Consider the following 144179-nt stretch of genomic DNA (forward strand, 5'->3'; position numbering starts at 1 on the left):
AAATCACAGTACACAAACAAGTCTGGTGCAAAAGCTCATACAAATGAATCATTTGAAGCCAAATCACAAAGAGCTCACACGGCCCACGCGATCCATCGAACGCATAACGTGAGTGAAAAGAGCCGAGGCCACAGAATTTATGGGAGCAATAAACACGGAGCGATGGCTTCCGTATGCCGTGAGGAAGACGTATTACAGTCAGAGTTTTACAGCGGTGAAAGATGTACACAAGTGAAAATGCAGACAGCGATGTACTGAAGGAGAGCAATCGGTCTGCTAAAGATGCCGATTTGTTTGGCCCTTTTTCAATAACATAATACTGCATCATGATGGCATGTTTCTGTTGCACTTCAGTCTGGACGGGTCGAGACATTTGGATGTCATCCAGCAATGACACGATGATAATCACACACACATACACATAAAAGATACTCACTGACAATACTAATTTCTCAACTTCCACTGACATAAACACACACACAGACCTCTTGTTCTTTAAAAATATTTTCTTTCAAATATTACAATGTTTTCCTCCTTTTTTGTTATTGCAAAATTCTTACTGTGAGTGAGGATATTGAAAGAACAGCTCCTGTAAATGAAAATTCTTCTTGTCCTAAACCCGTATGATCTTCTTTTTAAGCAAAATGTTCATGCTGCTCTTTTCCATACAGTGAAGGCATCCAGTTCCCAGAAGCTGTCAAGTTCTAAAAGGACTAAAATACTATAAAATTATCATAAAGCAGTACATATTCTAATTCTTTAAAAGTCATACGATAGCTTTGTGTAAAGACAGACCAAAAATGTCCAGTCGATTTTTAGTGAATAACTTAAAGTTAGGCATGTTTCTTACATAAAGCTATCTCAAATGCCTGCAGAATAATTGAAATATAGCGCACGACTCATCTAGACTACTTTTATGATCGTTTTATGATCGGCTTTTTTGTCATTTCCATAGCTTGATGTTGTTCATCCCCATTCATTTTCATTGTTTGGAAAAGAACATCTTTGACATTCAGCTAAACATCTCCTCTGGTGTTCCACAGAATAATTCTTCCCCGCAAAGGCAGAATGCAGTAACTACAACATATAGTATCTGGCAAAATGGATTTGCTGTATGACTGAAATCAGCTCTCAACAACTATGATCTGTCCTGTGGCAAATGGGTTTGGCTCACCTATATTCATATTTAGAGAAAACGGAGTGCGACTATTATAAAATCCACATTTTACTGGACAATCAAGACAAATTTAAAGCCATTTTCCTCAGTTTCTGTATTGTGGCTTTGTACAGCAGTATTGTTGAGAATCAAATTTGGGACACTATGGACATAAATGTGTTACCTAACTCTCCTAATTATTTTTCAATCTTGCTTCACACTTGACAATTCTCCTTGCATCTATTGATCTTTCAAACACACATGCACGGTCATACTAATAAACAGAAATCATTGAACATTTCGTGGATATTAGCATCTGCAGCCTCAAATAGGCTGGTTAAAAGTACAGGTAGTAAGTCCAGTAGAGCAGGTTAACAAAGATGAATGAGAGCGGGAAGGTTAACCGTGAGTAGTTGTCTATGTAATGTGGATTTTCCACGTGACAGCAGTTGGCAGATCTCAGAATCTTCCATAAGATGGAAATGTTTTTTGCACAGCGGTTAAATGTCTCCTCTTTGACCTCGTGTGTGTTGTCCTCGCTGGCATTCGGGCTGGAGGGCACGAGACCAGGCTCTCCAGCGGTGGTCGGTGTGGTTGTTGGGGCTGGAGGGTCTTTACGCCTCTTTACCCGTGACGATTGGCTGGCGATGGTGGTGACGATTCCGTTCATTTCCTCCTCACAATTGTGCATGTGCTGACCATACTGACACACAGAAACACACCAAAGGAAAGGCGATTATTAATGATGATTACTGAAATGCATTCGATTAAATTAAATCTAAAAAATAGTTGGTTTATTAAAAGATGATATCAACAATCAATAAATGTGGTGACACTAACAAATTTAGATTTTAATGATGGTGATGATGATGAAGATGATGATGAAGAAAATGTATATGATGAAGATGATGGTGATGATAAAGATGATGATGGTGGTTGTAATGAAGATAATTGTTAATATGAAGATGAATATGATGTTGGTGGTGATGATGAAGAAAATGACTATGATGAAGATGGTACTGATGATGAAGGTTATGATAAAGATGATGGTGATGATGATGATGGAGATGATGGTGATGATGGTGATGAAGTTAATGAAGATAATGGTGATGATGAAGATGATGAAGACGGTGATGACTGATGATGATGATGAGAAGATCATGGAGATGATGGTTAATATAAAGATGATGATGATGACAATGGTGATGAAGATGATGATAATGAAGATGATGGTGATGACGTTGATTACTGAAGATGAAGATAATGGTGATGATGGTTAACATTATTGTGAAGAAGATGACGATGATGATGAAGACAATGGTAATATTAAAGATGATGGTTATGATAAAGATGATAGTGATAAGATAATGGACATGAAGCTAATGAAGATAATGGTGATGATGAAGATGATGATGATGAAGACAATGATGGTGATGATGGTGTTAAGATGACGGTGAGAAAAAGACGATGATGATGATGATGTTGATAAAGATGACTGTGATAAAATGATAGAGATGAAGCTAGATAATGGTGATGAAGATGATGATGAAGACAATGGAGATGATGATGGTGATGATGATAAGATGACGGTGAGAAAAATATGATGATGATGGTGATGATGATGTTGGAGAAGATGGTGGTGATGAAGATGATGGTGATGATAAGATCATGATGATAATGATGAAGATGATGGTGATGATAAAGATGATGGTGATCAGGAAGATGATGGGGATGAAGATGATGTTAATGGCAGTGATTATTGAAAATGATGGCAATGGTGATGGTGATGATGGTTATGATGATTTTGAGGAAGATGATGGTGATGATGGTGATAAGATCATGAAGAAGATGATGATGATAATAATGAAGATAATGGTGATGAAGACCATGGAGATATCTAATCATGATGGTTATGACAAAGATGATGGTGATGATGACGGAGATGATGATGATGATACAGCTGATTATTGAAGATGATGAAGATGATGGTAATGATGAAGATGAAGATGGTGATGACCAAAATGATGATGTCATCATTAAATTTTAGTGTTTGCCCATGCAAAAGTCACCGCCACAATGCTACGGTGTTCTGTGTGTTTTTTTTCTCGCATTGCTTTGTGGTTTCTAGGATGTTATGGGCGATTACAGTCCACCCTCAAGTCTCTTTTGATACTCTGAACTCTAGATATGACTTGGAGGGACTTCTTTTCCATTTCAATGCAGTCTTTTTACATTCTATTTTTGTTTTTTTAAAGTAAAGTATAATTATTCACTTACCATCCGCAATCTATTTTAGTGTCGTCAATCGCACGTTCTACATGTTTAAGAGATGATTCAAACATCTGGATCAAAGTGATGCTGTACAGTCCCGGCAGGGTGTGTCAAATACGGTGGACTACAGCATCCTCTGCTATATTGTGCTCAGAATCGGACCGCAAGATCAGAATTGAACATGCAAATTGCGCTCAGCAGTAATTTTGTGGATGCATAATTTCTTTAGTGAATCGGGTGCTAAACTAGCACAGAGAGCGTGTGCAAAAAAACGCCGCTATTACCACCCGCAATTCATTCTTAGTGAGAATGAGTGCCCCTGAATGTTTAATAATTACTGTTAGAGATTAGCTCAAATAATTTTAGTAATTGCAATAGTAATAGTGGTGCTTGACCTTGCAAACACATCAAACTAACGATGATGACAACAGTTATGATGGCGATGACAATGAGTCCATCGCTCTCTTACCATCAGTGCGTGATTGCAGTCAGGATGGTGTAGAGTGCAGAAGTGGGCCACTGCATACTCGATTAGTGCTCCAAAAATAAAACTAAAGCAGATGCCTAGATACACGTCTATGGCTTTAATGAAGCAGTTGGCATTGGGCAGAGACGTCCTGGCACCCATCATCAGTGTGGTCATAGTCAGGACAGTCGTCACACCTTAAACAATCAACAAATAACACAGAGTCGTGTTGTAAGATACTGAGATCTTAAGTCATACAAGACTGTGCTCTTGCACTTAATAAAAGCAAGACACAGCACAGAATGGAACAAAACGCAGATGTCTCACAACATGTTTTTAACTTGACATGGCATCTTAAAAACGCGGTGCTCCTGTGGCACAGTGGTTAAAGATGTCTGTTTAGAGCATGTTTACAAATAATATAATTTTTTTTACAAATAATAAAAAGTTTACAAGAATAAAAAATACAAAAAAACAGTGCTTGTGGACACAAAAACACATACTTGTTTGTGTTTAAAAGCTGTGAGAAAATCAGTTGTCCAAGGAAATTTCCTTACTGGCATATATAGTTTTCACCATTATATTCGCATTATAAGAAATGTATAATGTATCCGCGCATCTTATCACATGGCTTGTTCAGCGCATTACCGCGGAGACATAGCGTGTGTGGAGGCTTCACGCTGTTCTCCGCGTCATACACGCACAACTCACCATGCGTCCCACCTAGAGCGAGAACCACATTATAGCATTCTGATATTTAGTTGAAACAAGAAAATGATTCATGGGCTTCCCAGCACAATTTGAGTGAGGACACACTGAAGGAGAGAGAGCGCTTAAAACACTTGCACATCTGTTCCTGATGCGTGCGCTCAGCTTGCACATACACGTCTACAAAATAAAATGAAGCACCATAATTTTTATCAAATTAAAATCATATTTGTAACACAAGTAACAACAGAACAGAAGTTATAATTCTATAGATCTATATGTGCTTTGCAGTGCCACTGAATGGACGTCAAAAAGATCAAAATGTGAATAATTGAGTATAATATTTTGTATAAGATGCATCACTGTTCCATTATAAAAGTGTGAGTGAAATACCCTATCCTTTATTTAAATGTAGGGCAAAAACAAGCATACCATAGAGCACAAATTAGGATTAAAACTTGCATAATATTAAGCATACAATATAAAGATTATGCATATTGGCAATCTAGTAGCTTCTAGCCATTTTTTTTTTAATTATTGCAGCGATGTGGCCTGCGGCACCTTATTTTTTTCTGCATTTGGCCCCCGACTGAAAAGTTTGGACACCCCTGCCATAGTGCGTCCTTCTGCCATCTCTTCCCGACGCACACGTCCACATAATCTAAAAGAAAATGTGATTCATCAGACCAGGCCATCTTCTTCCATTGCTCTAAGGTCCAGTTCTGACGCTCACGTGCCCATTGTAGGGGCTTTCAGCGGTGGATGGGGGTCAACATGGGCACTCTGACTGGTCTACACAGCCCCATAAGCTGCGATACTCTGTGTGTTCTGACACCTTTCTATCATGGCCAGCATTACGTTTTTCAGCAATTTGTGCTACAGTAGCTCTTCTGTGGGATCGGACCAGATGAGCTAGCCTTCACTCCCCACGTGCATCAATGAGCCTTGGGCACCTATGACGCTGTTGTCCTTCCTTGGATCACTTTTGGTAGGTACTAACCACTGCATACAGGGAACACCACACAAGACCTGCCGTTTTGGAGATGCTCTGACCCAGTCGTCTAGCCATCACAATTTTCGCTCAGATCCTTACGCTTGCCCATTTTTCCTGCTTCCAACACATAGAATACAAGAACTGACTGTTCACTTGCTGCCTAATATATCCCACCACTTGACAGGTGCTATTGTAACGAGATAATAAATGTTATTCACCTGTCAGTAGTTTTAATGTTGTGGCTGATCAGTGTAATACATAGACAATGACATAATCATTATCGTAACTAATAGCAGATTATCCCGATTCAAACAAGCCCAAACACAACATAATGAGTAGATCTTGAAATGTTCCTCAAAGAGTGTGTGTGTGTGTGTGTGTGTGTGTGTGTGTGCGTGCACATGTCCGAGGACTTTGTGTGTGCAAACACACATCCACATATGTGCTCATCTAAAGGATCGGGATGCTCCTGAACACTTAATATTACCAAATATACACCAAAATTCCACCAACACATCAGTTTCAATACACGAGGGGACTGGGTTTTGGACCATTGCTACTCTCCCTTCTGGGATGGCTACAAATCTCTCCCCTGCCCACCATTTGGCAAATCAGACCACTCTTCCGTTCTCCTTCTGCTCGCTTACAGGCAGAAACTGAAACAGGAAGCACCCACCCTCAGAACGATCCAGTGCTGGTCAGACCAATCAGATTTCACGCTACAAGACTGTTTTGATCACGCGGACTGGGAGATGTTCCGGTCCGCCTCTGATGACGACATCGAGCTTTACGCTGATATCGTAACGTTTCATCAGAAAGTGCATAGAGGATGTTGTTCTGACCAAAACAATACAGATCTACCACAACCAGAAGCCATGGATAAATAGCAATGTTCGCGCTGCACTTGATGTGCGGACCTCCGCTTTTAATTCCGGGAACGTGGAGGAGCATTAACAAGCCAGTTATGCCCTCCGCAAAACTATCAGAGCAGCCAAACGCCAGTACAGGGACAAGATTGAAGGACAGTTTAACACTACCAACTCTAGAAGCATGTGGCAGGGAATTAATATCATCACAGACTTTAAAGGGTATAAAAACTCCGCCGTGAACACCCCTGCCTCTCTCCTGGATGAGCTAAATACTTTTTATGCTCGTTTCGAGGGAAATAACACCACCCTCATGGAGAAAGCTCTCACAGCTGAAGCTACAGAGGTTAGTTCACTCTCCGTCTCTGTAGCAGATGTAACCCGATCCTTCCAATGGGTGAATATCCGTAAATCCGCGGGTCTAGACAGCATTCCGGGCCACGTCATCAGAGCGTGAGCGAACCAACTGGCTGGTGTTTTTACGGATATTTACAACCTTTCCCTCTCTTTGTCTGTGGTCCCCACATGCTTTAAAACGTCCACCATTGTGCCTGCACCAAAGCAATCCAAAATCCTGATCCCCATCATCAGCAAATGCTTTGAGATACTAATCAGAGATTACATCTGCTCTGTGCTGCTCTGTTTGCTTACCAAAACAACCGCTCCACTGATGATGCCATTGCATCTACACTACACACTGCTCTCTCCCACCTGGAAAAAAGGAACACTTATGTAAGAATGTTGTTTGTAGACTATAGCTCAGCATTCAACACCATAGTGCCCTCCAAGCTTGATGTGAAACTTCAGGCTTTGGGCTTAAACAGCTCGCTGTGCAGCTGGGTCCTGGACTTCCTGTCAAGCAGATGCCAGGTGGTTAGAATAGGCAGCAACATCTCCTCATCACTGACCCTCAACACTGGAGCCCCGCAGGGCTGTGTTCTCAGCCCACTCCTGTATTCCCTGTACACACATGACTGTGTGGCAACACATAGCTCCAATGCCATCATTAAGTTTGCTGATGATACGACGGTGGTAGGTCTGATCACTGACAATAATGAAACGGCCTACAGAGAGGAGGTGCACACTCTGACACGCTGGTGTCAGGAGCACAACCTCTCCCTCAACGTCAGTAAGACAAAGGAGCTTGTGGTGGACTTCAGGAGAAAAGACAGAGAACACAGTCCCATCACCATCAATGGAGCACCAGTGGAGAGAGTCAGCAGCTTCAAGTTCCTGGGTGTCCACATCACTGAGGAACTCACAATGTCCGTCCACACTGAAGTTGTTGTGAAGAAGGCTCATCAGTGCCTCTTCTTCCTGAGACAGCTGAGGAAGTTTGGAATGAACCGCCACATCCTCACACGGTTCTACACCTGCACTGTGGAGAGCATCCTGACTGGCTGCATCTCCGCCTGGTACGGCAATAGCACAGCCCACAACCGCAAAGCCCTGCAAAGGGTGGTGCGAACTGCCAGACACATCATCGGAGGTGAGCTTCCCTCCCTCCAGGACATATATACCAGGCGGTGTGTGAAAAAAGCTTGGAGGATCATCAGAGACTTCAGCCACCCGAGCCATGGGCTGTTCTCACTGCTACCATCAGACAGTCGGTATCATAGCATCAGGACCCGCACCAGCCGACTTCATGATAGCTTCTTCCCCCAAGCAATCAGACTTCTGAACTCTTGATCTCTCACGATCAATATACATCAGCACTGCACTTTATTAATCTTATTATCTCGCACTGGACTGTCATAAATTATATTCTCTCTTAACAACACACTGGCAACTGGCTATCAACCTACAGCCTGAATGTCAATACAGCACAATACAACATACTGTACATTTTATATGTACTATATATACTATTTTAATTGTATAATGTGTATTCTATATTGTGTGTATTGTATACTGTACATTGTATTTTATTATTTGTATATTGTGTTGTGTGTAATTATGTGTATATTAGATTTTAAATTGTGTTGTGTAAATCTGATGATTATTGTAAATTGGTATATGTCTCATCACTGTCATGACTGCTATGTTGCTCGGAACTGCACCCAAGACTCTCACCCACTATTGCACTTGTGTATATGGTTGTGTGACAATAAAAGTGATTTGATTTGATTTTGAATATTTCTGTATTTTGTAGTCTAATTCATTCATTTCCAATGGCCGGTCATTTTTGACCGGGAACACAACAAGTGTAACAAAGTTAAATAAAACAACAACAAACAAAAATTTATAAAGAAAATGGTCCAGTGGACAATTTTTTTTATGTGTTTTCAGATACCACATGTGAAAAAATTCAAGGGATTTATTCCAGTTGGATTAAGTAAAACAAAATATTCTTAAAAAAAAAAGTTGTCTGGGTATTCTAATGGCTTTATCTTCAACATACATTTCCGGTGGACTGGATTGAGGATTCTTGTTATATTCAAGGATTAAAATTATAATCTCTTCTACAATCACTCAATCACACAGCCGATGAAACGAACGACCGTACCTATGCAAATGCGTGCAGGAACTGATGATTGGCTGATCCAGAAAGAGACCCAGGACAGAACAACCAGCAGACTGGAGGGCACGTAAGTTTCCAGGATGAAGTACAGGATGCTTCTCTTCAACTCGAAATGGAAAATCAGCTTAGGATAATTTCCTGGCCAGAGGAACAGAGGGTTTAACACATTATCTAGGTGATGAAAAAATTAGGGATGCACTGATACCACGTTTTGTCTTCCAATTCTGAACTCTCAGTGTCGGCCGGTCCTGATTCGATACCAGTGTTGTTGTTTTCTTAATCAGTTTAGAATATCTAAACTGTGTGGAACTCATTGGAGATTCACTTTTATATGTAAAGAAACAAAACCTCAAACTACACATTACTGTATTTCATTATAAAATAGAGAAAACAAATACATTAAAAATCTGTGGCCTATTAAAGGTGCTGTAAGCAATTATTATTTTTTTATTATTATGTGTATGCGGCCTCTCAATCATTTGGCGTGTTCTCACAGTGTTGTAGTTGAAGCGGATCATTCAGGCTTAATGTCGTTTACAGATTCATATTAGATGTCCATTGAGGGTGCTTTTTTGCTACTGTTGTGTTTGACAATCATAGGAACACACACTGAAGCTGCTCTTCTGCTCGGTTGTTGGTTAACGCTATCTTTGATGTGCAGCGTTTTGGAAAAAAGGGGCGTGGCTAATCCAACGGCTCAGTCTCGTAGAAGTTAGAACGGCTAAAATTGCTTACAGCACATTTACGAAAAACTTAGATAAGTAACCTTGTGGATAAAAAAAAAAAAATGAAAAGTAATTCCAGTGAAAATCCACAGTGGAGAATAAGCCAGCTCTATTATTATTATTATTTATTTATTAATTTTTCACAAATTGGACTGAATTCACAGAGTGGATTTGCTTTTTTCTTCACTTTAGTTGTGATAGGGTATCAGTCCATTTAAATATACCAATCTTAAATATTACTGTAACTTTTAATATAATAGTGATAATAATAATATAATTGTTAATAATATTAAAGTGAACTTAAACATTATAATTTGTAATAAAATAATAATAATAATAATAATAATAATTGTTTATAACAATAAAGTGAACAAACAGTATAATAAATAATATAATAATAATAATAATAATAATAATAATAATAATAATAAATGTAATAATAATATTTGTTTATAATATTAAAGTGAACTTATTTTTTTAATTTGTAATATAACAATAAAATATAATAATAATAATAATAATAATAATAATATTATAATTGTTAATAATATTAAAGTGAACTTAAACATTATAATTTTTAATATAATAACAATTAAATAATAAAAAATAATAATTGTTTATAATATTAAACTAAACAAACATAATTTGTAATATAATAATAATAATAATAATAATAATAATAATAATAATAGTAATAATAATAATTAAATGATAAATGTAATAATATTTGTTTATAATGTTAAAGTGAACTTATTTTTTTTAATTTGTAATATAACAATAAAATATAATAATAATAATAATAATAATATTGTTAATAATATTAAAGTGAACTTAAACATTATGATTTTTAATATAATAATAATAATAACAATTAAATAATAATAAAAATAATAATTGTTTATAATATTAAATTAAACAAACATAATTTGTAATATGATAATAATAATAATAATAATAATAATAATAACAATTAAAAAATAATATTAATAATAATAATAATAATAATAATAATTGTTTATAATTTTTTAAGTCAACTTAAATATGATTGTCAGATAATGATAATAATAATAATAAATTGAGTTTTATTATAAAAAGCAATATATTTCAGTCTAAATTTGTAACTTAAAATCCTCAGGCTTTTTTTTTTTTTTTGGCAGAAAACATACAAAATGTTGATACAAATCCAGGAAAAAAATCCTACAATTTTTTTTTTCTTTCAGTAAAATAAAAGGAAAATCCTCTGATTAGAGACAATAAGTTTATTCACTCTGTGCACCTGTCTCATAGACGGCTTCAGAAACAGAAGTGTAGTGGTCTTCTACGGTGTACTGGGCCAGTCGAAGTGTGTCCAACCCACTCACAGACTCATTCCCACGTGCCCAGTAAAACATCACGTCATTGATGTTATAACCCCCTATGAGCAAACAATTACAGAAAGAAACAGATGAGGAGTGGACATCACATACACGATTTCCATGGAGTAAAAACAACTACATTCACAGTGTCACGTCAAGCTCCATAAAGGACAAAAAACAACATAAAAGCAACATACATGTAGTCAATACAACCCACATCTTTATAGTACATTTATGTCAACAATAGCAGTAAATGATAACAGATGTTTCATGTTTGGGCTCTTTAATGATACTTTCATGTTCATAATGACATTTATGACAATTTTCATTTTTGTGTGAAGACAGACAGAAACAGAAGACAAAGACAAATGTCTGAAAACTTGACTGTGTTAAATGTGTAATATCAGTGTGAGTCCCCTTGGTGGAGCTAAAGTCCTTCAAGTCATCAGATACTGTAAACTCTTCTTATATCTGCTCCACGTGACATTCATTAATGTTTGTTTTCTTGTGTTCACACAGATGCCCTGAGGACAGGAAGCACACAAGACAGAAAACTGGTTCATTATGAAAGGAGCTGGAGTGTTTATAAGCCACACTCACATTCGTGTACAAAACTATAAATCACCGCTGTCTATAGGACAACCTGATTATATATGTGTGGAGTATTCGTCTGTTTGAAAAAGTTTTCACAAGACATGCAATTTATTGCATTGCACGCACTGCAGAAAATGTCCTGGCTGGAAACAGCTTTGTGCAGATTGTATGTCTTGATTTGGTGCATGAGATTATTCAGTAATGCCCTGATGGTTCTTTTTATGCAAAGCGTCTTGACTAAAATGCAACACACACACTTGCAGCATGCTAAATATGATATCTAGTTAATATGCGATAATTCAAAGAGACTTCAAAGACTTGACACAAAGCCTCCAACTGCCTTTCTCTGCTGTGTCTCCTCAAGAAACAATCTAACACACAGTGAATCTTTCATTTCACCGGTCTCTCTTTGGAAAATAAATATTTCAGCTCAATTTGACTTCAAATGCTTTTGACCTCCATCTGTGCCGACTTTGAGCTGAATACTGTAAATTTCCAAAAATAAAATTCCTTGGCTTGAAGTTCAACATTTGACATTTGTGGCTGGACTGTAAAGGGAGTCTATGGAGAACTGATTTATTGCATTAGCAAAAATTTACACTATATGGCCAAAAGTTTGTGGACACCATATGTGCTTGATGAACATTTGATTTGAAAACCTTAGGCATCAATTTCCCCCTTTGCTGTAATAACAGCTTCCACTCTTTTGGGAAGGCTTTCAACTATACTGTATGTAGTAACATGGCTGCAGGGATTTGCTCTCATTCAGACACAAGGCTATCAGTGAGGTCAGGAACTGATGTTGGTCGATGGGGCCTGACTTACAGTTGCTGTTCCAGTTCACCCCAAAAGTGATCAGTGGGGTTCAGGTCTGGGCTTTGTGCAGGCCAGTCTATTTCTTCCACACCAGACACAGTAAACCATTTCTTTATGGAGCTCACTTTGTTCACAGGGGCATTGTCATGCTAGAACAGAAAAGGGCTATCCTCAAACAGTTGCCATAAATTTGGAAGCACACAAAGCCCAAGCCATTACATAAAGTAGCATTAAGATTTTTCTTTACTGGATTTAATGGAGTAACCAAATTTGTTAATTAGAAGAGGGTGTCCACAAACTTTTGGCCATATAGTGTATATTATATTATTCTTGACATTTGTGGTTGAAACATATATATCACAGTAAACACAAGTTTTTTTTATTTGTATTTTTTTTTCTCCCTTTTTCTCCCCAATTTGGAATGCCCAATTCCCAATGTGCTCTAGGTCCTCGTGGTGTTGTAGTGACTCGCCTCAATCCGGGTGGTGGAGTACGAATCTCTGTTGCCTCCGCGTCTGAGACCGTCAATCTGGGCATCTTATCATGTGGCTTGTTGAGTGCGTTACCATGGAGACGTAGCTCATGTGGAGGCTTCACACTATTCTCCGCGGCATCCACACACAACTCACCACGCGCCCCACCGAGAGCAAGAAACACATTATAGCAACCACGAGGAGGTTACCCCATGTGACTTTACCCTCCCTAGCAACCGGGCTAATTTGGTTGCTTAGGAGACCTGGCTGGAGTCATTCAGCACGCCCTGGATTCGAACTCGTGACTCCAGGGGCGGTAGTCAGCATCTTTACTTGTTCCTTTTATAATTAGAATGATGTCAAAAGTAATGGTAGACCTGTCTATTGCAATGAAACAACTTTATCAAACAATAACTCATTGTGCGAAATGCTTACAAAACAATGAGATGCGTCGTAATGCTAAAAGACATCAGTCTAGCTAATGATATCTAATCGTCTAATTTTTGAGACATTGACGGATAACTCCAGAAAGGCACGGAATAGAAATAGCACATCAGTTTGTGTGTGCACAAGTATGCGTGCGCATGAGAGTGCGTTAATGCAAAAACAATGCAAAAGTGACTAATGATGGATAATAAATATTATTTGAACTGCAACCTCTGAGGGGAACGCACATTTTCTACCGTGCAGTGGCATTTTTAGAATGGCAGTAGAAACGATACTCAATGGTTCACACATTTCTACCGGAATATAATGTTGTGAATCTGAACTGTCTTTGAGCCCTTGGCTTTAATTATCGTTGTTTCTCAAGTTCTCCGTGAGTCTGAAGATGTTGGTCATGTAAGAAGATACCAGAAAAAAGACGCTCTTCACAACATAAGATAACGCTGGCTGTTGCATATGAACGGATGCATGTTTTCCCTCATGTTTATTTACCCATGTAATATTGTTATCTGAACAGATTAAAGGAGAGAAGTTGTTTTAAAGTGTTTGAACACTGCAGCCTCTCGTTTCAGAACATATTTTTAATTCAAGAGTGTAATATAGGATTACAGGCTCGCTAATGTCACAAGTTGTGTTGTATTTATGTAGGTATTTCAGGTATTCCTATTAATTTCTTCTAATAATCCCAGATAGGCTACAGCATATGTTCATGTTTAATATTTATTGATAATCAGCACAGCTATACATTTTCTGATGGGTTTTGCACTCATCTCTGGGATCTCTACAGACATCGTTTATCCTGTGCGAATCGAAAATAACATTGCAGACGTCCGCAGAAATAATCTACAGTTAGACATCTGTCCAGAAAACTAATCATGTCCAAATAGGGCTTTACTTAATATCACCATCTATTGTTGGATATAGTAAATGCAAGTGTCCCTTGTGAACAGCCCTTTATGGTTAACATTTTTTTTTTTTTTAAATCTTGATGCAAAATATAATTTATTGTCTTTATTTTGATTTTGTGGACATTTTAAGTGAGATTTACCCATGGGATGCTGCTTTCCATCGTGTCATTAGAGAAACAATCTGGATTGTAGGGAGCACAGAGAGAGGGAGAGATTTCAGAACATCCTCTATCCCTCCCACTCTTTACTCCTCTGTGGTCTTATATAAGCAAGAGCTGAAGACATGAAAAAGATTCAAGAAAGAAAAGATCAGAGAAAGACAGACAAGAGGATAGATAAAGTCAGCAAGAACTTAAAGCAGATTTAGAGAGCAAATGACAGAAAATCAAGTTTCCACAGGCAACAAACTTGACCCAAATCTACCGGCTGTCACATAGACACACACACACACACACACACACACACACACACACACACAATGTTGGTGCAGCTATCATTATGAGGACTCTCCATAGACATAATGATTTTTATACTGTACAAACTATAGATTCTATCCCCTAACCCTAACCCTACCCCTAAACCTAACCCTCACAAAAAACTTTCTACATTTTTACATTTTCAATAAAACATCTTTTAGTATGTTTTTTAAACCACATTTATAGCATAATACCCTTGTAATTACCAGTTTATAACCAAAAAAAAGTAAACCACTTAAACACACACGTACTCACTCACTCACACGAACACTCACATACATACACTCTCTCTCTCTCTCTCACACACACACACTCTCACACACACACGCACACGTGCACAAACACACGTGCACAAACACACGTGCGCACACACACACATGCGCACACACACACACATGCGCGCACACACACACATGCGCACACACACACATGCGCACACACACACATGCGCACACACACACAAACACACAAACACACGCGCACGCACACGCGCAAACACACACACACATGCACACAAACACTTACATGCACACACGCACACACAAAAACACACACGCACACACAAAAACACACACACACACACATGCACACACAAACACATGCAAACACAAACACACACACGCAAACACACACAAACACACACACAAACACACTCACACACACTCACACACACTCACACAAACACACACAAACACACACAAACACACACAAACACACACAAACACACACACACACTCTCTTGCACACACACACTCACACACACTCACACACACACACATCATGTCAGCCAGTCATCAGAGCCTTTGATTACGTTGCAGTGGCAGATTTCTGTCTTCACTTCTTTTATATCTCTCTGATACACGTTCATATATTTATAACCTGGTATAACTATATATTAGAGTTTTGCATTGAAACTTAGTGGATTTAGTGTTTCATGTGCGACCACAACATGTTCTCATGAAATATGAATGTGGATATGAAACACTGTGCACTTATACAAACGAATATGAATGCCTAGAACCCAGAAACGAAACAAAAAAGTTAGCTTGTTGCCATGCAACACTTTGGGTAAGTTTAAGATGGAAAAGGGAGCATGCGGGAGTTTCTTACAGCTCTCAAGTTGCAATGTGCACGTCTGTTTGTCCATGGGGTATTTGGTGAGATCCATGTTACAGGCAACGGTAGTTGTGATCCTACAGGAAAAACACAGATGGACAAGGTAAACATGGTTAAGTCCTATAAATCTTCATCATGCCACAGGCAGTGACAATTTGCTTTGGATAAAAGCATCTGCTAATTATTAAATGTAGATCATGTGTGCACATCCGAAGCGCTAAAGTATATGCACGTTCACATAAGTGCCTACTGTATATGTGCTACAGAACATATAAAAACTCACCGGAGTGCATACAGAACCGTTCCGTTGGGAAAGATCCGGATCAGTCGGTTCTCTACTGTTATGTCATGGAGGAAGGACTTCTTAGAGTCCACAATGAAGGTGTCTGGAACCCACAGCAGTTCAACGAGTCGCCCATCCAGGCTCAAACTCTTATTGCCTTCAAACACCAGCCTCTCATCTGTCCAACGCTGCCGCAGAAAGATTGTTGCTGTGTAGTCCTGCGTACAACATCCAGCCCATGCAGAGTTATTGATGAAAAATTAATACAACAGCAGAGATTGCTTGATAATGACTCAAGCGATTAGTGGTTCAACGTGGCCTAAAATTACTATTACATTTGAACATTGCTAAGGTGTTCAGGGTAGTTTTAAGCAATGTCCACACTAGTACATTGTTGGTTGAAAACTCATTTTTGTTTCCTAAGGTCATTTCCAAAGTATGCATCATAATCTACGACCGCGTTTACATGCACTTAAGAAAACGGTTGATTCCAGGGTTTTTGCAGAAAGCAGCATTCTGAAAAGTTATGAAAACGCAAATGCTGTTTTCCTTACACCGCTTAAGGACTTAAGACAAAGCGGTAGACCGTCACAATTATGAAATATGGCTGACGATTAATTGTCAAACAAATAATTGTGATTATGATGATTAATTGTCTCTTTTATGGCTTTCACAATTAATTGTCATAATTATTGTCATATTTCTTAAGGCAAATGTGTGCTTCATACACCTTAAGGAGTCATTTTTACATTTTTAACTTCAAATATATAAATTACAAAATAAAATAGGGATATATGATTTACTTTTAAGGCTATAAAAAAATCAAGAATGACATGAAAAATTATGTTTTAAATATCAAAACATTTCTAAATCCTTAGCTTTGGATAATTTTATATTATATTTTCTATAAATATATTATTTATACATTTATTATATTTGTTTTATGTTTTGTTTTGTTGTGTGTTGTGTGTAATATGTTATGTGTTATATGTTGTGTTGTGTTATATGTCATGCTATATGTTATGTGTCATGTTATGTGTTATATGTTATGTTGTTATGTTATGTGTTATATGTTGTGTTGTGTTATATGTCATGCTATATGTTATGTGTCATGTTATGTGTTATATGTCATGTTATGTGTTATATGTTATGTTATGTGTTGTGTTATGTTATATGTTATGTGTTATATGTTATGTTGTTATGTTATGTGTTGTGTTATGTTATATGTTATGTGTTATATGTTATGTTGTTATGTTATGTGTTGTGTTATGTTATATGTTATGTGTTATATGTTATGTTGTTATGTTATGTGTTGTGTTATGTTATGTTATTTTATGTTATATTTTATGTTATGTGTTGTGTTGTGCTATGTTATATGTCATGTTATCTTATGTTTTATGTTCTATTTTATGTTATATATGTTATATGTTATGTGTTATATGTTATGTGTTATATGTTATGTTGTTATGTTATGTTGTTATGTTATGTTGTTATGTTGTGTTATTTTATGTTCTATTTTATGTTATATATGTTATATGTTATGTGTTGTGTTGTGTTGTGCTGTGTTATATGTCATATGTTATCTTATGTTTTATGTTCTATTTTATGTTATATATGTTATATGTTATATGTTATGTGTTATATGTTATGTGTTATATGTGTTATATGTTGTGTTGTGTTATGTTATGTTATATGTCATGTTATGTGTTATGTTATGTGTTATATGTTATGTTATATGTTGTGTTGTGTTATATGTTGTGTATTATATGTTATATTATGTTATATGTTTTTATATGTGATATGTTATATTATGTTATATATTATATGTTATGTTATATGTTATATGATATGGTATATGTTATGTTATATGTTATATGATAGGGTATATGTTATGTTATATGTTATATGATAGGGTATATGTTATATGTTGTGTTATGTTATATATTATATGTTATATTATATGGTATATGTTATATGTTATATTATATGGTATATGTTATGTTATATGTTGTGTTGTGTTATGTTATATGTTATGTTATATGGTGTGTTATGTGTTATATGTTATGTTATATTATGCTATATGTTTTTATATGTTTTATGTGATATGTTATATTATGTTATATATTATATGTTATGTTATGTTATATTATATGGTATATGTTATGTTATATGTTATATTATATGGTATATGTTATGTTATATGTTGTGTTGTGTTATGTTATGTTGTGTTATATTGTTATGTTATATGTTATGTTATATTATACAATAGTAAAATACTTCTGTCCTAATTTCTCCACTTTAACTCTTTATTGTAATGCTCTTTGTTTAAACCCACAAGCCCTTAAGATTATCATGAAGCAAAACCTTTGAGATTTCATTTAATCATTTTATTACTCCACAGAAATAGAGTAAGCGTGTGTCTCCTCCTCTGTGTCACTGCATGTCATTAACACTGTTTGTATGAGCCCACTATAACCAGAAACATTTGCCATTACACAATCGTTTAAAGTGAATCTGGATCTCTTTGCGTTCACTATCAAAGTTTATATTTGTTTGTTTATATTTTTGCGGGAGTTTGGCACGTCTCTGTTGAAGGCTTCCGGACAGGAGCTGCTCACAGGACAGGAGCTGATGGTTGACATCAGCGGTGAGGCTCAGTGATGTTCGGAGTTCAACTATTTGGCATACAAATGCGCCGTTGATGGCATTTATGTATTTGCTTAAAATTCCCTTATTTGGGCATTAAAATGTGATTGGAATTTGAAGTGAGAATATCACTGAGAATTAATTGTGGCCGGTAAAAGCGCAGTTTTTTTGCATGAGCTCTCTGCGCTGGTTTAGCGCCACATTCACTAATGAAACTATGCAGATCAGGCAACAGTGCAAACGTGAACGCAATTTGCACAAGCAATTCTGATCTTGTTCGATTCTGAGCGCAATATATCAGAGGATGCCACAGACAACAGTATTTGACACACCCTGACAGGACAGTACAGTACTTTGAGCCAGATGCCTGAATCATCTCTTAAACATGCAGAACGTGTGCTTGATGACACTGTGTATCTGGATTTATGCCGAGTTATAACACTCTCCTTCATCATTTTATGATTATTTCATTATTTACTGCTGATATGATTGGTTGAAAATCTTCTCAAACGTCTCTTTTAAATAAAATTAATTTTTACCATTTGGCAGTAACAGCATGATCTAAATTGCGGCAGGCAATTTTTGTGAATGAAGCACAATCTACAATGAGTCTAATTTACATAGAAAGGAGGCGTGTTTAGACCAAAAGACACAGTGCAATTTCAGTGCTGATTGCACCTGCTAAAATAGATTGCGGGTGGTTATTGATTAAGACGCAGGTTTTTGTGCTGCAATACAGTATCAGCGAGTAAAGACGCTGACTATCACTCCTTGAGTCACAAGTTCAAATCCAGGGCGTGCTGAGTGACTCCAGCGAGGTCTTCTAAGCAACCAATTGGCCCGGTTGCTAGGGAGGGTAGAGTCACATGGGGTAACCTCCTCGTGGTCACTATAATGTGGTTCTTGCTCTCGGTGAGGCATGTGGTGAGTTGTGCGTGGATGCCACAGAGAATAGCGTGAAGACTCCACACGCGCTGTGTAAAGCGATCAACAAGCCACATGATAAGATGCACGGATTGACGGTCTCAGATGCGGAGGCAACTGAGATTCGTCCTCCGCCACCCAGATTAAGGCGAGTCACTACGGCACCACAAGGACTTAGAGTGCATTGGGAATTGGGCATTCCAAATTGGGGAGAAAATATAAAAAGTAAATTTTTTTTTTTTTTTTTTTTGCCACAAATGCTGTTGATTGAGCTCGACTTGAATTGAACCTGGAATATTTCTTTAACTGTTCGCTGCCATATTGGTTCTTCTTACATGACATTACAACTGTCAAGTCTGAGCTTGTAGCTTATTATGAGTTCTATGAAGACATAAGCATTTATTTTGTTATTACTGCAATTCCAACATGAGTGAATGCACCAATGCATTTTATTGGTGCATTGCCAGAAAGTTGCTTTATGGCTACTAGGGAGTTCTGAGGAGTTTTAAGTGGTTGCTAGGGTGTCCTGGGTAGATGCTTGGGTTTATAAAGCATTGCTATGTAGTAGCTAATAAGTTCAATGACTTCAGTTCTCGTTCATGTTCGTATAGCACAAACGGTGCTGGACAAGTTACATGCCAAATTTAATACATAGAGTTAGGGTGTTGTCCAAATCACTTACATTTAGTGTGAATAACAGTAACTATGACTTAACTTAAATGCTTACTTCTGAACACTCTAGAAATTTGGAGTTATCGTTCCTGTAAGTGAATACACTGTTAACATGTACAAAACATTTTTTTTTTCATATAATCATAATTGTGATGTATAAGGTTGTATAGTGTTTCTCACCATGTTGATTTCTGATATCGTATCAATGCTGGCTATGTCAAGACTCATGCCTACTGTAACAGGACCATCTATAGGACAACAAAGAGGGAGAAATGGCATGTGAATAGCATGCAATTTTCAACAATGCAATTACACAACATATAAAATAATTTTTGTTAAGGATGGAAACCCTGGGAACAAGACTCCACAATGTACACACACCATTGACTTACTGCTAATGAAAGCGCTTGTACAGCGTTTGTGTTAGATCTTCTAAAATCTTGCAGTATCATATACAGTGCGTGAAAAACAGAGATAAAGGAGTAAAGTCTTCTCCAGCACATCCAAAAGACTTTCAATGGGGTTATGGTCAGGACTCTGTGGTGGCCAATTCATGTGTGAAAATTATTCCTCATGCTCCCTGAACCACTCTTTTACAATTTGAGCCTGATGAAACTTGGCATTGTTGTCCTGGAATATGCCCACTGTCAGGGAAGAAAAAAATCCATTGATGGGATAACCTGGTCATTCAGTACATTCAGGTACTCAGCTGACTTCATTTTATTGCCACATAACGTTGCTGAGTGTTGGGCTTCATGTATTCAGAGAGAAGACAAAGGCAGGCCTAATATAGTCGTAAAAACCTAACTCAAGCCCCCACCTTCCAAGTCGTAAATCTTACTGATAAAAATCGCGCCAAAATCAAACAAAGGGAGTCCAAAACAGACTACAAATCCATGAAGCCTTGCTCACTAAAGGATCGAACTCTCAACTCCTATTGGATGAGGTACACAACAGAACGTCCCTCAAACATGACATCATCAGGAGTTGAAATACCTCTGAAATGCTTCCAGAATTCGCTTCCAGCGACTTTGTTTGCAGTGTGTGGATGCAGCTCTTCGCTGCTCTCCGGTGCAACCTCGTGGCACAAGGAAGTAACGTCCAACTTGAAACTGTGGCCATACAATCTCCATCTCGCTGGACGAGTTGAGATTACTCTGTGTTCAACCGAACACTCTAACGGATCCGAAGGAGACCGCCGAGCAATTCGCATCTTCATCTGTTTGCCTACAGAAGTGAAGAGATTAAAGATTTCTCTTCCATCTTCAATCAAGTCGACATTTCTGAGTTCTCCGCCAGCCCGCCGAGAATCAGCAGCCGTACCGCCCGCCGACAGAGCGAGGAAACGGCCTCCTGTCATCACCCGAGCCTCAAGGAACCGAGTCAGAGTTAAAGGACAGAGGAAAACACATTCTACCTGTGTCCTCATGCGATTCAAGTAAGAGGTTTACGTCTGGGCAGAGATAGAATATTATAGTGTGTTATTCTTGTGTTTCAAGGTTTTTGCTTATACAGTTTACGGACCGCCATGTCCACTCATTATTAATACTCAGGGTATTAATTATCATAAATTTGATCTGCTGTATTGTGGTCCAACCAAATTGGATTGTTGTGCAATTTCGCCATCGCGGGCGAGACAGCAACCGAGTTCATCCATTAAAGAGTCAAATAACGTGGGACTTTTACGAGCCCCGCTCGTAAAACCACGTCTCTGAGTGATAAACTGAGAGCTGCTTTCTATCCCACTATCGCGAAATGGGATTTAGGGCTGTCACTTAATCTCTCTCTCTCTCTCTCTCTCTCTCTCTCTCTCTCTCTCTCTCTCTCTCTCATACTAACCACACTGACACACACACACTGTCACACACACACCTTATGTGTTATAGGATTATTTTATTTCCATATCTATTCATATCACTGTTTAGTTTGTAGTTGTAAGTCGGAAGTTTATTGACTGCATTGTATTAATTATTTCTGATAGTAACACCGATCTAAACAACCAGTAAAGCCCTACATGAGCCTCGACCTGCCCAATTAAAGCAACCCCAGATCATAACACTGCCTTAAATCCAAATGGCGACTTTTTTTTTTATTAATTGATATTACTGCATAAATAAACTTTGTTTATATTACAAAGAGAAGTGTTTTGGTTTGTTTTGCATACGCCTGTGTCATGCTGACGGGATGTCAGTGCTCGGATTCAAACCTTCATTCATTGTTTTTTTTCCCGAAAATCGATATTCTTTGGATGTCGATTTTCCTCAGAAAACAATCTAATATTGAGACTGTTTTACTATTTGGTTATTAGTCCCTGACTCCAGGGTGGTGCCCTGTCAATGTTAATCCTTATTAATATTCTATTGATTTTTGATAATTGATAATTATCTTTGATGATTTTTGAATATGAATGATCAATAAGCTAGTGTTAATTTTAATTAATGTTTCATCGATGTTAACAATTAATGATTATCTTTGATAATTGTTGATTTTAAAGGATTAAAAAAGCTAACATTGATTCTCATCAATGTTCTATTGATTTTAATAATTAATAATTATCTTTGATAATTATTAATTATTGCTAATAACCAATCTTGCTCCTAAACGTAGCACACTACATTTACTCGAGCCCCATATGAGGTTTTAATGAGTTAGATTCAATTAAAGTATTAATTAATAACTAAAGAAATATTTATTAATTATTTCTGATAGTAACACCGATCTAAACAACCAGTAAAGCCCTACATGAGCCTCGACCTGCCCAATTAAAGCAACCCCAGATCATAACACTGCCTTAAATCCAAATGGCGACTTTTTTTTTTGGCCAGGCAGTATATATACACTGGCGGACATTCACCAAAGTGGCATTCAACTGATCACATTGTACAGTCAGGACATTAATAACATGAAAAATCCCTGGAGTCATGAGTTCGAATCCAGGGTGCTGAGTGACTTCAGCCAGGTCTCCTAAGCAACCAAATTGGCCCAGTTGCTAAGGAGGGTAGAGTCACATGGGGTAACCTCCTCATGGTCACTATAATGTAGTTCGCTCTCGGTGGGGTGCATGGTGAGTTGAGCATGGATGCCGCAGAGAACAGCGTGAAGCCTCCACATGTGCTACGTCTCCGTGGTAACGCACTCAACAAGCCATGTGATAAGATGCGTGGATTGACGGTCTCAGACATGGAGGCAACTGAGATTCATCCTCCGCCACCCGGATTGATCCCACAAAAGCTCAATGGGGTTAAGATCCATAACACTCTTTTCCAATTATCTGTTGTCCAATGTCTGTGTTTCTTTGCCCACTCTAACCTTTTCTTTTTGTTTTTTCTGTTTCAAAAGTGTCTATTTCTTTGCAATTCTTCCCATAAGGCCTGCACCCCTGAGTCTTCTCTTTACTGTTGTACATGAAACTGGTGTTGAGCGGGTAGAATTCAATGAAGCTGTCAGCTGAGGACATGTGAGGCGTCTATTTCTCAAACTAGAGACTCTGATGTACTTATCCTCTTGTTTAGTTGTACATCTGGTCTTCCACATCTCTTTCTGTCCTTGTTAGAGTCAGTTGTTCTTTGTCTTTGAAAACTGTAGTGTACACCTTTGTATGAAATCTTCAGTTTTTTGGCAATTTCAAGCATTGAAGCCTTCATTCCTCAAAACAATGATTGACTGATGAGTTTCTAGAGAAAGCTGTTTCTTTTTTGCCATTTTTGACCTAATATTGACCTTAAGACATGCCAGTCTATTGCATACTGTGGCAACTCAAAAACAAACACAATGTTAAGCTTCATTTAATGAACCAAATATCTTTCAGCTGTGTTTGATATAATGGCAAGTGATTTTCTAGTACCAAATGATCAATTTAGCATGATTACTCAAGGATAAGGTGTTGGAGTGATGGCTGCTGTCTAGATTTGATCAAAAATGACTTTTTTCAAATAGTGATGATGCTGTTTTTTACATCAGTAATGTCCTGACTATATTTTGTGATCAGTTGAATGCCACTTTGGTGAATTAAAATACCATGATATTCTTCTCACCACAATTGTACAGAGCGGTTATCTGAGTTACCGTAGACTTTGTCAGTTCAAACCAGTCTGGCCATTCTCTGTTGATCTCTCTCATCAACAAGGTGTTTCCGTCCACAGAACTGCCACTCGCTGGATGTTTGTTGTTTTTGGCACCATTCGGAGTAAATTCTAGAGACTGTTGTGTGTGAAAATCCCAGAAATACTCAAACCAGCCCATCTGGCACCAACAATCATGCCACGGTCCAAATCACTGAGATCACATTTTTTCCCCATTCTGATGGTTGATGTGAACATTAACTATAGCTCCTGACCCGTATATGCATTATTTTATGCACTGTACTGCTGCCACACGATTGGCTGATTAGATAATCACATGGAAGACTCTTGGTGCCAGACGGGCTGGTTTGAGTATGGTGTAACAGTTAAACTTTCTCATGGTTTGGTTTGTATCACAGTTTTAGGGTCACAGTTTTGGTATGGTTCGGTATGTGCTATGTTCAGAAGAAAAAAAAAAAGATATTGCCAAATCCAAAGTAAGAATACTCTAGTCTATTTGGTAAATACTTCAACAGGTTTGCCCTTACCGCAAATTACCATGGTTTATCTACAGTAGTTTCACCACTGGAATTTGTAGTAAAATCATAGTGACCACAAAATCAATATGGCTGCTGTCATGTTTACAATATATAGTAAAATCATGGTTACTCTATGGAAACTACAATTTTACTGTTGTAAAGCAATGGTTGATTCTATCAAAACCATGATTTCTGCCAAGAAAACTATGGTGACAGCAGTCATTGAGCACTTTTCCACCATTGGGCCGAACGGTTTGGAGCACGGTACGGAACAGTTACAGTAGCATTTCCACTTGAGCACGGTTCGGCACGGCACGATTATAAATCGTTCTCAGCTCGGAATTCTCGGCACGGTTAGCTAACCGTACTCGACCATGCTGGTGGAAAGGCTTTAGTATGTGGTGACTCTTTAGTGTATCTTCATGGTTTTATTATGATGGTGCAACTCGTATTGTAGCCTACATTTATTTTTCTACAGGCCTTTTCACCAGGGAATTAGATTACTAGCTCATTAAAACTCAAAATACATCAATACTGTATATTCTTATATACTATTATCACATATCCTTTTAAGCTAGTCTGGGAACTTTTACCTTTCTGCATGTTCATGTTCAGTGGCATACACAAGCCCTCATGATGGAAAACCTCTTGCCTTTTTCTCTTTGCTTTCCTTTTTGCTTCATGGGCCGTGTCTTTTCTGTGTATTAGCAGAGTAAAACCAGGGAAAAAGCAGTCCTAAAAACTGGAACATGCGATCATCCTCCATTGTGCAATTGCACCATTGTTTACCTCTCATGCTGTCGTGAACAGATGGATCTTTTCTGTACGTTCTCCTGATTTCACCGCACCATAGTGGAGCAAGAAACTGTAATCGTGCCAACTATTGTTACTTCAGTCATGGTTACTGCAGTATTAGTAAAACCATGGTTAATTTTCCCTAGGGTAAATAATTTTCCCTTCTCTGATTACTAAATCAACATTAACGTAATACCTGCATTATTACGCTTTATGCATCAACAAAGTGCATTCCAAATTCAACTCAACATTTTCTCGGAAACTGCACTTTACTATCGAAGAAATAACCTTACTATTAAAATGGATACGAGAAGGGATGATGTAATGTGAGTGTTTTAATCCCGAATCTTCATCAACGGTTTAGAGCAACATACCAATGGCAATGAACACTCCAAGCGCTTTAGTTATTGGTTCATGTCTCCATGTTTTCCACTGAGTGCCTGCTTAAAAACGGTAGGGAGTGTGTGCAGTTTCATCTTTCCCAGGGTGATGTCGGCGTAAATGATTAATCATTTTTCGATGTCGAGCGATGTCTGCTAACAGTAACTCTTTTGTAAACGTTTTTTTGACCATCACTGTTGTATCTGACTGCAAAATGAAAATGTTGAATAACATGTGGCTTCTCTATCAGCGGCTTGTTTTCTCCACATGCCATTTTCAACTACACACAACGCGTGCAGAACTGTGATGTCATGAAGTTGACCCACATGAAACACAGGCGGAGCGTATCCATTCAGGCGCATTAGCGGAGGTTGCAACTGTGCTTGTCTATTCGACGCTTTGGTTTCTTTGACAAACCTTGTGTTCAAGATGCATCATTAAACTTGAGGTGCAAATGCTTACGGTTATTTATTTATTTTTTACTGAGAACTACTACACCCCTAGTACGGTTGTGCGCATATTCGTGATTTCTGAGCAGCCTTCACTTCCTTTCTTATGGCAAATACACAGATATATTCACATTTTTAAAAAATCCTTCTAACCACTGACACAATTGCTGGTGTGGAGGAAAATGAAGGAACAGGGTTGCAGTTGATGAAGTCTCAGGGACATTCAAAGTTCCATTCAAACAGGAAGTGACTTATCCATATGTGCCAGTGGGATGTGAATATATGGCGTATAATGGAGCTTCTCCAGTCAATACATTTTCAAATACAAAATGGAGTAAAGCACCATTTACCCTTCTCATGCAGGCTTACTGCACATATAGACACACTGACACACATACACTAATCGTTTGGTGAATATCCGCAGCATATGCACTTGTGCTTGTATTCCGGTTTCGCTTACTGTCAAAGAATGGCCTGAGGTATTTGTTGTATCCCTTCATCAGCTTCTGAATGGTTGGAGGAAGAATCTCTCCTTCTTTCACCTCCGCACTGAGCAGAGAGTTCTCCAGAATCCTGAGGGAGAAGAGAATGAGGAACATGAATCAAGAGAACAAAACCGTTTCGGTCTAATTATTTCAAGGCAGACTGCTGATAACAGAACAGTTTAAAGATCCCACAATATCTTTACATTAGAAGAGAGAGAGAAAGCAGCTCATTTTCGTAATTGGATTACTCTGATCCTGTCAGTGTGGCAGACAAGAAATGTACCATCAACACTGGGGTTTTATAGCCGTTTCGCTTTTGCTCAGAACAGCAATTTTGCAGCCCAAAAAAAAAAAAAATAATAATAATTCCTTCAGCAGATCTGGATCCATTTCTATAGATTTACAGCCAAATAAAAAGTTTGTGTGTGTGTGTGTTTGTGTGGATCTGTACAGTAAATGTAAAAGCACTGAGGTGTACAGGACAAGGACAGTTTTGAAGGGATCTTAACTGAAGCTCCTGACCCGTATCTGAATGATTGTATGCACTGCACTTCTGCCACACAATTAGACAATCACATGCATGATCGTTGGTTCCAGATGGGCTGGTTTGAGTATTTCTGGGATTTTCACACATAACAGTCTCTAGAATTTACTCAGAATGGTGCCAAAAACAAAAAACATCCAGTGAGTGGCAGGTCTGTGGATGGAAACACCTTGTTGATGAGAGAGGTCAACAAAGAATGACCAGAGTGGTTTGAACTGATAAAGTCTACGGTAACTCAGATGACCCCTCTGTACAATTGTGGTGAGAAGAATATCATCTCACCGGTTTACATTTCTGTCACAGAGAATCGAGCTGATTGCATAGGTATAATACTATCAGGTTGGACATCTGTCATAATTTTAGAAAACATTCAACAGAAACTTTGACATGTTACTACTTGTACTACAATGTAACAAATACTTAAATGTCCTTTTCTCTCTCTGGACAAGTAACGTTTTTACTCGGACAAGTAAAAGGCCAATTTATTTCTCCGAAGGACAAGCACATCACAATGCTTTATGTCGAGCCCTGCTAGCCATGTTAGAAAGTGGTTCTATCAAACTGTTCTTGTGTTAACACAAATTATGTTTAAATCGTCCAGCTATAAGTTTGAAACAACTTCGCGTTTATTGTATGGTCACATTTACTTCTATTGTAAGTGCCTTACTACAGGTCAGGAATAACCATGAAAACTGCATGATGAGTAAATGATTTGCTGTTGTAATGAACATAATGGCACAAATGCAGTAGACTGAGAATAACTTTTTTTTTTTTTGCCAATGTGTGACCGGCTTGTAATGCAATTTAGAATATCGAGTCCTTTCCGGACTTCCTATGTTGCCTATTAAAGCCTGTAGATTGATTTTCATGCGAAGGGAGCGGGTCGCTTTTGCCGGGAAAATCCAAAGGATGTGACGTTTATGCGCACTCCCGAAAGCCTTGCCTCAGTGCTTCTCTTCCGCTATTCAACAGCGACAACAAACTGCAACACTATGTAACGTTATCTTAGAGATGGAATCCAGCAAACGTCCGGCTCCCAACACAACACCGACTCCTACACAAACTCAGAGTAAGCCCAAAAAAAAAAAAAAAAAAAAAAAACAACATTTACTGAATCCCATGTGGCTAAGCGGGAACGTGATCGTGGTCGAGTGAAAACTAGAGTGAACATCGGCAGGGCATTTGATTCCTGGAGGGACCTTCGTTTGGTTTTGGGGATCAAAACAGACCCTGAATTGGCGTTCTTCTTATTGTACAGATAAGCTTGCATAACTGCAAAGCATGTGAAATATAGTGCCATAAGGATTGATCTGTGTCATTTTAGCTAACTTGATCTTGCCTGCTAACACTGACGAATTGCAAACTACCTTGCTTCGTAACTTTCAAAAAATTTCAACGATCTTCTCTTTATACTAAAAGTCAGGTATGCTGATTCACAGTAACTGACATAATGTTCATCTGTAATTATTCAGCAAGGTAAACTACAATAACACATGAAATGAATGCTAGACAATGTTCAAGATAATGCAAAAAGCTCCATTCATTAGTGTAACGTAACTTGGTTATACAGAAAATATATACAATCTATTATTATAAAACAATAGTGCATCGAGATATCAAAATTACAGTTGTGATGGAATACTGATCAATACTGAATTGTGTCAACATATTTATAATGTACAGTCTATTTTATAAACAACTACTATCATCCACCAAATTTAGCTAACAGCTATTGATAAAGCTGACTAGCTAGCTAACGCCGACATAAGCTATCGTATAAATGCAGTCAAAGTATCATGCAAAGAAAAGTGATTATTTCAAACTACAGTCTCGCATAGTCAGACCTATATCCACACTTTGTTTTAGCCCTGTTCCAGCTCTAGAGAGACAAATATAATATACAGCCTCAAAGTTTGTAGTAAAACAATCATAACTGTGTAATTTTAATTATGCTACCTCATCTGTGATCATGATGCCGGTGGATCACGTTCAGTCTCGCTTTCCTATGGAGTCATGCTCGCTTGCATCCCTATACAGTGTATGCGCGATCATGAGCAACAGGCTGCAGTTCACTTAACGGCCACAGGTGTCATTAATAACAAGGGTTCCCTATCTGTCACTCACTCGATGTTGTGTCGATGTAGTGACACTAGGGGTCACTCTTGGGAGCCCCAAACGCCTCTGCTTTTTGAAAAAAGGCCAATGGGAGTTGGCGAGTGGAATTTGCATGCCACTCCCCTGGACATACGGGTATAAAAGGAGCTGGTATGCAACCACTCATTCAGATTTTCTCTTCGGAGACGAGCGGTTGCATTCAGTACACTGAATTAAATTTCTCCCTACCGTTCACCTCAAACTGCTGGATTTCAGCGGCTTCTCCCCCTCTGCACCCATGGAGTGCAGAGAACACTCTTGGGCGCTTCAGCAGAACAAAACAAAAGAGTATATTCTAAAAGAATATATTTTTCAATTCTAAAAGAGCGGCACACACAGAATGTCTTTTTAAAGATGCCTTTCCGTTTTTGTGTTATTCCTGGTTGCGGTCATTATCTCTCCGCTTCTGATGGCCACGATCACTGTCTTACGTGTCTGGGCGCTGCTCACGTGGAGACATCATTTGTGGATGGGTCTTGTCCTCATTGCGAGAACATGACCATGGCAACATTGCGGTCGCGGCTTGCCTTCGTAAGAAAGCAAGCCACCCCAGCGGCTCCCCGCCTCGGTCCTTCTACCTACGGGTATGAGGCCACGTCGGTTAGCACTGGGGGCGATTTGGGGACTTCAATGGGAGCACCTCCACCGGGTAACCCCCCACGGACCTCCTATTCCTCAGCACGCTCGCACGAGCCCACTCTACTAGGAGTGTAGCGGCCTCTTGGGCCCTGACCAGTGGTGCATCTTTGGCAGACATCTACAGAGCAGTGGGCTGGGCAACACCCAACACCTTTGCGAGGTCCTACAATCTCCGGGTTGAGCCGGTTTCGTCCCATGTACAGTTAAGTTCCAGGACAGCTGGCCAGGTGTACCGCTTGCGCATAGCGCCTTTCCCCTGCCTTGAGGTGAAGATGTGCGCTTTTGACTCCCAGTCATGTTCACAAGCTGTGATCCCTGGATGACTTTCCTCCTTAGCCCTGTGGCAGACAAGTTTGCGGAGAAACTCGCTGCCGGCCCAGTACATGTGCTAATTAGGCCCTGTACTGAGGTAGGTGCTCCACATGTGCTGGTTCCCCGTAGGTGACCCCATGTGATATCTTCCGCTAAATCGCTTCCCTGTTGGTAACTGCGTCTTCCTTGGGCAGAGGCTCCTCTGCCCCCGGTCACCATGTTTGTAGAAACTCCTCCCCCCTCGGGTAGGACCTACCATGTGACTTCTCCACATGACATACTTCCGACAAGACTCGGTAAGACCATGTGATGTATTTCCACTCAAAATACCCCCCCCCCCCCGGGGTGGGGTGTGGTCTCCCCGGTGTCTTCCCCTTGGGAGTGACACCCCCCCAACGTAGACATTTATGGCCCCCAACGTAGACATTTATGACATTTATAGAAATTCCACTCTTTTTGGGGAGAAAAAAAAGAGGAAAAGAGGCCATGGCTGGGCTAGCCTGTCCCTATTTGTTGGGCAGTCGACTTGTTCCCGAAGGACCGTTCGACGCTCAAAAGAGCGTTGGGGGAGGTTATGTGACGGCCTGGTGCGCTGGCTACGAGGCACACAGCGGTCTGCCCGTCTCGCACCGCCAGTCCACGTAACACAGTTCAGCTAGTTGTGTATTGGGACCCCTAGTGTCACTACATCGACACAACGTTGAGTGAGTGACAGATAGGGAACGTCCTGGTTACTTTCGTAACCTTCGTTCCCTGATGGAGGGAACGAGACATTGTGTCCCTCTTGCCACAACACTGAACTACCTGCCGAAATGGCCAGGACCTCGTCTCAGCTCCTCAGCACAAAACCTGAATGAGTGGTTGCATTCCAGCTCCTTTTATACCCATATGTCCGGAGGAGTGGCATGCAAATTCCACTCGCCAATTCCCATTGGCCTTTTTTCAAAAAGCAGAGGTGTTTGGGGCTCCCAAGAGTGACCCCTAGTGTCACTACATCGACACAACATCTCATTCCCTCCATCAGGGAACGGAGGTTACGAAAGTAACCAGGATGTTTCTGAATCTTACATACTGCACCTTTAAATGTGGCAGAACTGCAGTGCAATTATTATCCAAATCTGACCTGAATGTGTCTCACAAAAGACAGACAAAACAGAGCAACACTTCTCACATCATTAGTCTCTTTCATCCTGTTCTGCCTTCTGGCTGTCTAGTTTTCTCTTTCAGTCTTTCTCTGAATCACTTTCTTCACCAAATAGTCTGGTTTGATCTTTGAGTTGTTGAGCAGGCCATGAGCATCATGTTGACACAATAACAACCCTTTCAAAGCATTGTAAACTCTCTGAGGTACCTGTGACACCCAGACACAAACCTCAAAAATATGGTAATTTATGCACGGTACTGTATATACACAAATGCAAAGTTTATTTTAAGGTATATTGAGTTGACTCAGTCAGCCATTGACTGATACTAAACATACAGTTCTGATTTTTATTTAGCTATAATTTTAATTTATTCTTTATTCAAATGGTCAGCAAATGACTGATACTGTGTTCATTTCTAGAATTGGTTGAAAATGTATATTAATAATGTCAAATATTCTTTGATAAAAATATCTGTTTAAGAAAGCAGCTTTCTAAGTACCTTTACATAGTCTTATCGGTGAAAAATCAGTGCACAATCCACATAGAAAAGGTCTGTTTTCATTCCAGCTCAAAAATTAACTATATCTGCCACCATATCGGTAATCTATGAATTTTCCTACTCTAAAATCAGTCTAAAAAAATCCCATATCGGTCAGGCTCTAGTTGTAATCACCAGTTACACCATTCAGGGTTCAAACACATTTTGAATATTACATTTCCATGACTTTTCCCTGACTTTTCACACATTTCCAAAACTCTTTTGCAGCATTTTCAAATGTTCCTTCTAGGGCTGTTGATTGATTGTGTTAATTTGTTAAACATATTAATGCAATTAATCATGTCCCAGGACCATAATAAGGAATGTTTCTACCATCTGAGCAATTCAAGCTTGCAGTACCACCTGTTTTCAGCAGGGGGCAGTAAATAAAACTCAAGCTGTATGGGCAAAGCGCAACTGTATAAACCACAGGCTTGCTTGACACTTGCGACATCACAAGATGAGAATGTGTTCTTGCCTTCAAACACAAGATTTCTAAGTTTCAAACCACGTTTAGGTTGACACAGTGACCTAAAAACACAGTGTTTTCGGCACAATGCAACCAAAGTGCTCTTAAAGCGTTCGTCTGACACGTTTACATTGATAGGTCCTTAAAAAAGCCCTTATAATAAATATTTATCTGACAGATTGACTAATTCAATTGCAAAATGCATTGCTATGGACTGTAATCCTAATGATAGGATTATGATCAATAATATAGAAATAAATATATTGTCTTCCAAAGCCACTTTGTGTCTTATCAATGCTTTACTTGCCTGCCACAATAATGTAATGCATTTTAATGATCAGAATTATTATTTTTATAGTATATATTATTTTTATGATCATTTAAATATAACTATTTATAATTATTTGATCATTATATATTACTGTTATTACTGAATTATTGTTATCTGAATTGATCACATATTTATATATGTGATCAATTGCAGTTAATTCGATTAATTACTTGCCATATCATGCAATTAATTCAATTAAAATTTTCAATCGATCGACAGCCCTAGTTTCTACCCATTTGTGAAAAATATATAAGTATATAACAGTCAAAACTTACTGTTAACTTATTACAAACTTACTTAGACATGTTACCTCTCCCACAAATCGAAACAACCCACTTACACCAGAGAAACAGGTTTTGACAATGCACGCACTCTCTGGCCACAGGCTAAGTGAAACAGTTCCCGCCTCCTCCTTGCCCATCTTTAAACTGTTACAGTGGTGCTGAATCCCGGGAAGCAGGAGGGATGCGCTGTCGCGGAGTCCTCACCACTGCCGTCCGCCAAAGGAGCATCCGAAGAAGAGGAGGAGTGGTTCCATCCGTCCAGAGGGCTTGCTGCCATCTGCCGTGGGAGGAGCGAGCTGCCGTCTGCCAGAGGGCGGAGGAGCGGTTGAGGACCGGGCGACAGCCCGTCCGGGAGCCAGCGAGCAAGCTTTTCTCTCTCTCCTCTCTCTCTCTCTGTTGCTCCGCCTCGCTCTTTCCCTCTCCCCTTTCCCTGCCCTCCTCTCTCCCAGGGTTCTAGAAAGGCATGGAAGACCTGCCGGTAGGTAATGGCCCCCTACAGGAAGGGAGGGGAGGGGAGTGCGTCATGCAGAGGGTTTCCCCGACCCGAGTCGGGCGATGGAGGAGTGTGACAAGGAGGAGGCATGAAGACACACGGCTGGTCCTGAATCGGGCTAATCAGCCGGGAGGGGGATAAAGGGCAGCCGGAGGTACCAGTCTGAGAGAGAGAGAGATGCACTCGGCCACGTTGCAGGTGTGTCTGTGTTTGTTTATGTTTACTGTTCAGCCAGTTCCCGCCTCCTCCTTGCCCGTCCTTTAACTGTTACCCATGTATTAACAGGAAATGAAACTGTAATACAGGTATCTATAAAGATCTATAAAGAATTGCATTATTTGTTGGCCAAAACATTGTATAGATATTTTTGTACATTATTTTTCCCATTTTTGTTGTTTCCTGAATCATTTTGTGCCTCAATTGTTTTACTTTTAACGTGAGAAGCCTTTAATAGGCTGTTTAATGCAGGTGTAGATATAAAGAGAGGTTTTACTACAAATACATTTCAAATAAATAATAATAAAAAAAATGTTTTCAGGTTTTAAAATCTAAAATTACATTAATGGCGAGTAGAAAAAAAGTATGCCGTCAACTTAACACAAAGTAAATATATTCCATATAATATTTGAATCATTTCTTTTAGCTTTAGTACAAAATTAAAGCCTTTTTTATTTTGAAAATAATATACAATATGTTAACTTTATATCATCACTTATTTTTCTCACATAGTATAAATGGGTCTGTCTAAGTTAACATATATAGCTGACTTTATATTTTAGGAAGGGGGTCTTTATTTGATGACTGACAAGGAAAAGGTTGCGGATGTTGGCAGGGACGCTTACCTCACTGTTATGGCAACGGTTTGCGATCAAAGTCAGATTACATCAGAGTTTGTTGGAAAGTCATACGAGACTGCTCAAACATTTCAAGACCCGACTAATGCAGATTGATCATGTTCAATCTGTGAAAACAGATGCCAACGAACGGCAACAGGGTGATCACACTGATCTGATGAAATCTGACAACCAATGGATGTTGCCATTTGTTGGAGCAGTGTGAATTGGCCTTTACAATGCCATTCTTTCATTTTATTTTACTCACATTCCTTTCCCTGTACTCCCTGTCTCTATCTGCTGTAGAGGGGGTCAATATTCCCCACGGCTCTAAAACATGTTCCTGTGGTTATAGATGGATGGGTTTGAAGAAGTGCTCATCATGCTCTGTTTAGTGTTTCAGCAGTGGGACGAGACCCGAAAAGAACATCTGATCAATGAGGTTCTGAAGATTACTCTTACCTGTTGGTAATACTTCAGACAGCCTCACTGAAACCTAACAGAAACCCAGCGTTCAGCTCACTGAATGTGGGCGATGTGGGTCTGTGCTCTGCTATGACATTACAAGCTCTTCAGACATAAAACATCCATTATTACATCCCATTAGTCTGCTGGATCATTTCACATTCATCTATTCTGAACTTGAGGATGTAATACAACATGCATCTATCTTTCTTTCAACCCATCCATTCATCTAGAAGTGGGATCTATGACCAAAATGTTATATCACAGCACGGTATGAGTATGAATCACAATACAGTTATTTTTGCTGGAAATTCAAGGAAAAAAAATTGTTTATTTATTTGAAATATGCATGTGTCATAATATTGGATAATACAGTAAATTACTGTAAATATTTTACAAATGAAGGGTAATTCACCAGAAACCTGATGAATGCAAACCACAAGATAAGTCGCACATTATATTGGTACCCAAACAAAACACTCAGAACAGTCAAACTAATATTATAAAGCAGCATGATCATGAAGATTCCGTGACTGCTGCGAAATTTTTAGAAAATGACATTGTGCTTCATTATACATCACAGCTGTTCTGAGGTGAAATGTCCACTGTGTGGCGCAAAAAGCAGGGACGTGCATGAGTAATCGACTAAACGAGTACTCATTCTGCACCAGCTACTCGACTATTAAAAAACGCTACTTGAATATCACTAATTGATTTTCCCTACTCTATTGGTATGAGGTTCTTGTTGGAGTCATGCAAACCAAAGGACGAGGATCTGCTTTTATGGTGGAAAAAAATGCGAAGCAGTACGAGAAACTCAGAAGCTAATCAGACCCCAGTGTGTATGTGTTATATCTCTGAACACCAACAGAGCATATTTTATAAAATTATTCACCACTTGTTTTTCTGAATAACAACATGTGAAATGATAAAGCGTAAAAGCATGTAGAGAGTAGACTTAGCGTGTGTTCACACTTGGCAGGTTTTGTTCGATTAAAACAAACCCTGGTGCGATTGCTCTGTTAGGGCGTGTTTACACTTATAGTTCGGTTCTCTTGGTTCTCTTGGTCCAGACCAAAAAAAAAATGATACATTGAGTCCTGGTTCGCTTAGCGTTCATACTGGCATTTTTAACACCGAACCTAAAGCTACAAAATAAAAGGCATCAGGTAAAAAACACAACCTGATTGGACAGATTTTACGATGTATATTTTGCGACGGCACTTGCCGAACATCCAAAACAGTGCTGGCTGTTGTGCTAAATGCACTCTTTATATTTATATATGTATATATGGTGGTATTTTTACCAGCTGAGAACAAACGAAGAGCTAATAAAATGTGTAAAGGAGTCAAAACAGTGCCAGGAATTCCTCTGTTGCACACACAAACGAAGATATGCTGCAAGGACGGCTGACGGCGGTTCTGACGGCGATTCCGACGCCTGTACCGAACTATAATGGGCAACATAGCTCCTATGATGAGAAGCCAGGTATGCTTGAGGTCAGTATTAGGCAAATCACTTCCTGTTTTTGGTCCAGGTTGCATTCATACATCAATCGAACGAGTTTGTTTGGAAGCGGACCGAGACCCACTATTCAGGCGGTCTCGGCCCGCTTGTTTGGTGCGCACCAAGGATCGGATGGCAGCGTTCACAATTGTTCAAATGAACCGCACTAACAGAGCAATCGCACCAGAGTTTGTTTTAATCAAACCAAACCTGCCAAGTGTGAACACACCCTTAGTGCGGTTCATTTGAGCAAGTGTGAACGCTGCCATCTGAACCTTGGTGCGCACCAAACAAGCGGACTGAGACCCCCCGAATAGTGGGTCTCGGCCCGCTTCCGAACGAACTCTGGTGCGAGTCGACTGATATATGAATGTAGCATGGACCAAAGACGTCTAAACGACCAATAACAGGATGTGATGTCACAAGAGGCGACCCTAAAAATCATGTGATTTGATAACATAGAAAGAGCGGTAAGAGCGGTGTACGCAAAACAAAATGAGCAGAGGGCAAACATGGAGCGCTGAGGAGGCAAATTTCCTTATTAACATTTGGTCCGACGAGCATATTTCCAGTATACTGGAAAAAATGAACAAAAATGCTCGTGTTCAAAATGATCAGTGATAGGTTAAGGGAAAGTGGGTCCAACGAGCACATTTAGCCCAAAAGCCAGCATTGTTTTGGATGTTCGGCAAGTTCAGTCTCAAAATATACGTCATAAAATCTGTCCAATCAGGTTGTGTTTTTTTTCCTGATGCCTTTTGTTTTGTATCTTTAGGTTCAGTGTTAAAAATGCCAGTGTGAACGCTAAGCGAACCAGGACTCAATGTATCATTTTCTATTTTGGTCCGGACCAAGAGAACTACAAGTTTAGATATGTGTGTTACCCTAATGCAGTTATTATTGGTTTCTATTTAACCTCTGGGGTTTTTAAAAAAAGAAAAGCGTATTTTATTGAAGTTATCTTATTTTGAAACCATTTTTGGTAACATTTGTGAATAAAACAAAATATAAAGTTCACGTACGCATCATACTAGTTATTTTTAACTTACATTTTAATTTATGAGCAATCGATTTATACAGTTTTGTATTTGTACAGTTGGCCTGTAGAGTAAATAGGGATGCACTGATAAGAAATTTGGCCGATGCAGATTTTAACAAAAAAATAGAAAATAAAATAATATTTTGTCATCAGATCACTGCTTTGCTTAGGAATTATGGTTTGGAAAAAAATGTAAAAAAGAGGTACAACAGCTGTCTTATTGTTTTAACAACCTGATTTACAATAAATAATTTCCAGCGAGCATGGATTAGATATATTGAACACATGACAGGCCAACACTAAAGCCACAATTAAAGAAAAATGCAAAATAAAAAGCTAATAAATGAAAAATATGTGCAAAAGGGTTATTATGCACTTCTAAAACGTTTTTGTTTTCTTGCACTAACATTTAACATATTATGCTGCAACACTATAAATTCTTTATCAAATAACAAAACATAAAACATTACAATGTAACATTAGATAGAACATTACAAAATCATACTATGCATTCAATGTGCTTTACATTTTTCCTGATATCATTTTCTTTCTTTTGTTCTTTTTTACTTAATTATAAATAAACCATTGGTTTTTCATATCAGCTTTTCACTCTTATGACTGGCAGGCCGATGGTTTTAATTTGGTCAATAATTGGCCAATACATATCAGTGGCCGATTGATCAGTGCATCCCTAGTATTTACCTACCATCGTACCGTCCAGCCCTACATTCATCCCTCTGTTCATTTTTCCGTTTTTATTTCCATCAAAACTGATTTACGCCCAAACGTACCAAAACGCTGACCACACAAGTTTGTGATCTGTACAACACCAAAACACCCCCTAAATATTCGGATTAACTCGTGCAAATCTTTGCTGTATAACTAACAATCTAGTATGTTCATGAGTGCCTCTGAACTTCAAAACATCTCTCAGGGGTGACAGATATTTAATTAAATTTGAATTGCCTGAAATGCCATTTCATTGAACAAACATAGAGATTAGACAGCTGGTATGGAGTGGATTATGGCATGTTTGTGGATTTTGATGCTTGCGGGCTGTAGACACGTGTCACTGTTTGGTATATTACCATAAATTACCGCCCTCACTCTTACTTGTTCTGTCGCCACATTCACTGATACGATTCAGCTGTCCCTTGGAGAAGGTTACTGCTACAGCAGATTACAGTTTACATTTTATGACAGTGTCTCTAATAAACTGAGATATATAAACAGTTATAGTCATAGTTAATTATGACAGAATTTTCATTTTAGGTGAACCAGTTTTGGGTCACATCTGATCTCTTGATGCTTTGCATAAAACTTTATATCAGATTAACTGAAGAAAATGAAAACTGATATTTATCCCAGGCATCTCCTCAGCACTAATGGTGGCTTCTGAATGCATTTTGCATAAAGTTGGAATTATGAAAGCTAAACTAAATAGCATAATTTTGAGAGATAAAGTCAGAACTATGAGAAATAGGGGAAGTGACCCAATTAAGCCCATATAAGCCCGTACCATATAAGCCAACGTACTGTTTTATTTTGAAATATAAAAAACACAGAAAGCAAGAGAAAACATTGTTGTTGCAGAAGAAATGCACACATTTGTTGGTTTCATTTTACTGTTTATTTGGAGCCAATCAAATGTTTCATTCTTGAGTTATTTGGGATCATGTGCTGCCACTTTTTGGTGGTAAAACTGCTGATAAACAGTATAAATATTCTTAAATATTTAAGAAGCTTCTTGAGCTCAAACAAGATTTAATGCTCTGTCTGTAATTATTATCCAGAAATATAACTTTCTTTTCATGTGGGCTTATAAGGAACAGTGCCTTTGAAAAGCCTGTTTTGCTCATTGCTTAAAAGCAGAATAATTATTTTATTTAAAGGTGCAGTATGTAAGATTCAGAAACCCTTGTTATTAATGACACCTGTGGCCGTTAAGTGAACTGCAGTCAGCTACCTGTTGCTCGTGCTTGTGCACACACTCCATAGGGACACGAGCGAGTGAGCATCGACCAAAACAATGACGTAACGTATAAAGAGACTGAACGTGATCCACCGGCATCATGCTGACAGATGAGGTAGCATAATTAAAATTACACAGTTATGATTGTTTTACTACAAACTTTGAGACTAATCTAAAACTACTTATCAGCTAACATAGCATACTGATACACACATACAGCTACATACTACTGAACTATACCAGACAGTTTACAGTTGCACTGTTATGTTGCACTATTGTATGTTTTGTATATCATATGCTGCACTACGATCAAGACACCAGCGTATTTGCTTAAATTGATCCTGTATGACTTTTAGTATAAAGAGAAGATCGTTGAAATTATTTGAAAGTTACGAAGCAAGGTAGTTTGCAATTCGTCAGCGTTAGCAGGCAAGATCAAGTTAGCTAAAATGACACAGATCAATCCTTATGGCACTATATTTCACATGCTGTGCAGTTATGTAAGCTTACCTGTCCAATAAGAAGAACGCCAATTCAGGGTCGGGTTTGATCCCCAAAACCGAACGAAGGTCCCTCCAGGAATCAAATGTCCTGCTGATGTTCACTCTAGTTTTCACTCGACCACAATCACGTATCCGCTTAGCCAGACGGGATTCAGTAGATAAATGTTTGTTTTGTTTTTTTGGGCTTACTCTGAGTTTGTGTAGGAGTCGGTGTTGTGCTGGGAGCCGGACGTTTGCTGGATTCCATCTCTAAGATAACATTACCTAGTGTTGCAGTTTGTTGTCGCTGTTGAATAGCGGAAGAGAAGCACTGAGGCTCTCGGAAGCGCGCATAAACGTCACATCCTTTGGATTTTCCCGGCAAAAGCGACCCGCTCCCTTCACATGAAAATCAGTCTACAGGCTTTAATAGGCAACATAAGAAGTCCGGGAAGGGCTAATTTTTTAAGTTGCGTTACAAGCCGTTCACACATTGGCAAAAAAAAAAAAAAAAAAAGTTGAATTGTTTAAAAATAATGTACACCCGAGGTGGTAATGGTGTCTCGACGTGCAGTCAATTATTCTGCTTATACCATGGTTAATACACCTTAAGACATCATTCAGGGTTTTATCTCAAAACATTTTCTGGTTTTCGTCCCTAAAACACTCTTATGAGAGGAACTACTTTCTTTCCCACAGATCCAGCATTCTGCTTTAATAGAGTTTGAGCCTTCGTTGCTAATTCGTCACTTCAGAACTAGCAACGGAGGATTGCGCTGCTTTACTCGAGGACTTACTGGGTAATGAGGTAATGCTTTTGTGCATGTTTGTGTGTGTGTTTGTATTTGAGGGATTGCAAGAGATTGCACATCGCTTCTGGAATTACCTTTTTTTGTTGCAGCTCTCGTCAGAAGTAACATCGCTTCAAAATCACCAAGATGTGTGTCGCCATATTCCCGTTGTAAACCTTAATAACTTTTTTCATCCCCACTGAGATGCAGGTGTGCGCTGACATGACGACTCTGTTGCTCTCTCACGAGTATGTTTGGGCCTTCCGTGTGTGCGTTATGCATATAACGTGTGTCGGGGGGGGTTTGAGGGTGTTTCCCCCAGATATTTCAGATAATATAGAAACTGTTGTATTGATCAAGTGTATCTTGCTCTGATACAGCTCAAGTCTTCGTTTCTAATTCGAAAACATCACGTTAGAGCAAACAACTGAGGATGCGCTGATTATCGGCATTGGAGTAACAAGGTAGTGTGTGTGTGCACGCGCATGCACATGTTTGTGTGACTCTGTGTGTGTGTGTGTGTGTGTGTGTGTGTGTGTGTGTGTGTGTATGCGTGCATGTGTATGTGTGTGTGTGCGCACACATGTAAAACTTATAATTGGGTGGGCTTAATTGTTCACTTCCCTCTAAATCAAACCTTAACGATTTCAAAATCCTATTTTTATCTTATTTTTCTCCTTGTTGTGGTGCAACCAGATGCTGGTGTCCCAGGATTTCATAGGATCATAATCCATTCTTGCTTCGGAAAATCTAGTCACTTATTTGTGACAGTGTTTGCCAGGACTGTGCCATCAAATCTTTGAAAGACATTCAAATTGAGGCACTTGATAGCAAGTAGGTGAGATATCCTTGAGCCCACATGTTTCAGGTTTATGCACCCTTAAACATCACACAAAAAAGACTGTGGTTGTTAAACATGTTGGTAAGACGGTCTAAGCTTTCTAAGATTTCTAATTTCTTAGCCAGAATAAGCTGCAAAGTGGACCAGACTTTATGTTGATAGTCAAAGGTTTGATTCTTACAGTAGCTTCATTTCTCCTGCACAGTTTCATTATAGATGTGACAGTGAATCTCAGCGAATCAGCTCTGAAATGATCACAAATTAATGGCATCTAATAAAAAAAAGTTGTTCATTCGTGACGTTAATTTGTTGGCAAACCCGGAAGGCTAATTTGCCATGGCTCCATCAGGAATTTCCAATGTTTAATTTGTGGTAAAATAAAGTCTGTAGTAAACATTACTTGAAGATACTCGGACGTTTCGTTCTACAAGATAAATTACACAGAGTCATACCATAAACTTGAATTTTTGCAAACATACTTTATGTATTCAAGAGCATCTGGGCATGTGTCTGGGTTTTCTTTTCACAATATTTTACTAATATAAAGCTTCCATTTACAAACTCAGTATATGATTCCTTCTAGATCTACAGCACTCACAAGTGACCTAATGGTGCTCTCCGTTCACTTAGGAAAAAATCAACCAGGTGAGCTGAACGGTTTGCTGCCATTTCACCAAGAGGTCATTTAGGGTTTTCTGGGCTCCCATAGCAAGAATATTGAGCCAGTGAAACAAATGATACATTTCACTCAAATAGATACAGGAGCAACATTGCTTATGTTTTATTTTATATATATATATATATATATATATATATATATATATATATATATATATATATATATATATATATATATATATATATATATATACACAATGTATTTATGTAAAAACATGCCATGATAGAATGAAATATTATAAATATATTATGAAATAAATAATCATGAAATGTTACAATTAAAGAATATAATTTAATGTAAGCAATTAAATAAATAAATAAATATATATATATATATATATATATATATATATATATATATATATATATATATATATATATATATATATATATATATATATATATATAATAATAAAATATCATGAAATGTGAGGATAAATATAAGGCATGAAATGGATTATATGTAAAAAAAAATATTATATGTATATACTGTATGTAAAAAAAAAAAAAAAATGATGATATGAAATAGGATGAAATACCCCTGGATATTAAAACGACATGAAATATCCCTTGAAATGTATTATAGCAGACAAAATTAAATGTGTTATGCAACAAATATTCATGAACTGTTACAATTAATCAGGGCTCGACAATATGGAGTGCCCGATGGCCCAGGGCCAGTGTGAGAGAGATTCGGGCTAGTTGCTAGAACTGTCACTTGCCCAATCAGGACAGTGCTGCATTTATAATGCTAGTGTAGGAAGACAACATGCGAGAGAGCATAAAAATTACACGGAGAAAAAAGTCTTCTTATAGAGCACTCGGAGACAAGCAAAACACGACTGCTCTTGCAATTTCCATTTCTGAAATGACTTTCAGGCTTCATAAACCACTTTGCAAGTGCAATTTAATTCATTGCACAGCCCTTTTTTTTATGCACATTTGGAGGCACGCCTCTAAATTGCATATTCATTTCAGGGAATCTGAAAAATTGTCAAGAAGTGCTATTTTGCGCATCTGAAAGATGCAGTCCTCAGAAGACTACATTAATAAATCAGCTCGGACCTTTTTTTCCTCATGCTATCAAGTTTGCACATATTTTATACATGCAAACCTTTAGTGTTTAAATGTCTAAAGTAATAGAATAAAAAAATAAAAAAATAAAAAAAAAAAGCTTAAATACAAGCTAGGTTAGAAAAGCCTAAATAAATTGGAACTTAAGTATTTAGTGCAGAACATTAAAAAAAAAAAAAACTATAAAAAAAACTAATATATATATATATATATATATATATACACATACATACATACATACATACAATATATGTTAAAAATAAGCCAGAGCAACCCAGAAAAACAATGGTCTCAAAGCCACTAACCCCAAGTCTCAATAAATTATGTTTCAAATCTGAAGATGGCAGCACAACAAATGAAGCTGCCGCAAGCTTTTTCTTTGCTCAGGCATATTTCCAATATTTGTGTGGCTATTTAAAAATAATAATAATTTGAAGCTGGTGCTACTTTGTTCGTAAGACTCTATTGGAATAAATCATATACAGTTTTACAACAGAAATGCTGCTCAGGGTGCTAAGCTCAGCTCTATCCCAGCTAAACTCTGACCCCAGCTTAGCTGGGATATGCAAAAAAAAAAAGTCACTGTATATGTTCAAAATGTATAATGTGTGACAAAAAATAAAGGCGCCTTAAAGGCTTCTTATGTGTTGGAAAACATTTATGAATGATTATTCTCTCTATAAATAAAATAATAATAATAATAATAAATCAATCTGATGTAAACAATGGACATTTCATCACTATTTCATCGACTCTTGCCATTTAATGTTGTGTGTGATGGATTGGATTTCTCCGTGGCTCGATATTTCATAATGAAGGTGTGAATTCTTGCATTGCTTTTACTTGTTTTCATTTGTACTCCTGTCACAAATTATTACGTAACTGTCGCTGGAACATGCCAATCGTAAAACGGTGATCATATATCGAAGCTGAACACTTGGACCTTTCAAATGATGTATAGTTTGTCACAGGGACGCACCGTCCTTATAAACAATGTAAGCAGAACTTAACAGAAGAGTGAAAAGAAAAATGACACTATGAAATATTTAAATACAACTGTTAATATAAACTACTGTATTCATCATCTTTGAATGATATGTCAGGGTGGCTTTGGCGCCACCCTCAGGTATAAGCATGTTACGCTTTCTCTGACGTAGATTCAAAGCATTGTTTACTGCCCCTTCATTCAACATTATACGTTTATTCAAACTGAATCACGCCCGCTACTATAAACGGCCAAGGTAAGCATGCTTACCTAAACGAGTAAGCCAATCAGAAGCTCCTTCCTTCAGTCATGCTATCTGATAGGCTAGATATTTGTTTTGTGTCAACACGTACAAGTTCACGTAACTAATGCGTTATTAAGTGCTAAAGTGCAGGGGCGGAGCCAGGAGTTTTTCACAGGGGTGGCCGGGCAGGGGCCAGCGATCAGTCTGTGGTGGCACAGACATTTTCGGGCAGTTCATGTTAAGTCTTGTGCTCAAAGTCTATTTAGGGATGACTGATGTGTTTACGTTACATTTGCCTTGTGCATTCAGGTTAAGATTGTCTTTGGTGGTCAGATTTGTTAATTGCTGCTGTCCATTCCAGTGGCTCTGAACTGTGGGAAGAGTGACATAGTGAAACTAGTAACTTGCAATCTTTTATTTGTGTTGTATGTCAAAACAAACTCTTCTGGCACTATGGTTCATTGCATGATTTAATAAACATGCTTGGCTCAATATATGACAATCTTTTATTTGTGTGATATGAGCAATATTGCTGTCCTGAATATACATCAATTTGGTCATGAAGTCTGCCACTGTGACATAATTGTTTCCATTGACTGGCAACAATTTACATCTGTAACATTTCCGCGACATTACACTCACCCGTTATTGGGCACAGCGTTTAACAATGTGTATTGAAAATCTTTGATGCTTGCCCAGTCTCAAAGCCCACGGCACATACCTGGTTTGTCAACATTAATAAATGTTTTTGTTTGGTACAGTATACAGCAAATGTAAATGTCCTGTTGGCGGAACACGTTCACACACCAATGTGACTGTGAAATTCACAGGCCAAATGAAATAAAAAATAAAAATAGGGGTTGATTTCGGACCTTGGAGGTATCGTTCATGTCCTTTGCTAAACGGTGTGGAGTGAGTATTGCGGCACGGTTTAACGTTTTAACGCTTAAGTGATGGCAATAGTAATAATGGTGCTTGCCTTAGCAAACACTATTAAATACAGTAAGTCAGATGTGAGGTAATGTAAAGTAGGTCGCACAATACTGCTTCACTGCTCTTGTTCGAATATTCAAATGATTCATGTGGTGCCATGGATTGCCTACTGAATAATATTAAAAAGACATCACGCAGATTTCAGACTTGACCTGTCAATCACTGTACCGAGGAGCATCCAAGTCCTGGAGGAAATGTGTTATTGCAGGTGACATGTTTTGGCCATCAGCAGAGAGACTTGTGCAATACATAACCCTGCTGAATGCCCACACAGTCACACCATCGTTCTGACATGCTCAACTGCACTATGAAAACCAGAAAAGAATTCATGCATTCACTTCATTGCTCAAAATAACCCCTCTTTAAATAGAGTTACAAAGATACAGATGATGAATCCCTTCAGACATAAATAATGCTGTACCGTTTGCAAACTGAAATGGTTTGGTCTATTTTTATACTGTTACTTCCATTTTGCATGAGGGGGACCTACACAATATTAGGCAGGTGGTTTTAATGTTGTTGCTGATAGGCTGCCCATTTAGCCCTGCCTGCTGGCAGGCTTTTCCCCACCTCTCTAGGGCTGGGGAGGAGTATATTAGGGGAGGGAAAAACAAAACAAAAAAAAAAAAGAGAAGAGGGAAAGGGCAAGACTGAGCAACAGTGAGAGAGAGAAAGAGAGAGAGAGAGAGAAAAAAAAAAAAACTTGCTCGCCAGTTCCCAGACACGCCATCGCCAGGTCCTCGATCACTCCTCCACCCTCTGGCAGACGACAGCCGCTCCTCCCCGGGCGTACCGGAGCCAGTCCTCCGACCCCTGGCGGATGGAATGCCCCTCTGCGTTTTGGCGGCCGGTAGGGAACTCCTCCGCCCCTGGCAGCTGCTCACCGTTCCAGGGGGCTGGCAGCGAGCCCCTCCTCCTCCGTGTCCAAGCGGCTGGTAGCAACTCCTACATTCCCCGGCGGATGGCCGCAGCTGCTCCTTTGGGTGGATGGTTGTGGCGAGGACTCCATGACAGCGCATCTCTCCTCCTTCCCGGGTTTCAGCACCAATGTAACAAAGGTTAAGGATGGGAAAGGAGGAGGCGGGAACCGGCTGAACCGTCAAAATAATATTTAATTTAACCAAAAAGACACACAACACAAACGCACACATTGCAGTTGTGTGTGGCTCTCTCTCTCCCAAACCGCCGCATTCCACTGCACTTATCCCTCTCCATGGCTGATTAGCCCGATTGGGGGCCGGGCGTGCGTAGTGCGTAGTGTGTTTCTGTAACTGCTGAGCATGCTAGTTTGGACACACTGACTGCTCATTTATGAATTCAAATGGAAGCTAGCATGCAAGAGACGTCAAGTGTCCAGTGGGAATATTTTCTGCCTCTTAATTCAACAATAACAACCTCCTTTATGTCAGTAAGTGCTCCAGAAAGAAATCATTACAACATTCAGCAGAGTACATATCAGCAGAGAGCTCTTCAAACGTGGCTAGGACAGTTTCAGCTGCACAGGAGATTACGAGTGATTATATACCTTCACTCCTCGACTATATTTGTGAGCTTACCCGTCAAGGGATTCTTTTAAGATGAGGAAACACTTTTGTGCTGCTGATGCTGAAGATATCATGATGGGAAGAAAGATGAAAGAACTAATTTTGTGGTGCAACAGCATAAAACAAAATAAGCATCTACAGAACTAGGGGGTATGATGCTGAAAATAGAAATATCCTGATATATGCCGTTAACGTAAATTAAAATGACTCGTATCTTAATATAAGATTATGGTCACACTGCCCACTCCTACAAGCAGAATTAGCTGGAAAAAATGTAGGTTGTTGTCTCCATTCTCATTCCCTCTGAGTCCAGTTAAGCCAGAATCACCATGAGCAAACTAAAACCATATTATTTTTTAACGATTTTCTCAAAGCCATCAGACTCGCCCCAGCATGGACGCTCAATGCATTACATGTTTCCTGTTCTTGTGTTTGTTTTGGCAGATTATGGTTTACCATCCATAAAATCACCACACCAGGATAATTGCTTTGTTTATTAACCTCGTTCCCTCTAACAGAGAAAACAGACTCATTTAATATGACAAGAAATTAACAGCACATCAAAATCAGTGTGATCACATCCCCAACACAGCAGGGAAAATATGAAAAATAACAAAACTTATGCTCCTAAAACTTTTAGACTTTCTATTTTAATAATATCCATGGGATAAAATATACACAAATATCTATGTTTATTTTGGCTGTATTTTTGGAGTGCATTAGATAATCCTTTAGGAATGTTGCTATGGCAACTGCTCTGACTTTTAAAAGTTTCTGAGGGGAAGTTTCTTATACATTTGAGGGTAATGGGACCATTGAGTGGTCTAGATCTAGAGTTGTCATGATACCAATTTCATATATTATTTCAGTAGTTGTTACCAATACCAGTAAAATATCACGATTCTCGATACCAGTTTTGATACCACAAAAAAACAATACCCATGCAACATACCTACGGTCAAGCATGGTGGTGGTACTGTGATGGTGTGGGGATGCTTTGCTGCTTCAGGGCGACTTGCAGTAATTGAGGAAAACGTGAATTCTGCTCTCCACCAGAAAATCCTAAAGGAGAGCGTCCGGTCATCAGTCCGTGAGTTGAAGCTCAAGCACAACTGGATTATGCAGCAAGACAATGATCCAAAGCATAGGAGTAAGTCCACCTCTGAATGGCTCAAAAGAAGCTAAATTAAAGTTTTGGAGTGGCCTAGTCAAAGTCCTGACTTGAACCCGATTGAGATGATGTGGCAGGACCTTAAACGGGCAGTTCATGCTCAAAAACCCTCCAGTGTGGCTGAACTAAAGCAGATCTGTGAAGAAGAGTGGGCCAAAATTCCACCACAGCGTTGTAAAGACTGATCTCCAGTTATCGGAAGCATTTGGTTGCAGTTGTTGCTGCTAAAGGTGACACAACCAGCTATAAAGTTTAAGAGGGCAGTTAGTTTGTCACATGAGTGATATAGGTGTTGGATAACGTATTTGCTTGAATAAAAATATATATATATTTGAAAACTGTATTTTAGGTTAACTCAGAACATAAAACAAATTCAACCTATCTTATTTGAAGATCTAAAACAATTTAGAATGAAAAATACAAGAAATCAGGAAGGGGGCAAATACTTTTTCACAGCACTGTATTTAACAAAGTTAAATGTGCGACACACTTGTTACAAGTATTAACACACAAACACACAGACACATTACAACAGAGGTACCCTAAAACAAGACAGATATACTTGCTCCAATAGTGCTTCAAAAAGAAATCATTACTATCTATGATTAACCCTTTTCAGGGTTTGGTTTCTGTTAGTAACACAAATCACTAATAGGCCTAAAGAAGCAAGGCGTCTCAACATCATGATTCAAACTTTTTTTAACTTTTATTGTTGTTTACGACAGGCACATGTGCACAGACTGACACAACACTCATGTAACAAAGTAGCCTGTAATAGGATTTATATCAGTCTTTATGTTAAATTCATTCTTTATATCCCTTTGCCGTTTCTTTTCCTTTATAACTATACAGCAATTCAGCAACAATGAGAATTACCGTAGGGCTGGGCGATATGGCAAAAAAAAAAGTTTTTTCAAACTTTAGAACGATTTACAATTTTCGATTCGATTTTCCTACATTTAGGGTGCTTTCACCCTGGCAGTTTAGTTCCAAACAGAGCACGGTTCGCATGAAAAATTGGTAATGTGAAAGCTGTCATGCGGACCGGGGAGCGCACCACGGTACAGAACCCGAGACTACCTGTAGGAGGTGGTCTGAGTTTGGTTGCAATGGAACTGTAGCGCGATTCGTGTGAATGTGAAAGCAACTCGGACTCGGGTGCGCACTCGTTCAGGAAGTAAAGTAACCTGCACATGCGTTTTAGCTGATGACGACATTATTAGTTTCGACAACACACGAGGATCCACACATTCCTGAAAGTCTCAAAAAAGTAATGACACCACAATGACATACAAGTACAATCAACAATATAAATACTGTCTGTCTATCTATCTATACACCTTATAAAATACTATATATAAATACTATTATAGGTTATAAATATAGGGTATAATAGGAGATGACAGTGGCAATAACTTTATCTTGGACACGAGCATGAGTAAGCGTGCAGTGTAAACAAAGATGCAAATGAATTCCTTGCAATCAGCTGTCTCCTCAAAAAACGCCGTTTGCGAGCACTACTTGTCCCCTGGACATCTGATGAGTTACGCCATGAAGCGCACATATACGCAGTTGTCGTTCACTCTGCTGTGCATAATGGCACCAAAATATATATATATATTTTTAAAGTATGGCGAGTCGCGTTGTGTTCACTATGCATGTTTGTGATGATGTAAGATGAACGCAAATGGACCGGGGTTCGATAAAATCAAATGAGTGTGAATCCAGACCAACGCTTCAGGGGGCACCGGGAACAATCACACTTGGAATCGGACCGCAGCAAACGTGCCCAGTGTGAAAGCCCCCTTAAAGGTATTTTTCAAAAAAGTAATTCCAACATGATTTCAAAAACATGTCCCTTATTAAAATGCAAGGCAACCTGGTTAGAAAAATCTAAGGTTTTTTTTCCATTATAGAAAACAAAGGTGTGTAACAGAAATGCACAAAAAAAAGTGCAATACACAGAAAGTTGTCAACAGCGTAAAAGTAAAATAAATTAAAATCTAATTTATTTCAAACAACACTGATGTTCAGAAATGATAGTATGAAATAAGAAAACTACAAAATACCTCAAAGCCAATTTAGGTTTTATTTTTATCTAAATCAAGTTCATCTAGAAAGTTGTCTAGAAATCAATATCTAGAAATGCTCATTTTTATCTAGAAAGTATTTTTAATATATCAATCAGTTTGTATTTATAACCATAAACACCCGTGGATAGAGTCCAGATATAAAAAAAATAAATAAAAAAAATATGTGTAATTGAAAATGCAAGAAGCAAAAAGCTCAATTTAAAATAATGATGTCAGTCAGTGCTGTGAGCACGCGGCACCCTCTAATGGTACACGCTGAGCAGAGCAGCAAAATGAAATGATATCGCTGTTTGTCAAAATGATCGCTTCACTTCCTAAATAATGGCTATAAATGCAGTACATTTGTGTGGCAGGGCGGAGGGCGGGGACAGCTGCCCGTAACTCTCTCTCTGTCACACTGCTGTCTCCGATCGCCTTTATCCCTCTCGGGCTTAAACAGCCTAATAGGGGCCGGGTGTGCAGAATCACAGCCCGGCCCCGCCCTCCACCCTGCCACATTCCTCTCTCGTTCTCTCAGGCTGGGGGCATGCCCTTCCGGCCCCGACTGCCGGCAGGTCATCCCCGTCTTCCTGGATCTGGGAGGGGACAAGGGGAGGGAAACAACAATAATAATAAAAAATAAAAATAAAAAAAACTTGGTACTTACACACTGTAACAGTGATAATACCAACCAAAAACACAATAATATTTAAAAAGAGAGAGAGAGAGGCCAACGTGGAGCGGCAGCGGGAGATAGAGAGGAGTGAGAGAGAGAGAGAAAAAAATAAAATAATTTACTCGCCGGTTCTCCGATATGCCATAGCCTGGTCCTCGGCCACTCCTCTACCCTCTAGTCGACAACAGCCATGCCCCCCCAGGCGGATCGGAGGCAGTCCTCCGGCCCCTGGCGGATGGAATGCCCCGCCGCGTTTTTGGTGGAAGAAAGGGGTCTCCCCCGCCCCTGGCAGCGGTCCTCCCGCTCCAGGCGGTTGGCCAGGAGCCCCTCCCTGCTCGCGGTCAGTGGTTCTCTGACCCTTCTGCCTTTTAGCGGCTGGTAGGGTTCTCCTCTGCCCCTGGCAGCAGCCCTGACCGCTCCAGGCAGTCGGCTAGGAGCCCCTCCTCCCCTCTCGGTCGGCGGCCGTTCCTCCTTCCCCAGGCAGATGGCCACGGCTGCTCCGTTGGGGTGGATGATAGTGGCAAGAACTGGCTTAACAATATAAATAATATTTTAATAATAAATTTAAGCAAAAAGACAAACAAACACACAGGTGTCGGGCAGCTGCCCGTAACTCTCTCTTTGTCGCACTGCCGTCACCTTTATCCCTCTCAGACTTAATCAGCATAATTAGAGGCCAGGTGTGTGGAATCACGGCCTGGCCCCGCCCTCCGCCCTGCCACAATTTGAAACACGTCACAGAACAAAGCAATAATTAGCGATCTATCTGAATCATCATGGTAAAAGGCGGTGGATGATTCTCCCATTTATAGCCTATCCATTATTTGATTTGATATGATATGAAATGCCCATAACTGTCACGTATGTTCTAACGCTTTATAATAAACACATACATGTCTGTTGACATCTCAGAAAATGTAGCTTAGTGCTTCATGACTTACACAACTTACACAGAACATAGTTATTGTTTGATTAAGCCGGTGTAAACATGCATGATGGAAGAAGGCTACCTCTGTACAATCGTACTGGAAATATTATCAGATTTTATATTGGTCTCCGTGTTGTTAACTTATGTTACGTTGGAGCGCGCAGACACGCATATTGTTTTTCTCTTTTATATTCAGCCATTGGTGGATTAACAGAGTATCCAACTACAGCGTCTACTAATATTTTTTCAAAACCTCAATTCCAAACTCGTGTCAAAATCGTAAATTCGAATTAATCTAAAAAACATTGCCCAGCTTTAATTACCGTACATACTCTAGAAAATTGACACCCCAACATTCATGAACATTTAGCCTTATAATTTTATATGATGACATCATCACGCGGGCCGCTTGTTGAATATGACGGATGGCCCAAGGCATTATTGTCAAGTTTGCATGATGAAACACCACTCACATTATCTCCAGGAAATACAAAAATCGAGCTGCAGCAGTGTTATTTGAACATTTCTTAGGACTCAATGTAGGAATGCAAAGGTTTCACTGGTCAGAATGCTGTTCAATGTGCTCAAAATGCCATGAAAACCTATTAAACCACTAGACCTTCTTGTACATGCCACATTTTTTCTAATTAGTGAATTCAGGGCTCTCCAGTAGCTAATACAGTTATTCACTGGATGAAAGTCAAAGTAACGCTTTGTGAGAGAGCACAACAGAGGTGTAGGGTTGAAGACGCTGCAGATTCTTCCATTCAAACTGGTCTTGTAGAAAAAGTCCTTCGGGATTATATAAGACTCATGAAAGAAGGCTAATGCCATTTTAGCATGACTTCCTCAGAACCAATGGCAGGCTTAATCATGCAAGATGAGTAGAAAGGCTTTACTGGAGTGAAGATTGCCATGAACACATTATTACTATGTTAATAAGAGGCTAATCCATGACTTCAACTGTTCTGTGGCCTCCAGTGTAATAAAACTGCTGAACTGAGACATGCTCATACTCGTGCATACAGTATGCTTATCTTTTTGTGTTATACCGTATACGAGTGGCTTTTAAGATTTAATTTCACTTTAATCCATCTTATCTTTGTTGGAGCATATTTGAGTCCCTCATTGAGACTCTTGGCAGTTCATGTTGGGCCCTTGGGGAACTCACTTCTGACGCTCTTTGCTGCTTTCATTGGCTCTTCACTACATTTAACAGTGGAGCAAGAATAAAAAAAAATGGCAATGGCAATAAAATTTATCTACCAAGTGGTAATTTTTGACAATAATCAGTGAACTGAGACGGAAAAGAGGACAAATGGTTAAAAATGAAGATTTGGTTATCATTTACCCACCCCCATGTCATTCTAACCCTGTATTACTTTCAGAATGACTTCTGTTTTCCATACTAGGAAAGTGAACAGTGATTTTTTTTTTACTGCCAATCTCCAAAAAGGACCAAAAAAAGCACCATTAATCATAAAAGTCCATTTGGCTTGCGTGCTATATTCAATATGATAGCTTTGTGTAAGGAACAGAACAAAATTTAAGTAGTTGTTTATTGATCATTTACCCTTCTGTCAAAGCTCTTAAAACTCGGGGGGCCTGGGTAGCTCAGCGAGTATTGACGCTGACTATCACCCCTGGAGTCACGAGTTTGAATCCAGGGTGTGCTGAGTGACTCCAGTCAGGTCTCCTAAGCAACCAAATTGGCCCGGTTGCTAGGGAGGGTAGAGTCACATGGGGTAACCTCCTCGTGGTCGCTATAATGTGGTTCTCGCTCTCGGTGGGGTGCGTGGCGAGTTGTGCGTGGATGCCGTGAAGAATAGCGTGAAGCCTCCACGCGTGCTACGTCTCCACGGTAACGTGCTCAACAAGCCACGTGATAAGATGCGCGGATTGACGGTCTCAGATGCGGAGGCAACTGAGATTCATCCTCCGCCACCCGGATTGAGGTGAGTCACTACGCCACCACGCACATTGGGAATTGGGCATTCCAAATTGGGGAGAAAAGGGGCGGGAAAAAAAAGCTCTCAAAACTCTGGGGCTCCAATTTTTTTTCAAGCTTGCCATGTCATGATATGATAGGTCACATGATATGAGAGAGCCAATGATGTTTGGCATCAATAACTTTAAAACTGGCACAATACGTTTAAAGAAACAGTACAAATTATATTTGGTGGAGTGGAGCCCAACATATTTAGTGTTTCAAGAAAGTAAATTATTACGTGGTAGGGCTGCACAATTAATCGAAAAACTAATCGTGATTACCATTGCAACTTCCACGATTATGAAGATCAATTTAAATCTACTCTTGTTATGCCAATGGTTTCTATTTACATGTTTTTTCAGCGGTTGAGTATTTTAAAGCTGCACTACGTAACTTTGTACTCTCTAGCGACATCTGTGGTTGAAACTTAAAATTGCAAGCAATTTGCGGAAGAACACTAAACGTGATTTGTGTTTCGGCACAGCTCTTCTGGCAGATGAATCTCATGATTTGAGCTTATCTGGACATCACCTGTGTGTAATCATGATGAGTCAAAATGTACTTTTGTGGTAATCAACATTATGTCACAAATGCTGTTGATTGAGCTTAACCTTGACATGGAATATTCCCTTAAATATGTGTATGTGTATTTACCAAACTGTTACATGTCTCACAGGCATACTGAGTCAAGTAAAAAATGGTTTTGTCAATAGTTCAGTAAGAACCTATTTCTTCTATACCATAAATATTCTTTTAAAATGTATTAGGCCTAACATTAACAAACATTATTACAATATTTAATGCTTAAAGGATGCTTAAAAGAAACAGGAGCGCAGCTCATATCCACCATTTAAGTCTGCTACTCTGAAAAACCACATGGTTGCCTACTTTGTGACGTCACAGTAATTTAATCGGCATGAATAATCGGGATTACAGTATCTAGGGCAATTTGACACTTCAATGATTTTTGTCATTATTGTGTTACACTAATATGTGGACAGAATGACATGAGCTTGAGTAAATAGGTTTTGGGTGAACTATTCTTAAAAACACATTTAATCGTTGTTAAATAACTGTCGCATTCACCCTTTTGTGGCTCATTGCTGTAATAATTCTATATATGGGTGTTTCTTCAACTTCAGGCCATTTCATGTCCCAGGTGTTGATTTCAACTTCTTTTTATTATATGAGGGTTTCACTAAAACTGACTTTTGAAATTGTATGTATAAATATTTCTAAATTAGCCTTATCCCAGACCCAAATTTTAAATAAACTATAAAAATTAATTATAAAAATACAAATTATTCCATTTAAAACTATTATAATCTAAATAAAGTGAAATAAATTTTTGTAATATTTCTTGTGTGAAAAGACTAATATCCCCCCCCCCGAAAAAAATCACGACTGTCCCACATTTTGCCCCTAATTAATAATTTTTTTTAATTATTTGTTAATCAAGTGAACAAAAGTGTCAGCGCATGCTTGAGATGAAATATGAGACAAAACAAAGAAAAATATAGGGAAATATCACTTGTGAGCAGAAGATTTTTAATTGGCATCATTTCCAATCAAGCTGTAATTTTGCCCAATTATGCAACAAGTGGGAAACATTTAAATTAAATATATTTAATTGTGTGTATTTAGGATACATAAATTGTTAGCTATGATATTACCACAAACGTTAAAATGTGCATGAAATGACACTGTGGTGGGAATTTTCATGAAAACAATGCTTTGGGACAAATGTTAAAAAAAAAAAAGTGAGTGTGAAAAATGGTTTAACAAAACTTTATTTTCAAGAAGTCCACAGTGCTAAAAGTGCCCGAAGTTGAATGAATGAATGAACGTTACGTTTCTATAGTGTTTTCAGACACTACACTTAAAGTGCATTACACAGTGAATATGGGATGAATGATGCAACAGCAGCCATAGTGCACCAGTACACCCACCACACACCAGCTACTGGTAAAGAGGAGAGAGTACTTACTGTTTTAAAGTCATACACTATATGGACAAAAGTATTGGGCCACACCTCTTAATCATTGAATTCAGGTGTTTCATTCAGTCCCATTGCCTAAGGTGTATAAAATCAAGCACCTAGCCATGCTGTCTGCCTTTACAAACATTTGTGAAAGAATGGGTAGTTCTAAAGAGCTCACTGAATTTGAGCGTGGTACTGTAATCGGATGCCACCGTTGTAACAAGTCAGTTTGTGAAGTTTCTTCCCTCCTAGATATTCCACGATCAACTGTAATGGTATTATTGCAAAGTGGAAGCATTTAGGAACCACAGCAACTCAGCCACGAAGTGGCAGACCACGTAAAGTTACAGAGAGGGGTCGCCGAGTGCTGAGGCGCATAGTGCGTAAAAGTCGCCAACGACTTGTCTGCTGACTCAATAACTCTGAGTTCCAAACCTCCTCTGGCATTAACATCAGCACAAAAACTGTGCACCGGGAGCTTCATGGCATGGGTTTCCATGGTCGAGCAGCTGTATGCAAGCCTTACATGACCAAGCACAATGCCAAGCATCGGATGGAGTGGTGTAAAGCTCGCCGCCACTGGACTCTGGAGCAGTGGAAACGTGTTCTGTGGAATGACGAATCACGCTTCTCTATCTGGCAGTCTGATGGACGAGTCTGGGTTTGGCGAATGCCAGGAGAACATTTCCTGCCTGACTGCATTGTGCCAACTGTAAAGTTTGGTGGAGGAGGGTTAATGCTATGGGGTTGTTTTTCTGGGGTTGGCCTAGGCCCCTTAGTTCCACTGAAGGGAAATGTTAATGCCTCAGCTTACTAACACATTCTGGAAAATTCTATGCTTCCAACTTTGTGGAAACAGTTTGGGGTAGGCCCTTTTCTGTTCCAACATGACTGTGCCCCAATGCACAAATCAAGGTCCATAAAGGCGTGGTTGGATGAGTTTGGTGTGGAAGAACTTGACTGGCCTAAACAGAGCCCTGACCTCAATCCTATCGAACACCTTTGGGATGAACTAGAACGGAGATTGCGAGCCAGGCCCTTTCGTCCAACATCAGTGTCTGACCTCACAAATGCTCTTCTGGAAGAATGGGCAAAAATTCAAACAGACACACTCCAAAATCTCGTAGAAAGCCTTCCCAGAAGAGTGGAAGCTGTTATAGCTGCAAAGGGGGGACCGACTCAATATTAATGCCTATGGATTTAGAATGGGATGTCATAAAAGCTCCTGTAGGTGTAATGTGTGGGTGTCCAAATACTTTTGTCCATATAGTGTATGTTAAATGTACAAAAAGTTACAAACTATGTTAACTAACTGAGTTACATAAAACGTTCTTCTGTGTGGGAAATATAAGTCTCATGTATGTTGTGTTGCAGGCTGGTTCTTTGTGGCTGTCTCAGTCTGGCCGTTGTGAAAGCCTTTTAAACAAGTCTGTATCATGTGAAGAGAGCCAAGCTGTGCGGCTCTGTTTCTACTTTTTACTCTTGGATCTTCTCAGGCTTTGTTCCCTCTCAGCAATTGGAAAATGCAAGATGAAAAAGAGATGGATGGAGAGATTGAGACAGGAGTGTGACTCAAGGACACCCCTTCTATAACTTCACCCTCTCGCACATATACATACAGCAGGCTTTCTTCTCAAACCACCCATGGGATGGGGCTTAACTAGTGTTGCAGAAGTCTTAAACACAAGAGAACTGAATATTGAGTGAGTTCTGAACGACAATACTTTCAGATCAAAGAGGTAAAAGATATCTTAGAATACAAAATAGGTAAGGTAAGGGACCATCTGAAAAGTCCACAAATGCTGCAACAACTGTAGCACCTTTTTCTATATAAATGTTCTATAAGATCAAACAATGTGTGAATGCGATCACTGAGTCATAAAGACAAGTACAGGTGAAGGAAAAAAATTAACAAATAAAATAAAATAAATACAAATTATAAAAAATACATATAAACCAACCAATATGTATACATAAATAAGATAAAGACGACAAATAATCAGAAAAATAAAATATTTTTAACATATAAAAGATGTATTTTGGTTTATGTACCATTATATAAATAAATACAAATTAGAGATCGACCAATATAGGGGAGAAAAAGATTTGATTCATAATGCGAAAATTTTAACTTTAAAGGCTGAAATACACTGGGGACTCTTATTTTGAAATGCTTGCGCTTCACTGATTCCAGCTGCTCATTCAAACAGATAAGGGAAATAAAATGTGCACTTCTACAATAATCTACAACGTATATAAACAATTAAAAGTAAACATTGTCATATTTCATCGACACTATATCATCATCATCAACAGTCGATCATTAGTGATCACTTGTTATAAATTTCGGATATGGCTTAAGGATTATGAACTGAAAACACTCACAAGCCCCTGCGTGCTTGAAGAAAATACAGTGCTGTGTTTTCACTCTGAAGGATGCACTGCATGCATTTATTTAATTAAATTGTATTCTTTTGAAGTTTGATAATCACATTAGGTCATACCACGAATCCTGTCTTTCCGCCCCCAAATTTAAGACCTCTTTAAATAAAAATTAAGACTTTTGTTGTATTATTTAAGCAGGAGCGGACTGGGAAGAGAACCCGTGTCTCTGTCCTTTTCTGCATATCACGGCGCCGTTTTGCGGCCCTCTTCAGCCAGTCGTGGCACGTTCGGCATAATGCGGCAGCCCGTTTCAGCTTATCGCCGCCCATCGGCCCCGTTTTGCGGCTGGCCCACCGGGAAAAGTCCCGGTTCTCCCTATGGCCAGTCCGCCCCTGCATTTAAGATATTTAAGAGTTTTTATGACCTTACATTTTGGAAAACTGAATTTAAGACATTAAGACTTTTTAAGGATCAGCGGGAACCCTGCATACAGCACCATGATAAAGGAAATTATATTTCAGTGGAGTTTGTGATCTTGCAGTCTGAAGTGAATGTACTGAAATTGACCCTTCGCTAAGCCCCGCCTTAAAAGCGCATCTGACCAATCCTGTCTTAGACACGCATTTGCTATTTTCCAATGACAGCCTATGGAAGTAATGTGTGTTTGAGTAATTTTAAGTGGGATTTTATCAAAATAATCCAACGTTGTTGCCGGGTCATTTGTAATTGTGACATGAGTTTTTAAATCATCTTTGAATAAATCTGGAGAAGAACGTGTTATGGATTAATCTGTGTCAGCCCACATTCCACACCTACATTCCACACCTACATTTACTCCAAGATAAATTAAAGCTAATAACTGAACGTTAATTCATGTATGTATTGACGATTCAAGTCATAGTAAAAGCGATAGTAAATAAACCATTCACAGCATCAAAATGAGACGTTATAAACAGCTCTGTTCACTTACACTAATGTTATGAGGATTGTAATCGCTATTAAATGAAGTTTTTCTCTTTTCAAGTGACTAATAATCGTTTGCCTTGATTCTGATTCACAGTCTCCACAGACTTTAATCAAAATACTGTGTAATTGAACTATTTATTTTACAAAATACGTCAGATAATTATGCATTACAATGTCACCCTTCATACCAGCCCACGTAAAAATTCCATTCCGTTTATGAGAATATTTAGCCAAAAAAATGCATCATTCACGGCAATCTCCCATTCATTTCTATGTGGGGTTCTGCAGAGCTCGTCAGAGCGAGCGACTGTAATCAAGGGGGGTGGAGCTTAGCGAAGGGTCAATTGGGTATTGAGAAATAATAGAAAGATGATAAATACACATCTTTTTTACTGCGGTGTCCTCGTTGGTTGCACGCTAGATCAAAAATACTGTAAGGACGCCCAAATGAATGAGCCTTAACTGGTTCTCATTAATAAATCATTCAAAAAGATTCACAAATCAGCCTTGAAATCATGAGTTCTTGTTTGAATTGGTCTAACAAGTCAGTCACTCACACACTGACTGTCTAAGACATTTTAAGACATTGGTAGTTTGATGTCCTGAAGAGTGTGATTGTGGCGCTTTTAAAAACACTGCTCTGTTTGTTTGAGCGGTCCAACTACTGTAATTACTTACTGAGCGTTCATATGACAACATATGATAAATAAAAATAAGCTATGATAATTTAAAGGGTTTTGTTGTGATAAATCATATAGACCGATTGCTCGCTCATCTCCATTCTTCAGACAAGGGGCTAGAGGTCCAATCAGGAACTTTGAGGCATCAGCAGAGACTGTGAAGTTCAGGGAATGACAGGCGTATATGAGCCATGAAAGTGTTTGATTCAAAGCACTGCCGGAACTACACAAGCGTCAGAATGTATAAATCGCTTGGTTGCTGTATCGCACTCAAAGACGTTCCTAGGCTGAGAAGATTACATGAGCCTGCGATTGGTTGGGGGTTACATGCATGTACTATATACAGGTGCATCTCAATAAATTAGAATGTCATGGAAAAGTTCATTTATTTCAGTAATTCAACTCAGATTGTGAAACTCGTGTATTAAATAAATTCAGTGCACACAGACTGAAGTAGTTTAAGTCTTTGGTTCTTTTAATTGTGATGATTTTGGCTCACATTTAACAAAAACCCACCAATTCACTATCTCAAAAAATTAGAATATGGTGACATGCCAATCAGCTAATCAACTCAAAACACCTGCAAAGGTTTCCTGAGCCTTCAAAATGGTCTTTCAGTTTGGTTCACTAGGCTACACAATCATGGGGAAGACTGCTGATCTGACAGTTGTCCAGAAGACAATCATTGACACCCTTCACAAGGAGGGTAAGCCACAAACATTCATTGCCAAAGAAGCTGGCTGTTCACAGAGTGCTGTATCCAAGCATGTTAACAGAAAGTTGAGTGGAAGGAAAAAGTGTGGAAGAAAAAGATGCACAACCAACCGAGAGAACCGCAGCCTTATGAGGATTGTCAAGCAAAATCGATTCAAGAATTTGGGAGAACTTCACAAGGAATGGACTGAGGCTGGGGTCAAGGCATCAAGAGCCACCACACACAGACATGTCAAGGAATTTGACTACAGTTGTCGTATTCCTCTTGTTAAGCCACTCCTGAACCACAGACAACGTCAGAGGCGTCTTACCTGGGCTAAGGAGAAGAAGAACTGGACTGTTGCCCAGTGGTCCAAAGTCCTCTTTTCAGATGAGAGCAAGTTTTGTATTTCATTTGGAAACCAAGGTCCTAGAGTCTGGAGGAAGGGTGGAGAAGCTCATAGCCCAAGTTGCTTGAAGTCCAGTGTTAAGTTTCCACAGTCTGTGATGATTTGGGGTGCAATGTCATCTGCTGGTGTTGGTCCATTGTGTTTTTTGAAAACCAAAGTCACTGCACCCGTTTACCAAGAAATTTTGGAGCACTTCATGCTTCCTTCTGCTGACCAGCTTTTTAAAGATGCTGATTTCATTTTCCAGCAGGATTTGGCACCTGCCCACACTGCCAAAAGCACCAAAAGTTGGTTAAATGACCATGGTGTTGGTGTGCTTGACTGGCCAGCAAACTCACCAGACCTGAACTCCATAGAGAATCTATGGGGTATTGTCAAGAGGAAAATGAGAAACAAGAGACCAAAAAATGCAGTTGAGCTGAAGGCCACTTTCAAAGAAACCTGGGCTTCCATACCACCTCAGCAGTGCCACAAACTGATCACCTCCATGCCACGCCAAATTGAGGCAGTAATTAAAGCAATAGGAGCCCCTACCAAGTATTGAGTACATATACAGTAAATGAACATACTTTCCAGAAGGCCAACAATTCACTAAAAATGTTTTTTTTATTGGTCTTATGATGTATTCTAATTTTTTGAGATAGTGAATTGGTGGGTTTTTGTTAAATGTGAGCCAAAATCATCACAATTAAAAGAACCAAAGACTTAAACTACTTCAGTCTGTGCGCACTGAATTTATTTAATACACGAGTTTCACAATTTGAGTTGAATTACTGAAATAAATGAACTTTTCCACGACATTCTAATTTATTGAGATGCACCTGTATACTGTATGTGTGTTTACTTGTGTAAACAGTTTTCAGGGAATCAGACTGTGAAAAGGCTGGGAACATATCCCATCATTCTCTCTGCATGGCTTCTCCAAGAAACCGGGGCTGTGATTGGCTGTCTGCCTCAGTTCATGTTGTGATGGGGATTGCCCTGTTTGCCAGCACAGTTTGCCTTCAGTGGAGTCAATGACAATTTTCATGCCCTCGCAAGAGGGAAAAAACACACCTCTAGAGTTCACCGACATCTCATATTGATCTATGAATAGAGTCTTTCTCCTAACAGCAATGCACACCTATTTGACATTCGTATTTTTATCAGTTTAAATGACTGAATAGGGTAATTCTGTGTCAGCTCAACCAGAGGTCCCCAGCTCAAAATATTTAAATATTTTGTACTGATGAAAGATAAACATAAATGATGATGAAAGCCTAAATGTGAAATGCCATGGATCAATATTTACTGTGTCATCGATTGTTTTGTTGAGGGAGGTCAAAGTGAACATTTCAGCCTATGATTTTGGAGCAAAACTACAGTAAAAAATGGCAGCGTCATTATTTTATTCTTGCACAGTGATAGGTAGGTCTATTACTAAAATCAGGTGACTTCAGCACCCCTTGTTGCATTACATACCAATAAGTTGAGTCCAAAAAAAATATCTTTTTTTCCCATAGTTGGAGTGCCTATAACTTCAGAAGTATTAAAGATATCTTAATATCCTTTTAGATTTTGGTTCAGAACAAAATTTCCTTTTTGTATCTTAATTTTTAAGGCCCTACTATATGGTTCAGTCCCAGTGATATGGGGCTCTCAATGTGGCTCCATGTGTTCAATGGTCAAAAACCAAATGTCGGTCACATGGTATGAAGCTAGTTTGTCTTGTCCAACAAAACAAAGTTCTGAAGTACAAATAATGTCGACACTAGAAATGTACCTTTATTTATTCACATAAAAGCAATAATGTTTTTTGAGAGTACAAAAACACACTATTAATGAGAATAAGTTACACACGTGGCTCTTCTAGTTTTTGGATTTTGGAAGTTTACATCTGTGAAGCTCTGGAACGCATCATTAGGGGTCCAAACACCAAAAAGCTAGACCTACCAATCCCTGCGTAAAAATAAAATGACGGAACTGGCAACTTTATAAGGTTATTTTATTGCATACAATAGTTATTTCCGGTCCCCGAATCTGACTGGATGAGATGTCTCAGAACATCAGCACGCAGACGCTTCACTGTTCGCTTGTGTTCGTGCCGTTCTAAACTAAAGTATAAGAGCAGTGCAGATGTGAAAAGAGCTAGATGTGTCTCTTTACATTTATTTTTGTGACATCGCCGATTTTAGCCAGCAGGTGGCAGCAAAAGACCATTTTTGTGTGTAAATGAGTCAGCTGAGGTGACGTGCTTCACCAGGCACTCCGTGATTTCTCAGATTACTATTACACAACTAACAGCATCAGAATTAAAGCCCATCACAGCTGAGAGACACAACAGATTGATTGATTACACAAATTCAAGGCACTTACCTCTTACCGGAGTTTCCACATTGGAGTGTAAATACTGTTCAAAATGCCAGAGGACATTGCGGTTTCTAAAGTGAATGACCCTTGCGCACCAGCTACCGCGAAATAGGGAAGAACAGCTATTTTTCCACAGAGAAAATAGGATGCATTTGACAAAAATGACATTATCTTCAGAAAGCTGACTAACACACTACAGCATCTCTGCTATCGAGCCGCAACACACTCAGGTAATCACACACGCTCCATATCTCTCTCTCTCTCTCTCTCTCTTTCTCACACACACACACACACATCCATCCATCCATCCTTGCTTCTCCAATAACTTGTTAGAAACAGCCCAAGCCATGATACTAGTTCTAAAGTGATGTTTTTGAGAGGCTTGGATGCATCGTTTGGTTTGAACCAACAATGGCATATTCTGATCCGTTGTGTAAGAAAGTAGTTCCATGCACAAATGTGTTTTCTGTGACCGTACTCAGTTTTTCCTCATCTTTTTTTATATTAACTTGTTCATTTAACTGTTGTACAGTATATAAGTAATATCACACTCGCAATCGTGCTAAATGGCCCTAAAACAGCACTGCTGGGATTCGGCCGTAGGTAATCACAGCAGTGCTGATTTAGGGCCATTTAGCGCGATAGTTTTGCTCCAAAATTGTAAGTGTAAATTGTCATTTTGACCCCTCTACAAAATGGATTACACTGTAAATATTGATCCATGCAATGATCGTCATTTTTCATCATCATTCACAGTATGTTTATCTTTCCTCAGAAAAGCATTAACAAAATAAAAAAGGGAGTTTCTGAAATTTGGTTGATTTGACACAGAATAACCCAATATCAAAACACAGGTGAAGTGTTTAATTTCTGTGCCACTAGCATCACCAAATGGAATTGCAAAAATATTGTTTCCAAACAGGTTTCCATTTGCCACTGGCCAGACAAACAGGCAGTCCCACCCCAAAACGCAATTGGTTGAGCCAGAAGTTGACCCAAGGGGCCGCTCAAACAAACAGAGCAAAGTTGAACTGGGACTAGAAAGTATTTTAACTCCCAAAAATGAATGTGCTTCCTAAAGAAATCTTTGTCCAAGCTAGGGATGTGCAAAATGACTATTTCAAAATCGATTAGTTGGTGGGTTATGTCGACAGTTAGTCAACTAGTCGGTCAATAAAGGCTGGAGTCATTTCCACAAGACCCCAATCAGATGCGTTTCTTAATAATATTCTGTGGATACTAAGCACACCGCCTCAAACAGATAGGCTATTAAAAAAATAAATAAGCTTAATAACTATAACCATTGTGTGCACAAAACTGTCAAAGTCATTAAAAAAAGAGACTTACGGATTTAGTTTGAAACAGCGGGAACATTGCTCCAAACCAAAAGGTCAGATAGTAAAATATTGTTGTGGTGTTTTTCACTCTTAAATGCATGTTTTGCCAACACCTTTTGTTGTTTGTGTCTTCATTACATAACAAGTAAAATTAATAAATGTGAATACAAATTAAGTAAAATCAATAATAATACACAGAATCCTCAAAATGGCATGTGGGTAACATTATGCATCATTACTCATAAAAACAACATAATAGCGTTCATATAGTACATGAATATCTGTGATAGCGTTCGGAGTATACTCTGAATAAAAAACAAGAAAAGAAAGCACTAATAATAACAGGTATGGAATAGTAAACTTACATAGGCATCAAATAATGTAATTTAATGAGCCGCAAATTTAGCCTACCTCCCTATTTCATAAATGAATTCCAATGGCTAAAGTTTTGTTTTTAAATAATAAAAAAACTACACTGTTTTTAAAGTACACTTAAAAAAGTCTAAATATAGAAATAAAAATGACACATCAAATATATCAAATATCAACGTCATTAGATCAAAAATGCAATTAAAAAAGGTGTCCTATCTTACTCTTGTATGATAGGCTGAACGTCAGTGTTTCAAAATACCACAATAGTAAATTAATAGACCAAAAAATAAATAAATAAATCTGTCGATGCATTGAAAATAAATACAGACCTGAACAAGGCATCGAATTTTAAACACAGGCCTCACCGGGGGCCTGGGTAGCTCAGTGGTAAAGACGCTGGCTACCACCCCTGGAGTTCGCTAGTTCAAATCCCAGGGCGTGCTGAGTGATTCCATCCAGGTCTCCTAAGCAACCAAATTGGCCTGGTTGCTAGGGAGCGTAGAGTCACATGGGGTAACCTCCTCATGGTCGCTATAATGTGGTTCGTTCTCAGTGGGGCGCATGGTGAGTTGAGCTTGGTTGCCGTGGTGGATGGTGTGAAGCCTCCACACGCACTATGTCTCCGTGGCAACACGCTCAACAAGCCATGTGATAAGATGCACGGGTTGACAGTCTTAGACGCAGAGGCAACTGGGATTCGTCCTCCGCCACCCGGACTGAAGCGAATCACTACACGACCACAAGGACTTAGAGCGCATTGGGAATTGGGCATTCCAAATTGAGGAAAAAAACAAAAACACCACATTTAAATGAAATCTGTTTCAAATGCCAGCTTGTAATCCGCTGAGAGATGATATTTTTTTATTCACGAGAGAATAAAGAAAAAAGTTCGGCCCAAAAAATAAATAAATTAATGCAAACAGTAAATATTCTAGATATTTCACAGACAAAAACGGTGTAATCATTAATGCACCAACAAGCTACATGTTCAGGAAGGAGACGTGAGCGAAGCCGCAGAAAACAATCTCTCGGCCGGGACAGACTAGGAAGGAACAGCGTCAGAGACTCATTCATGCACCACTGGAGAGGGTTCCAGTCGGGGTCCATGCAGTGATCTTTGTCATATATCTCCAGCTCTGTAGGTCGGCTAAGCTAACCGTGTTGGAGTAGTATTCCTCACCAAAAAAACAAAACAAAAATGCAATTGAAGGCCGTTATCGTTTTCCGTTTTCGCTTCTTCAGCACCAAATGAAGATTCTACCCCTGACTCTGAGCTCACATCCTTGACATTCTGAGCATTACTGACATTATCTTGACATTATTTTGCAAATATTGCATTGTACTACATCAGTTCTCACTTTTGTGAAACTTGTCCAGGCAGCGCTTGTTTTACACAGTTTAGCTGATTTTTAATTATTTTAAACTCTTACACAATTATTACAACTCTTGCACATCCCTAGTCCCAAGCACTTCATTTCCAAGCAATTCAAGTGGGCTAAATGATCACATAATATTTCAGCTATACAGTACATTAATTCACCTTGATATTATGCATTGTGTAATTAAGCCTCAATCAGAAGGTCAACGTCACAAACATCAAAAACGATCCAGTGACTTTGATGACAGAGTCCTCTTACCTGCTGATGAAGATGAGGGCAAATAAAGAGTTTAAGCGAGTCATGGTGAGAGGGTGAGAGCCGCAGTCCACTGTAGTCTATCTGAAAAAAAGAGAAAAATGGCATTAAAATGCTCGCCTCACACTCATTCTACACAGGGTAGAGACACCGTTTGAGATGCTCAGCTGAATGACTTTGAGTCTTCAAAGCATTAAAGTTTTGGTTCTTGAACTTTAAGTCAGTGTACTGAGCTGCTGCGTCGATTTTAAAGGGGTCATATCATACATAAGATTTGAGATCCACTTATAAAGTTAGTCAATTGTTTTTATGTGCAAAGAAAGTCATGACTATTTTCCACCCTCTCTCTGGCCCTTAGAAATAAACAGTCCATTTTTTTAGCTGCTGGGCATTTAAGATATCTTTGTTAACGGCCTCTTTGCATGCAAAATGGGTAACGGCATATTGCTGCACCACCCACACACCAGCTGTGGGTTTGCAATGGTTTTGCATATAGTTTTTAACTGCCCTGGCCTTCAACAACAACCAAAATTGTCAAATCCCTTATGATTCTTATCCCTACATATAACAGAATTGATTCTGCATTTAGCTTAGTATCACTGAACAGCTGGCAGATAATCACATTGCCAATAAATTCTATTTGAGTTTAGATGCACTACTGCACTGCGTTACGCTACACGGCAAAATTATTGCAAAAAGATGAAACTTCTCATGTACATTTTCCAAACTTCCTCTCCACATTCAGCAACATAGATGGCATGAGCCATCTGAGCCCCATATTCTTCAGGCCGATACAATTCGTTAAAGGTACCTACTTGCTCTTCAGAGAAGACAGCCGTGTTTTTACGTTTTTATGCAGTAAAATCAGTTCTCATAATGTACTGCGGAGCACAGCACACCTCCTAAACACAAGACTAACAATCCAGCAGCTATTATGACCGGAAGGTATTTTCTACCCCAGTAGAAATCATTCCACCATAATGACTTTCCAGAAATACAGCTCCCCCACTAATCTTCAGATTAAAGTAAAGGTAATAAAAGAACTCATATTTCCAGCTTTGCACAACTGTCATCTCACATTGGAGTTTCTTTCTCATTTCACATCCCTCACCTAGGAGGATCAAAGCAATCAGAACATCTATTGAAATATCATACTTCCAGATGGTTTATCTAGAAGGGTCTGATGCCATTAGTACACACGCAAGATGCATGCTTAAAACACATTGAGTGCACGTGCAAAGGACACCATGTATGGAGTCTAAAAGCTGAAGCTGGTTGACATTTTTGGAATCTTGGAATTGTTCATTGGGTTTAGAACAATACATAAGGAATATCTGACTTTAGACCATTGAATTATTGAAATCTGATTTCGATTAATCAATTAATTTTCAATAATTCTACAGTCCAGACTCAGTTAATCTGCTTTCACCACAGTTAACATATGTGGCCTACATTTGGTTATCTCAAGACATTTTCAATCTCTAAAACATCTTTTTTTTGTTTTTTGTTGAAAGCATATATTTTTTTATAGTCAGTTGCAGTGTTCTTGACCAATGAATCAATGTTATAAACCTCATAAATATGCAAATAAGTATATTAACCCAAAGTTTACAAATGTACGGGTGAGAAATCTGAACATCGGACTACTCTGGATTAATTAAAGTATGAACAGAGTGAAACAAGATAAATTTACTTTAACGCAGGGTTCAGAATCACACTGACTTAATTTCTAAAAAGAAGTTGGAAGTAATTCAAGCCCGTATCTCCTCTCCATATTATATTTATTGTACTGTGGTTGTCAATAAACACAAAATGGATAATAACCCATAGATACAAAGGGTTGTAATCAAGACCAACAAACCTACAAAATCTCATATCAATATGATTGTTCCAGACCACATCAAGAATCAAGAATCAACCATCACTGCAGCTTGACCTTCATTTTTAAGCCCATTTCCTCCAGTAGACCTTATTCATGCTAGCGCCATCTTTGATTTTTAATGGGAACAGCAATGAGGCTGTGAGGGATAGATTTACCATCTCTTCAATGGCATGAATGGTATAAAGCTGTATAAAGCTCCTAGATCACATCTGATTTTCTAAAGCTCATGTTGTCTGGAGTTCTGTGTATACTGAATGTTCTCGGACAGATATTTTATCAGTGCTTTGTCTGCGGAGCGACCCAAAAGCACTTTAAACTGCAATACAGCCCATTGAGGAGACTGCAAGTCTATCCCGCACAGCCTCATTATCATTCCCATTTAAAATCAAAGATGGCGCTATTAGGTCTGATATAGTGTATAAAGTCATGAATAAGGTCTGTTGCTTTATAAACCGCCCCAGTGCATCAACACAGAAGGTGAAAATTACAAATTACAAATGAAGCTGAAAAAAAGTCTCACACGAGAACACATGATTTGGCATATTTTGAATATCATATATTCTATTTTAAGAATGGGGAATTTAGGGGGCCTGGGTATCTCAGCGAGTAAAGATGTTGACTACCACACCTGGAGTCGTGAGTTCGAATCCAGGGTGTGCTGAGTGACTCCAGCCAGGTCTCCTAAGCAACCAAATTGGCCTGGTTGCTAGGTAGGGTACAGTCATATGGAGTAACCTCCTTGTGGTCGCTATAATGTGGTTCTCGCCAGGGTTGGATTGGTAATCTGGCATACCGGGTATTTTCCGTGGTGGGCCAACACACTTTGGGGCCGATCATGGGCGGACTGGCCATCGGGAGAACTGGGCGGGCCAGCCACAAAACGGGCCAAGTGGGCCGCGATAAGATGAAATAAGCTGAATATATTTCATTTACTCACCCTCAGTTACTCTTCCAAACCCTTATGACTTTCTTTGTCAAAGAGATTTTGCGGTTGCTCTTTTTAATATCTATTCAAGAATAAAGGGATATTTTATTCTTAAAACAACTCCAGATGGAACGTTCAACAAAAGTAAAGTCCTTTGCCATTTTTATGGAGTAATTTAAGTATAACTAAATCTGAACAAGTGAAACACATCGTCATTGGTGCAAATGTTAATTAGTGGGGGAAAAAAGTGTAGGAAAATTATATATACTGCATATGTTTTGAAATAGTTTTATAAAAATAAAAAAAGGAATAAAGGAATAGTTCACCCAAAAATAATAATTCTCCTTTCATTTATGCTGTCTCAAGCTCATATTACTTTCATATATATATATATATATGCAAATATGATGTAATTATATACATACAATGCAAGTCCATGGGGTCCAAAATTTTCAAGCTCCAAAAAGAACATAAAAGTAGCATAACGGTAGTCCATATGACTTCAGTGGTTTATTCCATGTCTTCTGAAGCAATACAATCACTTCTGTTTTAGGTGAAAAACAGACCAAAATATCAGTCCTTTTTTTTATCAGTCTCCTTGGCGCAATCCTGATTTAAAGCTCGATTACACTTCTTCGCGTTTGACGCATGTGCAGAGCGCTGTAGACACTTTGGAAGGCATGGATTAAACCACTTATGGATTACATTTATGCTGCCTTTATGTCCTTTTTGGAGCTTGGAAGTTTTGGACCCCATTGACTTGCATTGTATGAATATAAACACATTACACATCTGTGAAAATTTGTGTTCTGCAAAAGAAAGAAAATCAAATTACAGACTGTGGGAGTAAATGATGATAGAATTATTCCTTTAAGTACCCCCAGGACGGCCTTTCCCTGGTAGGGAATCATTGCATTTTATTGGAACACTATATCACACTGGCAGAGGACATCTGTGTTCATCTAGCCAAAAGCTCAAAGATAGCACAGGAAATCCTGCCATATTGGCATCCTTGGTATCAGTCACACTGCCGTGAGGTTACACAGTAATCGTATCTGGGCTAATGTGTGGCTTTCCCATGGATTCTCTGTCTGAACAGGAGCTTGCAGCAGATTGTGGCCGCTGCCTTTAGGAAATTGGACTGTGTGAGCATGACTTTTGCGTTTAAGTCAAAATGACAAGGGCGAAAGTAAGAAAAATAAATGTGTGAGAGTCATGTGACAATGCATGATCTAATATCCTGTCTTTTTCTTTACATCACCCTCTTGCTTTTTCTTCTTTTTCTCCCACTGTCCTGCCTTAAGAAGTATCTGTGAAAATGACTCACACCATTATATGCCTATACCTAAATTAACGAGAACAACACCCTAAAGCAAATCTCCATGACCTTTGCCCCCATCTGGATAGCAAACTACATTTGACATTTTCTGAAGAAAACAGGAGTAGTGTTTGATCATGCAAAATGTTGTCTCAATGATGCCAGGCTCTTGTTATACAAAAGCTAATGTATTGTGAGTGGTTTTAGCACATTGCTGTGCAGTTACTAATGTTTTCTGAGTGGTTGCTAGGGCATTGCTAGGTGGTTGCTAACTGGCCCAGGTCAAAAGACTCCAACCCCAAGTCTCTATCATGTTCTGCAGTGGCAGCTCAGCGGTTAAGGCTCTGGGTTACTGATCAAAAGGTTGGGGGTTCAAGGACACCTGTGTGTACTTGAGGGGAACTGACATCATACATCCATTCAAAATCATTATGACACCTTTAATTTATAATTTTCATAATTTTCTTTATCACACATTATACATTTTGCACATATACAGTGAAATTCTTCTTTTCACATATCCCAGCTAGGCTGGGGTCAGAGTGCAGGGTCAGCCATGATACAGCGCCCCTGGAACAGATAGGGTCAAGGGCCTTGCTCAAGGGCCCAACAGTGGCATCTTGGCGGTGCTGGGGCTTGAACCCCCGACCTTCTGATCAGTAACCCAGAGCCTTCCCAGAACCTGTTGATTTGAAGTCTTTGTGCAACAATAACTCAGAATAGTTCTAAAAGTTCTAAAAGTTGTTCTAAAAAAAAAAAGCTCCAGGAGCATTTGAGCACACATGACGATTTCATATTTTGCATTTACATGTACACATTTGGCAGAAACTTTTATAAAGAAAGAATTCCAGTGCATTTGATCATACAGCAAAACATTTTCAATATGTGTGATCCCATGGAATCGAACACATAACTTTGTTAGTGCCATGCTCTATCAGTTGAGCACGTCCAGTCGGGTATTTTGCCAACTTCAAATCTCATGATGCACCTGTGCCAGGCAGCGCATTGGTTTAAATCAGTCACCGTGAATGTGCCACCTGCTGCTCTGTGGCACTGGCATGTTGCTCCATTTTTAATGTCTGCCCATCTGTTTGCATCTGGTTGCAGCAGCAGCAGTGATCAGAGACTGCACGATTACGGCTACCGAGACAGGTAATTAGTAGAGCAGACTAACAGAATACAAATCACACTGACTAATAAGGGCGCCGAGTAAATGACCAAGCATACAATAAATTACAGAGATCCCAAAGAGGAAATGAGATGCCATTTCTGCATTAAAGACCATTCCCCTAGGAAAGAAAAATCACAAATCTGATCACTTTAATATCTAAACTTTTTAGACAGTAATGAGATTAAATGGAGATCAATCCCACACTTCTCCGAGTTTTCTCCTAATATAAAGATCCCAGTAATCTCACGCGCCTCCTCTAGAGTTTCTATCAGTGGTCATGCTTCACGTGAAACTGAAACCAGGCCTGAGTGGGGAATGAGTTGTGGCCGAAATGTGAGCATGCTGGTTTAGTGCCAGATTCAGATCAGGCAACGGCGCAAACGCGCCCAAAACTCATTGCTGATTCTTTGCAATTCTGATTTTGCAGGCTGATTATGAGCGCTCTATTGCAGAGCATGCAGCAGTCCACCATGACCTCTCTACTGGGACAGCGTCACTGTAATCCAGACACCTAATTCAACTCTTTAACATGTTGAGGTTTACTTGACTACACCACACATCTGTACTTCTCCATCCATTTATTGCTGATATGATCAATAGAAAAGTCAAGAAAATGAAGGGGAGCTTGTTGTTTATAATAGGTGTGACATCTGTGGTGTAGGTTCACAAAAGCCGACACAGATTATACAAATTTATTCTGCAAACTGTCACACAATGATAATAATTGTGGTAATCTGCTTTACCTCCTCAAAACGAAGCACACTAAAGAATATTATTAAAACCAAAAGATGCGCTTCGCATTGATTCAGTCTTGCAAGAAGTGTTTAGAAAAATTTTTGAAATGTATTTTCTGCAAGATGTGTTATTTTCAAAATAATGTCATATTTTCTTTGTTACTTTACTTTGAAAAGATTGTGAGTTTCTTGAGGAAAGTTTATAATAATATTAGTCATCACTATATCAGACCGAAATTGAGTATCATGTTAAGGTTGATTTAAAACCAAGTGTTTATATGATTTTTAACATTGACTAAATAAGGAGAAAATTATATAAGAGAAATTCGTTTTAAAAAGTATTTATTTCACTGACTGAATTTTCCCCAAAAAATAGGCATTACAATTAGTGATATGGGTTTTTTTAATGGCCGATGCCGATATCCAGAGAGCAGGGTGGCTGATAGGCCGATACAGTGCCGATATCACACAATTTAATATAGTAAATAACTGTAGAGCCGAGGAGGGCGGGGCCGGGCTGGAATGACGCACGCCCTGTCCCCAATCAGCCTGATGGGGCGTGCGAGGGATAAAGGCGGCCGGGGACGACAGTTCGAGAGAGAGAGAATTACAGGTGGCTGTACTGTGTGTGTGTTTATGGTTGTGTGTTTTTGTTTAAGTTGTTCATTAAATTATTATTTAAGTTCTCAAGCCGGTTCTCACCTCCTCCTTTCCCTCGAACCCCCCTTACACTGGTGCCGAAACCCGGGAAGGAGGAGGGATTCCCGTCGCAGAGTCCTCGACACTGCCGTCCACCCAGGGGAGCACCGCTGCCATCCGACGGGGGACGGAGTAGCCCGACCACCCAGATGCGGGGAACGGCCGCCTTCCACCAGGCAAGTGGGGACTGGACTCCCCGACTTCCTGGAGCGAGGGAGCCGCTGCTGGGGGCAGAGGACTGCAGATGTGGCCAGGGCAATAAATTGCAATATCCGTACTGTGAGACACCTAAGACAGCACTACAGGGAGACAGGAAGGACAGCTGATCATCCTCGCAGTGGTAGACCACGTGTAACAACACCTGCACAGGATCGGTACATCCGAATATCACACCTGTGGGACAGGTACAGAATGGCAACAACAACTGCCCAAGTTACACCAGGAACGCACAATCCCTCCATCAGTGCTCAGACTGTCCACAAGGCAGGTCCTTTCCAGACATCACCGGCAACAACGTTGCCTATGGGCACAAACCCACCTTCGGGGGACCAGACAGCACTGGCAAAAAGTGCTCATCACTGACGAGTCACGGTTTTGTCTCACCAGGGGTGATGGTCGGACTCGCGTTTATCGTCGAAGGAATGAGCGTTACACCGAGGCCTGTACTCTGGAGCGGGATCTATTTGGAGGTGGAGGGTCCGTCATGGTCTGGGGCGGTGTGTCACAGCATCATCGGACTGAGCTTGTTGTCATTGCAGACAGTCTCAGTGCTGTGGGTTACAGGGAAGACATCCTCCTCCATCATGTGGTACCCTTCCTGCAGGCTCATCCTGACATGACCCTCCAGCATGACAATGCCACCAGCCATACTGCTCTTTCTGTGCGTGATTTCCTTCAAGAGAGTAATGTCAGTGTTCTGCCATGGCCAGCGAAGAGCCCGGATCTCAATCCCATTGAGCACGTCTGGGACCTGTTGGATCGGAGGGTGAGGGCTAGGGCCATTCCCCCCAGAAATGTCCGGGAACTTGCAAGTGCCTTGGTGGAAGAGTGGGGTAACATCTCACAGGAAGAACTGGCAAATCTGGTGCAGTCCATGAGGAGGAGATGCACTGCATTTGCCTTTTATCATTAGAAAAGTTACAGGAACTGTTGAGGAGAGACTGTTAGAATAAGTGCTTCAGAGGAAGAGAATTAATGCAGCTGGTGGCCACACCAGATACTGACTGTTAGTTTTGATTCTGACTGTTGGAATACACGCTTCAGAGGAAGATTTAAAATGAGCACTCAACGGGAAGAAAAAAATGGATTTTCGTGAATTGCATCTTTTTAAACGAGATATCTGCATATTTGCAAACGGTATATAAAAGACGTTTTATTGAAATGAGTGCTCCACAGGATGCTTAAGTTGTGTGAGGTTGGTTTATTAAATCTGTTTAAATGAGAAATGTGCATATTTGCAGATGGTTTATGATATTAGTTTTACTGATATTTGCCAAATTTATCAGTAGACAAGACAGTTAAAAGTTACATGGAACTGTTGAGGAGAGAGAGTGTGAATGAAACAGGCGAACACTTTTACATTATGAGCTCAAACACGTCTGCCACGGCTCTGATATGCGGACCGTTTAAATGATACTGTGTTGCACACTGGTCTATTATTGTAGTAACATAATGGCACGCAACAAAACGAACTGTGACTGTTTGTTTACATGTCTCAGTCGCTTCATATGCAAGCAGCCGATTCTCGACGCCCTCAAGAAACAAATCGGCCAAACGGGAAAATTTATCAGCCGATGCGATTATTAAAAAATTCAGAATATCGGCCGATTTATCGACCTCTACAATATATAAGTCGACCACTAATTACAATATGGTTATTTATCATGTTAACCGATTTTGATTGGTTTTCCAGAAGAAAGTACTATATTGCGATATATATCGTTATTGTGATATAAAATTACTCATATTTTTATACGATTTTGGTCATATCGCCTACCCCTAGATCTAAATATGAACGCAAATCTTTCTCATCAAATTAGTCCATGAGCTATGCTGTCCACATACATTATATATAGCTGTGCTATACTTTTGCTTTATGCCCACAGTTATCTTATTTGTAACCATTTTTTTTTTCCTCGAAGGATTTTTTCAAACAAACATCTGAGAAAAAGTTGAAGTTTAAAGGAATATTCCTGGTTCAATACAAAAGCTCAATTAACAGCATTTGTTGCATAATGTTGATTTAGACAAAAATGGATTTAGACTCATCCCTCCTTTTCTTTAAAAAAAGAACAAATCTGGTTTACAGTGAGGCGATAATAATTGTAACTCAAACGTCGTTTATCCGAATAGGGCTTATGTGAATTTGGACTAGTGTTTATGGACTGACCCCATTTTGTTCCATTGTAAGTGCCATTACTGTACCACAATTTCTGCTTTTTTTTAAATTAAAGGAAGGACGAGATTAACTTATTTTTAGTGGTAATCAACATTATGCCACATATGCTCATAATTGAGCATCACTTGACCTGAATCCGGAATGTTTCTTTAATTAAAACGTATCTGAGAAATCCATTAGGTCTCATGAGCTACAAAAGAGCAAATTTTGAGCAATTTTTTCTTTGGATTGCCAAGTCATTTTTATTTGTATAGCGCTTTTCACAACATACATCATTTCAAATCAGGTTTAGAAGAAATTATGCTATAACAGTAAAAAAAAGTCATAATTGTGTGGTTTGATAAAGTGATTGTGGATTGTGCCTAAATAAGTAAACAATATTTGTATTTTGGCCCCCAGTGAGCAAGCCAAAGACGATTTTGACAAGGAATAAAAACTCCTTGGGAAAATAACCTTGGGAAAAACAAGGCAATGTTTTAAGTGTAACATTAATGAGTAAAAGTTGTTCATCTTGAATTACCGCAAGTCCATCTTGAATTACCGCAGAAGTGCAGATGGATGCAGTGTCCATTGTCTTCTGGCTGATGAAGGCTTTAACTGGCAATTAATTAGTTGTCTATTTAGTCCATTTTAAGAGTGTGCAATTGGGACAATCTATTGGTAACACAAATGTTTACATTTGAAACTATCCACTCCCCACTGGATCACAACATTCAGATATTTTCATAGTCGATCGTCACGGAAAGTAACGATCAATTAATCGTTAACGTTAATATCTTAAGACATCTACCATCTTAAGATATGAATTAATCAGCGACAATCGTTCTTGCATTGTGATCCATTTACAGCCTAAGACCAGAAGTTTAGCCAAAACTATCTTCATTTAGGTCAGGGCTTGTTTCCAGGCCAGGACGTACAGTATGAGAAGCAATTATGGATGAGCTGTCACATACCCTTCTCAGGTCATACGTGAGGAGATGTGTCAGGGTCACACGTTCAAGATGTCACTCAAGCTTGTAAAAAACGCAAAGGTCAAGGAAGAGGAGGCAAGAAAACAAGTGCCAAACAACGGCTGATAAAGTTGAATTATCCAGGTAACGTCATCCCCTACAAGGTGAGCTGTGAAGAAACAATCACATAGCACAACATGTCAAGCCTGTGGACTGATTGAGTTACTGCTTTAGAAAGGCCATCATTGATAGCCTCTGGCACCACTGCAATCTTATTTTTGACCTTCAGTAGGACAGAATAATGCTTTCAATCATTGTAAAAGCAGAATGAGGCCCAACCTCTAAACCTAGCAGTTACCCATTCTGACTGACGTTATCGCCTAAATAGATTGTTGCAACTCATTCGTCACTGGTCTGCCCTGTAAGCACTTCTAAAATGCTGAACCCAGACTTTGTTGGTGGTGTTTGGCAAGTATCACTACTAGTATTGCTCAGGGTTAGCAACTTGAACAAACCCTTCAAGCACTGCGCTGCTTTTGAATCTCCAGTGCCACGGCAAAAGAATGATATCCAAGTTGAGAGCTTGCAGTCTGAATTTAATGTGATGAGATAAAAAAAAAAAAAAAAAGAGTGTGTGCTGCAAAATAAAGCAAACACATTGTGTGAGGGTTGCGATTTAATTAAACTGTCAGCACGCGCTGCTTGTGCAGAGCTCTACCGGAGTACACATGGCATGTCAATACTCACTCCACAGATTTCATCTCGTGCTTACAGAAACAGATGTGCTGCGTTCAGTTTGTAACGTGTGCTGAGCATGCTGTTTACAACGCTCAAAATTCACTTTATTTGTCCGCTACAAGTTACACAAAACTAAAATAACCCTATGACACCAGGTTCTTGTGGACAGAAGCGGAGATGATAGAATAATACTATGTTTGGAATAAGGCGCTCACTCAAAGGCTGTTGCGTTGTAAAAGATCGCCTCTGCTGCTCTTGTATTTTCATTCAGGGCTGTACAGTGCAACACTTTTGCTCGCATTTGTGATTAAAAATTATAACGTGTGAATAGAACTTTCCCAAGCCATTCTCACATGTGCATTATGTTTAGTTCCAAGCACTTAGATAATCCACAAATAACACCTTTTAGCAGCGTTGCAAAAAAGAACAAGTAAAATGAGTCTGATGCCTACTTTGCTATCGCAAAATCTCAAGTGCTTAAACTTTAGCGCATGGCCACGGGAATGTTTTCAGTGAAAATTATAGCCCACTTGCATCAGTGAAATCTCCCAAAAAAGGTAAGTATACAGCCCTGATCCCACAGTATCAAATAGGGGTGTAATGATCCATTGATCTGGATCAGTGCATCAATCAAATCACCAAAAATGCGATGTCATCGATTCAACACGTAAACATCGATGTGTATTTTTCTAAGATGCACCTTTATTTTGAAATTCTCATGCCAGCCATGTCCGTATGCATTTCCGTCAGGCGATGCAGCAGCCTTATGATATTACTCTTGCTTTAAGTGCTAAATATTCTTCTCATGTGGCCACACAGATGTGCGCGGAGTGATTGAAGCCTGAAGTTGCGCTCTGTTTTATCCATGCTCGTCCGCCAACAGGGCTGCGAGCTCCGGTGACAAATGGTGCAGAGCGGCTCACATGCGTGATTAAACCAGGCGTCCCACGATATATTGGTGCATGCAACACGTTTGAATTCTACATGAGAATTTTCTATTTTAAAGCACTATGGAGCAAATCAACCAAATTATACAGCTAAACAGCCACCATATTCTGAACAGATCTGACGAGGGAAAGAGAAAACACCTGCCCTGCACCAGCATCATTACAAGACTTTTCACATTTAAACATCAACACCCTTACTAATATTTATCACAGTAAACTGTAACAGAATTTTTCAATATTTTTCGATGCATGCAACAGGCGACAAAACGAGACAGGACACCTGTGCGAGAGTTCGGCCACACACAAACCCGACACTTCAGACCGAAGTGACCGAACCTCAGCACAACGTGAAGACAGCTCATGACCCGCAACACGAGGCGCACCAGTGTTCGCGAGAAACAGACATAAACTTTTGACGCGAGTGCATGCCACGTCAATAACAGACAGAACACTGAGCATGAGTGTCTGGATTCCGACACAGACCGAAACCAAACCAGACAGGGAAGTCAGGATCCAGACACCAGGGAAGGGCTCAAGGGGTAGAGCAGAGGAAGGCTCAGGCGGCAGAGCCGTGGAAGGCCCAAGCAGTGGAGCTGTGGAAGGCTCAGGGTGTGGAGCCATGGAAGGGTCAGCGGGCGGAGCCGTGGAAGGCTCGATGGGTTCAGGGGTCAAGATGGCCTGGAACTCAGGCGCTGGCTCTGAGACGGCAGAGGCTTCAGGGACTGACTCCTTGACCTTGGCAGGTGTGGGCGCTGGCTCATTGACCATGGCAGGCATGGGTGCTGGCAGCAGCAGGGGAATGGCCTCCGTGGTCGTGGATGCTGGCTGTGACAGGGGAACAGCCTCCGTGGCAGTGAGCACAGACAGTGACAGGGGAACGACCTCTGTTGTCGTGGGCACTGGCAGTGACAGGGGAATGACCTCCGTGGTCATGGGCACAGGCAGTGACAGGGGAACAGCCTCTGTGGCCGTGAGTGCTGGCAGGGACTGGGGAATGGCCTCCAAGGCTGTGAACACTGGCAGCTGCAACTGGGGAATGGCCTACGGAGCCGTGGACGCTGGCAACGGCAGGGGAATGGCCTCCGTGGCTGTGGATGATGGTAGCGGCAGGGGAACGGCCTTCGTGGCTGTGGACGCTGGCAGCGGCTGAGAAGTGGGTGCCCTTCTCCTCCTCTTCCGGGTGGTGAGAGACACTCATGCTGTAATGGCCACCGCCTCCTGGCAGACAGCTGCGAGCTCCTCCGCATCCTGAGGAGCTGGCAAGGGCTGGGTGGTGGGAGAGTCGAAGTTGGGTTCCCACAGCCCGATTAGGAACCTTTCCTTCATGATGTCAATGATGCAATCTACCACCTCCCAGAAGGACCAAGCCTGCGGGCCCCACTATAACCCAAGCCCTGAGGAGCGCCTCAGTATAAATACCAAAAGGGCAGTTGCCCTGATGCCAACTCCTTGGATTGCAGCCCAAGGCCGAGTCATGAAAAATCTGATTACTAGGGGTGGGTAAAAATATATTTTTTCTGATTTATCACGATACAGTAAGTATGAATATTTAATTTTTCTATACAATACTACTAAAGCCTAAAACTAGTCTACCTTTCTCTGTGAAGCTTTGGCTCAAATCTCCACAATGAGCTTTAAGACACTGGTGTTTCTAGATTTCCTGACTCTGTACCAGTACCTGCAACGATCAAACAATACACCACAACCTGAGCACCAGTGATCTGCATGGTCTAGTTGTCTAGCTTCAGGACAGATGCTTATGCAGGCAGGCTTACAATCTTTTCAGTCCTTCCAAATTACCTTGTCTTGGTATATGTATGCATCCTGTGATAAATAACGAAATGTCATCACACCACTATAAAGTTATATTTTATTTTTTATAAATGTAAATAAACTAGAACATCATGTCTTGCACAATTGGTGCTAGTTATGTGCCAAAGTATCCCTGCCAGTAACATATACTAATACAAACCATGTGATTTGCTAAAATATGAGCTGATTTGTATTTTTATGTTCCAACTTAATTGCATGTGAAATAAAAAGAAAAAAGAAAAAGAAAAGAGAAATATATTAGTTTCTCAATCACTTTGGCTCATTTTTTGAAACATAACATTCTCTAAACTGTAAGTGCAATTGTCACAACTGTTTTATGGGACATCACAACTCTAATGCATGTCTGCAAAATGTAGTAACTCACACAACTTTTATTCATGCTTCAAAACCTAGTTATTGTGCCAGTAAATTGGCCAATGCCACCATAATGAAGTGTTTTTTGTCATCATGTGAATCAAAATACTGGTCAAAATGTTTAGGTGTTTTTTCACCATGGCAGTCAACCCTGGAAATGTTTGTTATATACAAATTTCATTTTTGTTCCACTTTGTTGACACTGACTGCTTACTGTACTATACAAGAATGTCAGTTTTGTCTAGCTGATATTGTGTATCACACTGAGCTTTTTAGATACCAATTTCAACAGTAGATAAGAGTTTACTGGGGAAAGTCAATACTGTACAATACTGTAGTACACAGAAAAAGGATATGCACATTTGTATGTATACAGTACATTTATTTTTGTAGCAATGTGTTACATGTAAACCGAAAATTTACATTTGCATGTCCATTTTTAATCATTTCTTACATGTTAAGTCATATATATTTTCATGAACAGAAAATTGCCACAAAATGACATTCATGCAAAAAAAAAAAAAAAAGGAAAAAAAAAAAAAAAAAAGCAACAATTGTACCTCCTCACAGTACGTAACACTACAAGTTCCCGTCTTCTTGGTGGACATCCTGTTGCTCTAGTTGGTCTGGCCAGAGATTTAGCAGACATCACAATCATTCCATGTTATAGATATTTATGGAATTTACATGCATGTCTGACAGATTTTGATAACTGAATGGATTATTTTGAATGTGATGGCTCAAACGATGAAAGAATGTTTAGAAGTTGTGAAGAGTATGACAATTTCACTGAGAATCAACTCATCAGTTTTGATCTGCAAGCCACTTAGTTACTGTGCAAATTGTAGACAATTATACATACTCTTTTGCACACATGTGCCAAAACCCGTGCTTAAATGAATAAGAAATTCAAATATGGTGTGAACAAGAAACTAATTGTTCAGAGATTTAAACTTATTGTTTTAGAAAAAAATAAAAATGAAAAATTCTCATTCGAAAATTGAGCCAAACCTTTTGACAAAAACTGTAATACATGCCATGTGCCAAAATATAAAGTATTTCAACATGCAATAATATAAAGCACGATTCTGTTTATAATTGCACATTGTATACAGTGGTGTCCAAATACTGTTTCAAATGCACCATAAGCTCCACAGAAATGCAAATAACTCTGGTCATAAATGCCAGTCAGTTATCCTGCTGAAATTAAATATTCAAATACATAATGTGCTAATAAAATGGACTTGCCCTCGAATAGGATAATTCACGATTTGCATTCAGTAATTTTTTTATTTTTCTCCATATTTTAAGTCACGTCATTCTCTCTTACACAATACACACATAAACCTGACATTTGTTGCTTTAAATAATAATAATAATTTCTGCTTCTTAACGGGATATTAAAACACGAGACATGCGTGTTTGTTATAAATATAAATCTGCTTTAAGTGCTTAACTCTCTGCAAACTACTCTTAGGCTTTTTATTGTTAGATGTATGTAAACTGTTTTCACCTTTCAAATGTGTATTAATCACGGTAACCATTTCCAGTCAGATAAATCTCTTACCTGTGGCGTCGTGCGCATAAGTGCATTTCTCAGAAATATCAGGATTTACAAACAAGACGGGTCCAGAGAGACATTGAGCTTCCCTTAACATCCAAATAAAAGTAGTTATAACCCGCACTTTCCTCCGACTTACAGACACTTGTGACTGCGCGTGAAGCTGCACCCGCTCTGAGCAGATGACAGAGATTATTTTACGCACCAATCGCGCGCCTCCCCTTTTAGTCTCTAGTCTACACTCCGTTCAGCTACACGGTCGTATTTTCTATGAGGTTTGACTCTCTGTTTGCCCTGAGTATTCTACAGTGCATCATCAGCAAACTGAATGGCAATCCCCATCTCAAACTGGCGAGGTGTCGTCCTGTAACTGGAAACCAAAAGTGCGCTTTCGCCCCACCTGCCAAAGACATCCGAAAAACATATGAATCTAAATCTGTCTTAATATTTAAATATATTAATACAATGATTTGTTATTTTTGTTCCTCATGTTTTCATTTAGACTGGACACATAAAGCTCTGGAGGTAGGAAAGTAAAAAAATAAATAACCCCTTAAATTGGTTTGTGCCCAACTGGCCAGTAATTGCATTTCATGTAGCCTACTAGCCAAAGCCAATTTTATCTTGCATGTGATGAGTGTGTCCATTTTGAAACCTGCCTGTGAGAGCCTGTTTTTTTAAGTGTATTAATAGTGTAAATGGAATAAAATGGGGCAAATGTCCTCCCGTGGTAAAAGGCACTTTTGATTTTATTTAATCAAAGGCAGTTGCCAGGGTGTTAGCTAAAGTCTATTTGTTAGCCTGGGGCAATAGAACCCACCCCCATGTCTACAGGATGTCCAAGTGCAGAGATATGAGTTTTGCTAGTTGCTAGGGTGCTTTGGATGGTTGCTATGCATCTTCCAGGATGATCCCTAAAGCCTGTTTGTTAGCACAGGTCAAAAGAACCCACTCCTATGTTTCTACAATGTCCTAGTGCAGAGATATGGGATTTGTTATACACTACCAGTCAAAAGTTTTGAAACACCTGACCGAAATGTTTCTTATGATCTTAAAAATCTTTTGATCTTAAGGCGTATGCTTAAATGTTTGAAATTAGTTTTGTAGACAAAAATATAATTGCGTCACCATATTTCATTATATATCTAAAATGTAATAAAAAATAAAATAAGTTTTTGAAATGGATGACTTGGACCAAATAATAAAGAAAAGCAGCCAATAAGTGCCCAACATAGATGGGAACTCCTTCAGTACTGTTTAAAAAGCATCCCAGCGTGATACCTCAAGAAGTTGGTTGAGAAAATGTCAAGAGTACATGTCTGCAAATTCTAGACAAAGGGTGACTACTTTGAAGATGCTAAAATATAACACAGTTTTGATTTATTTTGGATTTTGTTTAGTTACAATATAATTCCCATAGTTCCATTTATGTTATTCCATAGTTTTGATGACTTTACTATTACTCTAAAATGTGAAAAACAAATTATAATAAAGAATGAGTAAGTGTTTCAAAACTTTTGACCGGTAGTGTACGTTTGCTATCTTTCTTCTTTCTTTAATCCTTAGCTGGCGATTGGGGAGCAGGTCATCCTCTCAATCAAAATGCTGCTGTAGGTGCCGCTGGATTCCGTGTGTCATTCATGATACGCTTCCACTCTTGGCGATCGGTGGCGATATTTCTAGCCTCATTGATGGTCATTCGCTAGTTCTGTAGGTCTTCCTCAATGTTTTTGAGCCATGTTGTCTTCAGTGCTGCTTGTTGAACCCTCCAGTGGACAGGTCACTCTCGCCAGATAAGCTTGTGCGATAGCCGACTGGTGTTCATTCTGCAGACGTACCCAAACCATCACAGTCTGTTTTTGGATTTGTTCTTCGACTGAAGGTTGATGGTCGCACCTTGTCCGAATAATCTCGTTATGATGGTGATCACAAAGAGAGACACCCAAGACCTGTCTCAGGCATCGCATTTGAAAGACCTCAAGCTTTTTCATGTCTGGTTTAAGCAGAATCTATGTTTCCGAACCGTACAGGAGAATTGGCAGGATCAGTGTTCAGAAGAGGCAAATTTTGGTCTTGACGGAGATCAAGAGGCACCATTTGAGTGAAGCAAATGCTGCTGTTGCTTGGCCAGTCCTGTTGTGGACTTTGGTGGTAGATGCCACTTTCTTCTCCTGCACCAGTGATCCCAGGTATTTGAATTCACTGTCAATGGGTCGATGGGTGGCTGCTCTGGCGGTGGTCCCTGGGGCGGATCGTGGTTATATAGCTGTTGGAAGAATTCTTTCCACCGCTGCAGGCGTTCTCCAGGGGAGCTCACGAAGGTGCCATCTGCTTTCTTGGTCGACTTGGTTTTACCACTCAGTCTCCTGAGGGGCTGATACAGAATCCGGTACTCGTGCCTGGATGCTGCTTCTTCCAGGTCTGCTGCTACACTATTCCAGTAGGCTTTTCATTCCACCATCTTCTGTCTGACCTCTTTGTTCTGTCGCCGGTACTGTTTGTTCGAATTTCCCTGCAGTTTCTTGCCTGGTTTCCTGGTTCTGGTCACTGCAGCAGGGTGACCACCCATGTTTTCTATGTTCCATATGGTTGCTAGGGTGTGGCTAGACAGTTGCCAGGGTAACTCTTAATGGCAGCTTGATAGCTCGAGTGACACAAGCCAACCACCTTGTCTCTATGACATTCTCATCCGAAAATATCCCTTTCAGAAATTTGTAATTAAAGTCTATGGGCTTCAGTTGCTAGGGTGCTCTGTATGGTTGCTAGGGCATGGCTATGCAGTTTCCAAGGTGATACATAAAGAGTGCATGCTAGCTCAAGTCAAAATAGAGACAGGGGGGTGGGCCATGTCTCTATGACATTCTGATCTGGAAATATGATCCCTCAGATTTCCTGTCAATGTTAAGTCTATGGGATTTTCCTCCAGTTTTTCACCAGCTACTTCACACAACACTTTCCTAAACACCTTTTTGTCAAAATGCACTGCAAAATTTTCTAGAGCCATGAGATCAATGCCCGCAATGTCAAAAAGGTAAATTCCATTTATGCAGCACTTATCAATGAAACTCTTGGAAGTTAGCTTTAACTCCTGAAACTTTCAGGAAGTGGAATGTGGTTGTCACTTTTCGTAACTGAACTGTGCATGAACAAAATCATATTTAGCACTCAATACAAACAAGATGGACAACAGTATTAGGCCGCTGTGTGAATGTAGCTGAAGATATTTTTCAGATGTGCCCTTCATGAAACAAGGGCACAAATCATTTCATTGGTGAATATTATTGCCCCCTTTCTCACACATCCATAAACATTCACACACTATCACTATCACCGATGCTCTAGAAGTTATCAGAATGGTCATTTATGGATACGCAACCATAACCGTGGCACAACCGCATTTCTAACCCCTGTAAAACCTATTTCTATCAACTTTATTCTGAGATGTCACACTGTCACTTTGAAAATGTGTCCCTTGTGCCCCGGTCAGATAATGTAAAACTTTATTTAGGATGCTATTCTGAATGTTTTTGTCTCTTAAATAGATTCAGCAATAAATGATAATTTTTTTTTATTTATTTATGCTTGCAAATTGGATCTATAAAAGGGCTTTTAATTGCTTTGTCGTTTCCAGCCTAACACACAAACCTACTGTATTTTAGTGAAATATTGTACTTAAAAAGCGTGCTTGTACTGTCTTTGAAGTAACTGCCACTTGCTTTGATATTTTGTTTTCTAATGCAGTGACATTTAGAAATTTCAGAAAGTGTGACTTTTTGAAGTTTATTTCACCCAAAAAATGAAAACGATTCTATAGATATATATATATATATATATATATATATATATACTGTGTATATATATATATATATATATATATATAGATATAGAGAGAGAGAGAGAGAGAGAGAGAGAGAGAGAGAGAGAGAGAGAGAGAGAGAGAGAGAGAGAGAGAGAGAGAGAGAGAGAGAGAGAGAGAGAGAGAGAGAGAGAGAGAGAGAGAGATTACAGTATTGTGCATTTGTCTCTTATGGCAGTGGTAAGTGGCCAGTCAGAATAGATTTTCAGTTCCAAGTTCCAAAATCTAATGACAGCCTTGTTGATGGTTCCTGGATCTCAACATCGTCGAGTCAGTCTAGAAATACGTGAAAAGACGGAAACAATTGAGACAGCCAGAATAGATAGAAGAACTGTGGCAAGTTCTCCAACCAAAAAAAAAAAAAAAAAAAAAAATACAATAAACTGTCCAGGCGTACCTAGGAGAATGGTGCTGTTTAGAAGGCAAAGGCTGCCACAAATATTGATTTAGCTTTTTTTATGTTTACTGGACTTTGAATGACATTAATTGATAAATGAAAACTATTTATAGCATTTGTTTTGAAGACAAGCTCATCACATTTTTCACAAGTGCCTAAAACTTAAGACAAGTTTATCAGGGAAATGGTTGCAATTTCAGCACCACGGACAGAGGCAGATCTCTCAGAAAGTCTTTCAGGACCATGGAGAGATCTCGAACGGGATAAACTAGTAGCCAGGTGAAGAATAACCAGATACAAAATGTAACAACTACAGTAAACAAGTTCTCAAACCACAATTTCACATTATAAAACAATGAGTTCTTTACCACCTCTCAAATAGAATCCTGCGGCTTGTATTTTAGCATCTCTCTCAAAGTTTACACTGTTTCTCTCCCATCATAAAGACATATGCTAATCGGTGGCAAGTTCATTCAATAATTATGAGCTTTACAGCAAGCCTTTCAATAACATAACAGATGGAAAACCTTATGGGTGAACTCGCTGCACACTAAGCAGTTTCTTTCCTTATGTCTCTCCTTTAGGAATGTTTTAAGGAGAGTTTATGAGACAGACACCCTGCTGCTTTAGAGTACACATGATGGCACTAATAATGGATTACTGGTGTGCACAATGCAGTTGACTAATTCATGCACATTAAGGGCCGTTTAAACAAAACATGTTCTTGAATTAATAAAGCACAGCGGAAGGAATAGGATGTGGGGGTCTTGAGCATGTTTATATAGTGCAGACGGATGCAAGAATGCATTCTGAGGCCTACATACAATGTACATAAAAACAGAAATTTGTACACAAGGTTCATTTAACATGTCATAGCATTCCAAAATATTTCAAAGCTCAATTCATGACACATTATGTAATAAATGTTGCATTGTCATAAGCGCTATAGCGGGCATTGCGTAAACTTGTTGGAGTCAGTTTTTTATAGGTCAGCTACTGTTGTGTGAAGCAACAACTGAAGAGAATGAGCAAGTTAGTTAAACTTATGACTGATATGTTTATAGCAGTTACCTGAATAACAAATTTGGTTTAATGGCACAGATATTTGAAGGAAACTCTGTTGGCCATTTAAAGTCAACATGAAACGGCGTTTGCAACCCATTTTTTGGGTTGTGTATTTCCTGATGAAAAAATCCAAGCTTTATATTTTGGGAATTGACTGGAAGGTGAAAATGGTTTTTATATAAAAGGTGGTTGAAAAATAAGACGGTGTGGTGAATATTGCAATTATTTAGAAAAACATGCACTGATGAATCGTTCATGGTAACAGCAAAAAGCTATTGAGAAAGTCAATAGTAACCAGCATCTGAAATTAAGGGGGGCTTGGGCAAAAATGCCACCAAAAGTGATAAAAATGCCCCCCTAAATTCAAAATGTGGGGCAAAATAATGCTCTCATAATTAATTCCTTTGCTTTCTATTTAATATATTTATTTAATTTTATTTTTTTACTATCCCTCAGATGGAAAAGTACATTTCTGACACTGATAGGAAAGAATAATTTCATGTTGAGTTTAATCTTCAAATGTGAAGATTGTTTTATAAGATAAGATTCCCGCTTTCTACTATGTTGTTTTGTGCCTCAGTTTGTCAAGCAGTGTTGAGAAAACCTCAGTTAAACCCAAAGTGAAAGAGACAGCCACACCACATGCATAATGCAAACACCCTTTCAATCAGGACCTCAAGAGTGTTTGCCACGTAATTAACTCCCATCCCACCATCTATTGTCTGTGCTTTCAATTCTATCTTCTTTCTTTTTTGCTCTGTTTTCCCCGGCTCCTTTTATTGATGATTATTCTTCCATCTAGCTCCCCCCTCCCCCCACCTCCACTGCTTTCCAATTCTCATCATCCTTTCCAAATCACCTCTATCTCTTGTTCCATCTCTGTCATGTTCTTTCCCTCTCTTCCTCATATGAATTCTGCATCATCTTGCTCTCTCTCTCTTGCTCTTTCTGCAGCCTCTTGTTTGTTTTCATTCCAAATGCTCGCTCTATGACACTGCCTCAGCCTCAGAGGTGAAGAGGTCATGCGCCATCACATACCCTCTGTCAAAGCGTTGGAGCAGCTGATTCACACCACTATGACTGAGAACTAGAAGCGCTGCACCTTGCAGCCTTTCGCATTGCACACATGCGAATAGAATAACAGAAACGGCAGAACCTCAGAGGGGTCTGTGGGTTGAGGGAATTCACGACAAGATAAGAGAAGATAAAATAATGGAATGAGAGTTTAACATGGCAACTGATTGAGTGGATGAGAAATTGGTGTTATTTTTAGAAGAGCTCCAAAAAGTAGAACAGGAATGTTAGACGGGTACAGATACTGTCTAAACCTCACAAGTGACTAATGTGGAATGATGTACATAAGCAGCAACCATTGATGGGGAGTAGTGAACTAAAAAGTAGAGCTGTAGTGTCACAAAACGCTACATTTGTCACATTGTATTGTGAACGCATCAGAGTTGAGGGAGTAATCAAACAAACTAATCTACAGTGCATCCGGAAAGTATTCACAGCGTTTCACTTTTTCCACATTTTGTTATGTTACAGCCTTATTCCAAAATGGATAAAATTCATTATTTTCCTCAATTCTACAAACAATACCCCATAATGACAACGTGAAAGTAGTTTGTTTGAAATTTTTGCAAATTTATTAAAAATAAAAAACGAAGAAAAAAAAAATCACATGTACATAAGTATTCACAGCCTTTGCAATGACACTCAAAATTGAGCTCAGGTGCATCCTGTTTCCACTGATCATCCTTGAGATGTTTCTACAACTTGATTGGAGTCCACCTGTGGTAAATTCAGTTGATTGGACATGATTTGGAAAGGCACACACCTGTCTATATAAGGTACCACAGTTAACAGTGCATGTCAGAGCACAAACCAAGCCATGAAGTCCAAGGAATTGTCTGTAGACCTCCTAGACAGGATTATATCGAGGCACAGATCTGGGGAAGGGTACAGAAACATTCCTGCAGCATTGAAGGTCCCAATGAGCACAGTGGCCTCCATCATCCGTAAATGGAAGAAGTTTGGAACCACCAGGACTCTTCCTAGAGCTGGCCTCCCAGCCAAACTGAGTGATCGGACGAGAAGGGCCTTAGTCAGGGAGGTGACCAAGAACCCGATGGTCACTCTGACAGAGCTCCAGCGTTTCTCTGTGGAGAGAGGAGAACCTTCCAGAAGAACAACCATCTCTGCAGCACTCCACCAATCAGGCCTGTATGGTAGAGTGGCCAGACGGAAGCCACTCCTCAGTAAAAGGTACATGACAGCCCGCCTGGAGTTTGCCAGAAGGCACCTGAAGGACTCTCAGACCATGAGAAACAAAGATTGAACTCTTTGGCCTGAATGGCAAGCGTTATGCCTGCAGGAAACCAGGCACCGCTCATCACCTGGCCAATACCATCCCTACAGTGAAGCATGGTGGTGGCAGCATCATGCTGTGGGGATGTTTTTCAGCGGCAGGAACTGGGAGACTAGTCAGGATCGAGGGAAAGATGAATGCAGCAATGCTGCATTCAGAGACATCCTTGATGAAAACCTGCTCCAGAGCGCTCTGGACCTCAGACTGGGGCGAAGGTTCATCTTCCAACAGGACAACGACCCTAAGCACACAGCCAAGATAACAAAGGAGTGGCTCTGGGACAACTCTGTGAATGTCCTTGAGTGGCCCAGCCAGAGCCCAGACTTGAACCCGATTGAACATCTCTGGAGAGATCTGAAAATGGCTGTGCACCGATGCTCCCCATCCAACCTGATGGAGCTTGAGAGGTCCTGCAAAGAAGAATGGGAGAAACTGCCCAAAAATAGGTGTGCCAAGCTTGTAGCATCATGCTCAAAAAGACTTGAGGCTGTAACTGGTGCCAAAGGTGCTTCAAAGTATTGAGCAAAGGCTGTGAATACTTATGTACATGTGATTTTTGTTTTGTTTTTTATTTTTAATAAGTTTACAAAGAAATTTGTCTGAAATCTTTCACGTTGTCATTATGGGGTATCGTTTGTAGAAATGAGGAAAATAATGAATTTAATCAATTTTGGAATAAGGCTGTAACATAACAAAATGTGGAAAAAGTGAAGCGCTGTGAATACTTTCCGGATGCACCGTATACAGTCCTCTCTCTCTCTTATGAAGCGTTCATTTTAGTGAATCGGTTCGTTTGGACAGTTCATGTAAATTAATTGGTTAAATTAACTATTCTCTTATATTTAACATAGGGAACTCTGCTTCATTTTAGTGAGACGGTTCTTTCAGGACGATTTACGTAAATGAACTAGTTCAAACAAATCATTCACTTGACACCTGCGCAGCCTTAAATGGATAATCTGGGTTCAATACAAGTTCAGCTCAGTCGACAGCATTTGTGTCATAATGTTGATTACCACAAAAATGTATTTTGACTCGTCCCTCCTTTTCTTTAAAAAAGCACAAATGTGTGTTCCAGTGAGACACTTACAATGGAAGTCAATGGGGCCAATCTGTAAACATTAAAATACTCACTGTTTCAAAAGTATCCACCTTTTTCCTACGTCCAGTGATGCTTAGCGCAAAATGTGGGCGTTACTTCCGTTGTCAAGTAAATACAGATGTTGTTGTGGCATTCGTCCATTCATTCGTCCATTGCAGTGTTGGGATTTTGAGTAGAGCATGTATGATTTCATGAGGACATACCTCAATCATTATATCAGTGTGTTACTGAATGATAATAAACTGCAAAAAAAGTCATAAAGACAAAGAAAGCGTGAAATAAACCACCATGCCGTTTCTCCCACAAACGCAACATTTCAAGCACAATTATTAGTTGTTTTAGTGGAGTACCTGTGTTAGTTCAGCTTTAGATGTGTGTGCTTGTCATCTTATCACCCTGCATGTTCAAATCAGACAGACACACTGAGGAAGAGCCATGAAGTTCTCATCTTTGGGTGTGTAATCACTTTTTCAAGTTTTCAAATTGGACGGTTATTTCCTTTTAAATCCACATGTAAGTTTAAACTTTTGTTCGGCGGGTGATTGACTGATGAGATGTGGTGCTTCGCTGCCGTCTGGGATGCACCAGGACGGCATTTTAAACCTAAAATGCGATGTGGTTTTCCACTACCTCTGTATGTGTTTTTGTGATCCAATCACAAAACATTTTGCACCCTGTTTACAATTATATTTATCACTGACCATTTGCGATCGGATCAGCCGAAACACATTTTATTACCAGATGTAAACAGGATCTAAAATGACTGCAGCCAGAGCTAGGGAATGCTATAGAACGACTTCCAGCGGAAGTCCCACCCACATTTGTTTCCCCATTAAGACCCCCAGGAAAAAGGTGGATAGACACAAGACATAAACAATATGTGTGTTAACATGATTTAACTGTGATAAAATCACTTACTAACCACATCTGTGGAAAGTTATAGACAACTCCGTTGCCATGACGATGTAATGCCATAAACCCTAAAACGACTGTAAAAACAAATATTTACAGCTCAAATAATACACAAGTTTTAACAGAAGAATTAATGTAAGTGCTTTAAATTATAAGCTTATCATTTCTGCCTTTAAACCCTCCAAAAATTGACCCCATTGACTTCCATTGTAAGTGTCTCACTGGAACACACATTTGTGCTTTTTTTTTTTAATTAATGTTTGTGGTAATCATCATTATGCAAGAAATGCTGTTAATTGAGCTTAACTTGTATTGAACCCAGAATATTCCTTTAAAGGGACTTAGCCTCTTTTTTTGAAGTGATATATTTAATTAATTGATGATGTTTATCACTATATTTCAGTTAAGGTTTTCTAGCTTTATCGGTGCATATTAAGTATAAATGTATGTTCAGTTGGATGTTGTCAGTCTATTTGTTTATCCCTTATGATAATTAACCATGGTTTTGCTATAGTAATATTGTAGTATCCATGACTGTATGTAATCAATGGTCAATTTTATGTATACTATTGTTTTACTCCAAACTGATAGAGATTGAACCCGTTCAATGGAATGAATCATTCCAAACGTCTCACCAACTCACGAGTTAAAGGAATGTTCCGGGTTCAATACAAGTTCAGCTCAATCGACAGCATTTGTGACAATGTTGATTACCACAAAAAAGTATTTCGACTCGTCCCTCCTTTTCTTTAAAAAAGCACAAATCTGTTTTCCAATGAGACACTTACAATGGAAGTCAATGGGGTCAATTTTTAGAGTGTTTAAAAGCAGAAATGTGAAGCAGAATATTCATTTAATGGTCTGAATCAATCTGATGAATCTTTCACTTACAGTAACTTGCTGTTAATGAATTGGATACTGAATTGACATCTGACTCACTTACTGAACTGCAAGTAAAGATTTCAGGCTACAATAAGTTACAGTATATCCGACATGAAATGAAGAAAATATTGTTTTGTTCAGTGAAACATTTGTCTGCAAAGTTTCAAAAATCAAAGTGCACGACAAATGGAGTTATTGACTCCCAAAAGAAAGAACCGATTCTGAACACCTGAAACGAGTCGTTAGTGATTCCAGACTTACTTCCTGTACTAACCTACGTAATTTGGTAACAAAAAACCCGCCTCTGGTCTTCATTGGCTGCTCACGAACAGCTTTGACCCGCCCTCAAACACTACACTCAGCGGTAGACCAATCACAACAGACTGGGACATCTGACCAATCAGAGCAGAGTATGCTCTCTGAAAGGAGGAGTTTAGAATGAATCCTTTAGAACGGATCATTGAACGAGTCATTTGAGACACTGGGGAAAAAAAGGTAACGCTGCAATTTAAATTATGAGCAAATTAAAGTGTTTTATGACCTTAGATGCATGTAAATCTATTGTATGAGACCTTTAAAACAAAATTAGACACGTTTAAAAATCATAATAGGTGCTCTTTAACTGTTATGATTTCTATGCTGATAAAATAGCTTATTTTGGTGAGGCAAGTGGTTTATTTGTGGCTTGTTTTTCCAGACCAGTTCGCTTGTTTCTCTTATGAGATCTGGCAACACTGCAGTTGGTATTTCACCCACCCCTTAGCGCACAGTACTGTCATTTTAAAAAGAACGTTATTAACCGTTCATTGTTTTGTTCTAACCCGTAACCATTTGGAAAGGTGGCTGCGGAACTTCTGAACAGGAACGGAAAAATAAATGTTTTGCTCAGAACGAACCGAAATGAAAAACTTTACATTTTTAGCTCCTGTTTGCAACATAAATTGTATAATAAAAATTCAAACATGAAATAATTTTAATATTATTCAGTATAATAGACTATAAGTTTAATATAATATAAATTTGCAATTCAATACATCTCATAGAACCAAATTTGTCATTTTGTAAGGCTTAGATACATCTGCATGGGCAGTGCGCCATCCTTATTGCGGAGCCCTAAATAGAGTCTTTGATACCTTAAAATGCTGTCTAGGCAGGAGGGAAGAACAGAGCCTTTGGTTGAATCCACACTAAGATGTCCACTGTGACTGACAAGACAGCTTTTCATGAAGCAATTCTCACTCTCTCTCTGTCTATAAACACACACAGTCTATTCAAGTGAACAGAGGCTGATATAAAACTCTGCTGAATTGTTCTTGGCATACAAACAGATGTTGAAGTTGCTCCTAACTGAAGAACTGAAAACATAATATCTAGCAAAGTATGCCAGCATCATGTTATACACCGCAGCTATGACACTTTTCTTCCTACTTTGAGTCATGGAACGCCGTGTTCAGGACAAAGGTGGATATGTCTCATTAAACTTACTGGATCCTTACACTTACACTCTCTGACGCTGTGTGTCTACCTCAGACAGACCGCGGGCTGTTTTTAACCATATGATTTTTTACAGAGGCGGGTTTGACTGTCTGATGCAAGACTTACATAAGCTGTGACATTTCAAAGCCCCTCAACACCTCGTTGGGGGGGGGGGGGGGACCTGGAACACGACTCTTACATGTTCTCTGATGTGAGAGGTCACAGGAGAGATGCTCTTTACAGAGAGTGCAGTTAAACTGATTTATTTCTGACTGTGAGAGGCATTACTTCACTGAGCATGCAGAACTATAACACAATCTGTTTGCAGATATATCCAACATACTGCATTACTCCATATGACTGGGAGTGCTGGCATCTCATTGAGGTGTTTTCAGAATAGTGAAATTTATTTAGTCCTTTTTCATTTCTGTTCAAATCTTGCATAGCTACATTTTTGACCACTGACATAAAGTCTAGTCCAGTCTGCAGTTTATATTCCATCTTTATTAAGAGAAGCACCATAACTCTGCCAGCTCAGAGAGTCCACGGGCATCCTTAGAACCCATGATGCAACTGTCAATCAAACAGGCTGTGAGTGGAACACAAAAGAAATGTTAGGCACATTGATAGTCTCAGTCAACATTTACTTTCATTGCATCTTTTTCCCATACAATGAAAGTGAATTTTCTCTTCGCATCATTGCACTAGCGCTGAAAATCTTCCCGTCTTTGTGAAAAAAAAAAAAAAAAAAAAGAGAAGTGAAAAAGCCCAGCGGGTCCAAGTATATTCAGACCAAAATCACTTGAACACACATCATAATTACAGCTTATATCTCTGCATTCATAATACCACAGACTCTCCTTCTATCCACTGAAACAAAATCACTGCTCAGTAATTAAACACCATATAACTCTTCTCAGTACAACCTGGTCTTGCAGAATCTAATATCTTAAACACTTTTACTATAGCGCATGACACATTTTAACGTTTGCATTACATGTCAACTTCATTTTCATGCTTGCTAAAGTGTGATTAAATTGTGTGGTACCTCAACTGATAGAGCATTGCACCTGTGATGTAAAGGAGCGGGGTATGAGTCCTGAAGAGCACACGAGTCCACACCTGAACCCAACGTGTCATAGAAGTGTCAGGATTTGTGTAAGGATGAGGTGAGAGAGAGGATCCAAATGCAGAACTTTAAGAGTAAACAACAGAAGAGGATACACCGATAAAGGTAAACAAACTCATCAGCAGTATGCTGGCTTACAACACTCCACATACAAACAAAAACTGACACTGGAACAAGGCACAAGAGGATATATATACACTAGGGCTAACAAGGAGACAAGGAACACATGGAATACAATTAGGGCAATGGATAGGAAGATGGACATAATAGACACAAAACTTCAAACTAAGAGTCTCTTATAAATTTACAACTAAGAGTCCTTGGGGGGAAAAATAAAAGAATGATGTTTAAAGGGACGCTCCTGAAGCCCCACAATAAAGGAAAGGCACTAGGTGTGTTCGACTTCATGCATCACTGTGCAGACCAATCAGCGCTGGACTTGAAGCAGTGCATGTCTGTTTGAAATTTTGTCCAACTTGAACCGGCGCCACTGTTATGTATGCCATCAAAGTACTGCGAGAGCGATTAGAGAGTAGCCGGCTGGTGCAGCCTCTGCAGTTGGTCAAGAGGAGCTGCACAAGCTCTGAGTGATGACACAGCTCATTCACGATTGGCCAGACTCACAACATGACAATAGTTGCACGTTTCATGGGCTGTGTTCACAATTGCATATTAAGCTTACTACTTGTGCCATGTCTGTCCATGGCAGAAATAATATTAGTATGGTAGTATGCCATAAAAAAAAATAAAAATAAAAAAAAAGACTCCTTTGATATTAAAATACAGGCTTTTATGGGATTTTCTTCTTATACAAATAACAGGCACTGTATTAAGCAGCACCTTTTCAAATGAAAAATGTTTCTGGTTATTAAATTCCACTTCGTCTGCAATAAAGCAAACACTGCATGATCTTCCGTGACTGGTATAGGTTCAGCAGACGACAAGAAGCGCAAGTGTCCGGCTTGACGGTGCTCTTTTCAGCTCCTCCACCGAATGCAACCTGCAAATTGAGATGCAGTTCAAGTCAAACACACCTATTGAAGCAGAGCCCAGAGACAGGTGTAGACCAGGGGACCAGGACTGAGCCAGTGGCCAGGAAAGTGGCTCCAGGAAGGGAGCGGAGTCCAGTGATTTGTTCGGAGTTGGTGGAATATCCGGATACCAGGATGGAACTGATAGAGGAACAGGAGACCAGGACGGAACTGGCTGAGGGTCAGGGGGCAGAGCCACAGGAGGTGGAGGCTCAGGGGGCAGAGCCGCTGAAGGTAGAGACTCCAAGGGCAGAGCTGCCAGGAATGGCGGCTCAGGAGATGGAGCTACAGGAGGCAAGGGGGCGGTGCCACAGAAGGCTCAAGAGGCAGAACAGCGGGAAGTTCAGGAGGCGGTGCCGCAGGAGGCTTAAGCTGCTGAGCCGCAGGAAGTTCAGGGGGCGGTGCCTAAGGAGGCAGAGCAGGCGGAGCCACGGAGGCCTTGGAGGGTGGCACCGCAGAGGGCAGGGCCATGGAAGGAGTCTCAGGAGAAGGAGCGGGAAGCAGAAGGGCCTCCCTTGAGGGGGTCTTCAGAACCACCGGAGCTAGAAGCAGCATGGTTGGGACCACCGAGGAAGGGACCACTGGAGTAGAGAGCAGATGGTCAGCCCCTATGATGTTAGCGATGAAATCCTGAAGAGACAGAAGATCACAATCTAAAGGGACCAACTTCCTCACAAGGCCATTAAGTACAAACCAGAACATAGCCCAGAGGGATCTCTCATTCCAGTTCAACTGAGCAGCCAGATTCCAAAATTTGAAGCTGTACTCAACTGCAGTAGTGGACCCTTGGGAAAGGCTCTCAATCTGTACTGCTCAATCCATAATCCTGGTCAGTTCTTCTGTCAGGGTTTGTGTAGGGATGAGGTGAGAGAGAGGATCCAAATGCAGAACTTTAATAGTAAACAACAGAAGAGGATACAACAATGAAGTTATCAAACGAAGAGGTAAACATAAACTCAATAGCAGTATGCTGGCTTACAATGATCTATACACAAACAAGAATCGACTCTGGAAAAAGTAACAAGATATTTATATATATACATTAGGCTAACAAGGAGACAAGGAACACATGGAATACAATTAGGGCAATGGATAGGAAGACACACATCAGAGGAAGTCACAGAATTTCAAATTAAGAGTCTCTTATAAATTTCAAACTAAGAGTCCTTGGGGGGAAACACAAGAATGATGTGACAAGAACCACCACAAAATGATGTGGTTGTGTTTTTATCTCACATTTGCTTTTTTTGACACTATCGATTAGGTTTAGTTTCAGGTTTAGGGTAGAGAGGTCGGTTTCGTTGATTTAAACTCAGCATTAACCTTAAAAACCTCATCTGATTAGGAGAACATTTAACTAGCTTTTAGTGCTTTTTTAGATATTTTATCTCAGATGTCACTTTTCAAAAATGCTGTTAGAGTCACATGATTTGTGTGAAAGTGAATAAAAGTCATTGTTGTTGTAGCACCTCTAGTGTTCATTTCACCAGGAAGCAACCGCGATACATACACATAAAAAGAGTCACGGAAAAATAATTTTGCAAAAAGGTATAGTAACGTGATTCTGAGACCAGGTTGGAAAAATAGTGCCTTTATTAGGCAGTAACTGGAGGTTAGAAGGCATCAAGACATGTCCAAATCCAATGTTCACATTAAATATTACAATGCCTCCATCTAAATGATTTTTAAGGCACCAGAGATGCATCCTTCACTTCCAAAGATCGGTTGAAAGATGTAAATAAATGTATAAATATTATAGTTTTCTCTCTTGTCTCATAAATAATAATAATAATAATAATAATAATAGATTTTCTGATTCTATTTGTACTATAAAATGCAAAACAGGACATAAAAGCATCATAAAGATTGTCCATACTAGAAGGGTTTAATCCATGACTTCTGAAATGATGCAATATCAGTGGTGTAGTAGTGACTGAAGATTGATACAGTTATGGGACAACTTGTCATCTGCGAAGATCATAAAAAACTAGCATGGGTGCAGTGACACTCAGTACTTACCCAAAATTTAATAGCATACGTTTTTATTTAAATGCATAAATGTTTTCACTTTTAGCAGCGAAGTAAATATACAGCTCAAATTGTGGTGACTTCAGTGCTGCAGGCGCATCAGCATTTCATCATAGATGCAAGAAATGTCCCGCCCCTTATTGAAACAGAAATGTGATTGGTTAGAAAATATCCAACCGCATGTAAAACGAACGTTCTGATTGGTAGCTCAGCTGAGTCAAAATGTCTATCTTGCCCATGCCTTCAGATATGGTCCGCTACTCTGTGCGGGTTAAGAGAGAATCTCTTTTAAAAATTATTAAAAAAAAACAATAATCACAATTCACTCAACGGTGCTGCGGCATCACCTCAGTATTATTAAAAGGTATGTGTCAAAAGCCTCCTCGTTGTTCTGGTGGCCATACGTATCATCACTCATTTTAGGTGGGCATATGCCAAATCCTTTGAAAGGTAGGTGGGTATACGGTGTATGCCTGCGTATGCCCTAGACTACTCTACTGGGTGAGAACAGACCAAAATATAACTCCTTTTTCACTATAAATCTTGACATCTGAAGTCTGCTAAGCAATCATGATCTGAAGCTCAATTACACTTCCTTGTGCTTTTATGCATGTGCAGACAAGCACCAGGAAGGGTAATGATAAAATAATTTTAGGTGATCTGGTCAGCGAGGCTGCTGCCTTTGGTTTCGGTCTCTGCCATTGTCTGCCATTGTCTCTCTTACAGAGAACATGAGACATTTACAGCAATGGATAGGTCTTATAGTACATATATCCTTTATATATGTTTAAGAGGGGAGATCATCTTTTGTTAATGAAATACGTAAGCGCCTGACACAGACATTAATATTCATTCCACCAGTCCTTCTCCCCCAGTGAAATCTGTCATATTCTGAACACATTCTTTATTAGATTAACAGTGTCTGTCTACTTCCCTCCATGTAATGAACCACTCCATCCAGACAGTGACTTGACTTTCTTATCTTGGTAAATTAGATTATTTCTTTGTGGCACAACAAATTTCATGAGGGATTACACTGATCTTCTTAGCATGCTACAAGAGCAACCATTTAAGTCACGGCCAGATTCAATCAGTGTGGCAGACAAGCCTCTCGTTCATCGGGAAAGGAGGAAGCAGGAACCAGATTAACAATCAAAAAGACTTAATTCAAGAAAAAAAACTGAAAAATGCACACACACAAAACACAGCTCTGTGTGCCTCTCTCTCTCTCTCTCTCTCTCTCTCTCTCTCTCTCTCTCTCTCTCTCTCTCTCTCTCTCTCTCTCTCCCTCTCTCTCTGGCATCCCTGGCTCCTCCTTTTATTTCTCTCCTGCTGATTGGGCAACTGAGCGCTGGGCGTGTATCCTCTTGGCCCGGTCACGCCCTCCTCCTTGTCACATACCCCCACTGCCCGATTCAGGCTGGGGAAACCTCTGGTCTGACTTACTCTCCCCCTCCCATCCTGGAGGGGAGGAGTAGCCCCTTTGGCCATTCCGTCACCGGCTGGTCTTCCCCGCCTCCTGGGTACCTGGGGAGGACAAGGGGAGAGAGAAAGATAGTGGGAGCGACAGAGAGAGGGAGACAGAGAGAGAGAAAAAAAAGAAAAACTCTGGTTCCCGACCACTGCACCATTCGGTCCTCAGCCAGCTGTCCAGCGATCCTGCATGATATGGGCGATGGCACTGGATTCTGCCTCCTGGTGGCTGGCAGTGGCTCCTCCATCCCCCGGTGGATGGCAGTGGGTCCTCCGTCCCCCGGTGGATGGCAGTGGGTCCTCCGTCCCCTGGCAGATGGCAACAGCTCCTCTACTTCCTGGTGGACGACAGCTGCTCCTCCGTCTCCTGGCGGACCGCTCCAGTACCATCGAACCACTCCTCTCCTTGGCGTCATGATCCTCCATCAGCAGCGAGTGCTCTCTGATGGCGCGTCTTCCTCCAGTCCCGGGTTTCGGCACCAGTGTAGCAGACAAGCCTCTCGTTCATTGGGAAAGGAGGAAGCAGGAACCAGATTAACAATCAAAAAGACTTTAATTCAAGATAAAAGTGGCGGATTTAGGCATGGGCGACATGGGCAGCCACCCCGGGTGGCATCTTGTGCTTATCAAAGAAGGCCAATAAAACGTTATACTGTATTATGTGTAATGTAATTTTAGATCAATCTTTAAACCCAATTTAGACCTATCACGTCGCATGCACAGACTGCCTATTGATTTAAATGCGATTTTTTTCAATACTTTTTTATCCTCTGAAACCATGTACAATGGCTTTCCAATGATCAAAATATATTAATATAATTTATTAAATGTCCCTTTGTATCTGATAAACTGTGAAAGATGCGAGAACAATACGAGTAGTAATTTATAGATTTAAGAGCATTTCATAGCTCTAGTTAATTTACAAGCGTTTTTACCTGCTAATTAGATAACGATGCTTTTAGGAAATGTGCTGTAGTAAGTACAATATAAGTGCTACCAACGTTCAGTTTAGAGCTTTGGGAAACTCAGCCCAAGCATCACCCACGCCGTGCGGAACTCTGTGAACGTCTGTCTGGTTCTTTCTCCCAATTAAATTAATTTCCTACATAACTGCTGCAGTGTCCGGATCCCAATAATAACTTTGTGCTGATGTGCCAAAAGATGACGAAGGATATCTTTGTTGCTAAATCCTAAACCAAAGTATAATTTGATTCTTGATTCTTCAGATTTAAAAAATTACCGCCCTATCTCCAAACTGTCGTTTTCATCTAAAGTCCTGGAAAAGGTTGTTTTCAATCAACTTTCAGGATACTTGCAGAGAAGTGGTATTTTAGATAAATATCAGTCGGGTTTTAAAGTCAAACATAGCACAGAGTCTGCTCTTATCAAAGTGCCAAATGATCTGTTGCTGCCGGTTGATTCAGGTAAAAGTGCCATTCTAATTCTCCTGGATCTCAGCGCAGCATTTGACACCATTGATCATGATATTCTTTTAGACCGGTTAAGAAATTGGGTGGGCCTTCAAAACACTGCCCTTGAGTGTTTCTCAACTTATCATAAGGGGAGAACATTTTCTGTTGAGATTGGGAATCATTCTTCTGCCTCTGCTTCCATCACCTGTGGAGTACCTCAAGGCTCGATTTTGGGACCACTCTTGTTCTTGTTATACATATTACCACTACAGTCTATCTTTCTACAAAATCGATTGTCATTGTTATGCATATGATATTCAGTGCTATCTTCCTTTAAAATCCACTGATAATTCTGCAATAGAATCTTTGCTGGGTTGTCTTAAAGATATTAAAAAATGGATGGCGGCTAATTTTCTCCAGGTCAATGATTCTAAGACAGAAGTTGTATTTTTTGGCAAAGCTGATCCTTTTAATAACTTTATAAACATTTAACTAAACATTTAGGGCCTTTGGCTTCTAATCTTCATACAGAGGCATGCAACCTTGGTGTCATCTTTGACTCTCAATTAAAATTCGGCTGTGGTTAGAGGTGGTTTTTTCCAACTCTGGCAAATATCAAAATTAAAACCTTTTTTGTCTTTAAAGGATCTGGAGATTGTAATCCATGCTTTTATCTCTTCTAGACTTGATTATTGTAATGCACTGTATTTAGGTGTATCTCAAGCATCGCTATCTCGTCTTCAGACTTTGTAAAATGCAGCTGCAAGGCTCCTGACTGGAACTAGGAAATATGACAGTGTTTCTCCGGTCCTGGCTTCTTTGCACTGATTACCTGGCTTATACCGGATTCAGTTTAAGGTTTTATTGTTGGTATATAAGGGCCTCCATGGGCTGGCACCACTTTATATTTATGAACTTCTCCACCAATATTAGACTCCGAGGTCTTTAAGATCATCTCAGAGTCTACTGTTGTATGTTCCAAGGACTTGTCTTAAAACTATGAGTGATTATTCTTTTTATGTCATGGGCCCTCGCTTGTGGAATGCTTTGCCGCTATTGATTAGGTCTTGTCCAACCTTAGATCTTTTTAAGTCTAATCTAAAGACCCACCTGTTCTCCCTTGCTTATGAGTCATTGTGAGTCAAAAGATTGTTTTACAATTTATTACATGTTGGTCAGTTTTGTACAGCACTTTGGTCAACATTTGTTGTTTTTAAGTGTGCTATAAAAATAAACTTTGATTGATTGATTGATTTAACTAGATCATCCATATGCATTTCTTGCACTGATGAAGCTGCTGGCTCGGCATTCTATCGTTCTGATAATGACACACTGTTTCTCGTAATTATGACTTTATTCTCAAAAAATTATGACTTTATTCTCTAAATGTTAGATTACATTTTTTTCCCCCATGGCACCATTCCACCGTCGTATGTTGTATGTCAATGTCCAGAAGTTGAAAGAGAACTACTGCTCTATATGATGTAATCAGACTGTTAATCAGATTCATTAGAGGAAATCCAAAGTGACAGACAGCGAATGTTGTCCACGACTCTATAACAAGCACATGGTTTGACAGCGTCCATGTATTTTTTATATAAGCAGTGTTTCAGCAGATTCACATTAATAAGGCGTGTGTCTCACTCGAGCGTGTCTTCCAGACTGAGGTAAATGTATTCTCTTTCTGTGTTCACTTCATCATATGTTGACGGTTGGTGAGGTGGGACTCACTGCCCACATTTGAGTGAGTGGTTCGTTGCCCAAGGTCTCGCCGGTTGAATGTAAGTATGCATCATGGGATGGAGTCACGCATGCTTCATGAGTCATGTGATCAGAGCAAAGAAAATCAAGTAGTGCAAAGTCTCTCTACTAAAAATGCACTGTTCATTAAGACAAGGGAACAGCAAATGAGTGAGTCTATGAAGAAATATTTCGCTCTAACTGATGCTGACAACATCAGGGCATGAGTAACATGAGCGTGAGTGTTTTTCCTGGAAATCCCGTTTCTCTTACTTTTATTTACACACAGATGAACCATGAAGGAAAAGAGAAGGAATTTAGAAATTGAAGAATTCAAATGTTAAATCAAGATACGTCTGCCTAATTCTTATGGGCAGGCCTAGATGGAATCTGTGCGCACAGAACTCTATGGAAAATGCAGCAAATGTCCACAGAACTGTGACATCATGATGCTTTCAACTACCTACACTATGTGTGAATCCATTCCATAGAATTCCGCAGATTTTCCTTCAAAATTAGCACAGAAAATACAAAAACAGTCTGGAGACAGTCCATTTGAGCCAGTTTATGGGTGAGTATCACTAAAATATGTCCAGGTCATTTCACCCCCTCCAAAAAAAAAAAAAGATAAGAAAAATAATATATATTATTATTATTATTATTATTATTATTATTATTATTTAATAAAGATCAAAAATACTGTAATACAATGTTTTTATTGTTGTTGTTTTTACTTTACAATTTAAAAATTATATAATTATAAATAGCACCCTATTAATAATTTTAAAGGGGTCATGAAATGCTATTTTTTTTATAATTTTATTTTCTTCCCTGAGGTTCACTGATAATGTCAGTAAAGTTTTTTTGCACCAAAACTGTCATAGTTTAGCAATAAATTAAATTCAGACAGTCCCTCTGTCTGAAACGCTCAGTTTTGGCCTCAGCGTCTCCTTTAAACTTCGATGTAAACGCCCACTGTTCTGATTGGCTAACATCGTGCAGCCCTTCAAATTCAGCCATATTTGAAACTCAATCGGAAGAGAATAAACAATCTCCACAACATTATAAAACTAAATTTCAGGGTTTACACATAACGCACATCCAACTATTTGCATCCGAATATCTAAAACTTCACTCACGCACATCAGCACCATAAACTATCAAACAGTCATGACATTTGAAATATTAATGAATGAAACTGTTTACCCACGATTTTGCTGTCAAGTGCAAGTGTTTTTAACTGCCCCATTCTTCAATTACAGTTGCTTTGCAAAGCATGAATCGTATTATGACTGGTTCACAAGCAGTTGACGCTGATATTAGCCGCACATGCACAGTCCATAGTATGGTGAAACATGACGCAGATTGCCAGAAACGCATCCAAATGGTCAAAGATGTCCAGCTAGTGCTTGTTAACATACACCAACAATTAAAAATAGCACAGATGGGTGCAAGAACAAAAGACGCAGAGCAGTCTCCTTTTCTGAGTTAACTGACACCGCATCTTTTAAAAGCAGCGTGATGAACATGACAACTGTCAAAGATGTCTGTGTAATGCACGTTATATCACAAAAAACTTCAAAATAGTCCAGATGGGTCCCTTTTGGTGTTAAGGAATAGTTGGTCACACTAGGTCTGTCTCTTTCCCTCTCTGTTTACGAAACGAACTCAGCGCTAGTGGGCGGGGCCAAGGGTTCGATGACACATATTAAGGGGCGTGTAAATACAACTGAGCAATGTCTTGTGACGTCACGATCACACAGTTTTCAAAATGAGACGTTTCAGCAGGATGGGAACTATAAAAGCTCTTTTTTGACTGGGGAGGAAGTTTTGAGTTCTGAAATGTACAGTATGTTCAATTACCTCCTCTATGTCTAAATATCAAGGAAAATTTTATTTTCCATTTCATGACCCCTTTAAAATTTCATGCTGTCATGAAAATAATGCTCACAATTGTAATGGTCCTGAAAATAGGGTTCATTTTTTTAAGTAAAATATTATTTTATCTTGCATTCCTTTTGATTTTGTGGTGAAACACGACCTAAACATGTTTGTTTTTCGTTCTGAAATTCCATTAAATGAACAAATAGTAACATGCACATAAGTATGTTCATAAAGGCACATGTAAATAAGGACTGTACCCACCTCTGGTCTGAATATCTTACTGTGATATATACATATTTTATTTTATTTTATTTTATTTATTTTTTGAAGATTTCCTCTCACTGAATAAATATAGCATATATGTTAATTTGCATGCACCAGAAGTTTCATCTGCATTGCATGTTGTGATAACTATGAAGAGAAGTAACACTGCAGAGACACTTGCTTAAAATATGCATGATTTTGCAAGCAACACTATTACACAGCTGACTCTCTGGAAAAAACATACATATGGGCATGCCAGAAACCAAACTGTGAACAAAGACCATGAGATAAAGGCAGAATAAAAGAGTGCAATCAACAGTGTTCACATGGGTCTCAGATAAACTCTGAGCAAACTGAGAAGTTAATGAAGGGATTGAGCACAGACTGTTTTGAGAAAGTAACATTCAGTATAATCAAGAACTTCAAGCTGAGGGGTGTAATTTTTTTGGACGTTAAAATACGTTCTCCTATCCCAGTTTAATATGAAATGTCAACTATAATACATTCGTACAGTAGGTTGATTTTCACCAAAAGTGTAAACACTGTGACTCTGTGCATGCATATTTTATCAAAACATTTCTCTGTGTGTTTAAGCATACTGACCAGCCCGACACAGCGAAATGACTCAACCAACAGTGGGAGTTTGGGGAGGGGCTGTCTGTTTGACTGACTGATGGCAGATGGGGGGGTGAACTGGTTTCAAATAGTAAAATAAACCACTTTAAACCAGTTTTTGTATTTAAGTTTGGTAGCACTAAATTCTCTAAAATTACTTCCCTGTTTAAGTAGTTCTGTCATCATTTACTCATTCTCATGCCGTTCCAAACCAGCGTGACTTTCTTCTGTGGAACACAAGAGTCATCCCAAGTCATACGATAGCTTTGTGTGAGGAACATACCCAAATGAAAGTTGTTTGTGTGGTATTAGGGGGAAGAACATTCTCATTCAATGTTTTGTTAATGCCCATAAGTGCAAGATGATGTCATCAATGTTTTTGGTGTATTTCCCCAAAGAAAAAACAAAACAAAATTTTAAATGTTTATATATGCTAAAAAATTATTTTGTTACCTTTTTGCAATTGTTGAGCAAATAATAAATGAAAGCAACATGATGCATTAGGATTTTTTTAACTTTTTATTTTTTTTTAAGGGACTCGACTGGTCTAAAAAATAATGCTAGTCTAACTGTAACACTTGGGATATTTGCCCTAGCGGCCATTAGAGGTCGTAAGTAAGTAAAGTAAGACTTTTAATTTGAAGTTCTGTGTTTTCCTTGTTGTGTCTCTGTTCTCTGTGTTCCCCTTGATTGAGTCCCAGAGCCAGCGCCCACCTCATCCCGCCTCGTCTGTCCCAGAGCCAGCGCCCGCCTCATCAGTCCCATCCGTCCCAGAGCCAGCGCCGCCTCGTCCATCTTGTCCGTCCCAGAGCCAACACCCGCTTCTTCCGTCCCAGAGCCAGCACCCGCCTCGTCCGCCTCATCCATCCCAGAGCCAGCGCCTGCCTCGTCCGACCCGTCCGTCCCAGAGCAGGACCTGCCTCGTCCGACCCGTCCGTCCCAGAGCCAGCACCTGCCTCGTCCGTCCCAGAGCCAGCACCCGCCTCGTCCATCCTAGAGCCAGCACCCGCCTCGTCTGTCCCAGAACCAGCAACCGCCTCATCCGTCCTAGAGCCAACACCCGCCTCGTCTGTCCCAGAGCCAGCACCTGCCTCGTCCGTCCCAGAGCCAGCACCCACCTTGTCTGTCCCAGAGCCAGTACCTGCCTCGTCCGTCCCAGAGCCAGCGCCCGCATCCGCCTCATCTGCCCAGAGCCAGCGCCCGCATCCGCCTTGTCTATCCCTGAGCCAGCACCTGCCTCGTCCATCCCAGAGCCAGCGCCCGCATCTGTCTCATCTGTCCCAGAGCCAACGCCCTCGTCCGCCTTGTCCATCCCAGAGCCAGCACCTGCCTCATCTGTCCCAGAGCCAGCACCCGCCTCGTCCGTCCCAGAGCCAGCACCCGCATCCGCCTTGTCCATCCCAGAGCCAGCGCCCGCATCTGTCTCATCTGTCCCAGAGCCAACGCCCTCGTCCGCCTTGTCCATCCCAGAGCCAGCACCTGCCTCATCTGTCCCAGAGCCAGCACCCGCCTCGTCCGTCCCAGAGCCAGCACCCGCATCCGCCTTGTCCATCCCAGAGCCAGCGCCCTCGGAGGATGTTCCCGCAGTAGTGCTCCCGGCCGTCAGCAGGAGGAGGAGGAGGGCCCCTGCTCTCCAGTCGCAGCCTACACTCACGGCAACGGAGGCCATTCCCCAGTCGCTAGATGAGTTGTTTATTTATTTTTCTTTTCTTTAAGTTTTAATTAAAGAAGCCTGCACATAGATCCTCTTTTTCTTACTTTGTTCCTGCAAACGTTACACTAACTTGTGTTTTTATCTAGATGCAAAGTTTATGTTTGTGCATGAAGTGTCTAAAAAAAACAAAAACATTCTGTATAAAATGTAATAGCATTTTTTCCAGTGAGTACACTAACATTGATATACAGCACATCTATAATAAAGACATAAGCCAAAAGCCACAACTCAATGTTTTTATTATTTCATGGGGTCTTGAAAATGCTCTGTGTCCGTGAGCTATATTTGAGAGTGTGGAAACATGCAACATACAAACAAGAGCTTGTTTTGTTACTGTGTTACCTGCCTTCAGGGCACAAACTGTCCTTTCTTAGTTCTTCACCATTGTAATATCAATCTCTTCAGCTTCACTTTTATTTTTATCCCTTATTCATGTACCCAGAGAAAAAATAGTTTGGCTCATAGGTTGTTCTTTCATGTAGCTCAGAAAACTTAGTGGAGTTCCTGGTGATATTAAGTTTGAATACAAAGACATTAATACAAATTGGTACAAATGAGTTAATTGTTTTACATTGTAACATTTCAGATTAAGAGTAGGCCTATAGAGCTTTAAATGAATGTTTATCACATAGCTCAGATCATTTGATCTTGGGAGAGTTTGAGAACTTAATTACATATTGAAATCAATGACATTTGCAGACTTGCAGTTTGAGACATTGTTGAGATTTCTGATGTCTTCTGACCTGGCAACCATGCAGAACACTCTTTCATCGGCCAAAAGTACTGTAAGGCCTACTATGTTCAAACTGCAAGTCTTTCTTCAAACTGCTTAAGTATTCAAACTAACCAAGCTTATAACCTTCAAACTTTGAATCTCTCTTAAACTGGCCAAGTATCAAAACTACCTTCAGAAATGACCTTCAGGCTTCAAGACGACTTTGTCAAGTCAACATTCAAAGGCTGTCTTGATGAACTTTCCTTTTATAGTTCTCTGTGTTCTTCAGTCATCATTGCTTGCGCCATTGTTTGAAAGGTCCACTCAAGTTTCAAATGAAGCTGTCAGGATCGGAGTAAGGATGAGGACACAATCGCAGAGAAAGTGTAACAGTCTTTATTGAATGAACACAGCAGGCAGGTGGAAAGTGGAAAATGTTTCATAAAACTGGCACAGGCTGCAGATTGGAATGTCCAAGAAGGATATTGGAGCACCAAGGCTGATGATGGCAGTGATCTGAATGCAGAAGGTGAGTAATATATTCCACAGTGTAATGACATCAATGAGTCCAGTAAACAGCTAATCCACAGGGTGAGGTATATCCAACTGGAAGCAGCATACCAAGTAGAGAAAACCAAGAAAGCAGAGAGACAGATGGCGAGACCGCATGACAGGGTACTGGAACAATCTGGCGACGAGACAGAGAAACGAAGGGGAATAAATAGGAACGAGGAACAGGTGATGTATGGTAAGAGTATAGAGCTACCAAATGAATGTGGATAGCATAGCTCAGGTCATTGAATCTCAAGGGAATTTGATGAGAAATGTTTGGGTTCATATTAAAAATCTGTGACTTTGCAGACATTATCATAGCCAATCTAAGCACAGTTTGAGACATTTATTTTATCTCTTCTGCGATATATGTGAGATTACTGAGTTCTTTTTCTCATGAGAAACAGACCTATTTGATCTAATTGCTGTCTAGAAGAAACAATTGAGATATTTAAGGGACACAGGAAAGTCATACAGGTTTGGAGCAACATGACAGAATTTCATTTTTGGATGAACTATTCATTTAAAGAAATCTTATTTGTCATGTTACTTTCCACATTTTCACAAGTGCTTTCCAGTTCTGTGTGCAGTCTGCTTTAGACAGTCTGTGGGCGAGCCGTCTGAAGCTGAGAATAAATAGAACGAGAAAACATTAAGATGAGGAGCAGGAGAGATAAATAAGAGCAGAAGAGCAAAAGAAGAGAGGAACAGAAAAAGTGAGGAACCGCTTACGGCAGTGAAAATAAAGCACACACAGAGTGACAGAAAGGAAAGTGAGAGATGACAGTGTTCTGATCTGTTGCTTCAGCAGAGGAGGGATTTCAGGACTGCAGTGGCCCATCTTTGGCCTCACACACAGTGTTTTTCTCAAGATGGATTACAAATGTGAAAAAGACCATAATCCGTCACACTGAGTCCTGAGACAGAGCTGGAGACACAGAGGTGACGTGAACCATGAAACAGCCAGAGCTGGTCTGAAGACCGAGATCATATGACACAATCAAGAATCTCTACACCTCTACATACATTTGGCATTCATCATTTTTTCTGCATATCTACATTAACAGAGAACAGTGATTAAGTTTATACAGCAGTAAGCCCATGCAAAAAATAGACAAATGATAAATCAGAGATATGCATTGGATGGATGGATGGATCGGATAGTATATAGAAGTATAGCTTATACAAAAATGGATGGATGGATGGATGGATACGTATAGTTTATGCAAAAATGGCAGATATCCCACACAGCCCACATAAAAAAGCTAGTTGTATGTTTACATTTGGCATCTGTAGGGACTGAGGGATTTGTTAACATAAGCAACAATATATAACAATAATAATTTTGTAGCTTCTGCAACATCAAAAGAAATTGAAGAAGAAAGGCGCAAGTAAGCCTCATAAATGAGCTTTGATAATGTGACCGTTAGGTGAACTTTTATGTTATGCCAGCTGGATGTTGTCAGGAGGACGTGCTCTCCCCCCCCCCCCCCCCCCAATTATTCAGAGAATCTGAAACGCACTTGGCAGTTGACATTCAACTCAGATAATTGCTTTTTTTGCTCACAGATATATCGAATCCATTTCAACAGATGGAAAATCAACAGAAAGCATGAAAAACAGCTTGATGGGGTTAAGAAATGGGGAGTTGAAGTAAAAAGTAAATCAAAAGTGTACGATTATTCAATTTACTTAATGTTGGTATTTTGATATTTTATTATGTCTCACAAGAAGCAATATGGTGGCTGTTTTGGACACGCCCCCTTTTGTTGTCAGGTGGGCAGCTCACCCGCTTCCAATCAAGCATGGCATTGTAGCAAAGTTAGATGTGTAGACTAGGCATATTGTTTTTGAAGACATTCTTTGGATTATTGGTTTATCAATTGTTTTATGGATTACAATACATCACTTCTGGTAAGATTGATCCATTTCATTTTTCTTGACTTTTTAAGATGCAAATAAATCAAAAGGACAGAACCAGAATTGTTGGTGTATGAAAGTGAGTCAACCAAACTATAAGAGCTGGGGAATAGCTTGCTTTTAAATGGCTCAACAGGATCATGAGCTCAGTAATTTGTGTCAAACCAGTGAAGACCATCATGCATCAAACAGTTGTGAGGTTTAAGCAAAGGCTTGAGGTTTGGCATTATCCAGCTGACAACCATTCAAAAGTAGCCCTTAAATCTGACTTAATAAACTTTTTCAGGCGACATATAAATGCAAAAATGTCCTTGTTTATAGATGGACTTTTAGTGTAGTCACAAATCAGAATGGTCACTAGTGAAGGGTCGTGTCTAGAAGGTAACCATCCAGCTGGGGAAGTCTCATCAGAGTCGCATGCAACATTCACACTGTGTTTATTTGGAGCCCCACAGACGTCCTAAACCTACCTCTAAATCTAACCCTAACTTAAGCTAGTAGGTTGTAAGCTCTCCATAAAGCAATGTGTAGTCTCATAATATGACGCTTACCTTTACTGATCCAATAAGCAGCCTTCAAATTTGTAAACAGAAGCGTTAAGTCCCACATTTCAGTTTTATAACGTTTTCATTGCACTCAACAGCATATCATTACAAACGCTGATTGTAATCCACAAAGTGATTCTGTCACCAAAGTCAGTGCCTTTTTTTTTCTACACTAAAATGACATCAGAAAGTGGATACACAACATTGTTTTATTGAACTTTAAATTCTTACTCACTGAAAGCTGCATATGGACATGCACACATTCTACAGCAAGCCTCGATGGGATAAATACACAGTCATGTACTTTCACAAGGTAAAGCTACTCCATGAATCGCACACCTGGCTCATTTGGAGCATTCGTTTCAGAACCTGGTGCATTTTCTCCCTTGGATCGGTCCATATAGGCGTATATGAACACAGCAATCGCACTCGGATCTTCACTGAAACAATCAGTCAGAGACCACCTCGACAGAGAAGAAATCTGTACTTCAGCTCATCACTAATTCATCATCAAAACACCGATATAGCCTTTTGGCAGCTATATTATATAGGTCGATCTTCACAATCACTTCTTTCTTTGGATAGCGGCAGATCAGACACAGTTAGGACGGCGTCAGCAACTTTTGACAGATCAAAACATGGCGTCACTCTTTCTGTGTGTGTGTGTGTGTGTGTGTGTATGTGTGCGCAAGTGTGTGGGCACAGGAGAGAGAGAGAAAAAGGACTTTTCTATGCAGGAATAATGCAAAAGCAACTAATGACGCATAAAAAATAACCACAACAGAAATTTTGCAGTTTTAGTCCGTTTTAAAGTATAACCTTGTTAAAGCGAACCGAACCATGAAGAAAATGCAACACTGTAACTATTTTATTATCGGAACAAATCAAGGAAGCTACCGGTTTAAATCAATTTATTACAATATAATATATATATATATATATATATATATATATATATATATATATATATATATATATATATATATATATAATGTTCTCTTTTGTTAATGTAAATGAGTGTAAATATCACCATCATCATGCATGTCTAAAAGATTGAAGTCTGTCAAACAAAACAATGAATGTGAAGGCTAACGGAAAGCTCTTTCCAGGAATATTGGATTCAAACTCGAACGTCTCCAATTTCTTGTTTGCAGATATTTATCATGCATATTAATTATCATAAGTGAGCTTATTGCTCTTTTTAGTGACCAAATATAACCTTTCCAAAGGCTATAAAAAGTAGAGGAAAAAATACATTATATCTTACTTGCATAAACCGATCATTAGTGAGAACTCTGCCTGACTCGCACACGTACAAGTGCCCAAGGATGTCATTAACATTCCAGCACTGATTTGTTTCTGAAAGTTTAGCCTTTCTGAATCCACTTCATCTGAGGTTTCCTACATATTGGCATTTCTCATATGTTCTTGGTTTGCATACTGCATGTGAAAGCAGGTCAGCGCTTTCATTTACACAGAACTTTTTAAAAGATTACTTCCCTTCCCATGAGAGTGTAAATTCGAGAAAGAGAAACCGTGTGAGTGTGTGAGTGTGAGTGAGTGAGAGAGTGAATGTGAGTGTGTGTGTGAGAGTGAGAGTGATTTTGTGTGTGTGAGAGTGAGAGTGATTTTGTGAGTGTGAGTGTGAGTGAGTGAGTGAGTGAGTGAGTGTGTGTGAGAGAGTGAATGAGTGAGTGAGTGTGTGTGAGAGTGAATGTGAGTGAGTGTGTGTGTGTGTGAGTGAGTGAGTGAGTGTGAGTGAGTGAGTGAGTGTGTGTGAGAGAGTGAGTGTGTGTGAGAATGAATGTGAGTGTGTGTGTGTGTGTGTGTGTGTGTGTGAGAGTGAGAGTGATTGTGTGTGTGTGTGTGTGTGTGTAATTTTGTGTGAGTGAGTGAGTGTGTGTGTGAGAGAGTGAGTGAGAGTGTGTGAGAGAGTGAGAGTGTGTGAGAGAGTGAGTGTGTGTGAGAGAGTGAGTGTGTGTGAGAGAGTGAGTGAGTGTGTGTGAGAGCGTGAGTGTGTGTGAGAGCGTGAGTGTGAGTGAGCGAGGGAGCGTGAGTGTGAGCGAGAGTGTCTGAGTGCGAGTGTGATAGTGATAGTGTGAGTGTGTGTTGTGAGTGTTGAGCATTAGGATCAGATGTATAAGATAGATAGTGATTTCATATTTATGGGAACTGTTGGTGCTGTACATTATATAATGGTTTTAATGGGTATATCTGATTGGCTTGGATCAAATAACATTTGGCAATCCGACCAAATATGTCTTGAATACTGAAGTCATTATTTTTACTGCGTGATTATATGCACTAAATCTAAATAGCACTGCCCTCATAGCCTGGCAAGATGCACTCCAAACTTTGCATGTCTCCAAACGCATGTCACATACAATAATGACAAAGTAAATACATTTACATTTTTGATACACTTATGAGCGGGTTTCAGATGAACCACTTTATGTTAGCCTACAGTATGGGATAACACCACCATTATTGTCCTGCATTGTTGTTGTTTCAGCAGAGCTAAAAAATCTAATTATGATCATTCACTTAGTATTTACGTTTTGATTTTCTTGGAGGTGGTACGATTAAGCAATATCAATAAAGCAACGGTGTCCATTTACTGGAAAAGACCGACATTCTAGCATTTTTCAGTTAAAATATGCCAATATTAAATTCATTACCTATAACATTAAAGGAATATAACAGGTACTATAGAAGTAAAGCTCGATCGACAGCATTTGTGGCATAATGTTGATTACCACAAACATTTATTTTGTCATGACCCTCCTTTTTAAAAGAAAAATTAAAATGAGGTTACAGTGAGGCACTTACAATGGAAGTCAATGGGGCCAATTTTTGGAGGGTTTAAAGACGGATATGTGAATCTTTTAATTTTATAAAAGCACTTACAGTAATTTTTCTGTTAAAATATTTGCATTATTTGAGCTGTAAAGTTTTTTAAATTGTTGTTTTTTCGCCGTTATGTCATCATGGCAACGAAGCAGTAACATTAGCTATAACTTTACACTGAAACGTTTAGTATGCAACTGCATCACACTAAAATTATGTTAACATGAATATTGTTTATATCTTGTGTCTATATTTTTGAAACGGTGAGTATTTTAATGTTGACAGATTGCCTCCATTGACTTCCATTGTAAGTGTCTCACTGCAACCCAGATATTTATTTATTTATTTATTTATTTTTAACGAATCAAAATATATAATATAATATATATTTTTTGGTAATCAACATTATGCCATAGATGCTGTTGATTGGCATTAACATGTATTGAACCTGAAATATTCCTTTAATAATAGTAACAAATCTTAAAATGTGCAAAATAAATAAATAAATAAAAATGGCAAAGAAATGGCTACAGTCTAAGATGCCAACCATGCAAGAATTTATAGGAGTTATTTTTGTAACAGAAAAAGTTTTATTTTCTAAAAAAAAAAAAAAAAAAAAAAAAATATGAATATTGACCAATGTGAATTGAATATATTACTCCTACTGATATGTCTTCTTTGTAAAATTAATAATACATTGTAAACTTTTATCTCCCTCTCCTCCTTATATATATATATATATATATATATATATATATATATATATATATATATATATATATATATATATATATATATATATATGTATGTATGTATGTATGTTTTATTTATTGTATGTTGTATGCTGCTATTTAATTTGACTTTTCCAATAATTATTATTATTTTTTTTTTTTTTTAAATGACATGGGTCATTTTGATCTGATACATACTACACTATATATGGCAAAAAGAATTAAAAAAAAAAAGTAGTATGCTATTGCGGACATAGTCTTAGTCTGTATTTCCTAGCTAAAGGCAAATCAAACAAGTTGACATTTCGGAAAGATTAACATGTTCATTGTGTTCAGATCTAATCAATATGACCTTTTTTTTTTTAGCATATAATATACTGTATATTTAAGGTACAGTTTATCTGTGGGAGCAGTTTATCTCTAGAAAGCACATGTTTGCAAGTCTGTGGATTCTTGCATGTGTGCTGCTCCAGTCAGGAGTGATGTTTGGTCATACATGAACCGCTTCTATCACAGGTCATAAAGAGCTGTGCAGAATATGAAGGGAATCCAGGAAGCAGATTATTGACATAATGCCATAATGGGTCAGCGGCCGGTCATATATGAACTGCGCATCTGCAACTCTGCACTTTTAAGGCTCAAAAAATGTGCTGCTGAAACGCAGAGCAAGACAAGCATGTGGAACTCAACAAGCCTTTTTTTTTTGAGCCAATCAATCAAAAAACGTGCTCATCAGTGGAGCAAATTAAACAACTGGCTCATTTTCAAGCCTCGTCCATCTTGTCAAAGTGTGACCGGTCTGCTGATGAATACATGCTCAATATAGCGAAACGCTCATCATATGCAAACCCATTACTGCTGTATAATTACAGGATATAGAAGAATCAAGAGGCAAACTCAATGAAATTAAGTTGTCTCTATGTGATTAATGTACAGTGCATTCAGAAATTATTCAGACTCCATTTTTTTCACATTTTATTTTACTGCCTTATGCTAAAATGCTTTAAATTATATATTTATTTATTTATTTTCACATCAATCTACACTCCATACCCCATAATGACAAAGCAAAAACCAGATTTCTGATAACATTGCAAATTTATTAAAAAGAAAAAAACTGAAATATCACATTAAGTATTCAGACCCTTAACTCAGTACTTAGTTGAAGCACCTTTGGCAGCGATTACAGTCTCAAGTTCTTTGGGTATGATGCGACAAGCTTTGCACACTTGGATTTGGGGATTTTCTGCCATTCTTCTCTGCAGATCCTCTCAAGCTCCATCAGGTTGGATGGGGAGCGTCGGTGCACAGCCATTTTCAGGTCTCTCCAGAGATGTTCGTTTGGGTTCAAGTCCGGGCTCTGGCTGGGCCACTCAAGGACATTCACAGAGTTGTCCCTAAGCCACTCTTGCGTTGTCTTGGCTGTGTGCTTAGGGTCATTGTCCTGTTGGAAGGTGAACCTTCGGCCCATTTTGAGGTCCCACGTGCTCTGGACCAGGTTTTTATTTAGGATATCTCTGTATTTTGCTGCGTTCAGCTTTCCTTCAACCCTGACCAGTCCCCCAGTCCCTGCTGCTGAAAAACACCCCCACAGCATGATGCTGCCACCACCATGCTTCACCGTTGGGATGGTATTGTGCAGGTGATGAGCTGTGCCTGGTTTCCTCCAGACATGATGCTTGGAATTGAGGCTAAACAGTTCAATCTTTGCTTCATTAGACCAGAGGATTTTGTTTCTCACAGTCTGAGAGTCCTTTAAATGCTTTTTTATGTGTCTTGCACTGATGAGAGGCTTCTGTCTGGCCACTCTGCCATAAAGCCCAGATCGGTGGAGTGTTGCAGTGATGGTTGTCCTTCTGCAAGTTTCTCCCATCTCCACACATGATCTCTGGAGCTCAACCAGAGTGACCATCGGGTTCTTGGTCACCTCTCTTACCAAGGCCCTTCTCCTCCGATTGCTCAGTTTGGCCGGGCGGCCAGCTCTAGGAAGAATCATAATTGTTCCAAACTTCTTCCATTTAAGAATTATGGAGGCCACTGTGCTCTTGTGAACCTTCAATGCAGCCAGATTTTTTTGTAGCCTTCCCCAGATCTGTGCCTCGACACAATCCTGTCTCTGAGCTCTGCAGGCAGTTCCTTCGACCTCATGGCTTGGTTTTTGCTCTGATATGCATTTTCAGCTGTAATACCTTATATAGACAGATGTGTGCCTTCCCAAATCATGTCCAATCAATTGAATTTGCCACAGGTGGACTCCAATCAAAGTGTAGAAACATCTCAAAGATGATAAAGAGAAATGGGATGCACCTGAGCTCAATTTCAAATGTCATAGCAAAGGGTCTGAATACTTATGTCAATGTGATATTTCAGATTTTCTTTTTAATAAATAATTTGCTAAATTATCAAAAATCTGGTTTTTGCTTTGTCATTATGGGGTGTAGAGTGTAGATTGATGTGAAAAAAACTAAAATTATTTAAAGCATTTTAGCATAAGGCTGCAACATAACAAAATGTGAAAAAAATGAAGAGGTCTGAATACTTTCTGAATGCACTGTACCTTCAGTTATTGTTTTAGCTTCAGTGCAATAAAGTTTTAGGTGATTTAACTCATGGGCGGATAGCAAAGCACCTTTTTCAGCTGAAACACTCAAAGTAAAAATATCTGAACATGGTAACACTACAATAAGTTTCTATTTGTTAACATTGGCAAATTAGTAAGGTATCATGAACTAACAATGAACAGTATTTTTAAACAGCATTTCTTTATGTTGGTTAAAGTTAATTTATAAAAAAGACAATTGTTTATTATTAGCTCAACCTATTAAATGAATATTTGGGTCCAATACAATTGACAACATTTGTGGCATAGTGTTGATTAATACAAAAATTACTTTTAACTTCCCTGCTTTTTAAATAAAAAAGCAATAATCTGTGTTCCAGTGAGGCACTTACAATGGAAGTCAATGGGGTCAATCAGTAAACATTAAAATACTCACTGTTTCAAAAGTATAGACACGAGACATAAACAATATGTGTGTTAACATGATTTTACTGTGATTAAATCACTTACTAACCACATCTGTGGAAAGTTCTAGCCAATTTTACTTTGTTGCCATGACGATGTAACGCCGCAAACCCTAAAGACAGAAAAACAACAATTTAAACAACTTTACAGCTCAAATAATGCAAAAAGTTTAACACAACAATTAATGTAAGTGCTTTTAATAAATTATAAGCTTCACATTTCTGCCTTTTAAACCCTCAAAAAATTGGCCCCATTGACTTCCATTGTAAGTCTCCCACTGGAACCTTGATTTTTGCTTTTTTCATCAAATTAATTTTTGTGGTGATCAACATTGCCACAAACACTGCCGATTGAGCTCTACTTGTTTTGAACCAGGAATATTCATTTAACTAATGTTAACATGTCCAACTTCTAATGATACAAAATTATTAGTATTATATGTTGAAATTCAATCAGATCTCTCACAAAACAAGCTGCTGGATGACAATCAGTCAGGCTTCAAATGTGTACATTCCACCGAGTTTGTCACTGAGTCGCTGAGACAGGTGAAAGCTGGATCCAGATCATCCGTCCTGATTCTACTGGACCTTTCTGCAGCCTTTGACACAGTCAACCATCAGATCCTACTGTCCACCCTCTCTACTCTGGGCATCACAGAAACTGTGCTTGACTGGTTTAAGTCCTATCTCTCAGGTAGGTCCTTCAAGGTAGCCTGGAGAGGTGAGGTGTCCCGTCACATCAGCTGCTTACTGGGGTACCTCAGGGCTCAGTGCTTGGGCCACTTCTGTTCTCTATATACACAACATCACTGGGACCCATCATTCAAGCACATGGGTTCTCGTACCTTTGCTATGCTGATGACACACAGCTCTACTTGTCTTTCCAGCCCAACGACACCACGGTGACTGCTCGAATCTCGGCCTGTTTGGCATAAATCTTGGCCTGGATGAAGGAACACTACCTGCAACTTAACCCAGCCAAGACTGAGCTCCTCGTATTTCTAGCCAACCCTGCTGTTGAACACAACATCACCGTTCAGCTGGGTTCAACTACAGTAATGCCTTCCAAAATGATCAGAAATCTAGGGGTAACCATCGATAACCAACTCAATTTCACAGACCACATCTCAAAGACCATGATCATGTAGATTCTACAATATCAGGAAGATAATACCCTTCCTCTCTGAACATGCCACACAACTTCTTGTTCAGTCACTTGTCATATCTAGACTGGACTACTGTAATGCTCTCATTGCAGGCCTCCCTGCATGCACAATTAGACCCCTGCAAATGATCCAGAATGCAGCAGCATGTCTGGTCTTCAATGAACCAAAGAGAGCGCATGTTACACCACTCCTTGTCTCTCTTCACTGGCTGCCGGTTGATGCACGCATCAGATTCAAGGCTCTGATGCTGGCATACAGAACAGTCACTTGGTCTGCTCCAGCATACCTAAAATCATTTCTGCAGAGCTACGTTCCCACCAGAAGCCTGCAGTCGGCTAATGAGTGGCGCCTTGTTGTACAAACACAAAGAGGAACCAAAACACTTTCCCGGACTTTCGGTTTCATCGTACCACGTTGGTGGAATAACCTTCCCAACTCCATCCGTGAAGCAGACTCACTTTCTGTCTTTAAAAAATGGCTAAAAACACATCTTTTCCATGAGCACTTAACCATTCACCCATACAAATAAAATAAAATATATATATTCTTGTTGCACTCTAATCTGTCTTGGATACTACTATTCTGATCTTGGTAACCCAACTTTACAAAGTTAAACTTTGTAATGCAGCACTTTTTGTACTACTGTCTCCTTAAGATCAATCGCTTATGATGTATTATTCCTCTTTTGTAAGTCGCTTTGGATAAAAGCATCTGCCATATGAATAAATGTAAAATGTAAACTGAATTAATTGCTATTCTATTCCATTCTATTCCACTCTTTCTTTCTTATTTAAAGTTTAAAAGTTTACTGAAAGTTTTAAGCTTGATGCAATAAGAAAATATCAGAGCTTCCACTCAGTGTTGTCCAGTCAATATTTGATTTAGAAGCATGTTTGCAGTATGTGTGAGGTTTAAAGCACAGTTGTGCAAATGTTTTTGTTCTTGAGGAGTGAAGTGGCCTGTCAAATCACATATCACTGACTGTATTAACAAATACTGCCTGCAGTGACTTAATCCCAAAAGAACACATGAGATTGGAATGGCATACTAATTTACAAACCACCATAACAGCTAAATTCATATTGCTATTAGAAAATATAATTCAAAGATTAAAGGAATATTCCTGGTTCAATACAAGTTAAGCTCAATCGACAGCATTTGTGGCATAATGTTGATTACCATAATAATAATAATAATAATAATTTTGACTCGTCCCTGCTTTTCTTTAAAAAAGCAAAAATCAAGGTTACAGTGAGGCACTTACAATGGTAGTCAACGGAGCCAATTTTTGGAGGCAGAAATGTGACGCTTATAATTTTATAAAAACACTTATATTCATTCTTCTGTTAAAACTCATGCATTATTTGAGCTGTAAAGTTGTTTAAATCATCATAACTTTAAACAGATGCAGTTAGTAAGTGATTTTATCACACTAAAATCATGTTAATACACATATTGTGTGTGTTTTGTGGCTATACTTTTGAAACAGTGATGGATTGGCCACATTCACCCAGATTTGTGCTTCTTTTAAATTAAAAGAATGGGCAGCTGTTGTGGTAATTCATATTATGCCACAAATTCTGACATTTGAGCTTAATTTAAATTTAATCTGGAATATTCCTTTAAGAAATAATTATTTAAGAGTGAAAGGGCGTTAATTGAACCAAACAAAGATTACTGTACCTCTAAATCCTACAGTGCATTTATGGTATTTAGCAGGTGTAATATCCAATGAAACCCCAGATATAAACATTGGCCATCTATTTTACTGCAAGCACACTAAATAATGCTTTACACAAATGTTTAAAATGGCCCTTTTTAAAAAGAAGTTGCATTAAAGAAATATACTTTTGAGCACTCTATTAATATCTGTCTCACCATAGATGTCTCACTAACCCTCAAATTTATTCCACGTCATGCCGAGTCTTTGGAGCTTCTAAGGTTCGTTTAATGAGACAACCCCTATAGTATGCATCTCATTACCATTAATAAGATACCAAACATCAGGGGAAATGTATGATTAGGAAGTATGATTCAAGATTTTCTTTTTCTTTTTTGAAGGGAAGATGGACTGAGGGGAAGATATTTTGCCTCTGTTTTTTATTCATATTTGACCTTTCTGCTTGTCATCTGTTTGAGTTCATTATCATATAACATGATAACAAACACAAAGAACTTTGAAATAGATATTTATTTGAATATTATGTATACAAATAAATGAGTGAATTAATTACAGGCTGTTACATTAGTTCTGAAAGATTTCCCGTGTCAACGTTTTGAACACTTGTGACAGAATGAGCTATGTTTATTTAATATTTATTTATAAAACGATGTGTAATGTTGGGGCAGCATCAAATCCTGTTTATGCCTGTTTCAGATGGTTCTTCCTAAATATGGAGGACGAAAACTGCAAAAATAATAAATAAATACACACATTCGTGCATAAATAAATCTATAAATAATTAAATGTGAGAGGAGATATACACATAAATAAATGCACCCATCAATGCAAAAATAATTTAATATAAAACATAAACACGTGGTTTGGGGAAATGCATAATGCAAACATAGTCAAGCAGCACTTTTACAATGATCAGCCACTGGTGTTTGATTGACATCCTCTCATTAGCATATTGCGCAAAGAAAATACGGAATTACATACAGAAATAAATTCATGATAAAGAAATTTAGAAATATAGATTTAAACTCAACTTTCAATATTGCATTTCTTTTAACATTTTTGCATTTCCCCAACCATGTGTTTAGGCGGTCGCATCCCGGACGAGAAGCGCCACGCCGTGGCTAGGACACGGCACATGTATCAAACACTGGTCACGCCGATGCGGTTCACGGTACACATGGAAGCTACCAAGTTTTTTCCCTTCTTCAAGAATGAACAAGACTAGAGTAAATAATCTTTGTCCTTTGATAATGATTTGAGGGTATTTTAATGGAAAATATGCAAGTTGCGATCTGTGGTGCGGCAGAACTTTGAGCAGCATCCGGAGTAGTACCTGGGTGCCACCGACAGACGCCAAGTGGCAGCAGCATTTACATTTATGCATTTGGCAAACGCTTTTATCCAAAGCGGGGACAATCCCCCCAGAGCAACCTGGAGTTAAGTGCATTACTCAAGGACACAATGGTGGTGGCTGTGGGGATCGAGCCAGCAACCTTCTGATTACCAGTTATGTGCTTTAGCACACTACACCACCACCACTCTTGAAAGTATGCAGTGTGCATACTTTGGTAGAAAACTATTGTTTCGAATTTTAGAACGCGCCGTCTGCCAGATGCATCCGGTGTGCGACCCCCTTTTATGTTTTATATTAAATTATTTTTGCATTGACTGGTGCATTTAAAAATGTATTTATTTTATCTCCTCGCATATTCAATGTTTATATATGTATTTATGCACAAATATGTTGGGGGGGTTTAAATGATTTATTTATGTATTTATTTATTTACTATTTTTGCATATAAATATCCTTTATACCTAAAGTAGCACCTTTTGAAGTTCCCCAAGAATATCCAACTGAAGAACATTTACAGATTCTACTTTACAGCTTTAAAGCGTGTAGTTACATTTCTATTGCGTTACATTTACATTCATTTAAAATAAGCGAAGACTGTTAAATGGAATATGCTATTAGTGATACTTGACATCCAATATGTGTAACAGATAATTCGAAGTTCCCTTTTTCATCATGTTTCTTTTTGGAGCTTTGATCCTGCGCGCTTCCCGTTGAGCGTCCCGTTGCTAAGCGACGCGTCCAAACTCGCTGTAGTTGCTCAGCTGCACTCGAAATAAACAATAATGGATCTGCGTGCTCGACAATATTTATCAAAAGCTCAAGAGAAAACAGGTACCACAAACATCATCATGTGTTTACTAGTCAGTCATTCAATGCATGACATAATTTATGATCTTGTATTTTAAGTCCAATTAATTAAATGGTTGAATCTGTATGATAATGCTTCCTAATAATGTTTAATTTTAGAGAATACTATCCACCAGACTAAAACTCCAATATCATATTTGTGCAATAGCTGTTCGGTCAACAAGTAAACACAATAAAATCAGACTGGAGTGCATTAAGACAAGAGTCAACTGTACAATGAAGGCAGATTTTTACAGAAAGGTTGAACAGTGTTCTCAGGACAAGGCTATTTTCCATAAATGTCAGGGCGGGGCAAGTTGTCACGCATTTTTTAATGATGGAAATGTTCAATATATATATATAAAATCAAACTTCAAGACATTAAGGGTTGTGTTTATACAGAAAGTGACTTGCAAATATACAGTACTGTAATACATATATATATTTACCGGAGTAAAAAAGTAATGCCTGGTCATGTGTGTTCAGATCATGTGTAATATATCTCTGCTTTTGTGTGTTTAGATCCTGTGTCTCTGAGGAAGGCATATGATCTGATCAGAGTTTCAGTTCAGTCTGTGTCTGATGGCAGATCAGTTCTGTCTGAACTCTGTGTGCTGTGTGCAGAACAGTCTCTACAGGTGAGCATCATCATCACACTTTACCTGTGCTGTTTAAACACTTAATTCTCTGCCATCATTTACTCACCCTCATGTCCAAACCAGTATGACTTATTTCAACCATGCAACTCAAGGATGAGGGATGAGGGGATCGTGATTGTGACCGTCAAGCTCAAAAATCACATAAAATCACCATAAAAGTCATCCATATTATCGTACGGTATATTTATGAAGTCTTCTGAAGTCATACGATAGCGTTGTGTAAGGAACAGACCGAACTTTGAGTGTTAATTCACTGAAAGTCTTCCTCTTTGTCCATATGAATCTGGTACGCATACAAGAACGTCTTTGTTAGCGCACCTGACACCATATATTGTAAAGAGAAAAAGTCAAGTGTATCTGTCTGCATCCAGGAACACCCACTTCACGACACGCCCACTACACGTAACGCCCCCCTTTGGATCATCAAGCAATTCTGTTGGCTACAAGAACACTCTATGATTTATTTTCTCTTAACTCTTTAAACAGGGGCGTAGATTCCGGAAGGGATGGGGGTTGTAGGTAACCTCCCCCACCCCCAAAAATCAAAACAAGCAAGTACAACCCCCCCATTATTTATACCATGATCAATGGAAACACGGTAAATGCTTCATGCTGCAGCCCCCCAATGTTCAAACCAAATCTACGCCCTTGTCTTTAAATATGACAAAGAATATATTTTTAATATATGTCATATATCATATTAAACAGAAGATAAATAGCAAACTGGTAAAAAAATTTAATATTGGATGATTTAGTCTATTCCTGAAGGTGTTCGTACAACTTCTGCTTGTTCAATAATAAAAAAAGATCAAATAAACATTTATCTGTTCTGTTTTCTCCAGTTAGCTTACAAGCTAATCGTTTAGCCTATTAGCTTAGCATGCTGCTAGCTTCTTCTCCTCTTCATTTTCATCACATTTCTCCTCACTGTCGCCACCTAGTCATATAGCGGTATGATTGAATTCAAAAGAGCTCTACATTTATATTATATTTAATGGTTTTACCAACTTCGGTTTAGAGTTATGGATAGGTGTAGGGTTGCGGTGGGACTCCAGATAAATGCAGGATTTTGCTGGTTATTTGGAGGGGGTGTGCCTTGTAGTAGTCTTGCATGACTCAGACAGATCTCTCTCGAAAAAGGCAGAGGAAAAGGAATTGTGCACAAGCCTCATTGGTTCTTGTGTGTATTGTCACTGCTGCAAACTTAAATATGTGAAATTGAACGAGATTCGAGAACGGGACATTCTTCCATGACTCCCTTACAAAAGTCTGCACCTCCACACTCTGAAAACCACTGCTCTAAATGGAAATGCATGAGTTATTTTTTTCAAGAAAGTACCGTAGCGAAGGATAAGCCAGTAATATGCTGTGCTGCATGTACACACATACACACACAAATGCAGCAGAGTTTACCCTCCTGCTTCACTTCTGTTAGGGTTAGAGTTTCTCTCTCCACACACACTGATTGTGACAGCAGCATGAAAAGATATTGCTTGTGTAGATAACAGACTCCCACTATCTGCTTTACTTAAGATTCTGCACCGTTTTGCCTCCATGTCCCTTTGTGTGGATGATTGTAACAATTGCTTATCTCAATGTATGACCAAAATGTGCTGTAATTTTATAAACAGACAGAATCTAGAGTTGAATCTTACAAAACACATATGCAGGTCACATTTCACTCCAAAATCTACATTTAAGAATTAAGAAATTATATTTTGCATAAAGAAAATTAAACCCGTTCTAAAGGCGAAGTGTGCAATTTTTGTGCTGCACTAGCGTCACCAAACGGAATTGCAAAAATATTGACTGTTTTCGAGCTGGTTTGCCGAACACTCCCATTGGTCAGTAAACAGATAAGCTGCTTTTCCACCATCTGACCTAACAGTTCTGAGAACAGCACGGATGGTTACAGTAGCATACAGTAGCAAACCATTCTCGGTACAGTTAGCTAATTGTACTCAACCGTGCTAGTGGAGTGGCTTTAGTATGTGGCGACTCGCAAAACTTTTTAAATTATCAATATTTAAGCAATATCACACAAGTAAAGCAAGTAAATTAGGAAAAACTGATTACGGTCACAGAAAACATATTTGTGCATGAAACTAATTTCTTACACGATGGATCAGAATCTGCTGTTTCTTGTTCAAACCAAACGATGCATCCAAGCCTCTCAAAAACATCACTTTAGAACTAGTATCATGGCTTGGGCTGTTTCTAACAAGTTATTGGAGAAACAAGGATGGATGTGTGTGTGTGTGTGAGAGAGAGAGAGAGAGAGAGAGAGAGAGAGATGGAGTGTGTGCGATCACCTGTTGATGATGATGATGTGTGTTAGTCAGCTTTCTGAAGATAATGTAATTTTGGTGAAATGCATCCTATTTTCTCAGTGGAAAAATAGCCGTCCAAGCGGGGGTATTCCTCCCTATTTCGCGGTAGCTGGTGTACAAGAGTCATTCACTATAGAAACTGTAATGTCCTCCACCAACAGTATGTCCTCTCCAATGTAGACAATCTGGTAAGAGGTAAGCGCCTTGAGTTTGTGTTATTAATCAGTCTGTTGTGTCTCTCAGCTGTGATGAGCCTTAATGCTGAAGTTGTTCGTTTAAAGCTGTTTAAAGCTATTTCCTAGCTTTAGTAGTGTAGTAGTAATACGAGTGATCACAGAGTGTTGATGAATGAAAGCACTGACTGATGCTGACTCACTGCATGTCACCAACTGGCTCATATTACACACACAAATTGTCTTTCGCCGCCACCTGCTGGCTACAATCTGTAATGTCACAATTTTAAATGTAAAGTGACAGATAGCTCTTAACACATCTGCACTGCTCTTACAGCACGAACACAAGCGGAGTGTTACACACAGTGAAGTGTCCGAGTGATGATGGTGTGAGACCATCAGTATTCATGGAACATCTCTCGTACAATCAGATTTGAGGACTGGAACTATCTGTTGTATATATTCTCATAAACTATTTTCATATTATACTTCTATAATAGTTTTTCAATAAATATCCTTTTTAGCTATTTTGGGAGCTTTTACCTTTCTGTGTGTTCATGTCCGGTGGCATATACAAGCCCTCAGCAAATGATGGTAAACCTCTCGCCTTTTTCTCTTTACTCTCCTTTTTGCGTCATGGGCCGTGTCTTTCCTGTGTATTTGCAGAGTAAAACCATGGAATAAAGCAGTCCTAAAAACTAGAACATGTGATCATCCTCAATAGCGCACTTGCTCCAATGTTTACCTCTCACACCGTCACCAAAAGACGGATCTGTTATGTACATTCTCTTGATTTTACCTCACCACAGTGGAAAAAGAAACCATAACTGCCCCAGCTGGCCTGGATCGGCATGGAATGGTATGGTTTTCGGGCCTGATGGTGGAAAAACAGCTATAGTCCCACCACAAACCCACACCAAATGAGTGTAACAGTTCCATTCATTTTTTCCATAGAGGAATTGTTTTTGTTGTTTTTTTATTTTTTTTTTTATTTTATTTTTTTTTCACAATTTGGAATGCCCAATTCCCAATGTGCTTTTAAGTCTTCGTGGTCGTGTAGTGATTTGCCTCAATCCGGGTGGCGGAGGACGAATCCCAGTTGCCTCTGTGTCTGAGACAGTCAATCCGTGCATCTTATCATGTGGCTTGTTGAGTGCGTTTGCCACAGAGACATAGCGCATGTGGAGGCTTCACACCATCCACCGCAGAAACCACGCTCAACTCACCACGCGCCCCACCGAGAACGAACCACATTATAGTGATCACGAGAAGGTTACCCCGTGTGACTCTACCCTCCCTAGCAACCGGGCCAATTTGGTTGCTTAGGAGACCTGGCTGGAGTCACTCAGCACACCCTGGGATTCTAACTAGTGAACTAGTGAACTCCAGGGGTGGCAGCCAGCGTCTTTACCACTGAGCTACCCAGGCCCCCCGAGGAATTGATTTTTAATGATAACTTATAAACCTTTAAAGTCAGACCTACTGTGAGCTCCAAGGTTCGATGGGATATGCTTCTGTTGAAGACATCAGTCTGCATTATTTCAACTTCATTTAAAAAAAAAAAAGTTTAATAGTGGAATTCCTGAAGAACTACACTACCCATAATCCTAAAGAGAGATCCACCAATCAGAGAATTGCCGGCAACAAAGTGCGGCAAAAGGGCTCTGCAGCGACCGCCAACTCCCATGATGCATCGTGAATGACGCAATCACTTTCCCGACACTCTCAAACTACTGATATACAGTATTTGAATATCGGAATATTTTACAATAAAATCAAAGTATATTTTTTTCTTTAAATCAATAGTTTTATATTTTTCCATACTTTTTAATTCGATTACGTCATTCACAATGCTTCATGGGATTGTAGTTCATTCCCTGAGTGATTACAGACTTTAAGTACACAGTCTTGTATGTTTGTCTTTTTTCCAATTTTCCTCAAATCAAAGTTTGTAATGTCGTGATTCACCTCATAGGTGGTTGCTTTGGTTTATAGTGCACAACTCTTTTATGGAGGATTTCATGAAGTCCCTATGGGAAAAATTAATGGGAAAAACACTTCCGGAACAAGACGGCTGAAAAGTGGGCAGGCACTATTGCACTCTGTGTTTTAGCATTTGTTGGAGCATCACAACACATAAACATTGCCTCAACCAGTGGCATGAGTTTGGGGTGGGACTATCTGTTTGCAGACCAATGGAAGACAGTGGAAATCTTTTTGAAAACATTATTATTTACAGTTCGATTTGGTCCCACCATGGCACAGAATTTACACAATTCACCTTCATACAGAATCTAATTTCTTTATTTAGATTGTGGTGTGAAATGTGACCTGGAAATGTTCCTGACAGCTTTTATCAGTTTTACCTTCTAGACTTCAATTTTTTTTTATTATCCACAAAGTTTGAACAGCACACCACTTGGTCGTCATCTTGAGTGTGAATCATTTTGCATCTGCTGACATAATTCAAATGTCTCATCCCAACAGAAAAACACAATCATTTGAACTCTCAACATAACTTTAGCTGAGAACAGAAAAGCTGACAACAGAGCTGAGCAGATGAGCTTTTGCTCAATGAGATGTGAAGTCGGAAATCTTAAATGGATGGTGTGGCAGGAGCAGTATAACCCTCACACATATCCAATGATCCAGAGACGGTTATGAACACTGTGTATTCAGTCTCCTCTGAAGTACACACAAGCTGGATAATATACACTGAGAGTGTGTGAGATAAAGACAGTCTTAACCTTCTGTGCCAAAGCACATTCAGAAGTTTCAAGGGCCATTATCTGCTTCCTGATGTGGCAAAATATTCTTTGCCAACTGGGAAATACAGTATGTTTGATGCTGGCGGGTTTCATTTGTAGAAGCAGTTTCAGTTTCACAGGGACATTTTAGAGAATAACCTACTTTCCGAACATTTTCAATATGTTATGTATGTATTAAAAAAAAGCTTCCTTAGAGCTCTGTTACATAATGTAATCTGCTGCCTATCCAGGTCACCTGTATGATGCCTTTTAAGTTTTGGCACATATTTTGTGTCTCCACATGCATGCAGAATGACTTAAGTATTAATTTCCTGTTGTCATGTGGTGTGTTTTCAGTTGGGCTGTCGTGAAATCGCACAGGACTGTCTAATGATGTATTTCGAAGGGAGACCTCCAGCAAATCAGTTCCTGTGTCGTGCGTATCTATGCCAGGCGCAGCTCATCTCTCCGTACGCCATTACCACAGCGGTAAGTCAAAACAGTGTTGTGTGCTCACCATTTCATCGTAGAGGTTATGAGCAGATAGGCTCAAATAATCTTTTACTGATTTGATAAATAATCATTCTTGCTGACCAATTCAAGTGCTCAGATAAATATTTCGGGGACTCATCCATTTGCATTTTGCTTTGCACTTTAACTGGAAATGAGTGCAAGGGAGTAAAGCATGCATCTGGATGCACAAGAGAACATCGCCGCCTGCTGTCACTCAATGCCACTGATAACAGCTGCAACGAGCACTCATTATAACATAAAACATTAGGGATGCACCGAAAAAAAGGCAGAAATCTTGGCTGAACATTTTAAATGAAACCGTTACATATGTGGACAGCTGGACTGTTGTGAAGTTGTGAAATTTTATACAAATAATACCAAACTTGTATAAAGTTTTTTTAATCAAATAGTTTATTGTGTGTCCAGGAGTGTTGATTATTCATGCTGATTTTCTATAAAGCTGAATAAATAATTCTGATTCAAAGTAATGTCCAGCATCATCCAATCACTGTCAATCATGTTAAAATAAAATGATACATTATAAATTCTGAATCTATGTACTGATTATCATTGTCACATGTCTGTCAAACATGTTGAGTGATCCAAACATCATCTGCAGCCTGAAACTGAACTTTTGATCAGATTTTAGGAGTGAACGCACTTAACTGCATAGAGAGCTATAGGATGCTCCCTTGCTCCCTATTTAGTGAATGACTTAACCTCCAGTGTGCTGTCTGTCTGCACTGGTCTCAGAACAGTTTGAAATGCACCTTATTTTCATCATAACTCCATATAAAGCCTCTGAAAGACACATTTTTCAGTTTTTGCATGTATACATTTATTCTCAATGTGATAATGTACAGTAAATATAGGAATGCATTTATTAATGTTAATGAATAGAACCGTATTGTACATTGATAACAAAATAAAATATAACAAAATTTATATCAAAATGAAGTGAAATGATCCACAGATGTGTTCATGTTGAAAATGATTCAAAATGTTTTCAAAACATCAAAACATGTTTTTTTTTTTTTTACTTTTGAGGGAATAAGTTCCCATTTTCCACATACTGTATGTGGACATCATGTTTATCAGTGCGCTGACACGCAAAAAATGCAAGATTTTTTTTAAAGCGGCATATCAAACGAAACTAGAGACGCTACCCTTTACAAACAAACAGCTTTCAGTCCAGAAACTTAAAGAGGTTTCTTACCAGAGGCACTTTTGTTGATGCTGCCCCTGTAGGAGCGCTTAATGAACATCAGCTTCACGCTGTTGTGTCACGTGATGCGGTGCGCCAGAAAATGAACTCTTAAATGACTGTAGAGTCTTGTGAACAGTATTCAGTTGGTTTTAATTGATTTAAATTATGTGTTGCATATAGCAAAGCCAAAATACAACATCAACACGTGTACACGGGGTCGCACGAGGTTAAAATAGTCCACATGACTTGTATCTATACAAAAAGTGGTTTTGATGCATCCCTAATAATAACGTGAAGAATTTGTTCAATTACTCCAAACAAAGTCTGATTTAAGATAATCGTTTTCGGTTTTCGGCCCAGTGTGTCCAGAATTTTCATTTCGTTGCATCACTATTAAAAATAACAAACTCCAGCTCTAGATCGACACTTATTATGACCCACACTAACTAAATGGAAACTCCTGCTCAACAACTGGAGATGCTTCTTCTGCATCAGACCCTTCCCTGAGGAATGCTATTTCAAAAAGTGGTGGGGACAACATTGGCGAAGGCAAAACCTTGTAGGGACATTAAACACCCGTCACACCCGTAAAAGCGTGAGTAGCACAATGCACAGGTACCGCACACAGATTGCGTCAGTGTGCTAAATCAAGGTGGCAGTCCAAAACTCTATAGACAAAAGTTACGTACAAAGGTTTCTGTACCTCTTCAAGAATGAACAAAGTGGTCTAGTCTCCGCGGCTATGCGCTCAGCAAGTCACATGATAAGATGCACGGGCTGACCGTCTCAGAATCGGAGGCGACTGAGATTCGTCCTTCGCCACCCGGATTGATGCGAGTAACTGCACCACCACGAGGAATTTGAGAGTAATGGGAGTTTGGCATGCCAAATTGGGCAGAAAATGAAATATAAAAGTGCCGTCGATGACTTTGCAGGTTGGTGTATGGCAAAAAAGAAAAAACGATGCATCTGCACAAACTAAAATATTAGAAGGGGTGAAGTTTATTGTGCAATTTCTCTAGATGCTTTATTCAATCAGTCAAAGCACAAAAAGACACATTTTTACTCAAAAATTGCCGAATTCACAGCTGCACCTGGTATTATCATAACCACCCGCATTTTAGTTTAAGCAGCCGCAATCAGCGCTAAAATAACGCTCTTGATTATTTAAATTACGTCTGTGCCAACACACCTCCGTTCTCTGTAAATTAGGCTCATATATTGTACTATTGAGGGTGCCGGACTCACTCACAGTTTCTTCAGAAAACATGAAGCTCTAGTTTGTGTTGTTTTTTATGCCGATGGTGTTTAGTATGTATATCATGCTTGTTTGTCTCAGCAATATTTTTTCTCAAGGGGATCCAATGAGCCACAGGCACCTCGTCTCCTCTTCAGAGAGGAATAAATCTTTTCTTTGATCTTTCGTTTAATGTTATCCCTGTTTTTGTCTTTGTTTTATTTCCAGGAGGACTTGGATAAAGCTGTGATGTATTATCTGAAGGCCATTGAGATTGCTAAAGAGAAGCCCAGGTAGAGTTTACTATCTGTAAAGAGAAGAGTTCTGCTTTCCTCTCTCTCTATCTCTCTCTCTCTCTCTCTCTCTCTCTCTCTCTTTCTCTCTCTCACTCTCTCTCTCTCACTCTCTCTTTCTGGTTCTGATGGATCAAAAGTAATAATTAATTATAATAACCATTATTAAAATTATTATTTTTATTCATTAATGGATGTTTGGGTGAATGTCACAAAATTGTTAAAGAACCTAAATAATAAAGAATAAAGAATTCTACCTAAAATTAAAAGAAAAAAAAAAACAAAATAGGAAATTATATTTTCAGTAAATAAATCCTATTTTTATGACCACTAGGACTTTTTTGTATTGCAGAATAAGTTTCATGACTATTAAGTGCATTTTCACCCCAAAATTGTATTACTTAAATGTGTACAGAAAATGTATTTATTTATTATTATTATTATTATTATTATTATTTCTATTTCTCATTATTCGCAATAATGTTTTTCATCAGATCATTGCTCTATGATAATATTGTTTTTGTTTTTTTTATTTTGACATTTTTGTGTTTTGACAATTTACATGACAATTAAGATCATTTTAAACTTTTTTACAACTGGAAAAATTATTATTATTTTTTTTTTTATTATTTCATCCTCATTCCTCATGAAATTATTTTTTTAAATTATTGCAATACAGCAAAATTGCTGCACTTGTTTTTAATATTGAAATCAAAAGCAGTACAACAAATACTATTATGATGTATAAATACTTAACAATTTACTTAATTTATATATTTATATATTTACATTACAGTAATAAAAATGTGATTATTTGGTGTGAAAATGTGCTTAATTGTCATGAAACTCCAAATGTAAAATGTATTCATAAGAAGGTCCTACAATAGGCTTCAAGATCTTTAAATAAAATTTCATATTTTTTGATTCTGGGTTGAAATGTGACCTGGACAATTTCTTGACAGATGTTATTGTCTTTTCATGTGAAAGCTCTCTTCTGTTTTAGCTTAACAGCAATTATTATAATGGTGACTGGTAAGGCATACACCTACAGTCTCTGACATTGGAAGGAAATTGTTTGAGGCTTTAACTTGCCCATAGAGACTTTAAATATTTAAACAGAACATCAGGTCATCGATGACGCAGCCCCATAATCACCACACTGAAGAACTACATCTGCGGGAACTCCTCCTGGAGTTAACTTTGAAATATAAAGACAAGTAGATTAAGTGACTATCAAGGGACGTCCAGCGCGTAGAGCTCAGCAGGATTATGTTATCTACTGTAAACTTGTAATTGGTCAGTGATGGATGTATAATTACTGTATTACATTACTACCTCTTCAGAAGCTCTCAGGCATTGCCGAAGGGAGCATGTCTTGAATACTCTCTACTAAAACACATGCTGATCTCTGGTGGATAAATTAGAGACTCAGAAATAGAGTCTTCAAGCCTTAATTTGTTGGACTCAGCCTGCTTCAGCCCTCATGCAATAACTGCTTTATTTCTCATGGACATTGAGTTCTCCTGTGACTCTTTGAAAGGCTGTTGCTCTGAGCTCATTAAACATTCTCTGGGATTTAGAATAAGATCTAAGGTCGATGTGCAGTGCAAATTGAGATGTACAGAAAAACCAGACACAGTGATAGCTTGAATAATTAATCAGCCTATTTTTTTATTTCTTCTCTTTCTGAATCTTCCCTGCCACACTCTCTGACTCCATCAGATACCATTTCTTGGTGTTCAACGCATCGCTGTTGTACCTCCAGAGTGTCAGGATGTTCCTCAGGTCTGGTCAACGTCAGCTTCTGGTGTCTTCTCTCACAAAGGTGCTCAATGCTCTAGAGGAGGTTCAGGATGCTGATCACACATGGAGAGCTGAACTCATGCTGTAGGTGACTTCAATGTGTAAAGGGGTCATGACATGAGGAATCAAATTTGAGGTCATTGAACCATAAAAAACATCATTAAAGCTTCAGAACTGAAAACGTCCTCCTTAATAGAAAACGAGCATTTATTTAAACCAGGCTGTTGAAACATCTTGTTTGGAATTTGTTGAACTTGTGACATCACAAGAACCAAATACATCTGCATATTCCTCTCCAAGCAAGACATCAACGGCTATTTTTCATCATTGTATCCTTGGCCCCGCCCACTGGTGCTCAGACAGTCACACTCACACAGGTGAAGAGGAGAGATGGGCCTGTTCATCTACATGGGGTCATTTATCTTTACCCACAATTGCAAGTTACTAAAGAAAATATTGAATTGTTTCTTTATTGATTGCAATTTCCTATAGGGTCTTCTTAAAGGGACAGTTCACCCAAAAATGAAAATTCTCTCGTTATTTACTCACCCTCATGCCATCCCAGATGTGTGTGACTTTCTTTTATCAGCAGAACACAAATGAAGATTTTTAGTAGAATATTTCAGCTCTGTAGGTCCATACAATGCAAGTGAATGGTGACCAGAACTTTGAAGCTCCAAAAGCACATAAAGGCAGCATAAATTAATCCATAAGCAGCAGTGGTTTAATCCATGTCTTCAGAAGTGATCCAGTCAGTTTTGGGTGAGGACAGACTATAATATAACTCCTTTTTCACTGTACATCTTGCCATTGTAGCCTCTAGGAACAATCGTGATTTCGAGTTCAATTACACTTCCTAGTGCTTGACGCATGCAGAGTGTTAGATGGTACTACAGGGAAGTGTAATCGAGCTTGAAATCATGATTGCCAAAGAGACTACTGTTGAGATGTACAGTGAAAAAGGAGTTACATTTTGGTCTGTCTCACTCAAAATCAATTCAATATATATATATAATTAATTATCATAATCATTCAAACCTTCTTCTCCTCCTCCTCCTCCTTTTAAAGTATTAGGAGCCACCATTGAGAATAATGGGAATTACAAAAACATTAATGTAAAACATCTGGACATTTTATAGTAATACAGGTATTCTTAAACAGGCTTCATTTTCTCTTATGAAAAATAGGATTTATTTTGAATTTGGGGTGAAATATGACCTGGACATGTTTTCATGACATTTATCTGTTTATTAAATGCTTAAATATGGCATCACACACAACTGCACTTCATACCAAGCTTTTCTCATTAGAACAAAGTCAAGTAAGAATCAGTAATCAGGACAAGAGCACGGCCTTCAGAGGTTTGCCACTGGTCCAGTTGATGTATATGATGTAGTTCAGAGCTCAGAGGAAAATGTTCAATTATGACACGAGTTCAGGGATATTTTATCACTTTAGCAACAGACTGTCAGTCCTTTAGAAGCTAACTCTGAATCTTTATGACGTGATCAAGCTCTTTTATGGCCATTTTGAAGTGGTAACCATGTAATTCTCAATGGACCACAAAGGAAAAAGAAAATTCATTCTTAATAAAACTTATAAGACCCTTGTCATTGCCATCTGGCTCGCTGGCTTGACTCTACAGTGGAAATTCAAATAGGCAGAGGTCTGTTGTAAACTACAAGGCTGTTTGTCTTGAGTCATGGTGAATGGGGTGAAGCCTCATATTTCATGTTGTTTTCACCTTGTGTTTATATTCAGACACCTGGTTGAATGTCTGCTCGATGCCGGGCAGGTGAAGGAAGCAGCCAGTTTGTCAAAGGTCGCCTCCGATTTTATAGAGTCTCATAAACTAGAGCTTCATCCCAGGCTTTTCTCTATACAGGTAAATCTTTCTGCCTTCTCTTTTGTCTCACATGTCACTCGCTTTTATTAATACCGCTGACTGAAGCAGCTGTAACCTTCCTCACACACTCAAGCTTTTACCCGGATTATATTTCAAAAGGAAATCCAGCAGGTTTATCTTGTCTATCCACGGTGCTGAATTATCCAGATTATGTTTGTCTCATATCTCATCTGGGCTGCGTTTCCCAATAACGATGGGTTTTATCTGTTAAAAGCTTTCAATACATGCAAGGTTATGAACACTTGCACCTTTTCTATGTGAGTTTGACAAAAGTGCACGAGAATACACTTTACCTGCTATTTAAATGTCGCTGTCCGTTTGTGTAGTGCTGAAATGTCTCGCATGCCACTTGGAATTTATCTAACTAATACAATGTTTAAAGTCACAGTACATATTTAGCCTAATTATCTACATAATTAAGCATTCTTTTCTGCTTTTAGACAGTCACTTTTTACACATTCGAGATGTGTTTGCAATGTTTAGTATTCAAAATTCATCTGTAAGGCGAGCTGCACATTTATGCATCTGTCATGCATTAAAAAATATTTTAACAGTATTATTTAACATTATTTAACAGTAAATGTACATAAAGTATCTGATTTGAAATTCTCATTGTATTCTGCATCAGTTGTTAGCATCACAATAATAACTGTAGTAGGTTTAGGTGTAATTTTGCGATTGTCCTTCAGGTGACGGCATGAGTCTCTTTATGATGCAATTAAAGGGATAGATCACCCAAAAATGTAAATTCTCTCATCATTTACTCACCCTCATGCCATCCCAGATGTGTATGACTTTCTTTCTTCAGTAGAACACAATGAAGATTTTTAGAAGAATATTTCAGCTCTGTAGGTCCGTACAATGCAAGTGAATGGTGACCAGAATTTTAAATCTCCAAAAAGCACATAAAGGCAGCATAAAAGTAATCCAAACGACTCCAGTGGTTGAATTGATGTCTTCAGAAGTGATATGATAGGTGTGGGTGAGAAACAGATCAATATTTAAGTCCTTTTTTACTATAAATTCTCCTCCCTGTCCAGTAGGTGGCGATATGCACGAAGAATGCAAATTGGCATAAACAAAAGAAAAATGTGGAAGTAAAAGTGAAAGTGGAGATTTAAGGACTTAAATATTGTGTCTCACCAAGCTACTACTTGAGCTACGATGCCTTTGGAAAATGGTCCGTAATTCTAAGATGATTCGTATGATCATTTCTATGACCAACTTGTATGCATATGATGCTTTTGGGAAACGCAGCCCTGGTTGGTCCTGACTCTCACTGCTGTATTTCCTCCACAGGTTCGACACAACCTCATAGATGTTTCTGAAATGTTGAATGAAGGAAATCCCAAACTGATTGTGACCTATAAGATTCAGAAGCTTAAACAGTAAGGAGCAACTTTCCTATAGATTCATTTATGAGTTGTTTTCAAGTACACATTCACATCAAGGCACAGAAAATATCAGAGATTCGTCTTCAAGGAGATTCATACAAATTCAGGGTTCTACTGGAACATTTGGCTTTTTTATTATATTCATACACTTGAACAGAGGGCATAAAGAAGCAGCGTTTGCTCCACTTCATGCGTTCCCTGTTTAAACGATCTGATTTAGCCGCTGACAGCAGGGATCAAGTTTGTCTCAGACAGATGTGTTGTCTCCAAAAGAGCTCTCTGATCCCATGTCAGAGAATTTCAGTACTGGAGCTGGAAATAGATTAAAAAAACTGAGCTAGTCTGTCAACCCAAAGAGTGGAAGATTTCACTCTTTATTGGGATCACTTTATTGGGACATTTTCAGTGCAGCATTGCTGTAGTTCTGCTGGTGTAGTGGTCTAATGGATTCCGCAATTCCATCTATACTTTATCAAACTGTGTAACTGTAATTGCTGTATTAAATGATCAAAAGCATAAACACAAGTTAAGCAGCAACTCTCCATAGGCTAATTGATTTTTAACGATAACTTATAAACCTTTACAGATAGACCTACCATGAGCTCTGAGGTTGTTAGCCATCAGTCTGCGTTATTTTAACTTCATTTAAAAAATAATAATGTTTAATAGTAGAATTCCTGGTGAAGAACTACACTACCCATAATCCTAAAGAGAGATCCACCAATCAGAGACTCACGGTCAACAAAGTGCGCCAAAGGAGCTTTGCAGCGACCGTCCACTCCCATGATTGACTGTGAATGACGCAGTCGAGTCACTTTTCAACACTCTAAAAACATATTATATATTTGTAAATATCTGAATATTTTGCATTTAAATTTAAATATGTTGTTTCTATACTTAAAAGCAACAATTTAAAATCATTCGTTTTACACTGTATGTTTCCATCGTTCAATTACGTCATTGGCAATGCTTCATGGGATTGTAGTTCATTCCCTCGTTAAAGACGTTAAGTACACAGTCTTGTATCTTTGTCTTGTTATCCTACTTTCAAACACTTTTTTGCTTCAAATCAAAGTTTGCAATGTTGTGATTCACCTCGGAGATGGTTGGTTTGATTCATGCCGCAGAACTCTTTAATTAGGGATTTTATGAAATCCCTATGGGAAAAATTAATGGGAAAAATGCTTCTGGAACAAAGACCGCTATAAAAATTGGCGGGGGATGTTACACTCTAATGGTGCTTTTTAGCTTGTATGAGAATTACGTCATTGATACTGTACTGAATGTTTGTGTCTGTGTGTTCTCTACAGTATGGTTGAGGTTAATAAAAGAAGAGATGATTTGGCCACACTAAAGGAGATTTTTCTGCTGCTGACCCAGTCATCAGAACCCCAAGAACCCAACACCCAAAGCTCCGGTTCCCCGTCCAACATTGACAACTCTACTCCTCAACCCGAAGCGAAAAGCCGAAGCTCTAGTGGTCCCCCTAATATCCCTGGCTCTAGCCTCACACTTGATATTGAGAGCTCTAATTCTCCTCAAAACACCCAGAACTTCAGTTCTTCACCCAGTACCCCTGACTCTGGCCCTCCGCCTGATATTAACAGCTCAAATGATCCGCAAAACACCCAGAGCTCCAGTCCTCCACCCAACACTGACAGTTCTAGTCCTGTTCTGGATCACAGCTCTTCCATGCCTCTGAGTGACAGGTGTGTCCAACATCAGTTCACACCTATCTGATAATGATATGCTGATATGCAGGTATGTTTTTCTTGCATATCATTATTTTGCAGGAGGTAGGAAATTTGCCTCTCAGGGGGAGGGCAACATTTGCTTTCAAATAAACATTATTATAATTCATTATTACAGGGCTTTCTGAAATACTTCATACTAATTGGTCAATCACAGCGTTCTGCACTCGAACACTTTTGTATAATGACCACTACATAATATAATTGAATGTTGTCTCAGGCAGCCAATTTGCTGCATAGATGTAGTAATTGTTTGTCATATTACCGTGCACTCTCTTCTACTCGCATAATAAAATAATTTCAACTCAAATCAGTGTGTACAGTATAATCAATGATGACCCTATTGAGTTCATTTTGCAATATTGGGTTTTATTTACCAACAGGGTGATCATAGACCCTGACGCGTTGCAGAGGACCCTTGTATCATCCTGAAGGGGTTTATTTTGCGATAATGACCAGCTGACTGTACATTACCCCACTTACTACATGGCTACGTACTAAATAAATAAATGGACATGAAATAAAGGTTTGCATGGAAATTATGTTAGAAGAAAGAAATTTTGAGTCTCCAGAAACAGCTGAATTCCACCTCCGGTTTTCCTCAGAGTTCTGATTAACCTGTTGCTGTTTGTTTGCAAAAAATGATCTTAATGAGCATCTGACTGCTCATTATCCGGCTTATTACAAGACTAATTGCCAAATAAATAAATGCACATGAAATAATGATTTGGACTGAAATTATGTTATGTATGAAAAAAGAGAGAAACTCTTAGTATCAAGGTGAATTCCACCCTGCTGTGCGTCAGAGTTCTGTAGGTGTTTTCTGGCGAAAATCCGACAGCTCATTATCCAGCTTATTACACGACTGCTTACCAAAATGAACACTGAAACATTGATTTGTGTTGAAATGATTTTATTAGCTTACAGTACTTGTAGAGATTGCAGAGTGATACGAGAATTAGGAAAGATGACTCGCAAAACCCGGATGTTGTTATTCAGAAATAACAGACCGCTAGATGACACGATTGACCAATCAGAATCGAGTATTTCAGAGACCCGTGCAGTGATATGTGATAATGACTGGCTGACTGTACACTGTCCCTCACTCATGGCTCTCATAATGACTTCACTCCTTTTCTCTCATTCAACCCTGATCCAATCAGCACTGTCTTTATTCTGTTTTTCCTGTTGCTGTGAGTGTTTCTCAGCAATGATTCTTTGTTCATGATTTCAGGATTGTGTTGTTGTTGGAGTTGGCGTTCCTCTCGCTGCAGTTACAGCAACACCAGCTGGCATCCGACTGCCTGAAGGAGCTCAGAGCTGCAAATGTCACCGTGAGTCCACTCCAGGTTCCTTCTCTTTTACTTACGCTTGCCCTCTCTTTCCCGTCTTATTTTAGTAAACACAAAAGCCTTGTGTTCTTCCCCTGAAGGTCGGTCAGCGCATAATGATGGAGTGTGTGCAGTGTGAGCTCGACCTTCATAAGCAGAGAGACAGAATTGAGAATTACTCCAGATCCAGTGTGGTGGTGCTGCATCTTATTATATTATCTTCATACCAGAAGACATTAATATTTCATTTTTGTGGAATACTTAGTTTAAAACTTTGGGAAAGTACTGGGAATGTTGTTTTGAAAAGGATATTTGCATTAATTCACATAAAATATGAGCAATGTGTTGCCAGCACTGCAAAAATATTTTTTATAATCAGTATTTTTGTCATGTTTTCAAGTCTAAACATCCACTTAAGCAAAAATGCATAAGCATTAAAATACTCAAAAGTATATTAGTTATAATTTTATACCAATAATGTTGTTCCGGTAAGTGATTGTATCACACTGAAATCATGTTAACACACATATTGTTTATGTCTTGTGTCTATACTTTTGAAACAGTGAGTATTTTAATGTTTACAGATTGACCCCATTGACTTCCATTGTAAGTGTCTCACTGGAACACACATTTGTGCTTTTTTAAAGAATAGGAGGTTGAAATCATTTTTTGTGGAAATCAACATTATGCCACAAATAATGTTACAGTAATTGAGCATAACGTGTATTGAACCCAGAACATTTCTTTAAGGCAAAATCTAACAAAGTTGTGTAAGGTTTGCGCTTAAAATAATAATAATAATACAAGTTGAATAAAAATCCAAAGGGGTATGAAAAATAACCTTAAAGGGACAGTTCACCCAAAAAATGAAACTTCTCTCATCATTTACTCATCCTCATGCCATCCCAGATGTGTATGACTTTCTTTCACCTGCAGAACACAAATGAAGATTTTTAGAAGAATATTTCAGCTCTGTAGGTTCATACAATGCAAGTGAATGGTGACCAGAACTTCGATGGCCCAAAAAGCACATAAAGGCAGCATAAAAGTAATCCATAAGACTCCAGTGGTTTAATCCATTTCTTCTGAAGTGATATGATAGGTGTGTGTGAGAAACAGATCACTATTTAAGTCATTTTTTACCCTAAATCTCCACTTTCACTTTTACTTTCAGATGTGTAAGTGAAGCTAAACAGGCACCACATGTGACTTTCAGACATAAAAAGGAAAGTAATTATAATAATTACTCAAGGGCCTTGCTCAAGGGCCCAACAGTGGCAACTTGGTGGTGCTGGGGCTTGAACCCCTGACCTTCTGATCAGTAACCCAGAGCCTTAACTGCTGAGCCACCACTGACCCCTTGTTTTTGCATATCCCAGCCAAGCTGGGGTCAGAGCGCAGGGTCAGCCATGATACAGCACCCCTGGAGCAGATAGGGTCAAGGGCCTTGCTCAAGGGCCCAACAGTGGCATCGTGGCAGTGTTGGGGCTTGAACCCCTGACCATCTAGTCAGTAAACCAGAGCCTTAACCGCCAAGCCACCACTGCCCCCTCATTTTTGCATATCCCAGCCAAGCTGGGGTCAGAGCGCAGGGTCAGCCATGATACGGCGCCCCTGGAGCAGATGGGGTCAAGGGCCTTGCTCAAGGGCCCAACAGTGGCATCGTGGCAGTGTTGGGGCTTAAACCCCTGACCATCTAGTCAGTAAACCAGAGCCTTAACCGCCAAGCCACCACTGCCCCATAAGTGGAGATTTAGAGTAAAAAAAGGACTTAAATATTGTTCTGTTTCTCACCCACACCTATCACATTGTTTCAGAAGACATTAATAAATCACTGAAGTCTTATGGATTACTTTTATGCTGCCTTTATTTGCTTTTTGGAGCTACAAAGGTCTGATCACCAATCACCTGCATTGAAATGTCATACAGAGCTGAAATATTCTTCTAAAGATTCTACAGGTTAAAGTAAGTCATACACATCTGGGATAGCATGAGGGTGAGTACATGATGAAAGAATTTTCATTTTTAGGTGAACTGTCCCTTTAATACCACATGTACGTTTCTTTATTGTAAGATAATTGTATATACACAATTTTTGCATCCAAATCTTGTTTTAAAGATGTTTAGATATTTTTACTGGACAACAAGACAAAAATACTGATTAAGAAAATGATTTTTTGCAGTGAATGATCTAGTTTTGAGTGCAGTTCTTGGTTCTTACAGCTCCAGTTGAGTGTAATCGGCCGGTTGGATGTGTTACTGCAGACGGCACTGAAGCACGGAGACTCTCGGGTGACTCAAGCGGTCTGTGCGTCTCAGTGGAACACCTGTATGCCTCTCCTGCAACACAACCTCAAAAAGAGAATCCAAAAACCTCTCCTAAACATCTCACGAGCGCTGGAGAGCACAGACAGGTGAAATTAAAATAGACACAAACGAGTGAAATTGCTCTTGGGAGAATTTGATGAGAAATGTTTGCGTTTATATCGAGATATTTGACTTTTCATTGAACACTTTGGGATCTTGGTAAATCTGAGCTCAGTTTGAGACATTGAGATCTCTTCTGAAACTCTAGAGGAGACACTTGAGATTACTTGTGAGTCCTTTTTTAAGGAGGAACGTCTGAGATGCAGGAGACTCCATTTGCTCTCCATTTAAGGTGTGGCCATATTTACCTTTGCACAATAAATGAAATTCCACATGCAAAGAAGGTGTGGACGGAGGTTAAGCGAGTGTAAAACCCTCAAAAACGACTTGCCAAGCAGCATCTCTTTTACGCTGCATTTCAAAGTGAAGTTATAAAGAAACTCACCACTAAAATGATTTCCCCGTCTATTGTGAATATTCAGTGTCGCTGTTTACGGCCCACACAGAGGTCCCTGCCAAACCAAGCATTACTCATCAATGCTGCGAATTCGCATGTCAAAGTTTACCAAATTTGAACCCCACTTGTAATCTGCATAGTGTAATTCTTCGCCACCAGAAGTACATCAGGTGAAATTCCCAATCGTGGAGATTCCCTTTGAGATGACTGTAAATGTGACCGAGCCATAAATGTCATTGCTGTCTAGGAGAAATATTTGAGATTTTAAAGAGATCACATATTTGATTTGTCTTTCCTGTTTGTGTGGGGAGGTGTGAGGATGTCCTGAAAGACAAAACTGTTTCCATAATCTGTTTATTTCACTTCAGTGCATCTGTTGGAAATGATGGTGTTTCCTAATGAAACCTTTTACCATGGGAGTAATGCATTTCAATCATAGTTGAGTCCTCTGAATATCACAGTTATTAAAGATTTTAATTACGTCATTATCTTCTGTGGAACACTATAGGAGATGTTTTGAAGAATGTTTGAAGAATGCTGCTCTTTTCCATACAGTGAAAGTGAACACGGACAGACACATTTGAGTTACTAAAAGGACAGGAAAGCACCATAAAAGCGTAAAATTTGTTGTGTATTGTTGATGTGTA

General features: G+C 39.2%; 2 protein-coding genes across 2 annotated transcripts in view; one reads left to right on the forward strand and one right to left on the reverse strand.

The window, feature by feature from the left end:
- Positions 1-1493: 1493 nt before the first annotated feature.
- Positions 1494-82734, reverse strand: LOC127414380 (gamma-aminobutyric acid receptor subunit pi-like). The gene is made up of 10 exons (XM_051652379.1): positions 82642-82734; positions 67129-67209; positions 27100-27212; positions 20595-20662; positions 16173-16390; positions 15884-15966; positions 10984-11121; positions 8968-9120; positions 3897-4090; positions 1494-1859 (listed from the first exon to the last, which is right to left on the reverse strand). The coding sequence occupies exons 2-10, from the start codon at positions 67170-67172 to the stop codon at positions 1494-1496; spliced, it is 1377 nt and encodes a 458-aa protein (XP_051508339.1). The 5' UTR covers positions 67173-67209; positions 82642-82734.
- Positions 82735-123300: 40566 nt separating this feature from the next.
- The window catches only part of LOC127413812 (cilia- and flagella-associated protein 46), a 118438-nt gene continuing 97559 nt past the window's right edge, over positions 123301-144179 (forward strand). Inside the window, exons 1-12 of the mRNA XM_051651226.1 lie at positions 123301-123349; positions 123887-124002; positions 129631-129762; positions 132459-132523; positions 134246-134410; positions 136088-136211; positions 137532-137620; positions 138937-139335; positions 139420-139422; positions 140612-140711; positions 140810-140905; positions 142932-143122. Of these exons, the coding sequence (XP_051507186.1) occupies positions 123301-123349; positions 123887-124002; positions 129631-129762; positions 132459-132523; positions 134246-134410; positions 136088-136211; positions 137532-137620; positions 138937-139335; positions 139420-139422; positions 140612-140711; positions 140810-140905; positions 142932-143122 (1529 nt within the window). The remainder of the gene's footprint in view (positions 123350-123886; positions 124003-129630; positions 129763-132458; positions 132524-134245; positions 134411-136087; positions 136212-137531; positions 137621-138936; positions 139336-139419; positions 139423-140611; positions 140712-140809; positions 140906-142931; positions 143123-144179) is intronic.

The sequence above is a fragment of the Myxocyprinus asiaticus genome, chromosome 23 (assembly GCF_019703515.2).
Source record: "Myxocyprinus asiaticus isolate MX2 ecotype Aquarium Trade chromosome 23, UBuf_Myxa_2, whole genome shotgun sequence".
NCBI classification, from domain to species: domain Eukaryota; kingdom Metazoa; phylum Chordata; class Actinopteri; order Cypriniformes; family Catostomidae; genus Myxocyprinus; species Myxocyprinus asiaticus.

Bases quoted from the DNA above. Each gene is read 5' to 3' on its own strand.
- LOC127414380 (XM_051652379.1), bottom strand. From the start codon at position 67,172: ATGACTCGCTTAAACTCTTTATTTGCCCTCATCTTCATCAGCAG. The intron at 27,213-67,128 runs GTAAGAGGACTC...CTTCTCCCTCAG, and splicing joins GCCCTCATCTTCATCAGCAG to GATTCTGGAGAACTCTCTGC. The intron at 1,860-3,896 runs GTAAGAGAGCGA...TCTGTGTGTCAG, and splicing joins ACTGCAATCACGCACTGATG to TATGGTCAGCACATGCACAA.